The sequence below is a fragment of the Centroberyx gerrardi genome, chromosome 4, assembly GCF_048128805.1.
Source record: "Centroberyx gerrardi isolate f3 chromosome 4, fCenGer3.hap1.cur.20231027, whole genome shotgun sequence".
NCBI lineage: Eukaryota > Metazoa > Chordata > Actinopteri > Beryciformes > Berycidae > Centroberyx > Centroberyx gerrardi.
This window is the reverse complement of record NC_136000.1, coordinates 18,976,946-19,106,945: the sequence shown is the minus strand read 5'-3', so window position 1 is coordinate 19,106,945 and position 130,000 is coordinate 18,976,946. Positions and strand designations below refer to the sequence as shown.

At 42.2% G+C, this 130,000-nt stretch overlaps 9 protein-coding genes across 16 annotated transcripts in view; 3 read left to right on the top strand and 6 right to left on the bottom strand.

Moving 5' to 3' along the window:
* itpr2 (inositol 1,4,5-trisphosphate receptor, type 2) overlaps positions 1-27,507 on the bottom strand; it is a 54,052-nt gene extending 26,545 nt beyond the window's left edge. Inside the window, exons 1-37 of one of the 3 annotated variants that reach the window (XM_078283299.1) lie at positions 27,128-27,507; positions 22,523-22,593; positions 22,066-22,184; positions 21,894-21,980; positions 21,096-21,254; positions 20,172-20,270; positions 19,579-19,662; positions 19,236-19,382; positions 17,558-17,653; positions 17,042-17,086; positions 15,385-15,536; positions 14,734-14,833; positions 14,448-14,608; positions 14,217-14,358; positions 13,641-13,799; positions 12,927-13,099; positions 12,422-12,541; positions 11,997-12,179; positions 11,506-11,757; positions 11,273-11,420; positions 10,976-11,123; positions 10,574-10,761; positions 10,318-10,444; positions 10,099-10,156; positions 9,705-9,870; positions 9,186-9,353; positions 8,616-8,702; positions 8,389-8,514; positions 8,121-8,243; positions 7,600-7,803; positions 6,199-6,450; positions 5,926-6,051; positions 5,651-5,779; positions 5,141-5,258; positions 4,587-4,768; positions 4,272-4,414; positions 3,221-3,329 (exon numbers count right to left, since the gene is read on the bottom strand). In XM_078283299.1, coding sequence (XP_078139425.1) covers positions 3,221-3,329; positions 4,272-4,414; positions 4,587-4,768; positions 5,141-5,258; positions 5,651-5,779; positions 5,926-6,051; positions 6,199-6,450; positions 7,600-7,803; positions 8,121-8,243; positions 8,389-8,514; positions 8,616-8,702; positions 9,186-9,353; positions 9,705-9,870; positions 10,099-10,156; positions 10,318-10,444; positions 10,574-10,761; positions 10,976-11,123; positions 11,273-11,420; positions 11,506-11,757; positions 11,997-12,179; positions 12,422-12,541; positions 12,927-13,099; positions 13,641-13,799; positions 14,217-14,358; positions 14,448-14,608; positions 14,734-14,833; positions 15,385-15,536; positions 17,042-17,086; positions 17,558-17,653; positions 19,236-19,382; positions 19,579-19,662; positions 20,172-20,270; positions 21,096-21,254; positions 21,894-21,980; positions 22,066-22,184; positions 22,523-22,593; positions 27,128-27,219 — 5,043 coding nt within the window. In that variant the 5' untranslated portion in view covers positions 27,220-27,507. The remainder of the gene's footprint in view (positions 1-3,220; positions 3,330-4,271; positions 4,415-4,586; positions 4,769-5,140; positions 5,259-5,650; positions 5,780-5,925; positions 6,052-6,198; positions 6,451-7,599; positions 7,804-8,120; positions 8,244-8,388; positions 8,515-8,615; positions 8,703-9,185; positions 9,354-9,704; positions 9,871-10,098; positions 10,157-10,317; positions 10,445-10,573; positions 10,762-10,975; positions 11,124-11,272; positions 11,421-11,505; positions 11,758-11,996; positions 12,180-12,421; positions 12,542-12,926; positions 13,100-13,640; positions 13,800-14,216; positions 14,359-14,447; positions 14,609-14,733; positions 14,834-15,384; positions 15,537-17,041; positions 17,087-17,557; positions 17,654-19,235; positions 19,383-19,578; positions 19,663-20,171; positions 20,271-21,095; positions 21,255-21,893; positions 21,981-22,065; positions 22,185-22,522; positions 22,594-27,127) is intronic. The other 2 variants (XM_078283300.1, XM_078283301.1) reach the window with 2 other exon arrangements.
* Positions 27,508-31,027: 3,520 nt separating this feature from the next.
* On the top strand, positions 31,028-45,001 carry plekhg7 (pleckstrin homology domain containing, family G (with RhoGef domain) member 7). 3 transcript variants are annotated; one of them, XM_078283165.1, is made up of 17 exons: positions 31,028-31,319; positions 32,009-32,712; positions 33,675-33,697; positions 36,287-36,405; positions 36,845-36,885; positions 37,273-37,374; positions 37,861-38,010; positions 38,304-38,399; positions 39,093-39,194; positions 40,358-40,471; positions 41,056-41,230; positions 42,443-42,558; positions 42,921-43,008; positions 43,139-43,218; positions 43,345-43,498; positions 43,844-43,941; positions 44,718-45,001. In XM_078283165.1, the coding sequence occupies exons 2-17, from the start codon at positions 32,152-32,154 to the stop codon at positions 44,826-44,828; spliced, it is 2,130 nt and encodes a 709-aa protein (XP_078139291.1). In that variant the 5' UTR covers positions 31,028-31,319; positions 32,009-32,151; the 3' UTR covers positions 44,829-45,001. The 3 variants fall into 3 exon arrangements, with proteins under 3 accessions (XP_078139291.1, XP_078139290.1, XP_071772791.2); XM_078283164.1 differs by having other exon boundaries at positions 32,009-32,745; XM_071916690.2 differs by having other exon boundaries at positions 32,009-32,778.
* Positions 45,002-45,539: 538 nt separating this feature from the next.
* Positions 45,540-66,811, bottom strand: eea1 (early endosome antigen 1). The gene is made up of 29 exons (XM_071916808.2): positions 66,699-66,811; positions 63,927-64,004; positions 63,664-63,776; positions 62,961-63,015; positions 62,789-62,854; positions 62,557-62,587; positions 62,366-62,470; positions 61,937-62,058; positions 61,048-61,203; positions 59,454-59,570; positions 57,550-57,888; positions 56,525-56,674; positions 55,968-56,087; positions 54,870-55,073; positions 54,398-54,598; positions 54,104-54,217; positions 53,713-53,868; positions 53,369-53,508; positions 52,843-53,173; positions 52,597-52,689; positions 52,316-52,510; positions 51,941-52,123; positions 51,368-51,553; positions 51,142-51,273; positions 50,645-50,830; positions 50,223-50,461; positions 49,342-49,462; positions 49,058-49,156; positions 45,540-48,871 (listed from the first exon to the last, which is right to left on the bottom strand). The coding sequence occupies exons 1-29, from the start codon at positions 66,720-66,722 to the stop codon at positions 48,749-48,751; spliced, it is 4,179 nt and encodes a 1,392-aa protein (XP_071772909.1). The 5' UTR covers positions 66,723-66,811; the 3' UTR covers positions 45,540-48,748.
* A 1,519-nt stretch (positions 66,812-68,330) lies between these two features.
* Positions 68,331-80,619, bottom strand: nudt4a (nudix (nucleoside diphosphate linked moiety X)-type motif 4a). Its single transcript, XM_071919280.2, has 5 exons — positions 80,423-80,619; positions 75,016-75,126; positions 72,262-72,306; positions 71,850-71,937; positions 68,331-68,902 (listed from the first exon to the last, which is right to left on the bottom strand). The coding sequence occupies exons 1-5, from the start codon at positions 80,519-80,521 to the stop codon at positions 68,679-68,681; spliced, it is 567 nt and encodes a 188-aa protein (XP_071775381.1). The 5' UTR covers positions 80,522-80,619; the 3' UTR covers positions 68,331-68,678.
* Positions 80,620-84,466: 3,847 nt separating this feature from the next.
* Positions 84,467-90,781, bottom strand: ube2na (ubiquitin-conjugating enzyme E2Na). Its single transcript, XM_071912955.2, has 4 exons — positions 90,656-90,781; positions 86,530-86,776; positions 85,915-86,055; positions 84,467-84,906 (listed from the first exon to the last, which is right to left on the bottom strand). Exons 1-4 carry the CDS (start codon positions 90,683-90,685, stop codon positions 84,860-84,862), a joined length of 465 nt encoding a protein of 154 aa, XP_071769056.1. The 5' UTR covers positions 90,686-90,781; the 3' UTR covers positions 84,467-84,859.
* Positions 90,563-94,177, top strand: c1qtnf13 (C1q and TNF related 13). The gene is made up of 2 exons (XM_071911943.1): positions 90,563-90,590; positions 93,099-94,177. Exon 2 carries the CDS (start codon positions 93,149-93,151, stop codon positions 94,175-94,177), a length of 1,029 nt encoding a protein of 342 aa, XP_071768044.1. The 5' UTR covers positions 90,563-90,590; positions 93,099-93,148.
* A 2,417-nt stretch (positions 94,178-96,594) lies between these two features.
* Positions 96,595-106,579, bottom strand: nr1h4 (nuclear receptor subfamily 1, group H, member 4). 2 transcript variants are annotated; one of them, XM_071920097.2, is made up of 9 exons: positions 106,483-106,579; positions 105,036-105,413; positions 103,173-103,313; positions 101,377-101,519; positions 100,174-100,272; positions 99,779-99,878; positions 99,368-99,514; positions 97,084-97,197; positions 96,595-96,833 (listed from the first exon to the last, which is right to left on the bottom strand). In XM_071920097.2, exons 1-9 carry the CDS (start codon positions 106,577-106,579, stop codon positions 96,595-96,597), a joined length of 1,458 nt encoding a protein of 485 aa, XP_071776198.1. The 2 variants fall into 2 exon arrangements, with proteins under 2 accessions (XP_071776198.1, XP_071776268.1); XM_071920167.2 differs by lacking the exon at positions 106,483-106,579 and adding an exon at positions 106,033-106,063.
* Positions 106,580-111,160: 4,581 nt separating this feature from the next.
* On the bottom strand, positions 111,161-120,728 carry slc17a8 (solute carrier family 17 member 8). Its single transcript, XM_071914964.2, has 12 exons — positions 120,628-120,728; positions 117,731-117,986; positions 117,367-117,485; positions 116,368-116,482; positions 116,102-116,189; positions 115,093-115,179; positions 114,336-114,478; positions 114,055-114,204; positions 113,785-113,917; positions 112,739-112,849; positions 112,053-112,180; positions 111,161-111,499 (listed from the first exon to the last, which is right to left on the bottom strand). The coding sequence occupies exons 1-12, from the start codon at positions 120,726-120,728 to the stop codon at positions 111,161-111,163; spliced, it is 1,770 nt and encodes a 589-aa protein (XP_071771065.1).
* Positions 120,729-127,245: 6,517 nt separating this feature from the next.
* The window catches only part of bmal2 (basic helix-loop-helix ARNT like 2), a 19,316-nt gene continuing 16,561 nt past the window's right edge, over positions 127,246-130,000 (top strand). For all 3 annotated transcript variants that reach the window (XR_013504333.1, XM_071910990.2, XM_071910912.2), the window contains exon 1: positions 127,246-127,494. Coding sequence is in view for 2 of the 3 variants with exons in the window: in XM_071910990.2 (XP_071767091.2) it covers positions 127,437-127,494 (58 nt within the window). In the remaining variant the exon portion in view is untranslated. The remainder of the gene's footprint in view (positions 127,495-130,000) is intronic.

Genomic DNA, 130,000 nt, shown 5'->3' with positions numbered 1-130,000 from the left:
AAAATATTTGATAATGAAAATAATCGTTAGTTGCAGCCCTAGAAACAAAGTTGGAATTTGTTCACAAAGGCTCCTGGTTGTATACTTCATAACTCAGAACTTTCTGAGTCTAGAAAGCATGTGCTGCGTCAGCCTGAAACCAGCCGGGGGTTAAACTGTACTCGGTCTCTGCGAGCTCACACAGCTCTCTGGCTGTCTGACCCGCTGCCTGGCTACATGTGGATGAGCCTAAGCCATGTTCCACTACTCCCATCAGCAGACAGACAGGGAAAACCCTGCAGGATGAGCTCACACAGGGACAGCCAGCGTGGCACCGCATGCCCGGGAGTGTGTGTGTGTGTGCATGTGTGCGTGCACGCGTGTCTGAGTGTGACTTTCCGTCTATATGCATGCGTGTGATGTGCTTAGCATCGAGAGGGTGGTAATCTGTAAATCTGCTTTGCCTTGGGCAGGTGGTGTGAAACTTGGCGAGGAAGATGGAGAGAGAGAGCGACAGGACGAGAAAGAAGGAGCTGACAGACAGACAGACAGACAGACAGACAGACAGTGTGTAAATGACAGGGATGAGTGTGAAAGAGAGGGAGGAAAGAGAAAAAGCGTGTGAGAGTGGTTGATATTACATAACAGGCTTTTTCAATCCTTTGTAGACAATCAGGCATGTTCACATGCACAAACACAGGACACCAGGTTACATGCATGTGTGCACATACACACAAGGGAGCGCCGCATAATTAATAACTTAAATATGCACTAGTAAAAAAAAAAAACTTGTTCTGAAATTTAATCTGGCTTCACTGTCAGATACTCCTGTGCTAAGTAGAAACAAAGTACATGACATAAAATAACAGTCTACAATGCCATGCTTTATTGTACACTGGGTTTCTCTTACAGGACATTTGAAAACAATATCAGCATGCATGATGCATTCGTTCAAGGTTTTTTTTGTTTTTTTCCTAAAAGCCTACCTCACCCGAGACATAGTGAGGCCAAGTGGAGACACAAACATTTATAAAGCTGTCCTTAATCTCGCAACCAAAACAAGTGAAGTGCAGCGCTACGGGCCAACACATCTCTACTCTGACTGCTGCAGATCCTCCTCACTCCCCCACCAGTGCTCCTGGCATGACCCAGGAAAAGAGAGAGCAGGGAGCTTAGAGAGAGAGAGAGGGAGAGAGAGAGAGAGAGAGAGAGAGAGAGAGAGAGAGAGGGAGAGAGAGAGAGAGAGAGACGGAGAGAAAATAACTGGCAGGCAGACAGGATGCGATGGACTGAGACAAAGCATGGAGGGAGGGAGGGGGAGCAGGGAGGGAGAGAGAGGCAGTCAGGGGAGAGAAGAGAGAGTGAGTGAGAGAGAGGAGGGAGGGAAGGAGGGAGGGAGGGAGGGAGGGAGGGAGGAGAACGTGATAGTCCACGTGACGCTGGCTCAGCCACTGCAGGCTGTTACGTAAGCGCACCCCCTGCCCCGTCTCCTCATGGACTGAGCAGACGCCGCTTCTCTCCAATCCCTCACCCTGCAGCCGCTGCCCGCTTTTTTTTCCCTTCCACTCACATGGCTCCTCACATGGCTGCCTGCCTCCCTCCCTCCCTCCCTCCCTCCCTCCATCTCTCTCTCTCTTTCTCTCACTCACTCACTCTCCTCCACCCACTCATTGCACCCCAGGGGAGCCACCAACCTCTGCTGCCTATTCTGTCGCTCTCTCACTCTCTCTCTCTCTTTCTGTTTTTCTCTCCTTTCCTCTCTCTCTCTTTCTTTCTCTTTATTTCCATCAATCGTTCTCTCCCTCTCTCCTGTGCAGTGAGGCTGCAGCTCCACGCTCAGGGCTATGGGGATATGACAAAGAGGCTACAAATACATGCTTGAGCACACTCACGCACACCTACACAAACTGACATTTCACATATCGTTACTGCACTGTCTGGCTTCTCAAATGCACCGAGTTGCTTTTCAAAAAAGGGACTGTTTTTCCACTTTGAATTCTTCTGATCTTGTTCCATACAATTGTTGAATCATTCGCCTTGCTAAAAAACTGCTTGTCTGACTGACACAAGATACAAACACAAGTAGGGAAAGCAAAAAAAAAATCGGACTCTTCAGGTGCCTGTAAGTGACATTGGTTGGCATGTACTGTATCGAGAAAATGCCAGGTAGTCTTGAACATTGTATTATTACTGTTACACTGAAAGAGTAGGTAAAGGCACATACATTCCACACACACAAAAACAGCCTTTAGTGGGACAGGGGTGCCAGACAAAAATAATCAAATCTGCATAAAATCCCACATGGTTGGAAGACAGCAACTCGCAAGGATGGAATGCAACCACAATCTTCTTTTTCCAGTTTTACTTCAGTTCACTTTTTAGTACAATAAAGTGATCTCCATGCGTTTAAAAAGAACATTGTCGTCACAGTCCATTCTTGAGAGCTGCTGTCTTCTTACCATGTGAGATTTCTTTTTTAAACATATTGATTCCAGTCTTGACAGGAGCAGCACATTTTGTCTCGTGTGAATTCTACAGAGTCACCTCTTCTCACCAGGCGGCCGGAGCAGACTCTCCTCAACCTACTAAAGGTGATTACAGACCTGACACGTTTTTATACTTTTGCCCCCTGCCACTCCACCTCCTCCACTCTCCTCTCCAAACTCCTCTTGCTCACTTTTCCAGGCCTCTGGCTGAGAGGGGGTGCGGTAGGAGACGGGCTCCTGCACCCCCCACTCGCTGCAGTATTGATTTGTTTGTTCAGTGCTTGCCCCCCTCCTCCTTCCCTTACTTCCTCCCTCCTATTCTGCCTCTCAGTTTGAGTGTGTCCTCAAGTGCCTCCCTGCCTTATGTAACATAGAAAGGCCCACAGCATACTGATGAAGGAGAGTCTGGGCTCTGGGCCCACAGACCTGGGAGAAAACAAGGACTACGGCACTACTGATATGAGTACAGCACTGCTGGCACATGAGGACAGGACTAAATGCACCAAACAGCAGCAGACAGCTGACTTTCTAGAGATTATACGATCTAATTAATTGATGATATAGGATCTAATTAATTTTTTCCTGCAGCATTGATACAGAGACTGTGATCAACTCAAGATATTATACAATCACCACTTTTTGGATAAAATTATGAAATTATGATTGTGAAACTACTTGATGAATGAATGGAATATCTCCACAGGGCTTCAACACCCTGTTTTAGTGACTCACACTCCACACTGCCAAGTACTCACAGACTCCTGAAAGCTTTCCTTCTTGTCCAGCATCTCTCGGAGCGTCTGCAGGATCTTGATGCACAGCTTCTCCTCTTTGTCCATGAGCTTCTTGGTGTGTTTGATTAGTCTGACAGAGTGACAGAGAAGTGCTGCCTCAACATGATGTTTCTCACAATTATTTGTTTTGAAAATGAAAGATGCATTGTCTTTGTGCGTTGAAAAGCTTTTCACTCGGAGAACTGCTTGACAGAGGTCAGTCTTGCAGACTCACAGACACATGTCTTCCTACTGCAGGCACTGGCTCATGGGAAAAAATAACGTGATGCTTTATTAATCCGCATAGGTAAATTCCTTTTGCAGGTCAGAGCACAGCATCAGCTACAGAGCAGCAACCCTGGAAGCTTGCCGATATATCGAGCTGATGTTGGCCATTCATTAAATATTGGATATTGGCCAGTCAATGCTGTCTACTACCGATATGATGGAGGTTTTATTTATTAATTTAATAATTCAATTGTGTTTTTTGTAAATGAATTCTTTATTTAGAGCTAGTACTCTATCCAAGAGTTTTCTCTACCATTGAATAGGCAGAGTGAGTCACCCTGAGTTAAAGAGCTGCTAACCTTTGAAGCATTTCATTAGTACTGGCTTCAGTGGAGAGTTTTAGTGTAACATGGTGCAAATGCCATTTCATGGTTTTTTGGGTTTTTTTACGATGATCAGAATACAATTCTGGGGGAAAAGGTGACTACTTGTCATTTTTTGGGGAGGCAATTGGCAAATTTATAGATATTGAATAACAACACAAAATTACTGGTGACTATTGCTAACTTAGGTCAAAAAAATCTGCATGAGCCATCAAAAACCCTTGTTAGTCGAACCCTACACAGGCTTGAACCCAGAACCTCTGGTTAAAAGATGCTCTCTCTAACCACTAGTCCAGCCTGCCGCTAGTCTTTCCTATACCCAGACCAACACTATGTTTGCATCAGTTGAAAATTTAGCCCCTATCCAATCAAAAGGGAAACATGTTCTTTATTCTCTGTAAAGGTTACGGACAGCTACTTACTTGGACATGAAGGCTCCGCTCTCACAGCGCAACCGAGCAGCCTCTGGAAACAGCAGCTCAGGACTGTGCAGAACATCCACCAGCACAGAGAACTCCGCCTGCACCTTAGGACTGAACTGTGCCTCTAGACACGACACAACGCCCTGTACACACACACACACACACACACACACACATACAGTGAACAAACAAATGCTTTATTGCAGAGACCGATACTAATAAAGAACATCGAAAAAAGCCCAAAAACCCTCAGCCTTGAATCTCCTACTGGGTATAAACGTAGGATATTACTTCAAAATAGAACTTCTTGTGCACCTGCAGCTTCTCGATGATGTTCTTGTAGTCGGGGCCACCCAGCGGCTCCTTGCGGGGCCGCGTGCGGGCAGAGATCCTCCAGTCCTTGGCCGCCCGCTGCACCATGTTGCTGTGGACCTTCAGAGACAAAGTGTTGACCTGACTGTCCAGGTCCACAGGAATGGCTATAGCCCGCGCCTTGGCTGGGGAAGAACACAAGGGGTTAACCGTACAAATAAGTTTTCACTCAGTATTCACTCAGCTCTGACGGAAAACAATACGGTTGTCTGCACTTAACCCCCCCCCCTTTAGCTCCCACTGTCAGTGTGTGTATGAATGTGAAGCAGCATGTAGCAGACAAAGAGCATGCATGCTCAGTAAATTCCTTATTTGGATAAATAATGGGAAAAAATTTAGTTTTTCTACGGGCTATGACTCACCCACATGCTTGACAGCGGTCAGCACGAACAAGCCATCTGCTTTTAATTGTGTTCTTATGTCCTCCAGATGTAGATGAACGCCTCTATCTCTACTCTATTGTTCAAAGCCTTAGGTTGGACAGTAGCAACACTCACCCACATCTGCCAGTGTTTTGATACAGCTCTCGATATTTGCCTTCTGAGCTGAGCTGATGGTGCAGTTGTAGATCCTGAAAGCAGACTGCAGCAGCTGGATGAAGATAGGCTGGTTTGTCTGGGGGAGCAAGAGGAATGACAGAATGTGAAAAGGGGAGAGAGAACAAAGCACTGTTTTTTTTGTAAGTGCGTAAGTGTTGAGAATCGCTGAGATAATTCTGATGGGAACACTTCAATATTGTCTCTGATAGGAAATATTAGTACAAACTCGTGCGTAAAGCACCTCAAGCACCTGCTGCAGGTACAAATGTCTGTGATGAAACAAGGAGGTCCCAGATGAAGATGCAGTGAGGAGGCAGAGTGCTGTCAAATGTTATTACTTTAAAGTAGCTAAAAGTTGGCAAAGGATTTGGACGTGCCAGGAATGAGCCTCCATCCACGCACACACACACACACACACACACACACACACACACACTTCACCTGCTCGTTAAATGTGCAAAACAGTACCTGCAGGTTGGAGTTGTTGACAGAAAACTGTGAGCTGAAGAAGCCCTTGACAATGGCCATCACCGTCTCTGTCACATACTTCTCCAGCGCCAGGTCAGCATGGTTACGGTCTGTGGTGCTGTTGCACACCTGAAGATGTGAGAAGAAAAGAGAGAAAGCTCAAGAGAAAACACATCTTCTCACACTTCTTCACATCACATCTCCACCGTTTCTTCCACACATGCAGTGTGTGAATGGACCAAACACAGAAAACTTGGAATCTGATGGAGCCTTACACTGGACATGTCCACCAGGAAGTTGTCAAAGAGTTTCCAGATGTGGTTGGAGGTGTAGATCTCCTTCATCTCTACCTCTGTGTCCACATAGCAGTGATTCACAAAGTTCACATAGGCTGTTTTCACCTGTGTGTCAGACAAAAGAAAAGTTACTGGTTACCACACAGGTTCAATTGTGCTCAATGGCACACCGCAGCTCTATTTGTTAAACTAAAAATATTGATATTATTAGTTAATACTATATAATTTATACAAAAGTTGTCCACCCTTCACCTCTGGTATGCAGTGAACATCAGTGACAACTTTGACGATGTCGTCCAGCGGCAGCAGAGAGTTACACTTCAGCTCGGTGTAAACGTTCTTGCCCTCGGTGCAGGCGGCCAGCAGCTCCACCAGGGTGTTGTGGTAGGCCAGAGCTCCGCCTTCATCCGTCCGCTCGCGCTCCGAACCCATCATCTGCACCAGCACTGGGAATGAGGAGCGGTCGTTGTAGAACACCAGCACGTCCTCGCCTCCGTTCACCAGCTGGAGACACAGACAGACACCCCAGGAAAAGTTACTTAAGGAAATTTGGGTTAACATTTTGGGTCAAATAATGGTAACAAGAGCCTGTTGTCCTGCCTGATGTCCTGCCACAATCACCATGACATACTAAACATAACCAGCTATGCTAATGTCGTCATTATTTAAATTAATTAATGCATTAATCAGCAAATATTTCTATGTCAACATACCTGTCTTGTAACTATCATATCATACACCTACTTGACAATTTATGCCAAAAAAATGTCAAAAATGACATGTATTTTCATATCACTTTTACTTTCCCGCCCCTCTGCCCTTCCCATCAAATAAAATTGTTTCTCTCCCTAACTGATAATCCATTGTTTAACACTTTAACACAATCCCTGCCTGCTTTATGTCCCAATACCCTGTTTCAGCAGGAAATACATCACATTAAGGAAGCAAGATGCTCTCAAAATGCTTTCTCATCGTGACTTAATAGTGGCTTCAAGAAGCTTTTTTCCTCATTAAAGTTTTCCTCATTAATATACATATGCATGCAGCAAGGTGCTCCAAAATCTAATCCGATCATCTACTCTATAGGGGGAACCTGTGGTGTAAGTATGAAGTTTCTATCATGTATTGTTCTTGAGTTACTGTGTTCACAATGTGTCTACACACACACACACACACACACACACACACACACACACGCCACCATGACGACGTGAAGTCCTGCATACCATAGTGGCAGGACATGAAATTAATAACAGAGAGCATTTACCACCCTGGCGGGCACAGTCAGTGTTTGTCACGACTAACAATTCTGAGTCATCTTTATTAATAGTGGCAGAAAATATTAATTTAGACACCATTCAGCATCTCCCCCACATGTTTAATTCTTCAGGTGATCAGTGTAATGAGTGGTTGCAATTCTTACTCGTGGCAATAATATCGTCACACCTTCGGAAGAACTAGTGTCTTTGTCATCCTGGACGACAGCTCCCATCAGGAGAGTAATGCATCACGGTAGGAAGGTCTTCCATTATGTTCATACTGATTACAACTGTCTTTCTTCATCTTGTTTTTTCCTTTATTTTAACCATGCCCCATATTCATGCAGTGCAATATCAAACATAAGTCAAAAAGACACGAGCAAATCATTCTCACCTCTGTCATGACTTTGTCCTGACACTTCTTGACATACTTGCCATCGGCTTTCACGATGGTTTGCAGGAACTTCAGGTACTCGACGTGTCTCCCGTGTGTCTCAATGCAGTGGACAAAATGGTGCACAACACGGTCGCTGATCTCATTACACAGATGGTAGTTGTTCATGAAGATGTGGCGCATGGTTTCAGCTTCCAGCAACTGCTTGAAAAGAGGAGTATAAGAAGAATATTCTACAAACATAATACTGATACAGAAATTGTACTGACTCATTTGTCATTTGGAGAAAATAAAAAGAAAGAAAACTCTTACTTGGCTCTTACTTCTGTACCTAATACTTTTCTACACACAAAATTTCTAGGGAAACAAATCATTTTTTACTTTTTCTACTGTTTGGCTGCTGTTATTTCTTATTATTGATGCTTATGCAGTTGTTTTAAGAGGTTCTGGGTAAGAGTTTATGCTAAACTCCTAAAATAGAAATGTAAAAGGCCTGGCAGTAAGGTCAGAGGTGAACGTACCCCTGGGGTGAGGAACAGGTTAAGGTGTTTATGTAGCAGAACTTGGTTCTGAGCGTTTCCTCTGCAGAAGTTCTGCAGAAAAGTATGGGCCAGGGTCATGATCTCATTCATCTTCTCATCGCTCTGTGGATGGACAGAATACAAGACAAATAAAAGGAAAGATGAGTAGAGGGAAAGGCAGACACAAAGACAAACAGACGAAACCAAAAATCATGTTACACAAAGATTTCACAGCAGCATCAGATGAGATAAGATTCAGCTGGCTCACCTTCTCATAGGGGATCTGCAGCAGGTCCAGCACCACAGTGTGGGCCCCCATGTTCTTCAGCAGCCGCTGCTGCTGGACACGACTCTTCTTACTGGGGTAACACAGCTTACTGAGCCGCAGCAGGATCTAAAGAACAGTCACACACACGTACACAGCTTTTATAGATACACTAGAGACCGAGAACACATATGACATGAATAAGACGGAAATAAGGGAATGGAGCTCACCTCTTTGACAATGTTGTAGTTGTTTGCTTTGTTGCTGTCAATCTGAGGTTTAATGTCTCCATCCTGTACTGGGCTCAGGACGACCTCCTGTCAAAACAAATAGATCAAGAAAAAAACAAGCCTTTAGCCACTACATGTAATTATTAATTTAGTTGCCATCACTACATTTAATGATATGTTTAATGTTTAATTGCTATAGGTTTATGACATCTTTGAGGCCCATGTGCCCACCCATTAAGGTATATCTTGACATTTTACAATTTGTATATGCAGGCATTCATCATATTGTGGTGGGAAAAGTCTCTGTATTGGTCCTTATTATTATTCCTATCAGTCCTGTTTTGCAAAGTCCTAAGCTAACAAACTAGTTTGCGGTGAGTGGTTTCCACTGGCTTCGATGAGCAATGCTAACAATCATAAGAAGCCGTTTTCAGTGTAGCTGGATGACAAATGGGATGTTTTCCCCCCTGAAACATAGCAAGTCCCTGGTGAGGAAAAACAACCTAGTAAAATTTGAATTTGAGAAGTGTCCTGTTAGATGTTGGGTACCCTCAAAACACAATATAGCACCTCATTGTTCTGTTCCTTGGCCTGTCTGCCAGCCAGGTCTTCACTGCTGTAGCCCCCGCTCTTCTCCACCCACAGTTCCGACTTCTCAACAGTCAGACGCAGCTGGTCTAGGTCAGCCTTGATCTGCTTGTAGTTCTCTACATCCTGCTCTGACACTAGCAACTGGACCTGGAAAACACACACACACACACACGCACACAGACACACAGGACAAGAAATGAAACAGACACACAGACATTGAGAGGACACCATGTGTGAGAGCAAAACTCCAATAGGCCAGTAGGTCTCACTATACCACTTTGGAAAATGAATGCACTGTTAAAATGAGAGCTGGAGCAGCTCTGCATTCCAGCTGAGAAAGCTCTTACTGAGACAGCTGCAGCCTCGGCCTTTGGGGAACCCTCCTAATCCAGACTGATTACATCAACCATGACAAAAATCACTTAACTTAGGAAGTAACTAATGCCGCCTTCTGTCAGCTCACTCAGCGCTCTAGATGTACAACTGCTGCGCCGTTACCTGTTTGAAAGCCTGCAGGACCTCGGCTCTCTGGCTGAAGTGTTTGAAGATGAGCTGGAGCGAGCCGGACACCAGCGGGGGGTAGTCCTGCATGATGAGGTGGATCAGAACTCGCAAAAACGTCCGGCCACCCTCGTCGTCCAGCTCCACCGCACTTAGCTCCGAGCTGAAACCATACATATGCACGCACGCACGCACGCACGCAAATGCACACAAACACGCACAGCAACACTTGTATTTACTGTAGGGTCGTTTCTGTAACCTCCATAAAGATTGTGGAACCTGATCATTCAAGCACACTCAGGCTTATATATGTTTCACAAGTTTCTCTGACTGAATGTTTGAGACTGTATTATAGCACAGGGAGTCGGTAAACAATCACAGCTTCACCTACCTCCCTGCAAACATGGTCTCTGCTTTGGTCGCAATCTCATCTATGTCTGGTTCGGAAGCTGGAGACAAATTAAAGTGGACAGAAAGCTCAACAGTTCAATAAAGTGTGGCTGGCTGCAGCGGTTCAACTCAAACACCTAATAAACACAACATCAAAACAATAAACTTGCAGGATTATGCATTAGGTGTTGACTGTGTGTCATAAGACAGAAAGTCTCACCTGACACTGAAGGGACTTCAGCCATTGAGACGGAGTTGTCGGTTGTTAGGTTCTTGTCCCCAAACTCTTTCTTGTAGATGGACAACAGGTAGGTGATCCTGTAATCCAGCCTCACACTCAGGATGAACTGACAGGAAAACAAACAAAAAAATGTAAAAAAGAATTAAATCAAACACTCAAAAATAGGTGAAAATCATTAAATGAATTATCGCTGTATTTTGAATTCCATAAATCGCGAACACATCCAAGCGCTCACCTGTAGGATCTCTATGATCTTCAGCTTGGTGTCCATCACCATGACGTCCTCGTTGTCCGACATGAAGTGGCCTTTCCCGTAGCGCAGGGAGGGAGGGGTGTCAGGGAGGCTGTGAGGAAGACCTCGACTCATCACCATCTGAGTCATCATCTCGCCAACGCCATGGATCGTACGCAGCACGTTGTTGCCTAAAGGGGAAATTCAACTTATTTTGTGAACCTAATTAGCATCACAGAGTCGGAGCTCTAGTTTTTAACTCAACTGACATCTTTCAATTCAAGCCTGTGAATGTTTGATCATGTGCATGACATAGTAAATTCTCAAAGAAACTAACAGAATAAGATAGAAATCCTCAAATGTCTGTTTCCTTGATATATTTCTGCAGTTCACTGTGGCACTGACCGGCCTCTGGGCTCTTGTTGAGCTTGTTCATGTAGGTGAGTGGGTGCTGGACAATATCTAGGATGGCCAGCAGAGTGCGTGTGAGACGCAGCAGCTCACTGAAGCTATAGAAGCCAAAGTAGACCAGGTTACGAGACAGATTCACAACCTGGAAGAGATAAGTAAAGGCAAGGAATTCATGATTACAAAAAACATACCACTTTGTAACAGAAAAACACAAAAAAAGCTACACAGGATGAAAACACCCTAATTGTGTTTCTACTCAAGAAAAATTGACCATATTGGGTATTATTTTACCTCTAGAGTGAGTTCATTCTTTTCTTTGTCCCCAAATGGAAAAGGCTGGTTGACCACATCTTTGAGATATTCCTCCACAAACTCCATGGTGGGGGCAAACTTCCTCTTCATCTCCTCTCTTGAGGTGTCTGTGGATTCATACTCGAACCTGCAGAGACGCACAACGGTTGCTTAACTCACAAAGTAAGCACACACCATAATACACATAACTAAAACACACAACAGGCGCTCACTCGTGGATGGTGATCTTGGAGGGGATCTCGGTCCAGAGGCGGGCGTAGCGCACGGGCACCACCGCCTCCTGGGGGTCGCGGTCCACATGCATATGCAGCATGAGGCGGCAGAAGGAGGCTCTCAGGTTGTAGGGCAGGCAGTCGTCGAACATACAGCGCAGGATCAGGTCCACAGGCAGCTGGCAGGACACCTGGTTGATGGCGAGGTACTGGCGGTCCAGACACATTTTAGCAAACAGGTTCAGCTGGTACCTATAGTGGAGGCAAGGGGTGATGGGGAGAGTTAATAGTGAGAAAGACGGGAGGAACATGGGAGGGGAACTTTGTCTTTTAACTTGGATGTGGTAGGAAATGTGTATAGAAAAAAGGGAAAGAGGATTGTCATAGATTTTACTATTATTGGAGACAGGGGATTTAGCACATGGTGGAGGTGCGTAAAGGCGTGCAATTTGTCACGGCGGAGGAAGAGAACTACAGAATCCCACCCTCACCTGTAGTAGGTGATGATGTCTACATCCATCTTGTGGTTGCCCTTGGCGTCCTGGGCCAGGTGGCGGATGGATTTGCCATGAGGCTCCTTGTGGCTGTCAATCCAGTAGAGCCAAACCTCCTCCTCATCCACCTCCTCCTGCAGCAGAGATGACTCCAGGGTGGTCTCTGTGTTGGGGATTAGTCTGGGGGTGGAGGGAGGCGAGGGGGGGCGAGATGAAGCATTTATTAGGAAATTCACACACATTCCACTTTGCTGTAGAGCTGCTACTTCTCCTGTCTGAATACTGAGAATATCTATTTCACGACACGCACACTGCACTCTCACATGCTGCGGAGTATATGCACGTTTTAACATGTTTGAGATGACTAAAATATGACAGCCTCGGAACGTGCTGAAATGTGGAGATAATAGTGTGTGACTCACTTGGTCTGGATGAGGATGTCTGCATTGGTGGGGTTCAGCATGAATTTACAGATAAGCTCCTGTGTGACCGGGATGGCAGTCTTATTGGACACACACAGATCAGAGAGATAGTCCAGGAATCTGGAAGGGCAGATGAGATATTGTATCACCACATTTGACAAATGTATTACAAACGCAGTATCAGCATACAAGTATACAATTGATTGTGCAACATCTGAATGTGTGTGTGCCTGTGTCTGCCTGTCCCTCTCTTTCCATGGAAAATTATTCATTCTTATCTATGTATTATATGACATGTTATGATACGTTTTCTGTGTCTTACATTTTATTTTATTTACGCCTCAGGCATACAGTACCTTACCAAAATTCACCAATTAACCACAAGGTTCTTGACTTCTTGACTATGCATGACTTCTAACTTCCATGCATAAAACCACAATCTTCCTGTATTTCTTATGAAGTTGTTCCACTTGTTGTCACATGTTTGGAGGTTCCCGTGTCTGACCTGGGCTCTCTGTTGCGTCTCAGCAGGTTGACGAAGGTCTCGATCTCCTTGGCTGTGATGTGTTTCTCCAGCAGCTTGCGGTTGTTGTGCAGCAGAGCTGTGATCGTGTCCTCAGCCAGGATCTCATAGCCAATCTGGGACTGCATGATTGAGAACTTTTTGGCTATGTATTCCTAGGCGCCACAAGAAACACATGGTTATAAACAATTCTGATGTTACTATAGTGGAGTGACTTGAGAATTTGAAAGACGAAGCCGGAGAAATACGGAGGCATAAAAATGTGCTGAGTGGTGAAATGACTGCACTAAGTCTGTGTTTTTTTTTAACTGTTATTTATCCAGGGAACATTTGCTGAGCATGCAGACTCTTTCTCAAAAATGCCCTGCTTCACATTCAGAAAGTTACTCATAACCACACCTGAGAGCTGCCTAACACAAACACAGTCTGCTGGCCACTGAGCGGCTCTACAAGAGCAGTTTGGGGGTTAAGTTTCTTTGCTTAAGGGCTGCATGATGGTAGCTGTTGAAAGCGGGGAGAGCAAGAGGTATTCACTTTCCCCACCCACATTTTCCCACACAGGTTGGGAATCTACACTGGCAAGCTTCCAGTCATAAGCCACCTCTCTCGCCTTAGACTAGTATGATAATGAGCATACTGATGAGCCTAATGAGCAGGACAACTCCATATTAGAAGTTGTAGAGGGCTGCAACATGCCTGGTTCTTCCGATAGTCCTGTTGGGAGTGGCGCAGCACCCTGTAACAAAGTCTCAGCATGTACTTGAAGTGAGCATAGCGCTGGTCTCCCAGGTCCTCCAGCTTCAGCATGGGACCATCGCCCTGGTCAGTGAAGGGGGCCTTCAGGATGCCAAAGATCTAGAGACAAATGAACCCACACACCGAGATGAAGAACAGAACAGGCATGGAAACACATGCTGAGACACAAACAAATGCATCCATGCACACACCCGCACACACACACACACACACAAATTATGAAAGACACTATGTAATGGCAAATACTGGAGTAAGTAGGCTACTCTGTTGTTATTGTGTGTGATATATACAGTACTACCTCACTACTGGAATTACCATGGCCAGTCTAATCTCTGATTCCCCTGCAGTAATGCCATTGAGATTTACTCTGGGCGTCATTGTCTGTCCTGCACCCTAATGTTGTGGTGCAGACAGAGCCTGGACTGATTTGCATTCTGTCCCAGCATAATGGATAGAAAAACAGGCAGGTGTGTGTGTGTGTGTGAGAGAGTGAGTGAGTGAGTGTGTGTGTCTGACCTGGGCAAGGATGTCCTGTTCCCTCATGAGTTTCTGCCTCTCTCGGTTGGGTCTGGAGATGACCACAGACAGAACATCCTGGCCGTTGTTCGGTACCACACACACAAAGAAAACCAGGTCCTCCAGGAGCTTAGTCACAAACCTGAAAATATATGAAGGCAAAAATAATGTATGAAATCATGAAATATGTTCACTGAGTGTGTCACCTTTGCATCATGCCTGTGTCTGTACCTCCTCTCATTCTGAGCGATGTTGCCATATTGAAGCTTCCTCACGGTGGACTCCAGGACTTTGCTGGCATCATTGGCAAAGTCCAAGTCCCTGACCTCCGACAGGGGAACAGATACGATGGCAAAAGCCTCTTTGTCCTCTTTTGTGGGACAGGTGCCAATCTATGGTAACAGCCAAAACAAATTTTAAAATAATGCATCTGTGTTTATGTCAACCAATCATTTGTGTGTGTGTGTGTGTGTGTGTGTGTGTGTGTGTGTGTGTGTGTGTGTGTGTGTGTGCTGACCTTGAGCATGACAGGACGCTCCTCCTCTGCGTCAATGGGAAAGTTGGTGCTGGTCACCCAGGTGTTGGTGCACAGGTGCCTCAGCCTCACATAGGAGTTTCTGAGGAAGGGTGCGATATAGTTTTTAGTGTTTTTGTGAGATTTTACTGCAATTATTTCATTGCAAAAAATGGCCATCTTAACAAGAAATTTAGTCTCATATTCAGTCTTAAAATCTTATTTTTCTTAAAACAAGTGAATAATTCTGCCAGTTGGATGACATTTTTCCAGAAAACAACTGTCAGTATCTTGAAATGAAGCAGAATAAGGACTCGACTTGCATCAAGAAAATGACACTTGATTGAAGAAATCTCTGAAAACCAGTTGGTTTGCATTAAAAATAAGTGCAATTACCTCACCCCACTGGCAGATTTATTCACTCGTTTTAAGAAAAATAAGATTTCGAAGACTCAACACTAGATTAAATACCTCTTTAAGATGGATATTTTTAGCAGTGTTCAAACTCATTAGTGTATGTCAGCTTGAAAATTTCACCTCCGATCCAAATTTATTGACACACTGACAGTTTGTGAGAAATAACCACAGTGAACACACAACAGCAGAGTGAAGTTAGTTGTTATTGTGGGATGCACTGAGTCAGTGTTGACTGACCTGGGCACCAGGCAGTCGGCCCTCTGCAGAGTGGTGGCATCCAGCTCAAACAGAGAGGCAATGTCATTCCCATGGGGAACAGATACCAGGGTGAAAGCAATCTTCTCTGCTGCTTGACGCTTCCTCTTGGAGAACACAGTGTCTGTCTCACTCTGCGGCACAAATACATGCACGAACGCACACACACACACACACACACACACACACACACACAGACAGACACACAGAGGGAGAGAAAATATGTGAAATTACAGTTTGCAATCTTTAAACTTTTTTAGACAGATGCATAAGTAGAAACTGTTATAGTAATCAAAACACATTTATATGCCAATTTAAATTGCTCATGTACATTCAAAATTTTGCAGTCTTGGTAAATGACATCATTCCATCACATTCTTAAACTTCAGCCTCATTTATCAAATAAGACATATTTTTATGGTGGGCATTAGTAACTATATGCAAGCAAAAGTATATCAACTGCTAATTAGACAGTAGCAAGCGTTTTGCCATGCATGTTTTATGTTTTGCATCAGGCTGGCCATGAATTTTTACTCTCTTTCAACACACCAAATATGCAAATAAGTAAATACTGATATATGAGCCTCACTGTTGATAAAATCTATAATTGAACAGGGAAAGATATGAGCCAAATTACGCTGTCAAAGCTTCTTACACTAATGAGGTATAAAATTACATGGAAATGCAGCCAGAGAGCCATGACTTCTCTCGGTGGTGTTTTAGACACTGCGGTACGTAGGCTGGCTCGGTCTGCACTGTGCAGATGCAGCAGATAATGGCCCCGCATGGCGAGGGTTAATTTCTCCCACTGTTCTCTGCATGTCAATGGGAAGCTCCCCAGAGCTGCCTCCATGCCTCCGCTTCTCTTTCCTCCCACTCTCCCCTCCCCTCCCCTCCCCTCCCCTCCTCTGGTGACTCACCCCACCAGCTTAGCACAGGCGAGCGGAGCAGAGCAGACAGCACGTCTGCCTCCCCTCCATCCCCTCTCACAGGGCACCCCCACACCCAGACGTTATGTAAGGAGCCCCCTGTGTGTCTGAAATTCAGCATGTGCATGCGAGAGTGTGCGAGTCTGAGAGGAGTTTGTGTGTGTGTTCCTTACAGTGGCAGAATACAAATGTGGAAGGTAGCTAAGAGCTGAGAGAAACGTCTGGATATAGATTCAGAGCTGAGAGAGTTTGGCAGAGTTTGTGTGCGTGTGCGTGTGTGTGTGTGTGTGTGTGTGCGTGTGTGTGTGTGTGTGTGTGCGTGTGCACGTACTTTGTGAGTGTGAGAGAACTGGTGAGATTGCATAACCACAGCATAAGGAGAGAGAAAGGGGCCTGAAGTTGGACAGACAATGGAGAACTGCAGAGAAAATCTTTCAACTACACACTCATACACTTTTTTTCTCCAACACCTTCTGTCTTGTTCTCTAACTGCTTCTCTCTCTCTCAGACAGTCAAGTGGCATTCGCCTCAGCTATGGTGTAAAACTCCAAACTACTTTCAATGCTCAGAGCCGCAGATGTCTTGAAATATAAATATCCACCAGGCGTATTAGAAAATACACAAATCTGTCTGTAAACAGTAGTAGATCCGTAGAATGAGGTCAGCTGTGTGAGATTTTACGGCACAATGTGCTTGTTTCACTGACTCACCTCTCCCTTGGATTCCACGTTGTCATCTTTGAAATCAGGGTTCACCTACAGGGAAATGGAGTGGTCAGTGGCCTCAGATCTAGATACCTCTGATGATCACAAGCCCTCTCATGTCTAAGAAACTATTCTACAGCAAAGGATGGATGACAGTGGTGATATCAGTGGGAATGCTGCCACCTACAGCATATCAACTAAAATCTCCTCCAACTATCTTTAAATTTCTCACAAAATGAAATATCCTCAATTTGAAAGAAGTGACACTGCCTTTTACAAAATGATTGCTTGCACACAATCCAAACAAACTAGGTAGTTCTCGAAAAGTGTAGTTTAAGGGATTAAATATTTTATTTGGTGAGTATTGATATGACCCATCAACCACATTCAACCACTGTCAGGAAGACATAACTTCCACATATCATCCATGATCCTCTCGCACAGAATATTCGTGGGTCACAAATGGAACTGTTGAGCAAAAAGAAAGAAGAAGTATGATAAAGATCAAAGAGTAATCCCCACCTCAGCAGCGAGGTAGTTCCCAGTAGCCAGGTGTTTGAAGCGGAAGAGGCTGTTCCACTGGCCGGCGCCTCCTCTGCAGGGGTCGTAGTGCACAACCTGCCACAGAGACACAAAATAATAAAAGGGCATAAATACACAAAGGAGCATTCGCTTTTGTCCTCGTTTCATCATGTTTTTCTGTCTCCTACAAGCCTGTGTTTTAGTGTCAACCTGTGCTTGCCTCCCACTGACACCAATACAACGCAACAGGGCATTTCTAACAAATGTCAGAGTTCTGGGTTTATGTCTACATGGGTATTATAAGACGGCCTGTTCTTTTGCTCGTTGGTATTTGTCAGCATGGCTGCTTACACTGTGTTAATACACAAAACAGCTCACGCTAGGAGGGGATGAGTTTACCAGCAGTCAAAGAATGATTCCTGCTTTTTTTCTTCATGTGCTTGTGCGATGGTTTTTAACAGTGAGAATAGGAATGCATGGTTTGGTTCTCTGGTACTTGGCCTGCCAAAATCAGTCAGAGTCAGAATGAGAATCACCTTATTTGCCAAGTACAATAAATGTGCAGGAGTTGGTGTTTGTGACACTGGTGCCAGAACATATCAACAACTGACATGGCAACATAAGTACAGACTGGCACACACAGCAGAGGGACAACAGGAACTCATACTCAGTGCAAGCCAACAGTGCAGCACAGAGTGTTTAAAAATGTTGATTTATGTTGATTTTATGAACATTTCACCATAGCCCCAATCACTTCCATTCAATTGCATTAGCAGTGTCTAAATTTTGTTAATGTATGCTTGTCAATTACCAGAGATACAAACCATGCATTGCAATTTCACCTTGTCCAGAAACCACTCAATGAGGACAATGAGTCACTTGAATATCACATAAAAAAAATCAACATTTTTGCCAATGTCTAACTTCTAATTCTGAAAAACAATTTCTGAGCAGGTATTTCACAATAATAATAATAATAATAATAATACATTAGACTTGTATAGCGCTTTTCTAGGTACTCAAAGACGCTTCACATACAGGGTAAAATCATTTAATAGGTACATTTATAATAATAAAAAATAAAAGACAAGAATAAAAGTAGGTAGTTAAAAACTAGAGGAATCATGAGACGGAGGGAAGGGAGAGAGAGGGAAGGAGGTGAACAGGTGAAAGCAAGCTTGAAGAGGTGGGTTTTGAGGACTGAGGTTTGAAAGATGGTAGGGTGTTAGCCTGTCAGATGTGGTTGGGGAGGGCGTTCCAGAGGGAGGGTGCAGCAACAATAACACTCTCACAATGACAGATAAGAGAGCTACTATGGAAGTCAATTTCAAGTTTGGGACAAGCCAATTGATAAAACTAAAGCTATTAGATAGAAATCATCACTAGCCACTGGAGAGACACAGAAACAAAGTCTGCAATGGCAGTATTACCCTAGGACTCAAACAAAACTCCTATTACACAGTATGGAGGCACAAGCTGAAGTCAAATACTGAAACTGTGGTTGTTGTTGGAGCACACACAGCACACACGCTTGTGTATCCACTACATCGAGGACTCCGTATTCAAAACAGCTATTTGCCCACACACTCTTCCTCCTATCTGTTTACTTTTAGGAGATCAGGTGTCAAATCCACACATAAAGCTCCTGTGTGTTTTGGATTGCATGTCAGCGCTGTACCTCGATCTCCCAGAGTGCCTTGGAGCTGGTGGCAGAGGTGGCAGATTGCCGCAGTGTGGTCCTGAGAAAGACGTGCTGCTGCTTCTTATACTCATCACAGGTCAGGAACTTCTCCTGCTCGGCGTGGAACAGCCTCACCACGTCGCCCTGACAGAGGACGCATACAAACAGGCTAGACTGCTGCATGCAAACTGGAGGCAAACTACACAGAGTTCTGCCCAAATGATGCATATTGCACAAGCAGTATCAAAACCAATAAAAAAACATTCCTTCATCATATTAAAAAACATGCATATGACATAAATACATATGACATAAATACAAATGACGGTAAGCCACATACCCCCTTCAGCACATCTTCCCTGTAGTCGCTGAACTTCATGAACAAGTTGACCTTCCAGCTGGTGTTACAGTTGACAGCATTAACCTGCAGCACCAACCAGAGATGGTAGAGGAAAAGGGGAAGATACAACATAGTAGAACTGAACAATAACTCAAAAAAAAAATCAAAATCGTAATATGAACTATGAACTTCTGCAATTTCCAAATTGCTGCGGCTGCAATTAATTGCTTAAGAGACAGGGATGTCCAAAATAGATTTCTAAACAAGGTGTTTTAGTCTTTAGTCCATGAATCAAGTACAATATTAATGAAAATCTTTCATCATACTCAAACTCAGTAAATCCTGCACACTGGCATCTATTTTTTTTTAACAAAATAAATCACTTTTCTTTATGTTCTAAAAACATTTTGACAAGAAAAAGTTATGATGATATGAATCACAGTTTAAATCGCAATTCCAATATTCTGTCAAATAATCACAATGAGATTTTTTGTCAATATCTTTCAGCCCTAATACCAAGCTTTTTTCTTTTTAAATCATACAGTTCATACATTCACAATGAAATAGAAATAAGATAAATGAGTGAGCCCCACCTCCTTGCAGCCAGGATTGTCTAGCAGCTCAATGTTGCTGGCGTGAAGAGGCTGCCCTGCGTTCACTGGCATCAGCACCACCTTGTCTCCAACCACCACCTTCAACCCAATCACAGACAGTCACACCCCAGCAGGAGACGCAGGCTCAGACTGGTTTCAGAGTGGCTGAAAATCCAGCACTGTTCAAACTGCTAAAACAGAAAGCCGGAGCGTACCCATGCAGGGGGTTCGTCTAAGGTCTGCAAACATCTGCTCATTTAAAATAACGGGTGCTATGTGCAACAGCAGAAGGATGAGCCTCACATGAGCAAGTGGTTGAGGTGTTTCATGGCAAACAGGTTTATTCATACAAAGTGAGTCAACATGAATGCAGCATACAGTAGCATGGTGACTGAAAAGTACGCTACCTGTTACTTTATCATTACTTGTAAAATCCATGCTCTCTAACCCAATCATATTGCACGCAGTCAACTGTATCTCATGTTCAAGATTGAGCAGCCACTCCTCTTATACCATAACTGAATATTTAAAAGCATTTTAATTAGGATAAGGCACTGTCAGTGACAAAGATAGAAAATAACAACCGACTGGATACTCTTAGTGCTTAACCTGAAAGTCTACATGCAGCAGAAAGGCTGGTGCAACCATGCTTTTAAATGGCATTCTGTGTCTGACCTAAAAACACACAGGCAACATGCACAATCAAGAGCAATACCTTTAACCATAGGATGCTAAAGCCAAGGGGAAGGACAAAATCAGAATTGTTATTTGAACAGGAAAAACATTCAACTGACATTCTATGGGATGAAAAAGTCAGCTCACGCACCAAACGATGCGCTGTACTTGAAAAAGAAAGACATATGAGTTTCAAGTTGCGATACTCCTGTCACTAGAAATGTGATGCCAAGCAAAAGGGAGACCTACATTGTCTCCTTCGCTGCGGAGCTTCCAGAAGGGCTGGATGTAGAACCAGGAGCCCTCGTTCCCAGCTGGGTCCAGAGACACTCGCATGGCATTCTTCTCCAGCAAGGCGGGCAGCCGCTTGTTCACCGTCAGGTACTTATTACTCTTTATGTGCAGGAGCTGAGACACAAGAATGGGGCCCTTTCAGTACTATGAGAGCAATATCACAGCATAGCAGTGGAACAAAAAAAAGCTAATACAGTAGTAGTTTGTTATCATCTCAAGGTAACTTCTCTCTTGGTTTAAAATTGTTGACCTTCAGCTCCGTTTAATTTGGCCTCATCTGAAGAAACACATTTCGCAACTCTTTTCACCAAACAAAGACTAAATTATTTCAATGCTGTATCAACCTAAACAAACTGCTTATTGATAAGGCATCTTTACATTACATTATGTCATTTAGCAGGTGCTTTTGTCCAAAGCGACTTACAATAAGTACATTTTGTTAGCAGTAGTCAAACCGACCGTATACCACAGTTTTCATCAGCTAAGCCAACAGGAAGAAGCAGCATTTTGTTTACGAATGACGAGAGAAACCACAAATTACTACATGTAACCAAACATCAAAGTAGTGAACTTTGCAAAAAAAAAAAGAAGCATTTATTTCACTGCTTGCAATATTCATTATGTCTGTAAAACTGTTGGGCAATGTCAGGCATGGGAGGACAGTAATACAACCTTGGTAAACACATGAAAACAAAAACAAGGACTCAAAACAAACTGACGGCACGAGTTGTTTGCTAAAGAGATGGGCTGTACCTGGATGACATTACTGTATTTGACCACTTCTCCAAGGAGCTTCTTGTTCTCTGACTCATTCTGCTTCTGCTCCAGTTCTGCTGCATGCTGGGAAGTAAACAAGAGATTTGCAAGTCTTTGAGATGCAACTGAATAATACATTAGGAGTAATCACTGGTGATACAAGTCCTACCTGTAACTTCTTGAACAGGTCTCCCTGTGTGTTGTTATTTCCTTGTTTTCCCTGCTTTGCCTTCCAGAACTGCTTCTGGGCCGAATATCTGTTCATGGGACACACCTTGAACAGGCAATCTGGAGAAGTAGAGAAGCATTCCGGCCAATAGAAGTCATTTTCTGGGTGTCGGTTCAAGTGCCACTCAAGAGTCTTAATGTGGTAAAACGGCATATTTGAGGTTAATGCTTATTTACCCACAATGGGCTTGTAGAGTCACTTAAACACATAAAAGGTATTCTAAAACCACTCTGCGCGGTTAAAACAACATAGGGCACAAATTATCTGGCCAGCCTTGGGAGTTTGAAAAAAAAAAAGCGTGTTTGTGTGCTTATGTGTGTGTGTGTGTGTGTGTGTGTGTGTGTGTGTGTGTGTGTGTGTAACCTCGAACTAGTGTGACTACCACTAGCCCACGAACCTCTGAACTTTTTGGGTGGGTTGGCCAGGTCTCCAGCATCAGGCTGGACCACACACCTGTCATCCACAAGCCTGCACAGAAGACAACAAAATAATAACAATTAACATACTATTAATTGGGTGCATTTTGTTGCAGCTTAGTTTAATCTTTGTGCACATATACTGTAATTGTCCTGCAATTACAACTGTAATAGTATATTAGCAAACACTTGCTTTAAAGTGAAGATTTGCATGGCACAAACTCTAGTCTAATTGTGGTATTGCTGATTCCATGGACAAATGCAAATAAACGCAAGCAGAGCCTCTTGACGACCATTAAAACCGAGCATTTGAATACACCATTCAAAACCCAGCTTACTCTTTGGTTGACCAGCAACCAGTGAGATGAACTACAGCTCAGCTGGCAAAACAGGCAGAGTGACGACCGTGTTCTACATCATATCCATCTCCTTACAGGTCCCGATATCTGGAACGATGCTCTGAACTGCTCTGGACCAAGCTCATCTAATTTAACCCCGCTTTGATCTCTGCTTTCCAGCCCAGCAGGGGGAGATCTGCTCAGTCTTGTGGTTTAAATCAACAGATAGTTAAATACGCTACCCGTGTTTCTGTGGCTGGTGCATTGTGCAGAGTGTGCAAATGGGTAAAAGGTGTTAAAGCAGATTGGTACTGAATGAAACTAGGTGTCAACATGGCTTACGCAACATAAAATGAAGCACAATGAGTTGCAATCATCATAATGGTGTATTCAGACGACTGAGGATCTCAGAGGAGTGTAGGTAGCTTCGGTTGGGCTGCAGTGGGCTACTGCCACTACAGGAAACCATGTGGTTTCTGTGCCGGGTTGATTAGAGGGCATTCTGATGGGTTGTCATCTAGTTAATAACCGCCTTGTTTTCCACAACCCAGGCTTTTTTGCCAGTTTACTAAGTATTTTACAGACCAGAGCAAGAATGAAATTCACACATTAGAAATCCACACATTAGACTGCCATACAATTACAGCCATGAAACTGATGACAGATAATTCAGTCAATGCTTTGGTTCGCAGGAACTGACAGGACTGTATTAATGTTTCAAAAAGAGCTGCTGTTTTCATCTGGAGATTTAGTAAATGCTTTTCTCCCCATTTTCTCCCATTGTAAAAGACCATTTGAAAACACAGCCTGTATATGTCTGTCACATCACAGCTTATACCAGCGGGACAGATGCAAAAACGTGTAATAACTGATAACATGGATTTTTTTCTTGCTATATGTAAGGGGAATGATCAAAAAGTTTGTGGCATCTTCTTTTTTTAGTTTTCTTTTTTCTTTTCTTTGTTTAGGACTTGCAGTATTTGTAGTTTGTTACAGCCTCACAGTCATCACTGGCTGCTTAATACCAACCCAACTCCATGTCCTTGACCTACAACCAAATAGTTTGTGGCATCTTCTCTTGTGTTGTTAAGAACTTGCAGTATTTGTAGTTTGCTACAGTCTTACAGTCATCGCTGATTGCTTACACAGAATATCGTTGTACTGCATCCAACCCAACTCCATGTCCTTGACCTAAAACCAAACGCCTTATCATTTCCTCTAAAAAGTCTGGTCCCACGGCTTTATCCAGCTGTCGCACGCCATGTTACCTCTTGCTGGTTTAGTTCGGTAAGCTCGAAACACTGATCTAGATATAGATCATGTCATATTTCAGAACTTGGTGCTTCCCGCCATGCAGCCCGGAGAAATACACTGTACAACAACAATTATGAACTTCTATACAACAGACTCCACATTATCCCGTTCTATCAGATTACACCAAAGTTAAAGGCGGAGGTGCACAAGCATATCCATTCATCCAGTCCACTAAGAAGAAACACTATGCGATGGACAATTCCTCCAATTCATACAAAGCTGGCAGTCTTGCTGAAGCGAGCCGAGCCGTTTCCTATTTGTGTCATGGCACTCGATCTGTCTCAGACCACTGGCTGTATATCATTTCCTCAGACTCTCTATCAAAGTCCCATCTAAATGAGAAACAATAGAGTCCAATAGGAAGTTTTATCAAGTGCTAAATGGCCAAACAGGAAGGCTCTCTGGAGAAGTCCCTTCAGCTCATAAATAAGTAACCTTAAGTCCCCTGATAGTCCCGTTCAGTTCAAACAGAGGGGCTTTGCAGGTCTGACAGCGTGTCCAAGACTTAACTTAGTTAAACATGAACCAACAGCAAATCTACTGGGCAGGATATAGACAAGCTAATAATAGATCCATTAGTTGTGTTGGGCTGACTGTGACAACAATGCAGGAAAAAAAATACAGTATGTAATTTGTGACATAACAGGGGTCTAAATATAGCAGCATGTCTGACGCACTGAATTTCTACTGATATATGTCTTCTGTGCCAACAGAAGAAGAATGACTGGTCTCTAATAAAAATGAACATGCGTGGAGGATTTTACGTAACTGATGTCTGTTACTGCATGTCTCAACCTGTTGATGACAAAGCAGCACTATAATTTAATGGAGTAATATACTTCCTCATCAAACTCATCCTATCATTTATTTTTTTATGGAAGAAAAACAAAGAAAAAAGGGGGATAATATTCATATACAAACACCTTAAATCGATACATAATTATAAAACAGTCAAAAATGTCACGCCTTTCTGATACTGTAGGAATGTGGAAGGCAAGATAGGCAAGAGGCCATAGGGACTAAGGGATCTGGATCGGCCAAATGACCTTAAAGGGAACTTGGTGTGTTTGCAATGCAAGGTGTGTGAGGAACTCAGAGAATTAATATTATCCTGAACAAACACAGTCATAGTCCTATGGAACCGAGGTTATATTGTGCTTACAGGGTTAAGGCTCTGGCTGAGGGAGGTTCCTCCAGGCTCTTTGCTTTAGATATCACTGCTCTCTGTGGGCCTTGGTGGGGTCTGGCACACCACAGCCCTTGATAAACTACACCAGTTAATGAATCACTGATAAGAACTTCACGGCTTTGCTTCGCAACAACAGAGCCGTGAGCCTTTGCCACGATGCACTTTGCATTCTCAAATTTATGGCCACAGTCAGCTGCTCACATTTGCATCGGCCTTGTGCAGTTATGGGAACTTTTCAGTAAAATGAAGTAGATCGGGTTCATCCCCTCACTTCCACATATTGTGAATCAGTGAACATTACTGTGTATAGGTGTAAATACACTTCAGCAGCCATTTGCTCAAATACGTTTGATTATTCTGATGAATTAACATCAGAATGTGCCGACTATCATGCAGAATGACGTTTTCAGGAATGAGGCTGGTTATTTTGCTTAGTGGCTGTTTGAAAGAGGAATTTAAGGCAGAAAAAGGAAAGAGAGAGAGAGAGAAAGAGAGGGAGGAGGTGGGTGGGGCAGACTCATTCCACAGGACAAGTCTATCTTTTCACGCCTGTTGTGGAGGCCTACGGGCCGGAGTGCACCCGGAACCACTGAGACATTCCACCTTGCACTGAGGCCACAAAACACTTCTTTTCTGGAGGAACTGTAACCAGACAAACTGCTAGTGTTATTTTGCATTGCTGTGTGGGTAATGACACCGTGACAAGCAATTTCCACTGCAACCCACATTCAACCTTACCATGAGGTTCAACTGAAAACTAGGCTCATTGTATGAACTATAACCCAATTTAAAATAACTCAGATTACTTGATAACTTTTAGTGACTGGCCCAGTGATTAGATTTGACAGGGAGCTTTAGATTTTGAGTTCCTAATCACCACTTTGCCAACTCAAAATATGACTCAGTCGTCATCGCAACTTTAAACAAATTACCCAATATGGAGGCAAGATCACAAGGACATGTGAAATGGACAGTGAAATGGAAGTGTGTGCAACATCCCCACTGTAGGAAAGGTTTATTCCTTTATGAAAAAGAACTAGGCCTATATTAATGCTTGAATAAATACTGTAAGTCCCTACAGGATTATAGTGAAATCATAGGAGAAAAAGTCACTATAAACTCACTATGAAGTACCACAGATACACTCTAAATCTCTGTAGGAATGTTATAGTGATTTTGACACTGATGGCCTATCATGAAAACATAATATTCATAGCAGCAGATATTCTGGGTTATCTGCACTCTATGCAACCCATGGTGACTGACGCTACAAGTGACATGCACTGGACCCCCCTATCACTGTTTCACTGTCCTAACTTCAGATGAATGAAATAATGGTGACATTTAATTGTTCGTCATTATGCCTGGACCCCCTAGAACCTCCTCGAAGCCCCCTGGGAGTCCCCGGACCCCACTTTGGGTACCGCTGCATTAGACTTATTTTCACGGAAGGCCAAGTGTCTATCTGGGTAACAGGCACTGCTTTGCATTCCTGCTATATTTGCGTAAACGTGATGCATTTCCTAAGAAGCACCAGTTTGCGCGCTGCCAGGCCTTGATCAGAAGTCGCAAATTAAGTTTTGACTTCTTCTGTCTACAGTGCCATCCACGTTACATAGGCTTATAGTGGACGAGAGTGGCAGTTTTCGCCTGTCAGAGAAGTAAAGTGAAACTGATAAGGTATATCAAAAGATCGATCCAACTGAACACCCCAATTAGTAGTGAAGCAGATAGGAGGAACATACCCCAAAGTACTGATGAAGCCATTCACCGAGCCTTCCGCGTACAGAGACACAATGTCTCCATTGTGAAGAAAACTGGATCTGTGCTCTGACATTTTACTCAAAGTTCATTTAGGAATCTTCCTGATTTCCCATTTAAACGACTGGTGTTTCTCTGACGAAGTACTCCACACGTTACAGCGTCTCTAGTTTGGCAGTAATCCTCAGATTCACTTTCATTCTTCCAACTCTGTAAAAACCAGTAGATGCACCAACCGGCGACACATCTACATCTCAACAAATCGATTACGAAAAAAGCGAAAGTGCAAAACTGCTGGCGTTTTTTCTAAAAAGCGCTGTTTTACACTTATTCAACTTCTTCCTGTATGTCAGATCAGATTGCTCCTCTTCACATCCACTTCAGTGGGAGGAGACTGCTGCTGTCAGGGTTGTGAGCAAATTCCGTTCAATGACATGTTTTTGTTTGTATTCAGAGCAGCCCCTTACGAACAGTAACTATAGTATCCTTCAGTAATACATTTTATAAGATACTATACAAATATCACAGCAAAAACTATCTCTGTAGGAGGCCCTATAGAAATATTATGGAAATATTATAGTGATACCATAGGAATGAGTATGATAAGGCCACTCTAAACTCACTATTGAGTACCACAGACATTCTATAAGTCACTATAGGAATATTATAGTGATACTAATAGATAAAAAAAATACCATAAAGTACAATAAGGTCGCTAGAAACATACTTAGTAGCCTACTACGAACACAGATACACAATAATTAAGTCCCTTTGTTACTGTATAGTGGATATGACTGTCTGTATTATGTATTATGCCTAATCTACATTATAAAATAATTTGATAAAATTAACTATGTAAGCTTGTCAGTGATAGCTGCCGGCTGCTGTAGTAGTCTATTGAAAGTGAAGAGAATCGCTTCAGTGATAGTTTGGTATGCTATTTTAAAAACATGACCTATATTCAGGCCAAAGGTACAAAATAGTTCAAAGTGTGAACATTAGATGAGTCAAATACAGAATCAAATAGATGAAGTCCTATAAGTTTGAATGTTGTTGCAGGCCAGCCATGCTTGTTGCTTCTCGATACAGTTTGGCATCTCTCACAGCTGTGACAGGTTTTTTCATCTGAAGGAGCTCCAGACATTTTTCTGTGCACATTGGATAAGAGAGGGAAGCAAATGTCTTATGATTTTAACAAGAGGATGAAAACAACCATGTGCCTTTAGAAGCTCACTGCTGACCAATGTAAACTCTGCTGCTGTCTGTGTCAACTTTACTTAGAGCATTCACACATTCCCCACAGTGCAAATGAGTTTGCACTTCTGAAGCACAGACATTATAGGCTATTATTATTAGAGAGAGTGGCTATACATACAATCTAAAAAGTCATTTGCTGATGTAGATTGCAATGCTTTGACTGGGGACTATTGCTATTGATATATGGCAGAAGTAGACAGCTGACGTTATTTGCTCAGTGCACTGTGATAACATTTTTACTAAATTTGGGTCTCAGGCAGAGGATTGTATGGTCCCAAAACACTGCTGAACTCATCCACTCTCGCTCTCTCTTTATCTCTCCTCTCTCACACACACACACACACAATACAATCTAAATAGTCATATTACGTGTATTTACTGGTGTAGCTTGCAATGCTTTGACTGGAGACTATTGCTATTGCTATGGCAGAAGTATTGTGTTTCTGACTGTTATTGGTGTGGTTGGAGAGGAGAGTTGAGGGAATGTGTGTGGGGGGGGTTTCTGAGCATAAAGTGACTTATTGAACAAAAAACTACAGTTTTATTAAATTTGGGTCTCAGGAAAAGGATTGTAACGTCCTGGAACACTGCTGAACTCATTCGCTCTTTGTTTCTTTCTCTGTGTGTGTGTGTGTGTGTGTGTGTGTGTGTGTCTGTGTGTGTGTGAGTGAGAGAGAGAGAGAGAGAGAGAGAGAGAGAGAGAGAGAGAGAGAGAGAGAGAGAGAGAGAGAGAGAGGAATAATGTTCTCCAGTGTCTCATAGTAACTAAATAACTGCATGCCATCACATTATTGCAACAAGTCATTCTAGTCCACATTCCACTTCTTTCATATCATTGCAGATCAGGGGCTTCCGGTCAAAAGGGATGTCAGGAATGATGATGATGATGATGATGATGATGATGATGATGATGATGATGATATACTAATGATGGTGGTAGTGATGTTGACTAAATAGATGTTAAAGTTTAGAACCACAAAAGATGCTAAGTGCCTTTGTGTGTTTGATGATGACGACAGTGGCAGCAATGACGATGATGATGATAATGATGATGAACACAGCTGTGACATTCATTGTGAAAACATCTGAAATAAGGCATTGTGAGATGTAGACAAAGCTAATCCTAAAGAGTGTCTGTTCCCACTAATTATTAGTAAAACTTAAAACAATGGCAGCTGGATAAAATTACCTGCAATGAAGAATTGAAACAGATGATAATAATGAAGAGGAGGAGGAAGATGATGATGATGATGGTGGCCATTATAATGTAATACCCTTGCACAGACACCAGGGGCCATCAGAGGACAAGCCTCAAAGTCTGCAGGCTCAGCTGCAATGTCGCAGCTTGCAGCACAGACAATCCCATTGTCTGACCTTTATCGCCATCTAGTGTTCAGCTGACTGAAGCTACAGGTGATTCAGCTGCCCTGCTGTCTGGGCCTGTGTGTGGACTATAAACAACTGCCCCAGCCGCCCAGGTCATTTCACAACCAGGCTACTGGTGCCAGCGACTGGTTCTCTAGGCCATACACACAGTCTGCAGGTGAGAGGCAGACAGCAGGGACACACACCTAACTGTATGGCCTAACCCCTGGCAAAAATGATAAATATTTAACACTATAGAGGAATAATAATGTCACACCAACTATAAACTATATATAATATAATGTAGGAATATTACAGTGATACCATGGGAGATAAAAAAAATACTATTAAGTAAGTAGGCTACATAAGGTAACTGTAAACTCACTAGCCTAATGAATACTGAAAACTACAATTAGTTTTAGAGGAACACTATACAAATATCACAGCAAACTATGAAGTATATGTAATACCCTAGATGAATATTGCAGTGATACCACAGGAGATAAAATTAGGCCTAGTATTAAGTACAATAAGGGAACTGTAAACCCATTACTGAGTAGCCTACTACAAAACACTGTAAATGACTCTAGGAATATTACAGGTAAACTGGTGATTATAGTTTTGGCTGCCTACATCATAGCCTGCTGCTGACTTGTTTTGCTGTATAACTAACATTTTTTTAACAAGCTGCTATATGCATATCTGGAGGCGAAATATTTACATCTTTGACGTGGACAATACAGTCATTTTGATAAAATGCACTATCTCTAACAAAAATAGGAACTTATAGTGTGTTTTTAGTTACCTCATTGTATTTTATGGTATTTTTATCTCCTATGATTTCACTGTAATATTCCTATAATATTCTTATAGGGTCTTTGTGGTAGTTATTTGTTAGTTTATAGTGACCCTATTGTATTTCATGGTAGCCTACTTTATCTCCTATGGTATCAATGTCATATTCCTACAATACTCTTTATTACATATAGTTTATAGTTTTACTGTGATACTTGTACAGCGTCCTTCTACATTTATTGTAGGATTACTAGTCAAATAGTTCTTACAATAATTTTTCTTGCTTGTGTGCTTGTGTTGGCCATGCAGTGTTTTGTTGTGTGTGTGTGTGTACTAGTGCAGGGGGGGGGAGAGAGAGAGAGAGAGAGAGAGAGAGAGAGAGAGAGAGAGAGAGAGAGAGAGAGAGAGAGAGAGAGAGAAAGAGAGAGAGAGAGAGAGAAAGAGAGAGACACTGACACTAAACCTGGCGTTACTGATGTTCCCAGGCGCACCTTTCAACCCAGCCCCGGACAAGCAATGAAAGGCTTCAATCCCACATTCACTCCACACCCGACAGATCTGCTTGGCGACCAGTTGCAGCCTTCGCTCTTATGGTTTGTTATTAGACCACTAGACTGCGGAATAGTCACGTCCGTCCGAGATTTGTTCCCCAAATCTCTTTGAGCTTTGTCCCCGCTCCGTTCGCCTTCAACACCACCAGCACTCTCCCAGCCAGCCGCGGTCACGCTCTACCAGTCGTCGCTAAGCCCAAGATGTGCTGTAAGTAAACAGAAACGTCTTACATTTAATTAACTCATTTCAAACTCGTCTGGTTTCTATTTTCAGACATGTGATATCTGTGCTTGGGTTTAAGTTAGCCTGGAAAGTTAAGGATATTGTTTTCTTCCTTTCACCTTTACTACCTCGTGGGTGTGGGGAGTACAGCAGCTCGCGCGGCTTTGCATAAACAATAGGCTACAATTAACTTGTATTTGTTGTTACACGGCGATAGTCGTTTCAGGATAGTATATATGGCAAGTTAAGTATACAAACATAGGGCCCGACAACAGTAGACTCACTGAGACAGAGGAACTTGAATCAGGTGCATCATGGTCTCGTACTCTGCTTTTGGTTCTTTGTTTCCCACACCATACTGTCAAGACTGTTGACAAACTATGGTTACTCTGTAATATGCAGTGTGCACTGTAGCATCATTGTTCCTTTGTTTTTTTAAATGAAAAAATCTTAACTGTTGATTTGCCAACCTCTCTTCCCCACGCAGATATTTTAATATAAACGGAACTACACCCACAACAAGTTATTTTACTACCAACTATGTCTCAAAACGTGATCTAAAGTCTGATCAAATCCCCTATTAGAAGATTAGAAGATTAGGACACCAGTGAGCACCCAACCTGCTTTTTTTTTTGCCTGTGGGTATTGATACATATTCTACTTTTTTTCCCCAGAAACCTGAGAGGTGAATGGTGTGAAAACTGTTGGAATGCAGCAGGATTATCATCTGACCTCAACTCAACTGGGGCAAAGAAACCGGATCATTAGACCACACGTTTTCTGATCTTTTCTACACTATAATGCCTTTGAGGGCAAAATGTCTACACTGAAACAAGTTATTCTAAAGGATAAAGACCAAGACGTTGAAAAGAACCTGGACTGGAGTTACATTGAATGGCTAGAAAATGAAGATGTCACCACAGGTGTGGCGAATGCACAGACACAAACGGACTGCGGGCCCTCTGAGAACAAGCAGACGCAGACCAGCAACCCAGTCATAATGCACATAGATCTGGCACGGACACACTCCAAGCTGAGACATACATCTCTGGTGGATGCTGACAGCTTGGTGGCACCTTTGTTTCAGTTTGACCGCCAGGCGCCTGGCCGCATCTCCACGTCTCCCACCTTAAGAAGGATGAGGAGCACCCGGCGCCCGCATCAGATGGATTCCCGGGACCCTGTCAGGATGGAGAGCACACAGGAGGAACCTTGCCCCGTCGGTCCCTTATCCCCAGGACACAGACTCAAGTCTCCACTTGCGGCAAGCCCCCTCTCTGATGGAGAGATCTATCGTGATAAGCAGCCCAATTCATCCTCAGGCCAGCAGAGAACCAGATCATATAGATCAAAGACTTTTGACAACGGTGTCACCTGTGTAAGACAAGAACCTCAGAGCGCACATCATACTGTTAGTAAAGATTTTGAATTTCCTGATAGTGAGGTGAGCTTTTACTTGTATTTCAAAGGGTTATTTTAATTGAGGCATGACTGAATAACTTGAAGCATGAAGGCAATAGCAGGGCAGAATTTGACTCGATTCCCTAGTCGCTACCTAAGCCTCTTACCACTATCAACCACATGAGATATCTGTCATGTGCGGTAGTGTGACATGGGTTTTTTATCAAAACCCTATAAATTAAATGGTCAATAGTTCCACATTCCTTCCTTCTCTCCCTCATTCTACCTTGCCTCCTGTGGTGGGCATTCACAATGCAAGCTTTTGACAGCAAATGAATCAGCAGTTACATGCACTGACAGCTCTGACCAAACCCACAGCCTGGAGAGCCCTGGGAAGTGCCCTCCTTGGGCCCCTATTCACTGCAGTCAGCAGTCACCCAATAATGGAGGGGTCAGTGAGCGATGGAAAAAGATAATGGGGAGATCTATTCATCAGCTCATGGTATTCAACCGAGCACATTCTCAATAGAGTCCCGACATTCTCCTCAGATATCAGAGGCTTTTGAATCCAAGCGACCACTTAAAACACTGATTCAAGTCTGAATGTCTTTGAAAGTGATATAGTGGTGTTGGTAGCGGTAGGAGGTCTGTGCACCCTTCATGCAGTGCTGAGTGTACAGTAAGACTATGCAAAAAGTATAATTTATAGCTTTTCCAATTAAAGAGCGTTATAAGAGGCCTTTTCAGTGTGGGAAATAAACTGACCAGCAACTTGTTTTAATTTATGCTGAAACTTATTTAGCACTATCTCATTTCCAAGGAAGTATTGAAGAAGTTAGCTATCTCAGTGCATCTACTGTAGTATTTGTTAATGATAAGCAGTGAAATGTGTAACATTTTCCCAGCGACTGATGCAGCATTTTCTTCTCCATTTTGCAGGTGAAGGAGCATTGTCATAATAGGTAGGTGTGCCTTTGAGTGTTTTGCATACTGTCTGTGTGCCACCTTGGCATGGCCAAAAATAGCAGGGCTTGGCTTTCAGTTGCCATGTCATGAGAGAACATTTTTGCATATCAGGAGTGCTGTAAAATTTGTCCTGTAACCGATAAGGTCTAAACTGCACTACACCCTGAATATGTTTTTTTTTCCTCATCCTCCTGAGCCAGCTCTAATTTGGATGATGAACCATTGCTCTTTGCTGTTTCACAACATCTAATGTGTCATATTGCTTCATTAACGCAAAAATTGGTTTGAACTGAAACATCGTCAGTTAGCCTCGAGAGGGCCTTGCCTGTGCTTGATGGACACTTGTGAGTGAGGATGATTGGACCTTGAGTTTAGGGAGCCCCATTGTGCATTCATTGTGCTGCCTCTTTGTTAATGGAGCATAAGCTGGGTGGGTTGAGTTATGAGAGTCCCATGGTTATGTATGGGCTAGACAAACCCTCATTAAGGCTGTTTTCCCTTACTGCCACACACACCCCTCCTAATGGGCTGCTGGGCTCTTCCCCTCACTGGATAATTAGGCAGCTATTGTCCCTGTAATTACACCCTGACACTGTGCTCCTTACAGTGACCAGGCCTTGCAAGCCATTGGTTGGGACAGTTTTGTGTTTGGGCATCATTATTTCTCTTGTTGTGTGGGAACAAAGCAACCATTTTTACAAGCGCTCCGTGGCAGAGGGGCTGACACGTAGAAAGCATCCTGAGTCTAACAGGATGTCATTGTGAGGATGCGAGGGAATGAACTGCAAGTAAGCCTCGGCCTGGTTAGGGGAGCTCCTCGAGCCTTTCTTACTGTTCCATTAGCCACCTATCCTCCACAGTGCTCAGGTGCTGCTGAGTATTGTCTGTTTTACTGTTGATTCAGCACTGCTTGTGGCTGCCTGCCTATACATTGATCTGGGAGAGTTGTATCAGTTTACCAGAAGGAACACAGCCTTCGCAGTGAGAGAAAAGAACAGTTGGTACATTCAGAGTCCAACAAAAGTGTCCTGGTTAAAAAGGTACTGGGTTACCCCTGCTCAACTCTAGACTTGTGTACCCTTCAGTTGTACACGTTGGCCCTCCAGCCATGCGGTTTGTAAGTGCAAGTTAGTCAATTTACTGTTGGTTTACATAATGTGAGCAGATTGCATAAGCAGAACATTAGAGATGTAGCTCCAGTATCCAGTTGAGCCATTATCTGCTGTTGTAGAGCTGTAAGAGGAAGAAAGTCGTCTCATTCAGTCTAACCACAGTTTTGACACATAATAGTAGACAGAAACATAATGAACAGCCGTTCTTCCCCTTGCTTGTACTTCTGCTCCAGTTTGTTATATTGTTATCATAAACAGGGACATTAGCCCTCGTCTCTCAGCCAGGCTTCCTTATGGCCTGATCAGGTCCTGATAACCTTTACCAAACAGACAGGAAGTTTGTTGCTCTACCCTGATGCATTGCAGTTAAAATGCATCATTGGTGTGAATTGAGTTTCATCACTTCACAACAATGCTGTTTCTTCAGATTTTGCATCACTGCAAAATCCTGCATTATTAGAGACTCTTTTCTCTGTTACTATGTAGTGCCACGCTGAGCTCCTTCCCTCAAAAATTTAGAAGTGAAAGTATTCGGTCTGGTCACAGAACAGTAGTCGATCAGTGTCAGTGCTGAGAGCAAAACCAGCCTGTCTGGTTGCCGTTCACCTAATTTCTGCTGACTCTATTTGTGCTAAAGACTTAAAAGACTCTTTTTAGCTTTAGCACTATTGGACTGATTGTTGAACTCAAACAGTGGTCATTCAAATATGATTTGTTGTGATCTTTTTTCTTCTTAAAAGAAACATCATCATTCATTAGTCCATACCCTATCAAGATATTTTATTTTATATCAGGACAACAGGAACAACTCCATTTCATAATTGGATTACATTTCTCAGTTTCCTTGATTTGTAATTTCAACAGATGTTCATGTGCACTTTACTTTGAACAGTAATCCGTCAACAACAACACAAGGAGACAAGTCAAAACACTTGAGAGTAGTGACTGTTTGAGCTTTGCTCGAGGCTAAAAGGCAGACCTGTGTTTTTCCGGTCTTAAGCCTGGCCATGCCTTGGAAACTGAAAGGAGACCAGGAGGATTATAACTGGCACACACTGACGGCACACACTGACAGCTTGCCTCCTACCAGACAAATGGGTGATTCATTAATCAGCATCTATCCACACTTAAGCCAGACACATTACACTTATCCTTTAGAATTTCTGCTATTCGTGTTAATCGCCAATTGCTTGCACAATGCAGATGGTATTTCAACCATGTAAAAGGAATTCTGTCATTTCCTGTTTTGTCTTGAAGTAAAAGTATTTACACTAGATGTTTCAAGTCATGTTTTGGAATCTTAATCGTGTCTTAAAAGTGCACATCTCTGATATTTCTCCAGAAATTAGTCTGTTTCCACACTGTGAAACAGTGCTGCTGCTGTAGTGTGAATCTTACAACACTTGGCAACCAACCACGATTTAAGAGGAAGACTCTGTTAACACTTTAGCTGCTCTTCCTCTGTGACCGCAGGCTTCAGGAAAGGAGGCGGAGCTCTGTGGTTGTCAGCCTTCCTGGATTGGATGTTTCACCAGGAGACCTGTTCGTATCCAATGGAGCCGCTGACGTATTGAACGGTTCCAACTTCTCTGGTAAAACTGTTATTCATATGATACATTTTCATGGTATCATTTTCATTCTAGAAACTGAGTCACTGATTTGAGCAGCATACAATTATTCTTTAGCCAGTGTATTTAGTCTCATGTATCTTGATGCCTGGAAGGATGAGCCTTCCCAATATTTCTTAGTTGGTGGTGCTAAGCCAAAAATATGTAATTCCACAGTCCAATGTTCAAAGGGCAAAAAGTAGCGCACACATTTTTTTTTGTTATTTTGTGTGTAATTTAACCAGTCCGATTTTCAGAAGCTTAAATGACGAAATAGCTTACACTTTCTGTAAGTTGTCCTTGAGTCCACCAGACTCCAACACACTGTTTTGTTTGTTTGTTTCTAATCCATCTGTTCTACAGCAGACTTTCTCACTTGAGCCTTTGTCGATTAATCAATATGTTCTGCTTATGATTTTAACAGATACTAAGAAGTCAAAGTGGCCTTTTCTGAGACGTAGTACGGTAGGTGTGTTATTTGTTTGTTTGTAACTGTTGTGTGGTTCGGGCTGCCACCCGTGTGTTTGAGGTTTGTTTTGGAATACTTTGTCTTAGCAGTGGGCAGGCCAGTTGGTTTGGACATTGTTCTCTGACCCACTTCTCAAAGCAGATTAATGTGGTTCCTCTTTTCCCTTTCGGCCCTTGCAGGTTTTGTAATTAGTCAACATTTGGAATGCCAAACTTGTTTATTTAGTTTTTGAGCGTGCTAGACTGTTAGATGGACAAATGTTTGAATAGAATCACAAATACATGACTCACACATGGATTCACTTTCCCTAGACCAACACACAGCCATACCTGGAAGGCCTTTTCCAAAACCTGTCTAAAATGTGTCTTCTCCCCCCTGCTCAGACTAAAGGGAAGACGCTGACATGCACAGCATCAGATATTGAGAAATATCTCTCAACAGCACAGATTCAAGACTGGAGAATCACAGACTTTCAGAAGCATAAGGTGGGAAATGAACACTGACGACTGAAAAGGCCCTTAAGCATACATGCTGTTTGTTATGTAAATTATGATGGTTGCACTATTTGGATTGCACTGTAGCTTCTAATCCAAACATAACCAAAGTATGGACAACAAAATTATCCTGATTTCCAATCTAAACATAACTGAATGGTTAGCAAATGACTCAGGAATTACAAAACGAGAGGAACAGGAAAGCTGCTGGCACATTTAAATGCTGCCAGTTGTGTAAGAACAAGACTTTCTAGGCAGTAACAACTGAGGCCAACCATAAACACTCACATAAATAAACACTTAAACAACCACATAGGTGCATCAGGATGGTGGTAGGACCTTTACATTTATAGGATATACAATTATCTGCATCCAGCAAACACAAAGTGTAAAGAGGATGTTCTTTTTTGTCTTTTTGTGTCTTCTCTCAATTGTTTGCCATCTTGCCAATCCAGTAATGTGTGTGTCTGTCCCCAGGACTGCTCTCTGGCAGAGTTCCTGCGAGACCAGTCCTCCCAGCTGAGGGCTGACTCCGACCCCCAGGGCTTCAAGACACAAGAGACCATCTGGGAGCTCTTCACCAGCGAGTGTGTTTACTTCCTGGATCAACTCATGGTTCTCAAGGAGGTAACTAACTCTATAAAGCCTCCTAATGCACACAGATGCATACACACACACACACACACACACACACACACACACACACACACACAAAGACAGGACCACACATAGCTAGGCCAACCCAAATGCAACCCAACACCTGCTGCTTTGTGCTGTTCATCCCGTCATTGAATTGTCGGATAAAAGGCACCTGTAAAAGTCTCTTTTCGCTTTCCATTCGGTACAGTAGTGGATTAGAATGCTTAATGCTAGCACCACAGATAACTCTTTTCTCTGTGTGACTTCTTTGTGGCATTCAGGTGTTTTTGGCCACGCTCACTAATCTGCAGATGAGGAACTGCCTGACTGATGTGGACTCCTGGAGGCTGTTTGCTAACCTCAATGAGCTTTGCCTGGTGAGAACTGATGCAAAACAGACCCATATAAACCCCAATGCAAAACTCTTTTTTATCTGATAAGCACCATGACTAATCCTGCATGTACTATATGAATACAGTTTTAGTCTCCAGCTTGTTTCTTCATTTGTCCATCCATCACATGCAATATATCTCAGACACCGCTGATCAAATTTTGATTAAACTTTGGGATATGATGCATCTCACCACTGTATTTTCAAAATGACACTGCAATACAATTATAAGGGAAAACAAGGTGACATTTCTTACTGATAGACCCAGAGGAGGACTACATCATTTGTGGGGGATGAGATGTTTACTTTTGTATTATTATTATCAGTAGTAGTAGTAGTAGTAGTAGTATTATCGTTGTTGCTGCTGCTGCTGCAAAATAAGGAAGGAACAAATCAATCATATATGGAAGATTTGCACTGCTGGCAAGGTCACTCAGCAGAGTAGAAATGACACACTTTGTAGTGGTAATATTATTATAACAATACAATAACAAATGTCTTGTCTGTCACTATGCAGCAACTATAGCTTGACTTCACGTGAAACAGTACACCTGTCTTTTCTGGACTCCGCTCTTTTATGCCATCTACAGTCGTTAACAAACTGAAAGTAACATGGCTGAGGAATGTGAGTGTGAAAGAGTTGGTGGTGTCACTTGACACTTTACGTTTTCTGCTGCAGGTGAGCTTTGGCTTCCTGAACAACCTCCTACGTGTCATCAAGGACACTTTGGAGATTCCTGTAGAGGGTGGGGGGCCCACCCTGCTGGAGCTGCTGAGCAGGGCAAGTCTGACTCACACATGGACACATGAAACACAAACACACAGTGACTCTGCCTCCGCTCTACACGTGCGCTGTGGTGTGGGATTGCAATGAAGAAAAGATACATTTGTTTATTTTTTAAAGCTCTCCACTGATTAGAAGACTGAGGCAAAGGGAGCTAATTTCACACTAAAAGGCGAAATTTTCAAAATGTATGGGAATGCTGCTGGAGAGGTGTGCACACTATGTGATAAGATAAGACAAAGAGCACGGATCACACATTCAAAGTCTGGATCCACCGGGCGCAGTTATGTAGCCTCTTAACATAATCAGAGATTGTCATATGATCATAGAATTAAAATCTTATTACACATTTTTGTTCACACTGGATAGGATGTGAGCATCCTTGTGTTAATGCATCTACACTGACTATAGATGGTAAAGCAGGCTGCATGATGTAAGCTATAGTGGATATTAGTGGAATGCCACAGTCCGATACATGAATTTGTACATGAAATGTAATTATATTGTGTGTTCTGGTTTTTTTTGTCTGCATTTTTTCTGCACACTTAAGACTGCAAACTCTCATTGTATGTCACTAGTCTTTGTTGTCAGGTTTATGTCTTTTCCCATCTCAAACTACAGGAGCCTGTCCAGGTTCATCCAGATATGAGTCATGAGAAAAAGACATGTAACTTTGAAAATAATCTTTGGCCTTGACTGGATGAGGTGGCAAGAGATTGAGCCCACAACTCCTCTCACATTATAAGACCTCACTTTAGGCTTATAATGATCTCACATAAATTAATGGCACATTTTTTATGTTAGAAAAAAAATGATCTTGCTATGAACAACAATCTCAATGAGGTGCTTTGTTCTTTGATTTCAAACAATTTGGATTTCCCAGGCTAAATTTCCTCACAAAATAAAAGAAACCGTTTCAGCAGCTCACAGGTGCTGAAGAACATGGGACTGATATTTGTCATCATAATTCAAACGCAGAATAAGTCTTACACACACAGGTTACTTTTCCCACTTTCCTTCACATTTTTACTGTGTGTACTCGGCATGACATAAGGTCTCCTCTGCTGGCCTTTTACGATCTGTTTATCTGCAGCGGAGCGGCTGATGTGACCCAGCAGTCTGTATCCCAGTGTTTGTAAAATCCTCCTATGTGTTGGCAGGCTTTCCGTGAGAGCATATGCCACTGTCTGCAGAAATACTGCCTCAACTACTCCACGGCTCTCGTGTATCTGGACAGCCTGAAACCCAGAGAGGACTTTGGATCGTATGTGAAGGTACAAGAGGGACTCACTAAGCAGCTAATGTGTGTGTGTGTGTGTGTGAGTGGCGGCGAGGACGGCGTGTACCTTGACAACGCGGCAGGCAGCGCAGGGCCAAGTATGAGAGAGAACACACAGTGACATTGCTGCCTAAACAGCCACGACCTGTTCACTGTCACCGGGGATTGCCAAGGATTGGAATGTGGCAGATTCTCTCTTGTGTAACTTTCTCTGTCATCCACATTCTTAATTCTATTGTTTTGTTTAGGGGGGTGGGGGGGGGGGGGGGGTGGGGGGGGGGGGGGGGGGGGGTTGGTCTTGGATGTCATTTTTCTTCACGTAGTCCCCCCTCAACTCCCCCTCCCCCCCTTCTCTCTGTTCTAACAAGCTCCCTCAAAAGCTCTTTCATCCTTTCCCCTCTGACCTCGCTCTTTTTCCTTCTGACAAGTCTTCTCTCACCCTGTCTCTCTCTCTGACCCTCTTATCCTTTAACCTCTCGCTGCTCTCTCTCTCTCTCTCTCTCTGTCTCTTTCTCTGTGTCTCTCATTGCCTCTCTCACTCTTTCTCTCCCCCCCCCCCCCCCCCCGTCATTCTCCCAGTGGTGCGAAAGGAATGAGCAGTGTCGGAGGCTGCAGCTGCGCGATCTGCTGGTGGCTCCGCTGCAGAGGTTAACGCGATACCCGCTCTTGTTGAGGAACATTGCGAAGAGATGTCAGTCGGAGGAAGAGACCAGAAGCCTGCAAGTGATAGCGGAGCGAGTGGACACTTCCATATGTGAGCAGCATGCACCGCTTCACCCTGCATCATGGAGGGAATACTTAACTACTTAGCACTGCATCTCCTACCTCACAGTTACTCTCCATATATCTTTCAACCTGTCACTCCCATTTAGCTGTTAAATGCGTAGCTGCAGAAAATGCTCTCACTGGCATAAAATCATTGATGTGTGCTGAACGTTTCATTACTTCCTTATCAACTCAATATGCTCACTGATGCATGAATAAGCATGTTGTTGCTCAGCTAGTTCTATGACTTTGGGCAATACAAACAAACAGATCTAGTCAGCTGCTGATGACAAGCGTAACGCTCGTCTTTGTTTCAAGTGACAGAAGTCCCAGTAATGTCATCAGGTGATCAGGACCCGAGGGTTTCTTTGTCAGCAGGTGCTTTATAAATATATTAAGACTTATCGTGCAGTGTTATTCCTTTGCAATGGGGATTTTTAAGCAAATATAAGCAAGGTTATCTCTGTCAACACGAGCAAGGGGACACCATTCATGTCGTCTAGAGCAAACAGGCAGCGAGCCTTGGCCGGCAGCCAGGAGTCCTGACCGTTTATTCTTCACAGCATGCCTGTGCCTGCAGACCTGTTGTGGCGGTTTACTCTGTAACTAGATGGATAGGCTGTGGGAAATATGCAACAGCAACCTCAATGTCAGTTTCTTGTATTAAACAAATAACTTTACAAAACCAGCCAGCATGGGCTCACAGATATTTCTTTCCCATAACCATTAAAAGGGTGTGACAGACAATGACTCAGCTGCACAGGGAGGTGGAGTGACAAGGGAATATTGTAGCCATGGCAAAGATGAACAGGCCAATGTCCTATGGGCGTGGGGGATATTTATTGTAAAATCTGAACGCAGTCTTATCTCTCACGATTCCGTCACGCCCATGTTTACCAGAGAGACAACCACCACTATACAGTAAAACATCAACATAATACAGTAAAATCAGGTTGTCATTTGAAAATAGAGTTCATATGACTGTGACCCAAGTACATGACACAAGGAAATTCTTATTAATTCTTAGTACTTTACATTTTGATCCCTATACAAAACTCAGTAGTAATTTCCTTTGGCACTAACTGGATGTAAGTTTTTAGAGCACGTTCCAATCAGTGGTTGTTTGTTTTTGGACTGTTTTTGTCGCTCTTGATTCAAGTGATTCCCCGGACAGTCAGTCACCTCTCCTCTCTGTGTCTAGGTGATTTAGAGGGAAAGGTCAAATGGCTGGATAACTACCAGAAGGTGAAACAGCTGAGAGACGCCCTGGTGTGGCTGCCTGTATGGGAGAGAGACAAGCGCGCCTTCGTTCCTGAGGTCTGTGTCTGTGCATGTGCGTTTGCGTATGTGTGAGTGTGTGCGTGACAGTTGCTGTTGTGTACAGAGCAAAGCATAAATTTACAGATTGGCACAAACTCGTCATCATACAACACCCTTGCGTGCAGATAAGATGACACAATCAGTTATCTGGATGTGAAATCAGATATGACAGCCTTCATGAAATGGAAAGAAAGTGAGCTATTTCAAGGCGTTAAGATTTTACAATGCAATGTGTAATCAGCTCCGTTAGGTCAGCATCAGAGGCGGATTGTTCCAGATCAATTTACACGTATCAAATGGTGAAAGATGTTATTTTTCTTAACTCAAATCGACCGATTCCTTTTGCCTTTCACTTACAGAATTTGAAACATCTCTTGAAGGCCGTTACTCTGGAGAATCTCATCTCTCATAGAAGTCTCCTGCATGAGGGGAAACTGGTACTCACAGGTTGGTGCCAGTGAAAGCGGATTTTATATTAGTAAAATAAAACCACTAAATACACGTTGGTGGTATGTCGTTGGTAACATGACCTTAGATTTGAGCGCACTCTCACGCCGGCGTTTTTGTTCATTACCAGAAAACACAAAGCTGATTGATGTGTGTCTGTTCCTGTTTGACGAATTCCTCCTGATCACAAAGATAAAGAGAAACAAAAAGGTACATCACTCTCTCGTCCCATTCTGAGCCTTGACCTGAAGGACTATGATCAATACAGATGGTGATGTCTCCTCCCTTAATGTCAAAGACAAGCGTTTATAACTTGTTCACCCCTGTCTCCGGTAGCGGTCCACTGGTCCAGAACAGAATCCTCTGAGGCTGCCGCAGAACCTGGAGCTGGACCAGCTGCTGAAGGAAGGCTGTACCTTCACGGTTCTGGACCAGCCCTTCTCTCTGGACCGACTCCAGCTCAAGAACATCGACCAGCTCAATGCCTCAAGTAGTACTAGTAGTATCTTGGGCTTTGTTGGGATGTTATTGTTTCTCGTTAGGGCCACTGGGGTTCAAGCACTCAAGCATTTTCTATTCACAGGACACATTTTGAAAGTGTTTATTAACTGTTAAGTTAGATGATGTAATGATTGATAATGGTTGCGTATTAATCATTGGACTAAAACTCCAAATATCAGTGAGTGGATAAGTTGTGTGTGTGAATAGAATAGATAACAGAATCAATATATCATGGTGGATTTTCTTCCCCACGCTGTAAACTTCTGTCTGTATATTCACATCCAGTAATGTTCAGAAGAATTTATGTTGTTGTTGTTGTATCCTTCCTTTCCAGCATCGGGGCTGCCTCACTCGTTCATAATCATGCACCAGAACCGCTACCAGCAGTGCATAGGAGCATTCATCCTGCAAGCTCCGTCAGAGTCGGTCAAGGTAAACGATGAATTTGTTTGATTGTTCGGTTGCATGAGAAGTTTCAAAAGGCATGCAGCTGCAGCCCATATCTGATGGGGGCTGGCAGAGCACTGATGACATTCTGTTGGCATAATAATAATGTGCGTACCAGAGGGATGTGCATCTTGACATATGGATATGTGTTATGTATCCAAAAGCCTCTCGTATCTGAATAGTATCCACACAAGGTTTCACAGTAAACGCTTGCTCATCAATTTCAATTTGCTTTGGACACTGGTAGTTACTTACTGACACAGAATCTCACTGATAATCTGCCTGGGATTTGGTTTATGAAAATGTACCTTGACTCTCATGCCTCGTACATTTTTCATATGTGAGCACGAAGTTTTGAACTGGCATGGAGTTAGGAGCTTTTGCATGTCAGGTTCAAGGTTTATAAATAGTAAAATTCCCATTAATTTCTGCCTACACACATCTCTAAGGTCAATTTTGTTAGTCTTTCTATAAAGGGGGGCAAATTGTGAAAGACATTGGACAAGGATAATGTTATTACTGAGATTCATGCAGAACCTGGAGCTTACCAACCCGATACTACTCCAGTCCGATATTGCTGTTGACTCACATCAACAGACATTATAAATGTAGAGGAATGAAAATAAAATAACCAGCATTGTGTGAGTAATGTATCCAAGCAGTCAAGCTGTTGCACCTGCAAAACCACCAAGTTGCACACTGCTGGATAGTAAACCTGAGGATGTTCCCCACTCTGACGGCCCTTGATGTGTGTTTTCCAGAGAGTGTGGATGTCGAAGATAGAGGGCGCTGTGACGGCACTGCTGAAGCTGGACTCCCAGCAGCCGCGAGTCAAGAGCTCCTCACTGTGGCTGGAGTCCTCGCAGATATGACTCCTCCCACACTACAGCACTACAATCCACCTAAAGGTCTACTGTCAACATGCACTCCAGCGCTCCTCCAGTCTTGTAAATTACTGTTCTAGCACTAGGATCATTTTGTAAAATAAATGTTTGCCTTGCAAGGCAGTTGCTGTTATAGGTTACAATAAATTGCTGATTATGTAGTAAGAGTTGTTTCTGAATCCTGTGTGGGACAGTAAAGAAAATACACACATTTTTCATTTACTTTTATGATTTCATCTATTTTTAAAGCCATCTCATCAGGGTTCCCCCACTCTCTCGGACATCAAATTCAAGGACTTTTCACTGACTTTACAGGTGTTGTTTGGTGAAATTTAAGAACTCAGAATTTGCATGTTTTGGTCAAAATTGCACATTCTAGAGTTGTAATTTTTTACTCTTAAATAAACTCTTACTCTTAATCTTAAGTCAAGAAATCATTCAATTTAAAGCTGCTGCTATATTAAAGCAAATATCCACCATAGGGTTTTCTCAGGAAGTCAAGTGTTGATCCTGGGAAGGAGAGATCCAGAGAGATGAGGCATATTGATGAAATTGGGTGCTATATTTTCATAAAAAGTCAGCTACTTTCAAGGCCATCCATTCATTTTCAAAACTTTTAAAGCCTTGTTTTATTTTTAATCAAACCCCCCCCCCCCGCCCGTCTCATTTTCCGCAAACAAAAACATAACCCATGAGAAATAGAAACATAGGTTTTATTTACTTTTAGTCATGATGGAGAATTAGAAAATCAAATGGTACATGTGAACATAAATTACATTTTTTCTTTTCTCTCTTCAGGTGAGTTCAGGTCGTCACTCACTGACACTGGTAATACATGGTGCGTGTCACTGCTCACTAGTAACAGGCAGCGAGACTTACAAGACCCTGGCCTAAGGCACACCCTCACAACCACCACACATGATGTCCAGACACAAAACATGGAGAAAGTGTGTGAGCCACGAGCCAAGTGATTCATCATGCATGATAATTGACATCAACACGAAACAAGCCACAATTCAGTGTACTGTAGGTCTGTGGTGCCATTTTGTAAAAATGAATAAGACATTGATGAATCTACACGTTTCGCTGCGGTCGTATTTCTATATCCACAAGTGTTATATATTTCTTTTTTCTTTCATTACAAACAAACATTTTTTTACAAAGATAATTATGAGAGCCTTAGTATTAATGAGCAATTAAGTACATTAGGGTTAGAAATGCTGAAGCTTGTATAAAGTTGGTGGTCCTATGTTTGTGGCTGAGTTTGGACAGCTGCATGAATGAGCCCAAAATACAATAAGGTGCAGATCGTCTCTCTAGGCTTCAGGGACTATACAACTTGAAAAAAAATCAATCACAAATACTTGATCAAATGCAGGCAAGGAGAAAATATTTGCGATCTCCAAGGTTTAGAAATAGTGCCTTTTCTGTGCCAATTTGAGGTAGACATAACAAAATCAATGCAACGCAGAAAGTAACTGGTGTTCTCGTGAAAGCTTGCAACTGAGATGGACATTCTTCTCTACGGAGCATACAAGGATAAAGAGTTGACAAGCCTCAAAGTCCTAAACAAGCCGCTCTGAACTGAACAGCCCGCATTGTCACTCGGCTTACAGTTTTATAGCCTACTCCAGTCGTTAGACAATTGCACAAAAGATTTTACCAGTATCTCATTAATGTGACAGCAAACATAAATTATACAAAGAAGGAATCAACTTCTACAGTGTTCTCAGTTACAGACAGGTTGTACAGAGAACCTACAGTAACCGCTGCACTTGAAATCAGCATTGACATCCCCGAAGAGTGTGCGAGAGAGATACTGAGGTTTTTGAGCAGCCAACATACATCTAGGAGCTGTACAGGCAGACGACACAGCAGCCCTACTGCACACACATCCAGTTACTACACCAAAACACACTCTGGTTACAGCCACGTCACACACAGCCACAGTTATTGCTTGAAAGCAGAGCACACACAGCTCCAGCAGTAGTCGATGCTGTTGAGTGGAGACAGGCAGCAGGAAAACAAAAACCAAAAAAAAACTGAACATGCAAGCACCTTTCATGGCTGCATTATCAGACTGCGAAAAGCACCACGATTTGTAGAAATTAAGATGCAAAACAAAACAAAAAAAAAAGTCATTCCATTTTGTAGAAATGTAGCACGGCAACAACAAAATCAACTGTACATAAAAACCTGTTGAATCTTCATACATGCCTGTGTTCATGATAAAATGTAGGACCTTGTGATTTAAAACTCAAAAGCTTTCAAACAGACTCCTTTAAAAAATTGCTGAAATTAATATGAAAGAGACTCAAGGCTATCGTCTTGCCTATGTTCCTCCTGCAGACATTCTTTGGTCATGAAATAGGCTGAATACTTAACTTTTCAACAAATACACAACCACTCTGCCATACAAAGGTAACCTGCAGTAACTGCTTTGGCTTCAAGCTTGATCTCCTGTCCTGTCCAGAAAATAGTTGGAACACAAATCAATAACAATATCTGATGGATTGCTATGTGGTCAAATTTATACTACTGAAGAATTATAACCCCAAATTATGACCTTTGTTCCTTAAAATCGCCCCAAAGTTAGGTACTTCACTTTGGCTTTGTATCAATACAACATAGTATTGCCAAACACTAGTATCTAGTGTACTTCACCAATCAGAAGCTGAATAAAGTTGATTTTTCACATATTTCTTAAACAAATTATTTACTTTTTACATATTTTAAATCCCGCCCCCAAACATGCAATTATAACTTCAACTGACAAGCTAGCAAGCTTTGTTAGTCTATGTGCTGGCCCGGCTCACTGTATACAGTATGTTTATATGCTGGAGAAATTCTGTTTAAGCATACATCATATTTTGTTTGTTTGTGTTGAAGTAGCTTCCTCAAAAACATAATCTGACCTTAGTGTTCATGTGTTAGTAAATGTATATTATACAGTATACTAAATATGTTTTCAACTTATATTCAATAATCATATGCAAATAATGTTTCCACAGCTGGTCAGAAATCTAGAATTGCAGAGTACCTTAAAAAGAAAGCAGCTGTAAAAATGGTTGTGGTAAAAAGGCAAAAGCAGTACTTACTGGTTAATTGGTTTTACTTGTATTTTTTAAGTTGCTATAAAATTGATCTTTTAAATTTCTTATATAGGAAGAGGATAGATTCAGGGGAGTTACACAACACATATGCCATATAAGCCAGTCAGGATTTTTGTTTTTGTGTTTTTTGGTTTTTTTAACAAAATAAACAGTTTTTAGCATTTACCTTTGTAGGGCAGCAGTGACTCTCAACATCACTACTACATCCACTATTACAATATTTACTTCCAAAACACTTTCAGTGTCATTCTCTGCCTGAGACCTCCGGACAACTGATGTCAAACCTTGTACGCCGAACACTTACGGCCAGCCACCTCGCTAACGCTAATGATGCCAAATCAAGATGGAGGTCCGAATGTGGATGTGAGGAGATGGATGGTGCTGTTCAGCTTTCCCTGTCTCCGCTCTCTGGCAGTCCACAGGAGTAGCAAAGGCACAAAACAGATACGGACTGTCCCGCCCTATCCCGTCCCATCCCGCCCTATCCCGTCACGTGGCTCTGGTGTGTCTCCTCAGTAAAACCCCTTGTTCCGTCCTGTTTCGCTGTGAGAGGACCGTCGGTTCCCGGACTGATGCCTCCAAAATCCCATGGCCCCCCCACACCAGAGCCACAGCTGAACTACTGTAGTCACAGAAAGATGGGCGTCTTTCCACCGGGTCTGTCCGTTATAGTGCACATGGAAATTGACAAGACACGCCTTCTTCTGCCCGTTGGAGGGGGGTGGGGGTGGAGGGCTTGGTGGAGGGGAAGGGGAGGGAGGGAGGGAGGGTAGGGGTAAAGGGGTGAGAGGGAAATCAGCCCTGGAGCTCCTCGAAGCACGTCTCACAGACCCGCACTGGCTTCTTGGAGGAGGGGGTGAGGGCATTCTTAGCCGAACACTCTGCGCAGAAAATGTTTCCACAATGTCTGCAATGGTGCTGGATATTCACAGGAGGGGAGAGAGAGAGTCAGTCAGAGAGTGTGTTAACTGGTTAGACAGGTAGTATAATTATTAAACCTGCGAGTCTGTGACTTGTACTGACCAAATGTTCTGAATGGTTCTGGTTGTGTGTGACTGGTGTATCCCATTGCATGTAAACAAGCCGTCCAAAGGCTTAGCTTACCTTCCTGACAGTGACAGAAAAGCCCTTCCCACAGGCCATGCAGTTCTGCACCTCGTTATCCTCTGTCCACTTCCTGGTCAGAGACTGCGACTGCTTGATCTAGAGGCGAGACCAGCGACAAGAGTTACAGTCAGAGTATCTGCCTTAATGTATGTGTACCTGCAACAAGAGTCTCTGAGACAAGCTGTTGAGTACATCATTGCCAGAGGTGTCTGTACTGTAAATGGCTTTTTACTGTTCATGGTCTGTTAATCACACTATGTTTCTCCAACAAGATGTCTGACCTGCAGCGACTGGTTCTCTCTGCCCAGCTCTTGCATGGCTGCTGTCGTGTCGTCCAGCTTCCTCCTCATTTCCACCACCTTGGCCTGCAGTTTCTCCATTTCACCCTCACCCTTCACGCACCTAAAACACAACCACAGAACAATGTTGACTTGGGTGCCCACATGTATTGTATGGATGCTCAGGAGCACCTCTATAAGAGCTGGGCTCTGTGTGTTTGTTGGTTGGTTGGTTTGCAAGGCGTTTTGCAATGTGCATTGCTTAGAGGAATTACAGTATGCACTCTTTAAGCTGAAATGAAACGTGCGCTCGTACACCAGGCAATATGGTAGAAGTTAAACAAGCAGGAGCCAGTTCTGGGTTGGTGCACTGTACATCCACATACCAGGAAGTAGCTTGGTGATTATCTTACTATAGCGGTCAACAGTTTGTTCAGTGATTCTCATAGTTACAATAACACTGTGCTACCACACCACTTTGGTGTAACCACTGCATGAACGCACCACTCCACCCAAGCACCTATGAAGCACTAGCGCACTTGTTCAGACATCAAATAATTCAAGGACTTTTCAGCAAATTCTATTTTCAAAATCAAGGGCTTAAAATTATCATACTTGCAGGCTTGACAATACTGCGGCTGACCTCATTTTCTTTTACACGACCTTCAAGGCCACTCAACCATTCAACAGTTTAACGCATATTTTATCTTTCTCAAGTAATGAGGGATTTATTACTGTGCAGGGTGATATGTTGATAAAGGGAAAAAATATAAGCACAAAAATGATTCTGCACATGGCCGGCTCATCATGCATATGAGCATGCATAAGCAAACATGCTGATGACACACACACACACACACACACACACACACACACACACTCACCTCTCCAGTAGAGCCCGTCTCTCGTCCTGGTTGTTCTGGACAGTGGCCTCCAGCACAGCAATCTCCCCCCGCAGCTCATCTGTCTGTTTCTCCAGCTCGCTGACCCGCCGCTGGCTGCCCTGCCACTCTCTCTTCAGCGTAGCCACATTCTCATTCAGAGCCGTCACCTGCACGCCCATCTTAGCCTCCGCCTCCTCCCCGCGCTTCACCTGCTCCTCTTTGGCTCGCTTCTCTGCCGCCTTTGGGAGCAAGGCATGGACAAGTTCACATAATGAATCTTCGAGAGGGGAGTGACTGATATTTAATCCACTAATTCAAACACAGCGAACAGAAATTACAGCAGAACACTTATGGATGGAGACAGCATTATATGGAAACATTTTGCGGTGGTGGTTTTCAGTGGATTTGGTGGGTGAGCCTACCAGCTGAGCCTGGACCTCCTTGGTTTTGGCATGGAGCTGCTCCTCTCTCTGGGCCACGCTGTCCCTGGTGGCCTGGTGGTCTTTCTGCTCCTTCTCCAGTGCAGCCTGTGCTGCCTCCACCTGGCCCTGCACCTCCAGTTTCTGCTGGATCAACAGCTGTTTGGCTTCCCGCAACTCACCCAGCTCCTGAAAAGCAACAGATATGTAACTGCGTGCGTAATAGTTGGCTCACAATTAATAGCAGAGCATGTAAGAGAATGCTTTCTTCTTTAAGCAGGATCGGAAAATATTCAGTTATCCAAACTGTGTATGTAACCTGTGCACAGCTGTGTGTTTCTTTTTAAGTGCTGGTGACTTCGGGAGTAAACAATGTCCATAAATGATATGTTCATCGCACCTAAAAACTCATTCAATTGACTTCTTTTTCCTTTAAAAGTAAAATTCGCAGAGAAAACAACATGTCTCGCATCTGCAAGGTTATTAAAAAAGTAACTGACCTTCTCACTCTTCTCTGCTAGTGCTTTGAGCTCAGAAGTCAGTCTGGTGCTGTTCTTTTCCAGAGCGCTCTTGGCTTTGTTCAGCTCCTCTGCTTTGCCCTTCTCCTTGTCCAGCGCCTCCTTAGCTAGACCCTGGGTGAGTAGAGACAATTTAGAAGACATGAACTCAGTCACATCATCCATCATGTCATGCAAGCGTGTGTGTGTGTGTCAGTCACGGCCTGACCTGTTGCTTCTGTAGCTCCTTCAGGGCCTGGTCCTGCTTTTGGAGCCTCTGGTCCCGTTTGGCCAGCTCCTGCTCCAAAGCGGCCCGGCCCGTCTTCAGTTCCTGGAGCTGAGCCTCCAAGCCTGTCTGATGGGTCCGGTTAGCAGCCAGCTCCTCCTGGGCCACGCTCAGCTTCTCCTCTGACATCTACAGTGAGAGAGAGGTCACATACAGTCATTCACTGGCTAGGAGGGCAGGGAGACAAATATTTATTCTTTAACATCAGTCTGCCAGTCTGTCTTTAGAGTCATCGATACCCTGCATCAGCATATACTGTATATATTATATAGCATCATATACAATACATGTCATATACATACTACATCATATATACATACTACATATATACACACACATCATATACATCCTATACTACGTCGTATACATACTTCATATACAACATTTACCACATCATATACTACATCATATAATATGCCCAATGAACTCAACAGTCTATATAACATATTTTTAATTTACACCATTATCAGCCCTCACCCCCACCCCCACCCCCACCCCATCCCCAAATAAACCGACCTTGAGGTCCTGACGCAGCGCAGAGGCCTCGGACTCCTTGCCGTAGTAGTCAGACTGCAGCTTGGTGAGGCCGCCCTGGCTCTGCTCTAAGGCCTTCTGCAGCTCTGCTGTCTGGCTCTTCGCAGACGCCAGCTCCTGGCCCAGACCCGACACCTGCACCTTCAGCCTGCTCTCCTCTTCAGCCTGGAGAGGAGAGCAACACACACACACACACACACACACACACACACACAGGCATGAGCACAATAGAAAGTACTTCACAGCAGGCTGATGGGAACTACTGTTAATATTGGTAATTGGTTAGTATGATAACAGTAGCTACAGTATGCATGATGTAATCTGTCGATGCATGTAATAGGTAGGAATGCTGCTTGCCTTCTTGACATTGACTTCCTGTAACTCTGTCACTTGGCTCCCCAGCTTCTTCTTCTCCTGTTCGAAGGACCCCTGGGCTGTCTTCAGCTGTGCCTGCAGCTTCTGCACGCCGTTCTCCTTCTCTTTCAGTGCCTCTTGAGTCTTCGAGTGCTGCTCTTCTAACGTAGCCAGCTGCGTCTTTAACCTTTTCTCTGCCTGACATTTTCAGACACACACCAGATTTTAATTTGTTCCATTTGTCACAGTAATGCTTCATTCCTTTTTTTTTTTTATATCCTTACCTCTCTCATCTGCTCCATCTGTGCTTTAGCTTCTTTCATTGCCTTGGTGGTGGCCTCATTGCTCTCCTGTCTGGCCTTCTCATTAGACTTTTCCTGAGGAGTGTAGTAAGATAGATTATATGTAGTATAAATAACAGATGAGAGCTGCACTGGAGTTGTATTTATGTGGCTAAGACGTCCCAATATATTGTAGGACTGTACTGATCTGAGCTGAACCTGAAACAGACTGCAGCTCATTGAACCTACCTTCTCCTCCATGGCGGCCTTATGGCTCTTCCTCTCCTTGTCCAGTTGGCTTTGACTCTCTTTCAGTGCCTTGTTGGCCTTGGCTAGGCTTCCTTGAGTAGAGGCAAGCTCCTTCCCTTGAGTCTCTTTCTCCTGTTGGGCCTTTAGTAAGTCTGTTGCCAAGCCCTGGACCTTCCTGTCCAGCTCTGCCTGCCGCGCCTGCCCCTCCTGGGTCACCTTGTCCAGGTTAACCTGCAGAGCAGATTTCTCCTGCTCACAGCGCTCCAGCTGCTGCTGGCTGTCAGTCAAAGTTCCCGCCTTTTTCTTCAGTTCCTCTTGTAGTGTTGTAACCCTTAACAATGGAAGGACATGTATGGTAAGTTAGGAGTAATTCATTATAATGTAGTGGAACAAACAAGAAAACAAAATATTGGTACATGGTTGCGCCATCACTCAAATCTTGACTCAGTCACATAAGCAATTTACTTACTTGCAAGTCTTTGTCAGATATTTAACAAAATTGATGGCCGAGTATACTGTATCTCACCCCGCTTTCTCAGTTTTCAGCAGGCGCTCCACTTCCTTGACCTTCCTCTTAACCTCTGACCCCTCTTTCTGGAGCTTCTGCACTTCCTGCTGCACCTGGTCCCGTGTGGCCTGCACCTCCACCACCTGGGACTCCAATTTCTGTCACAGATTAACACACCAGACTCATTTAAGAAAACACAGACATATATATTCAGGGCATGAGAAACAGGCTACTGGTATCCTAATTTGGCCATAATGCCTTGTTTAGACTTGGATACACAGTGCATACAAAGTAAGGTTATGTAGACACATGCTTTTACAGTACATTGTCAAGTACTTTCACACCAAAGACTCAACACCAACCTTATTCAGCCCCTCCAACTGCTCTATACGCTGTTCTGAGGTCAGTAGTTTGTCTTTGCATTCCTTCAGACCGGTTTCCAACTGGATGCACTGCTCCTGTCTCTCCTGTAGCCTCTGGGCCTGCTCCTCCAACTTCTTCAGAGTTTTACTCAGCTCCTACACAGGAGAGGGAGCAGGATACAGAAGAGGAGAGAAGAGGAGAAGAGAGGAGGAAAGGGAAGACAACGCAACACAATGAATCAATCACCTGTTGCACAGATCTTTACAAACCAGGTTAAGTCTTCCTATTCAGAAATAATTCAAAAATCTTCAGAAACATGGCGCATAACAAGGGGCTCTGTGCCATGTTTTAGTCAAATTTCAACATCAGTAGCCCTGAGAGGGCGCTGACCTGCTGCTTGTCCTGTAGTGCATGCTGGGCGGTCTCCAGGTGGTTCTCCAGGTCGGCCCGCTGAGCAGCCTTGGCTGCCTCCGCCGACAGCAACATCTCTGTCTTGGCCTTCAGCTAAGGGGGGAAAAAATCAACACAGATTGTCATTCTCATTGTTAAAAAATAACTGTTCTCTGTAGGACAATATGTTTGGATCAGATCTTATAGTCTATAAAAACATGCAAATGAATATTATCAATTGCACCACTAAGTTATTCAATATATGCCATTCATACATGTTGTTCACAGGGTTACCTGAGTGTCCAGCTGGGCCACCTTCTCCTTGCTGTCTGTGAGCTGGGTGGTGAGTTCAGTGACGGAGGTCTCCAGGGTCTGGGCTCGGTCCTGAGCCGAACGCAGCAGGGTCTTCTGCTCCTGGACCTGCTCGTGGAGGTTATCCTGGGCCTGCTTGTGGCTCTCTGATTGGTTCTTCAGCTTGTCTGTCAAGTGGGTCACCTTTAAATCCCCCATATACAGAATAGGTTATAAACTCACATTATGACTGATTGTTCCATGTACTAGCAGCGTTTCTTTATGATGCTACTTTTTCACATTTTCCACTGCAGTTTTAAGCTGTGACAGTACATTTCTTTGTCTGTGTGTATGTGTGTGCGTATGTATGTAGTCCTTTGCACTATAATATCAGAGTGAGTCTGCATTCCTGCAACATGGCAGTGGACTTCTGAGTGGAGTGTGTGTGTCTGTGTGTGTGTGTGTCTGCATCCACCTGTTCTTGTAGTGTGTGGTTTTTCTCTTTTAGCTGGTTGAGCACCGCCGTCTCTCCCTCCCCAGCCTGGATCTTGGCACACAGGTCTTCTCTCTCCGCCTCCAGCTGGCTCACAATGTCCTTACTCTTCTGCAGCAGAGCCTCCAGGTTCTGGATCTTCTGGTCCTTATCCCCAATCTGACGCAACACCTGCTCCAAGTCATTCTGAAGCAGAAAAGGCAAGCCAGCATAGCAGAACAATCACATGAGGCATTCTGCCAGGTGTTTTCATTTTGAGGACTTTTTTTTTTATGTTCTGCATTAAGTATAAATCAGAAACTTTTCACTGAAGTTACCAAATGGACAGTTCTGCTCCCAAGTTCTGATTGGATGAGTCAGGTTGGAAGCAATCATAAAATACTCAATAAACTTCAAGTGACTGCATAACAGTTCATTTAAATATTAATGCAATGACCGAAAATCCCCACTCATACCAGTACTTACGGTGTCGCTTAGCAACCACTTCGTTTAGCTACTGTTAAATAACATTTAAAGGTGCAGTAAGTACGATTTTACTGCCCCATAGCACAAAATGACCATAATATATCTGCAGGGGGTTGACAAGGTTGTTGATTGATACCAGTGACTCAATGATTACTCTGCCAGGTGTTGAGATTTCTGGCTTTCAAAACGCACTTTCCTGCCCCTAACTGCTCAATGACGGTACTATGAGCGAATGAAGCTGCAGACTTAGTTCTCAAGCCAAAAGCAAATGGCAAAACAGTATTATCATTACAATATTTTGCATTGCGATACCACTTCACTCAACAATTTTGTTGGATCTCTGCTCTGAGGTCGATAAAAGGTTTAGATTACTTAATGCCCTTTAATTATTATCATCACGTAATATTACTGATTAAAACTAAAAGATTTCTGGAATATTTGTGTTCTTTCTTTTTCTGTTACAGGGATATGTGAGTACGCTTCACGTCATGTCAAACAACGCCTCCTGGTTGTTTTAAAAGTGATTGTACAGCACAACCTCACTGTTTACTGCTTCATTATATTGCTGACAATGCTGTTCTTCATGAAGCTGTGAGGCTTCTCCTGTTGCAGTACCTGTGCCTCCCGGAGTTTGCCGTTGGTGTTCTGCTGCAGCACCTGCAGCTCCTGGTGCTGCTGCTTGGCCTTCTCCAGCTGGTGCTGCAGGTCTGTGTTCTTACTGCCGCTCTCCTTCAACTGGAGCAACAACAGACAGAAAAACATGAGCTGAAATTTGGCTGAATTGAATAATGTGGACAGAATTTGTGTGTGATTCTTGAAATTGAATTCCTGAATTTTTTACAAAGTGAAATCTCCTTCTCTCTCTAGAGGTAGCAGTGTAGTGACATAATTTATGCTTTTATCCTTAAAAGACCATATCCTCAATCATATAACTTACATTAGTTTGATGCCACTTCATGTGCATGTGATGTATACTACGAATGTGTGGCATAAAGATTTACATGTATGTTCTCTTTTTTTTTTAAATCATCACATTTCTGAAATTATTCGTATGTTTTTATATTATCGTCAATACTCCGTATCTGCTCTATTCTTATCTGTATCCTATTTTCAGCTATTGCAATGACCCAATTTCCCCACAAGGATCATTAAAGTTTGATCTAAATGTTTACCTGCTCCTCAGTGCGGGACAGTTTGAGCTGGAGGTCGGCCCCTTGCTGCTCACGGTCCTTCAGTTTCTCCCCAGACAGTTGCCTCTGCTCCTTCAGACGGCCCTGCACCTCGCCCAGCTGCCTCTCCGCCTCCAGCAGCTTAGCGTGCAGCTAGGGGAGGAGAGAGAGATGACGATTGAGAGATGACAAACACGGTACGTATTTGCACAATGAATCTTTTGGTTAATGAGAAATGGATGTCTGGATACCTCAAACATTGACCTGACTGTTATTTAACACATAAATCCAATTGTCCAATATTTTGGATCATTTATTTTTGACTTTCTAAATTGGTGTAAAATCATGTTCACAAGACAGATTTTGCGCGCGCCATTGAGTTCTATGGAGACAATTTTTCACAGTCATGCATGGTCCCATGTGGCAAGTAGTGTGCATCATACTGAGGTCAAAGTTCAAATAAATTGAACTTTACAATAAGGCGGTTGTAGTACACTCACCATCTTTGTAGCCATGATCTCCAAAATGGAGGAATTTCATACTATGTGTTTCCAAATTTCAGAATTCAGTCAAGAAATAATTGGTTTCATTCAATCCTTCCACTCAATTTAATAATCCATACCATCGGAAAAAAGTCACTACCTTGCATGATAAATTACATTACATTATATATTACAAAGATCCACCTGAAAATGTGGCGTTTGTGTTATTCACTACTGTGCCTTGAGATGTACTGAGTAGTTGTGTGGAAGCCATAGGCAGAAGTAAATTCTTCACTGGTTTTCAATTAGCGCCACCCAGTGTGCTGGAGAGGCTACAACACTGCACTTTTCAACACGGTGAGTGCAGCACAAGATCCTTGTTCTTTTGCTGTTATGTTATATGTTATAAATCATGCTGATCTGAGTAAATCCACTTGATGTGAGAATGCCCATCTCTATTGACGATTTAAGCAAACTATAAAATCAAATACATCATGTTGTATTGCATGCACTGGTCTGCTTGTGTACACTGTAAGTCTTACTCACTTGACTGATCTCGCTCTGCTGCTGAGCACCTTGACTCTCCTTCTCCTCCCTCTGCTGCTGCAACTGTTTCCTCTCAACCTTCAGCTCCCCGTGCTTCACCTCCAGCTCCGAGACCTCCCTCTTCAACTTGGCCGCCTCCTCGCCCCTCTCTCCCAGCTCCGCCTGGGCCTTCTGCAGGGAGGCCTCGGCCCCCGTGGCCCTAGCCTGGAGCTCCTGAACCTCCAGCTCCCTCTGATGCAGGCTGTCCTGGACTCCCTTCTTGGCGGCCTGCTCAGCCCCGAGCCGCTCCTCCAGTTCCTGATACTCTTTCTCCTTACGTGTCAGTTTTTCAGACAGGCTCTATGAGAAGAGGAGAATACAAGATAACATGGGTCAGATAAGCACTGGCTGCCAAGAGGTTTGAGAATTATGAGAAAGACATATCTGAAAGACATATCTCTATATATGATGGATAGAAATGGAGCAAATAAGTGAGGGGACACGAGACACAAACATTACGGTGTAAAATCATTCTTTTCTCAAGTTTCATGATGGCATTGGGTCTCATGAAAAGGATGAAAATGGAAAGTACTAAAAAGATGAATCGGCAGTTATCTAAGTAATTAATTAAGCCATACTGCAACATGAAGTTATTTGTCATTTCTAAAGAAGACAGTCCTCCACAGTGTTAGTGTGCCAGGAGCTGCAACAAGGCACGAGCAGCAGGCGTCACATCATGTGATACAAGCTATGGAAAAGAACACAGTCACCTCACTTCAGAAAGACATTCAGAGTTGAGGTGTGGCATGACATTTCTAAGGGAAGGTTTTACGACATGGGACTTGGAATACCGGTGTATGTATGCAGCACATGCCCTTGCAGTAAACTTGGCAGCAGGGCGATAAAGAACAAAATGTTGTTAATGGTGAAGGGTGCTGCTAACTAGGGAGTGTGACAGGGCTGCTGGACATCACAGACGTACAGTAAACCTCTTTTATCTGCTGGCTCTTAATCTCACGCACAGCAGCCGGCCCACGTTTACGACCCTGTCACAACCACTCTCTGGAGACTTTCTGTTCTGTCCCTCCTCTTTTGTTCATCCCTCTCCTTCTCATGGCCTTGTTGCTGTACCCCCCCCTCCTCCTCAAGTGTCACTGTCACGGTTTGCTGCCGAGCCGCTCGTCTCTAATCCCGGCGTTATGGTCCAACGAAACCCCTATTGGTTGTTCACCTGTCTGTTCTTAGTACTGATCCTCTATCCCTCCCTGTTTGCTCCATCGGTTTTGTCTCTTTTCTCCTGAGATGAGAATCTGGATCAGGTCTCAAGGTATCCTGTTGTGGGGGAAGGGGGTCCCGTTGAAGATCGAGGTCCATAATCCCCCTCTTATTCAGAGACCTACTTGGCCTGCAGAGCAACGTGACAGACATGCCTCACATGGGAGGATTTAATCTCTGGCAGACACCCCGAGCAAAAGCCCTCCGTTCCCCCAGCCTCCATTGCATCAACTTGGTTACCTGTCATTGTATTTCACCCCAAATGACAGGACTGGCATCACAGAGATTCCCCCCCTGCTGGTTTAATTATAGACCTGCGTGTGATTTTTGTCAACATGTCTAGGTTGCCAAAGAAGGCTCACATAGCCTGGTGACAGCAGGACATTGCGATAGTGGCTGATGCCGAGCAACAGAGGAAGGTTTATAGAAAGTAGGCTGGCATGTTCTGTGGTGAAGGGCAGTTGGCAAGGCTTGTTAACATTACTGTAGTAAAAGTAAATCCTAAACAATCTTTTGCCGTGTATTGCTGGGCAGATGCCATGGCAGACATGTTTGTGCTTGCGGTTATCTGTTCAGAACTGTAAAACTGTCACATGACTAAAGTAACTGTAGTTAGGTATTTATTTGGTTGCGGGGTGTGTGTGTGTTACCTGGCTTTGTTGTTGCAAATTGTTCAGATTGCTCTGCAGTTGGTGGATCTGTTGTGTATAGACAGCCGCTTCTTGGGGACCTTTCTCCAGCTCTGCTTTCAGTTGGGATATGGTCATCTGCAAAATATTGACAGACACATTAGAATCCATTTGCAAGGCCATCTAGTAGACAATAAAACAACTACACAGTACCACTTTGGCATTCAGGACTAACACAAAGAAACTGAACACAAAGCGATAAAGGAGGGTGCAACAACCAGGCTTCAGTCCCACAAAAACAGAAACATATAAATGTAAGACACCATGGAAAAAAAATCCCGTTCCTGAAAGACTTTTCAAACTTAGAAGAACTCAAAAGGAATGAAACCAAATTCGGGGGCCGACTTGAAACGACATGCTTTACCTCCAGTTTACGAATCTTCAAGAAAGAGCGAGTGTTGGAGAGGGATACAGTGTGTGAGGAGTGGAAGAAAGGGGGAGAGGGAAAGAGAGACAGGGACATGGATAAGTCACGATACAAGATAGAAGATACGAGGCCAGGCGCTGCTACACAGAGCAAGATGCTGCTTGGCTGAGTGAATACATAAACAAATTTATCACTAATTTAAACTGACGAGCATCACATCATCTTGCTATGGTAGCATTAAGCAGAATATTGTATACAAAGGATGGGTTTCAGGAGTATATATATGAGTGAACCTGGATGGTAATGTTACAGACTGGGGAACTGTAGCAGGCTTTTTGTCCTTTATACAAATTCAGCTGTGTACTGTATGTCCCATAGTTTCTCGTCTGAGGTACTATTTGAGAGAACATTGTGGCCTTATATCATAGATGCAATATTGAGAAAGCAGACCAGAGCAAGCTATTGACCGCAAAATAACAACAACACTCATTCTGTGAAAGAGATATTACAACTACTGCTCCAGACTCTGTAAGACATTGCAACAAAGCCACTTGTTAATTATGCCCGAGGGCCATTACGTAATTAAAAACCAGACCGCCTGAGCTAGAAATATTTTAAGTATTCAAATGTATTCATATTGCGGCTTCTCAGAGTGTCAGAATATGAAGTTCTCCTTCCTTGAGCTTAGTTGCGGGGATGTGCAGAGAGGGAGGCACGGGCCTGGAGCTGCCTGACAGAGCCCTATAAATACTCGCTCCTCTCCTCTCCCAAAGCCTGCTGGGATCAATAATGCAGGAAGTAAAGCTGAATTATGCACCAGGCAGACATGATGGGATTGAGAATTAGGCGTGAAGCCATCTGGTTTAACAAAAATGCAGCATATCAGAACTATTTGAGCCAATTAAAATAAGAGACTAGAGATTTGTTCTTTGCAGGAAAAGTGGAATGGGTGGCATGAGCAAATGACAGAGGGGTTTAAGATTACACAAACTATATTTCACATCAGCACTCCATAATCTCATATATGATTGCATAACATGTGTTTGTGATGAAAAGGAGTTAGGGTGGGTGTGGCAGGGTGACAGGTTGCAACACATCAGTGAAAGGTTTAGCTGGGAACAGCAGAACCATGTCTGACCTACAACGGCTTTATGAATTGCAGGATAAGCGTTTATTTGGTGAGCTCACCTCTGAGGTAGTGTAATTAGCCTGCAGCTCCTCGTAGTGGCTTTTGAGGCGTTCTGACTCCTCCTCCCTCTCACGCGTCATACTGTCCATCAGTGTCTGCACCTGCACCAGCTCCTTCTGCAGCACCTCCACATCCTCCACTCCCGGCCGCTGCAGCTAGGGGGCAGAGCAGAGACACGCAGTTAGAGCAGCGGTGAACGGGCGGCCCAGGGCGGGGTCACGAGGGGCTGTCTGGGTGTAAGATGAAACAAGACTAGGCGTGGCTAGTGATGGCTGGAGCCGCCACGCCTCCAGTCATGTGCACTTCAAAATGTCACATCAGGGCAATGATGTTGAGATGTTAAACACAGGGTAAATGTATGGTGCTGAGCCTACAGCCCAGCCCAAAAAATGCTTATCAATTTATCATTGCGTAATACAAGAAACATCAGCGGAAGGTGTTAACTCTCCTTGAACTTCTAGCACAAGATCTGCGTTTGTGTGAAACCAGTCTAAGCCAGAAACCACTGAGAACACTAATGGACAGATAAACACCAGTAAGTGTGTGTAATCGTGTGACTATAGACAACCACTCCACTCCACTTTGAAGTACTGTTTAGTTCTTCTGATAGAAATTCTTTGGGTTAAGTTCTGTCACACGTTTCCATAACAACAGTGAAGGGATTGTATGGGTAGGGGCTGTGTCGATTCTTCCACCGAGCAGCTCAGAGCCAGGCTGATTTCACGGTGTCATTTCAGCGTTCTTCATTCAAACTCCCAAGCACAACATTCAGGAAAGGTGTACACAAACTGCAAAGTATGCACAGAGCCTAGTGAGAAGAGAATAAATACCAGTGCAAACTGTGTGTGTGTGTGTGTGTGTGTGTGTGTGTGTGTGTGTGTGTTGTACCAGTTCTGTGCTGAGTCTCTCGTTGCCCTGCTTCTCTTTCTGCAGGTCTTGGGTCAGTTTGGCAAGCCTCTGGTCAGCAGCCTCCCTCAGGCCCTTCTCCTCATCATAGCGGGACTTTATGTCTGTTGGGTTCAACAATTCAGTAAGCCTATTAATACCTCGATGAAAACACAGAAAATTCCTGACTGGTTGATATCAAAGTTAAATTTAGCCAAAGCATCATCACAGTGCAATATTCAAAAGCTATAATGCCTTTAAGCTTTAAAACTACATTTTAAAAAATGAGCAGCAACTGATGCAAGACTGCATAAAACACGATGGGTTTAGGCTGCGTTGTGATCTAGCTAAAGAGTACTACAGTTTTCAAAGAGATGCCAACCCGCACACACAGGCCTCCCAGTTTCCCAGCCCGCACAGCCCCACACTAACCCACTATCTCTGTGGCCAGCTGGGCAGCCTTCTGCTCAAACAGGTCTTTCATCTGCTTGATGTTGAATTTTTCTGTCTCCGCTTCACTCAGCTTCCTTTCCAGGGCTGAGAAAAAGAGCACCATCTCTTAGTGATTGAAGTTCACGATCAAATGAAATATCTTTTTCAAATGGGTTTGTAATCTGCCCTACCTGAATCCTCTGGGCCCATCTGTCCATCGCCCTGTGGATCCAAAGCAAAGAGAGGAACACTGATATGTATAGCCTTAACCATATCAACAACAGTAGGAATGAGCATAGGTGTCATCATCACGTTTTAGCATCTAGTTTGGTATTCTGCCACCCAACTCTTTCCATCTTATTTCGTGTGATTTCACTGCATGTGATTGGCTACAGTACATATTAAACATCTTAAAGGAATTACTTGCTTCAGTTGTCCTTGAACTTTGTCTAGCTCCTTCTTGAGCTCTCCAGAGAACCATCTTTCTTCCTAATACAGAGAAATTGCACACACAGACACACCACCAATTGTAGTATTTAAATAGACAATTTACATAGATCTTTAACTGTCACTATTCAAATATACATGGCCATACCTTGAGTGAAGCATGCAGGTCCTGAACTTCTTGCCTCAACATTGTAAGGTCTTCCCTAGAAACAAGAGGGGATACATTTACAAAAATATACACAGCAATACTCTGTCCCAGATGTAGAGCTGGGCAATAATTCAATATTATTGTTTACCGTCTTCCAATACAATCATATCATGATGAAATCATGACATCAAGTTATTGTGATACTAATAATGATAAACAGCAAATACAGTGTGATTTGAAACAAAGTAGGGATTATTATTTGAAAATTACAGAGTTTGAGCATACTTTATATAACCATACAGTAGTTGATTATTTAGCATGTGATTTTGCATATCTCTGTTGTCTGTGTGATTTTCATATTCAATTTTCAATTTCTGACCTCTTGGGCTTATGAAACCCTTTCAAAACCTAATGGATAATGTCAAAAATGCATTGTCTTCAACTTAAAAACAAGCCTGTTTCTCTTAGTTCCTAACAAGTTGACATTTTGGAGTTAAGAGGTTTTCACCCAACAGAGACAATACATTCACAGATATTGCTATATATACTGTAGATCGATTGTGATGTTAACTGTGTCCAAATCTCCCAGCCCTATCCAGAACACATAAGGGCATGGTGAAGTCCAAAAACAGACTCTTTGTCATAATTAGTGTAATAACAAATGACAAACAAACAAATGTGTTAACTGGGAGGTGAATCTCACCGGCTGGGGCCCACGTGAGAGGGGGGGTCTCCAGTATCATGGAACAGCTCATAATGCTTGAACAGCTCCTCTGCGGAGTTGTGAGACTTCATGCACTGAGGACAGATGAAGCCCTGCATACAGAAACACAAACATGAGGACCAACAGGCTACACTGTATTTTACGTGACCAGACAGCTTCAAAGGACAACTGTCATAACTCTGCACAGCACTGTGGCGGTGCGTTCACAACAGGATAAACATTGTTGCAGGCGTGCAGGTTACCTCAGAGCTCTGGTCATTGTTTAGGTCTGCGCTGGGCTGCTCTGACTCTGCGTTCTGGGAGCCTCCTTTCCCAGGAGTCTGGGGAAGAGAGAACAGACGGGATTAGTGTGACTATACATGCAATCTGTATACACTGTTTGGAATTGGAACAATTTGGAACCCAACTGCATGATAGAATCTGTTTGGAAACCGGGGATTAACACATCTTCCAGGGAGCTGTGTATTTTTATCCTTGTGTACTGATTGTAATCACAGAAGCACCTGAGATGGGTGGCATAATTTCAGCAAACATGGGTGTGTGTGGGAAAACACCTTTTACCTGGCGCTTGTATATTCTGTTTTCTATCATACGTCGACATTCCACATTCCAGAGGCACAGGAATGTTACATCTATAGTCTGGGCCCTCTGACCTCTAACCTTCGAACTCTTTACTTGTATTGCTGACAATCTTAGCATCTGGGCAAGTGTTGGAGCCAGTGAACACTAATTGGTTTGAGAAAACCACCAGGAAACTTCCCAGATCTGGGCTACTAATCTGGAGCTGCAGAAGAAACACGCTGGCACAGAGTGTTTAGTTTACATGCATTACTCTGACCCTCATGGTGCAATGTGGTCATGTGACAGGCCATCGGCCAGGTTGCATTTAAGGACGCACCCTGTTATTTAGGTCACAGCGAGGGAGAGGGAGGTAGACTGATGAAAAAAAAAAAATCAACTCGGTGCACAGCTCGGAAGGGGATAGATATGAATATACAACCAGTTTCCCCCAATGTCAAACTCAGGTAGGCTGGGACAGGATCACTTCAGATCAGATCAGTCCACTGGCCTGCAGCACACACATATGGAGTGGACATCTCATTCATTTACAATTTACACCTAACCTGCAGCAAACTGTATTTCACTGGTGGTCCATTCATCAAAGGCATTTGTTTTGGCTGGTGATTCATTACTTTGCATGAATGAATGAGGTCAGCATGTCTGTGTGTGTGTGTGTGTGTGTGTGCGTGTGCGTGTGCGTGTTGGTGGTGACTTAGCACTTTGAGCAGTGTCATCTCAGGTCATATTGGAGAGTTGAGAAACACCGCCGCTTTGAAGGCAGGCTGAACATTTGCCTCATGTAACACCCTTTGACCCGAACAAACACCCCACACCCAAAAAAACAATACTACACTGACTTTGCAGGATTTAATTCCATTTAGGTCGTTTGCATCAATGAGATCTTTAGTCTTCTTTTAGAGATATATCATATTATTATAGAATATTATAGAATAGAATAGAATAGAATAGAATGTGATTAATGTAAAAGTCCTCAGATGACAGTACTTTAGCCAATCCTGTGTGCTTTTTAGACTGTATTTCCACTATGTATTGGAATTGTATGCTGGCTCTGAAAAGTTGGTCCTAACCCGGTTATGTTTTAAAGAGCCTGGGTCACAGGATTAAACTATATTCTCTCAATAGGGATACCAAACAGAAAACGTTTAAAAAGCCAAGACAAATGTGAAACATTAAAAAACAGTCCATTCACAATATTTTTTATAATACTATATCGTTAAGTCTAGATTTGAGAACATAATAAACTCTCACAAATCGACACTGTAGAAACAAGAAAACAATGATCAATATCTTGGCATTGTGGTTTCCAGCTTTATGACTGTTCAAATCTATATACTGATTCAAATGTCAAAGACCATTGGAATAAACGAAGTTAGGGGTTCCAAAACGTTTTCATATCCAGAACAGGTGTGTATTAACTTAGACCATGGACCCCTCTTTGATAAGACTGTCTCCTGGTTTTTGACTTTTACGTCATCTCTACTGTAGGTGGGGAGGTAACAGTGGGAAACACATACTTTGACTCATGTGCTAACTTCTGGGAAGTTGAATAATAACGAAAGTAAACCACTCCTCATTTTCCCAGACCCCACTTTGGCAACCGCCGGCCTAAGTGAATGGTGTTTTCGGGTGGAATTTCCTGGTTAACAGTTAACCTTAACTTCGTCCGCGGCTACAAAGTGGTTAGCAAAGTCCCTTAACGTTACTGTCTCTTGAGTCATGCCGTTAGCCATGGCCTGTGGTAGATGTAGTCCTACATAAAGGGCATAGCTAGCTTGCCTCTATTGCTACCTGCAGTAGCGAGTCTAGCGACTGTCTGGTGATTTATCCAAACTACCATACGTCAACATTAACAGTAGGGTGAGCTAAGTTAGCCAAGAGACATTATTTCCATGTTGTGATAAGCCAACTGAGACAAGGCTTCCCAATACAGTCAACCTGTGGCTAACGTCAACGTTAGCAAGTCAATAGTGAACGATGAATTATACACAGCGAAAATTGTAAAAAAATAAAAAATAATTACACAATAACTAGCCGTATTAGGTGGTTAATGTTACATTCATTGAGTAACGCTAGCTAGCTGGGCACGTTAGCTAATATTAGCTACTGTGTATATAGATAGACACTGCATCCTTATGTCAAGAATAGCATCAATCAATCGAACCAAGTTAGCGTCAGATGGCTAGCTAGCTGTGTCGCCCCCACAGTAGGAGCGCTCGATATGTTTGCTACGATGTGACGAGTTAGCGGAGTTTTCCTATTTGAGATACCCCATTGGCTACCATGGAACAATCCGCCCACCCGCGGCACTCTGGGTTCCAATACGTGCGTCCCCACTCCGAATACAGACAAGGATAGGCCTGTGTCTCCCAAGGAAATCGCCTTGGTTTAACAAACAAGCGACACTATACTGCCTTTTTATCCAAGAACCTTACCATTTGAAGTATCCGTCTGAGCATGGCCTTGATTGTGGTTGTCTCGACACAAAATCCAATCAGTTTTGTAGATGGAAAGTTTACGTCGCTGTACAACGAACACCTGACCAAGCTCAGGCAGCAGCAGCGAATGGGCGGGTCATGGAGAGGATGGGTGAGCAGCACACACAACTTGGCTATATTCAAGATTGTGTACAAACTTAGAACATTTGTTATGATGTCGCACTGAACTGGAAAAAATCTGAGATGGTGGGGATGGTCAATAAACAATGTATTTTTATTGAAATATTTTATATACAAGATGATGGCGCAGAGCAGAATATTCCAGTCATTTGTTCACACATGCACGAATAGGAAAATGAGTGATATTTTCTGATCTTTCCAATACTCTTCCACAGTACCAGCAGCCAATGGGCTGATAATATAACTAAAATCATCACATAATCTACCCTTTCCTCTTTTTCTGGGGTGTTGTTATAAAGTGTAGGCCCATGCTCTGACCGTGATTTCCTGTCATAGTTTCCTGTTCATGTGGGAGGGGGGGTATTTCCCTATGGGACACAAATAAATAAATTCCATCAATGCATACTCATACTGTACATTCAATCACAACAACAAACTTAAGTTTCCTTACGCATTACTGCTGCTGTTCAAATCTAATCAAGGCTGAGAAATTTAAGGGGCTGGTTAGACAGAATAGATCTGTGTAAGGCAATCTGTATTGTAGCTCTGTTATGTGTAAAGTGTTCAGAAATTAGACACTTACACACTATTGTGGTTGTGAAGGCACTTACAGGAATCATTAGGCTAAAGCTCAACACATTGTAACTCACCTATAAGGCCAAGGCCTCCTTATTGTCTTCTTAGACAAAAATAAATATGACTTCACGTTTATCTCACAAAATGCACTTAAATTATATAGTTTCTTCAAAAAAATATGTATAAATCTTTATTTCTTGTATAATACTGTCCACGTGTTCATAGTGTTGAATACTGTCGTTCTTTGGCTGTTGTCACATCTTAAAGATTTGATGAAGGCTGCTTTCCTCTGTACAAAGACTGAGATTGACCTGCCTGTCACAGTTTGAGCAGCTATCAGCTTGGCAACATTACAAGTATGGACAAATAAAATGATAGTTGATGCAGTACTCTGTAACTCCATTTCAATGTGGCGGTTGGTTTGCCGATATTCTCCTTATCTGTATAAAGGTGGTTCAAAAGTGGGGATGGTGCTGATTAGAGGAGATATGTACTTGTAAAGGTAGTATCTATGGGAGGAGCAACATTGTTTCTACTTCTTGCATCAAAATAGACTCTGCCCCCAGCTCTCTTTAGAGGAAATACGTCAGAAAGACTTGGAGTTATGGTGATATGAGATTAGTTTTACAGTTGTAGTCCTATAAAGTTCAGTAGTTTTGATTGATACAAGAAGGGTCATTACAATTCACCAAAAAATTGTAAGACAAAATTCGTACACATGTAGCTACCTCTCTTCAAAACATGTTGTAGATGGACATTATTTGGCAGTGAGTCACCATGTGGGTATGGCTTCCTTTCAGAGCCAACACTTCCCTCTGCTGGCCTCCAGGAAACCACCCAAATACTGTGTGCACTACCAATCAAGTATCATTCAGCATGTAAGACTAAAAAGGACCTTTACATTGCATAAGCAGCACACTGAGAAAAATCCCTTTTAAAGCAGTAAGCTTCAAAAAGGGACACATTTGCTCTATTAGCTGGTGATGGTTGTTAAAAAATATACATATAAAATACTAAATATACTTGGAAAACATTTTGGCACTCTTCAAGCCCACGTGAAATGGGATTCAAATCAACTTCATGAAGTCCGTACTGTACATATTAAGAGATTGCGTTAGTAATGTAACTCATGCAAAAAGTCTTTTTTTTTTCAGTAGATGTGTCCATTCTGGAGTCCTGTTAGGCAAACTGTGTCCTGATGGCAACTGCTGCTGTCGGTCCTTATCTGTTGACTAGATCTGAGCCCTGTGTGGAGCAAACGTAGTGAGGGGCGTTGTTGTCCGTCACGGGGGACACCGGGGTGTTGCCGTTAGTCGGGCTGCAGGCCGGGCCGCAGGTGGGGTTACAGGTGTTTGTCAGTCTGCGGAGATACTCTGCGTGGACAGGCTTGTGGCTCTGCAGCACTCTGATGGCTTCGTCCACCTTGAACCACTTCCGCTTCCTTCCTGTGAGAGACCGGGAGAAAGGACGAGGGGGAGATGTAACATTTACACCACGGTTTAGGCATTTCATCGATGCTCTTATCCAGAGCGACTAAGTAGGGTTCAGTGTTGTGCTGAAGGACACTTCAACACACGGTTGATGGTGAGGTGAACATGTTGAACCTGTGGCCTTTTGTTTGAGAGTCTGTCTCTCAATTCACTCGTCCATCCCGCTGATTGGTATATGATGGATGAGGAGGGGATCTGTACTGCCGTGATCTGCTTTTATCCATCACAATGTTTGATTATTAATCAGCATCAGTGTTTGAGCTCTTTGAACTTATATCACTGCTAGTTACAGTAATAATACAATTTTAACAAGAAACTAAAAATATAACACATTTCCTTTTGGCTAGTGTTGTTACAGTTACATTTTAAAGACAATTTTACAGAGTTAGTGGAACGTAATATTTTTGAAGTTGAGCTGTTAACCATGATACAACTCATATATATATATATACACTCCTTTTTTGTGTAGAAATACATAACTTTGAGTGAATTGAAGGGAGAAAGCAAAACATTTTCATGAAATGTGTCCTCTACAGCACTAAATTGATGGATATCTAAGATTCTTTGCTGATAAGGATCATGAGTGTGTTTGCAAGGTTAACTCAAAAGTAATGAGCGCTTTAATTCATTAAAAGAAACACTGTAAACGAAGTGGTTTTATTTAAAGCTAATATTTAACCTTATTTTTTGGAGGTAATTTCACCATACATGCTATCATCATCAGATTCACTGAAGCAACTCACTAAAGCTCAAAGTATTGCTGTCTAAGCTTTGAGTAGGATTGCTCAAGAGGCAAATTAACCTGAAAATGCTAAACCACAATGGTTATACAACATGCTCAGGAATAAACCTTCTCTACAGCACATAGTGCAGGACCCAACTGCGAGTGGAAATGGACATTCCTGACCTACTTCAGCTGGTGTTTATGAAGCCGTCATGTCACCAAACCTGCCAAATAAAGCATCTTCCATAAAAATAATCTGTCCAGTAAACCGTCAGCTGGAGTTATTTATACACGACTTCAAACCCACTGTCTCCTCCCTGTCAATACCAAGCAGCATTTTGCTAAGAGGAATTCAATGTGGCCTCTGACATTCAGCGGGTTGTGTGAAAGGGGAGAATCGCCCCCTTTACCCTGACACCCTGAGGTCCACTGGTGCTGGCCTTTCAGGGAGGAGGAGGAGAGAGTAAATTGGACAACACCGCGAGTGCCGAGCCCTTTCCGCACAGTCATGGCCCCTGTATAGGGCAAGGGAGGACAGGCGTGGAGGGGGCTGTGGTGAGTGATGCTAACTGGAAAACAACTGGGCACAGCAAACACGCCTCCCCCTCGTGAACAGGCTGAACTCTATGTGGGTGAAGGGAGTGAACGATCACCACTTTTTTTTTTTCTTTTTTTTCAGACCACTTACAAATAGATCAAGTTTTGAATTACCGAGTCCCTAGACGAACATATTTAAAATACCAAACACGTTCAAAACGAATTATGGTAATTATTTTTGGCTTTAGTTCATCAAATACCCATGCATAATCTGCCTTGTTGGAAACATTTCAAATTTTCAGCTAATGCGTATCACCTTACTATGACTCACTCTAAGTGTATGATGTTTGAGAGAATATATTAATATACATTTAACTGGGACAAAATAGCACAAATGTTTCGGAGCTGGCATCCACCCGTAGTCTATTTGACACCCAGCAGAATACTGCTGTTTAACAGGTGTTTGAGTGGTGAAAACAAGTTGCTGCATTTTCTCTGTCAGTATTTCAGGGCTAAAGGTCAGGTGGCCTGGGACCTATTACAGTAGACATGTACCATGTGTCCCAGTTGACCAGTTTCCAAAGTGATGACTGAAGACCCCACTCGTCTTTCTCAGTGGTTTTCCTTTCTTGGGATTTATGTTACTTTTCACCTTCACTTCAAAATAAACACACGTTTAAACAGTGAAATGTTTAGTTAAAAGGTAGTTTGTTACAGTTAATGAAGCTGATTATCATACAGTGATAAGACTAATTATAGATGCGTCCAGTTTGCTTTTATAGAAACTGACTGACCAAACCAGTGCTATATAAAAAAAGGCTCCATTAGCAGGGAAAAGTGGTTCTTGACCTTTGCTGCAATTTGCTTGTAACCCAAGAACACACTCATAAAGTTATTGAACTTCAAGTGTTCATGATCTCAAAATACACCAAATAGTGTTAACACAATGTAATGCTTGCTCAAAGAAGTCCAGGCTCTGGTTGGCCTATTGGTCTCCTATGAGTGAGATCGTACCCTGAGACTGAGACAGGGGTCTTTGACCTTTGTTAAACTCTACTGATGTAGAACAAGACCAAGAAAGTCAATTACCTTTACTTCAAGAGGCAGGATAAGTATGTCCTTACAACTGTGTAATGAAATGTTATGATCTGTGTGATGACATCATGATCTGTGTGTACATAAATGCTTGAATTTGGTTGACAAAAACTCCTCCCTATGCTGTTATTGTGTGATGAGAGAGGCCTAAATTGCTACTTAAAATGGAGAGGATTGTTGTAGTGTGCATCCTTTCATGTGTCTTTGCGGACTAAACCTTTTTCAAAATGTAAACGAAGGTAGACCTGCCATTCAAAACCAAAAATATGGGTTTGGTGACTTCAATCAACTCCAATTGGTTTGAAGAACCTCTTAGTACAAGTAAAGCCATATGTGACAGCTGACAGCTTAAATCTGTATAGAAAATACATTTGTAATGTCTGTAAATGCTCGAGTGAAATAAGTCTGTATTTTGGTGAAAAATGAGTTGCATTTGTTGCAAAAGGCTTGTTCTCCATCTTCAACTCATTTTTCTACCTATAACTATATGTAAAACTGATATGATTAAAAAAATGTGGCTAAAGGGCCAGAAATGTAGAAGCATACCTATGTTGACAGAGTCCTCCCAGTCTTCCAGTGTCTCTGTCACAGTGAGGATATAGACGTACGTCCTGTGCTTTCTGTCTTGGTTGTGCTACAAAGATTTAGATGAAGAGACTGCTTTATAGCACTGCAATAAACCATGTCAATGCATTGCATGCAAAGCTTTCATATAAAGACATGATGTAAACAGTGATTAACTGTATTGTTTCAACGGGACACCTTTTATAGACACTACAGCAGCAAACCACTTCACTCTCTAAATGCCCATGAGGACTGTCACCTATATGGCATCCTAAGCATGAGAGTAGGCTTAACACCAATGTTGAAAAGGATTTTAAATATTGTTATATAATGTATTATTACATGCTACATGCCAACTTATTACAAATCTTCCATGGCAGTTTGACAAGCTTACCTCAAAAACCCCGAGTAGCCTGCCAAGCTTTCCCTTCACACCAGCCTGTGCAGAAAAACAGGCAGGAAGAAAACAGATCAAGAGTCATCCAATACATTTACATTTGAATGAGCAGACACTAGACAGTGGTGTATATTGCCAACACAGAACATTAACTGCATTGCAAATCAGTGCAGATAAATTTGTCAGAAACATACAACACTTAAAAAAGCTGAATGAGAACACCTACTGTGCGATATTTTCAGACAGACAAAATATCAGAAGAATGCTTGACCTGGTATTAGGAACAGCATGTCTCTGCTCTCATGTGCATGCACATTCTCAATTGAGCATTTTTAGGCTGCGATACCCCGGGGCTCGGTAGCGTCCTAGCATTGCCACAGAGGTGGCATAGCAGAGATGAGCAGGTAAACATAGTCTGAACGACAGGATGATGGAGATGACTAAGGAGCAGAGGGGCACTGAACAAAAGTAAATTGCACTGATCAAGATCCATTTCTGCTTAATGCACAGACTATGTTCCATATTTACTTTAGAGGAGGGTGGCCACTGAATTTAGCTGTGGAACAGTGATCAGCTCACATGTATCCTGTACTGTGGCAGTGGAGCTATGCAGCTCATGCAGCACGCTCCAAGTCAGAGGATACTGATGGTATGTATGACTAGGTTATTGAAAAAAATTCTCCCTGTTGCTAGCTGGGAAACTGGTAACACATGACAGCATTCCAGGAGGCCATGGCTTGGTTTGGATCTTTTGAGCCGTGCTGTGTGCCATAATTCAGATTTGGCCACTCCCACGGCCAGTTTGGATTACCAGGAACCCCAGATTATATGACAAACAGAGCCCAGACACATTAGCTATAGTATGGGATAATCACCAACAAGAGATTCTTTGACAAGGTGCATCTGAAGCAATTTTCCTCCAACACTAAATGCCCACAGTCAAAACAACAGTGTTATTTACAATTGCTGTAGGGATTCTACTAAAAAGGCATAATACTGACACATGGAAATGTCAGTTTCATTCCACCAACAGCAGATGTTAGACAGAATTAGCCTGATAGGAGCTACAAATCTCACATTTGCGCAAATTAAAACTACCACATGGCTCCTTGAAGCTGATGTGTTGAACTTGACAACAGGGTATTAAAACATGATGTTCGCTTCCAACAGTCCTAGTTGGTTTGCAACTCATCCATATTCAGGAACATGTCTCTTCCAGGAGGCACAGGATGTGGGTAACTGGAAACCCTTTCCAAATGTCACCGCCATACCTCAAAGTTGTCAACACATTACTATCTGAGGCAGAACCTCACAGTCCACTCCAGTCCAGACACTCTGGACAAGCACCAGCATCCCCTTCACTAAACCACAGAACAATTAACTGGTAATCTATGCATCATTCCCCAAAATTTGGATCCCTCATTTGGATCTTGAAAAGTAGAAAAGTGGCAGCATCTCATACTGAAAACAGTGGAGCTCAGTGATGACCTCTAATTGCTGTGAATTGCTGCTGTCCTCACTTTCTGTTTATGATAATGATAATTTATGTGTGTGTGTGTGTGTGTGTGTGTGTGTGTGTGTGTGTGTGTGTGTGTGTCTCTAGCCTAGGAATTTTCAACCCTTGGCATTATTTTCCCAGTTTTTGCCATCATGATGATTGATTGTGTTCAAAATTTTATCACTTAGGCTTGTTCACTGTAGAGTTTTTTGTTCCTCCACTTTGTCAGGAGAGCTGCTCTCAAATACACACTCAAGGGCCAAAGCAATCTCTGTCAGCTGAACCGCAAAAGCGATTAAAACACTTAATTTTCCAGTTGTCCACTGCCCAAAACTCTTGTATATTGTGGTATTAAATGTTATAGTTGGCAAGTAGACTGTTGGTGACTCTGGTGCTGCGTTCAAGTCATATTGGATGTTCTGTAAATACGAACTACCGACTGGGAAAACCCGTTCACATTAACCTGCTAGTTGTAATTACGAGTAGGATATGTGGGATTTTTTGTAGACTCTGTTGTCTCCCACCTTGCTTTACAAATTTCAGAAGTGTGTGAACACAAGAGGTAAACATAGCAGCGCATTCACCAATGTCGGCAGTCCAAGGTATTAAAAATCAAAATTATCAGTTATATTCACACTAATACAATCAATACAATCAACTATAGTTACGAAAAACGTGAAATATCTGCTATAGTTCGTTTATAGTTGATTTTAAATTCATAAATACAAATGGTTTTGGATGTGAGTGAGAAAAAACAGAACGCTTTCAAGCTGAAGCAACAAACTCCTGTTCTTCTGCTTCTTCCGATATGACATGAATGTAGCAGAGACCGGCAACCGGAAAACAAGGAAGTGTGTGAGCAATGATTAAAAAGAATCAAATGGACTATTATAACTGAACTGTAGACTGAACTGTAGCTACTGAAGACATCTAAAACTGCAGTGTGCGTGTTATTGTGCTGAAAGGATGTATTTTATTCGCTTTTTGGGTTCAACTGACCCTCAACTGGCCCTTTGAGTGTGTATTGGACAGCAGTGCTCCTGACAAAGTGGAGGAACAAAAAGCTCTACAGTGAAGTGACAAAATTCTGAACACAATCAATTGTCTTGATGGCAAAAACTAAAAACTAAACTAGAAATAAGGCTTGGGGTGAAATAAGGCCTGGGTTGAAATCAGTACCTACCCTGGTGTGTGTGTGCGTGTGTGTGTGTGCATTTTCTTCACGATCCTCCAACATTGGACGATGAGCTCACCTCCTCGTACACCTCCCTGACAGCGGCCCCACACGGCTCCTCCTCGGGCTCCATTCCTCCTCCTGGCACGATCCACTGGTCCGGGTGTCGACTGCTGCTCACCAGCAGCACCTGCCAAGGAGAGAGGACTCTGTCAGGCCTCTGCTGCCAGCTAGGGAGCGTCCCTGAGCCCAGGGTGCCAGAAACACGCCAGCGGCATGCCCCACTTCAGAATTATGAAATTCACCACTAGGTGTCTGGTGGCGGCTGAGTATGGAGCTATTCATTCAGCGTGCCGCGTTCGGAACATCTCACACATCACACCACTCATTCACTGCGTTTATTTAATGCTACGTGACCGCTGCGAGGACCGCCTGGCTGTGCATCATGATATCACCTATCACCTTCTTCTCCCTATGGTCGAAATTAGTTAAATGAGCGCACAAGAGAATGATTGGAGCAACCAGCACGCCAGTTCATCAATCAGCTTATGATTTAAAGGTGTTCCTGCATTAGAAGCACTGACTGAAGCTCCAAAAAAGCTCATTACAAATACAGTCCCTGTTAGATTGGTGGTTACTAACTAACTTTTTAGACTGTTGTGGAAAGTTACAACAATATATCTGAGTCACTCATTTGTCCAGCACTTCACACTGACTTATTCTTCAACTGTGAGGAGAGTGGCAGCAGCAGGAGAAACCCTGGATTAACTACAGTACAGTCATCATTTGCTAATTTGTCAACAAATAATTAGTTTAAAACACCAACGACAATAAAACGATTTCATAATTTCAAGAGAATAAAGCTATTCTGAACTGAACTTGAGGCCTTTTAAAACCCCCACCTAACCCAACCTAAAAGATGACAAATCAGCAATCTAATCTGAAAACTGCAACCACAGACTATGTTTAACTGACCTCAAACACAACCAGTTTGGTCTTTTAGGGCAACATACCCCTCTGGAGTTGCAATCTCTTGACCTTAAGCCCTGTCTGGTGACACACTGACCCACATTACAGCCACGTGCGAATACCTTCTGAATTCTGCTGTTAGCAAACTGGGCACATGCAGCCGCCACATTCGCCAGCACTGGATAAACCCCTAATGAGTCTCTTGTCATTAAAAGGTTGATTAAGGATCAGCTCTTACCATATTTCACACTACAGGTACAGCACAAAGCACAACCGTCCCGGCACAGGTTTCCCCAACGTATAATGTGTCTGCATTCCTGCTGAGACCAGATCACTGAGGTATGACAGATCTGAGAAGAGCACTAATGATGTCTCTTTCACCACCTTCAAAGCTGGTCTCGATTGCACAGAAATTACTATGATGAGTGAAGCTTCTTTTAAACCTCGTGCTGCACGACACTTCGCTGTAACTCATTCTGTAACCAGGTCAGGAGGAAGACAGAACCCAGGAGAAATCTCAGGGCCCTATCAGATTCAGAAGCCACTACATTCAAGTGTTATATTGGTTTACACACTTCACTCCAATCCAAATCACCTACAATTTCACAATTAGCAACGGTGATGTCACCAAAAACAGACCTTGACAAGAATTAGCAAACTATAAAATTGCAACTCAAGGAATCACACAGAGTCCCTGTTTACTGCTTTGGATCACTGAAGTAAATACTTAATGCATTTAAGCAGGGTGCGACACACCTTTGAGAACAGGCACAGAGCTCAGTTCTTACTCTGTCCTCACACTTACAAACCCTCTGGAGAGACTCACAAACAGGCGATTTGAAACGTTGGTAACTATGTCAATATTTATGTAAGACCAAATAGGAGGTACAAGTGATTTTGCTATCATGTGATCTTGCGTTCAATGGCCTGAACCTGTAATAGCCATGTATGCCGACTCCTTCAACCCTGCAGAATTGGAAGTGCTGTTTCCCATCTGGTGAACTACCCTACTCTTAATACTGCCATGTTAAAGAAGATAAGAATATGGCAGTTTAACTGCAGTGCATGATTCACATTATCTTTAACAATTATTAAAATATGGACAATTATACAAAAAAGACGCCAAATGACATGAAAGGTATAGGAATAAGCTTGTATTGCAGCCCATGAAGCTGTATTGCACCTTTCTACTTTGCTTCCTTCTTGAGATCACTAATGTGACAGAACTTTACAGTTAGTGATTTTTTTTCAGCTAATTTAGCATACCAACTCTCAAACTGGAGTTTATTCAATGGGGATGGATGGGTGTTATGTAACATTAATGTGGTGTGAGGACTTTGATGTCTGATGAATGATGGTGAAGGATGGGGGCAGGGGTGGGGTTCATTTGAATCCCTGCCCCGTAAAATGTGTGCAGAGCCCTGGGGTTGTAGAAACATTGACAGCACTCTTACCGATACAAATGCATACACACACGCACGTGCAATCTGACACACGCATGTATAACACATATGCACTCGCACGTACGCATGCAGCCACACGCGCACACACACAGACTCGCAGCCAAACAGGCTTTACAAAAAGCACTGGATCAGCAGTTGCCTTTCTGCTTGAAAACCAAAACAGCTTAGCAGAGCGGGCGTAATGACCCCAACAGACACCAACACACCTCAGTGTGAGGGCACAGACTGAACACGTCCATTTGACCTTTATAGTGTGCCACACTTGATCTCTTTAGGATGAAAATATACCATAAAACATCACTGTAACTACTTGGGGCTGCACCAATACAAATACTGTGAACATTTATTATGCTAATACAAAGCTATAATGGGGCACAATGTGGGGTAAAATGTAATACCAAGGGCTGTGTGTTGGAAATTAAAGCAAAGAGATTTTATTGGGCCAGATCAGTACTATTCACTGGTACTGAAAGTTTAGCCTACATTTATCACTGGAAGTGAAAAAAGTGGTTTCAGTGCATCCCTAGTGGAAACATGTTGTGTCATTTCATTTACATCACAATTACAAGTAAAAAAAAAAAAAGACAATATATTTTGCAGTATACAGCTACCTTGAAACATTTAGCCTAATTCAGTTGTTTACATCAATGTCTCTCTAAAATATGGAAATTATTTGTAAAACATAACAGATAATTAAAAAAAACTAATAATGTCAGTGTAAATATAGCTGCTCCTTCCCCAGGAAAAATATTGGCACACCAGTGAGAAGTAGCGTCCTATTTTCATATCTCTCACAGTGCTGTTATCGTAGTTTACAAGCGCCCAGGCTACACACAATGTGTCATGCTTCTAACTCACAGATGTTTTCCCCTTGTACTGTACGGGGGAAAGGAGACGGATGGATTTTTCTGAGTACAAACAACACTGACTTCCTTGTCCTGTCTAGCGTTTGTCTGCAGACCTGTTCCTGTCCACCTGGCCTCCTCACGTCCACAGTGACTGACATGTTGGGGACAGGACTGTAAACCAGGCATGCAGAGCGGATGGATAGCCTGACACAGAAAGTGTGAAACATGCAATCAAAGCAAGGACACTAGAGAGTGAAGGACATGGGTGAGACGGTGCATGGCATGTCAGACAGTCTCAACTTCCTTCTCTCCAATCAATCAATAATCAAAGAGGCTTTAGCATTTATGTCAGCACTCTGTCACGGAAGCCCATAAGAGGACAGAGTGACAGGCATGAGAGAGATGAGTAGAAAAGAGACACCGTGATGAAGCAGCAGAGAGAAAGTCAGAGTGATGGTGAGGAGGAGAGGGTGGGAGCAGGCGGAGTAGGAAAGTAAATCTGTTAGGGGACAGCTAGTGCCTGCACCTTGTTTCTATAAATTGCAGCTGATAGGTCACTTGGTGTTTAGCACATAGTGTAACACTCACCCTCCACCCCACTCCCCCTATCACATGTGGGCCTGAGATGGGTTACCGTCACTAGGCAGACACGTTACAATCTAGGACACCCCGCCTCCCCCCCTTTGTACCACTATTTCCATGTTAAATCATGATAAGTCTTAACTATTTCAATTGGCCAGACCAAATTCCCTCGTAAGTACAGCAGCTTCAAATGACAAAAACAATGTAGTAAGTATTCTAGGCTGTGCATATGTTCTTTATCTGCTGATCTTAAAGATCAATTTAAGCCACAGAATGTGTCCACTGGGCGATAGATACAATCCTCCTACTTTGTTATGGCAGCCCCCTTAAATCACTATTTAAAGTGAAGATGTGCAAAGCTCCTTGTTATCCACATTTCCCTGTTAGGTGGCATGATTTGATTTTATCTGAAACTTTAAAACTCCCTACTTTCATTTAAGATTGATTTGTTTTAACCCCTATACCTGCTCAGGTATAGACTGATTTTAAATTAAGCACACAAATGCTGCAAGGCTCCAATCCAATTATTTTTCAGTTAGGGAACAATCAAAGCCAGAGTGCAAATGGGATGAAATGTACCAAGAGCAGAGATGGCAGCTCTTTTGTGGTGCCTCAGCAAAAGGTTAGTGATCACATTAACACGTGCGTTGACCCTCAGATAGAAATGGCCCTGTACAATAAGCACAACAGCTGAGGCCTCAGGCCAGTGTTGGAAAGCCAACACCGCCTCAGTCAGTGAATGTAGATGCAAAATTTCATAATGACAGCTAGTATTTATAGGCTGAGGTGCATTACTCGTCATGGGCGGCAGTAATATTTATAATCACACAATATTAGATCTATGAAATGTTATCTATGGTGGAAACAATATATCCTCCAATAAGCCCTTAGTTTTAAGTATACTGAAAATATGTAACAGGCTCTTCTAACTCAGTGTGGGCACCAGTGACTGTCAGGACAGTGAGGGTGTCCTGTTATGAGTTATGGAGGAAAAAAGATTTACTGTAGCAGTACTCTTAGGCACTTAATAACTGGATTTCCTCCTGGACAGGAAAAAAAAAAAACCTGGAAAGAGTGTTATTATGGTCTCGTGCTGGGTGGTGGTTACAGTGGGTGCCAACTTGTAAGGCCTCATGTTGTTTAATAGGTCAAATATTTGGCCCTTCAGCCAAGATGGTGTTCACCCCTGTCCAACATCTCACTTAAAGAGCTGCAATACTAGCTTGCTCTATCTCACACACACACACACACACACACACACACACACACACACACACACACACACATACACACACACACAGTCTCTATATGCTCAACAGACTAAAATTCTCCAGCAGGATTACAGCCTTCAGTGGATTCATTCCAAGGGTTTGGGTTTCAATGCAATACTATCAGATTCACAGATTCAGTACAATCTAAGCTTTTCATCTAAAAGCAGGCTAGAGATTGTGAGTCACCAAAAGTTTATGAGCTAAATGAATTATCTTCTGTCAAAATATAGCTTGTAAGTAAAGGTCTTGCCATCTGCGACCTGATAAATACTAGCGTAAACAGTTTTAAAACAACCAACTTCGGCCCTCGACAGACACAGACAAGGGGGTTTTATATGATAGACACAGCTTACCTCGTCCTCTTTTTCGTTCTTGAAACATAAACATGCCGCTCGCCTCTTGAACCCTTCGCCGTCGTAAGTCCTTGTCTGGTTTGGCTTAAACTTCATCATATATTCCCAGTTTCCGAGTGCCAGGAAAGCGTCAAAATGTTGAGGAAAAATCGAAATCAGGATCCAACCGGACGAAGTGCCTTCGGCCGTCCGAGAGTAGGAGAGCAGCAGTGGATCACCGCTATATTCCCAAGCACTTCCTCCGACAATCCCAATTAAAAACTGTGCACTTTATTCATTCCTAGGCTATGAAACGATATTACAGTGTATCTGCTCGTATACTCTACCTACCATCGTGGTTTGGTGCCGTTGTCAACATGCATGTCCCTACAACTCACTCACATCTGTGGTCAGTGAGCAGCTACCAGCTGACCTCAGAGCTGCGCAACAGTGCGATGCCAAACTGCCTATCAGCACCTACGTTGCGTTAAAGACTGAGTAGATGTTCATTATTAACACGGCGATTTCCAAGCGAAGCATGAATGAAGTGCCTTTATACAGCAGGCAACTCAACATGGCCGTGTTCGATACGGTTGCTTAGTAATCATTAAAACGTTGCGTGCGTGATGCCTTTCAGTGACTTTCTCGGAATGACTAATGCTGCTTTCAAGTGCTGCTAGTAAGCTGCTGGTTCCGAACTAGGAACTACGACTCAAGTGCCTTTAGTTGGAAATAATAACAAAATGGACCCTTAAAAAGAGTGGCTGCTGGTGGCTGTTGTTTTATTTTGGAAATGAAGCGGCACAGAGCTACTTTGTGCTGCAGCAGTGGGGTGGAGAGGATAAAATACACATCAGGATTGTAACTGGTGTTTTAATTAATTTAGTGGCCAATAGTTGTTGCATACATAATTTTACTATCGGTTGTTGACACCGCTCTCATGGTCTCTCCCCCCAAATTTCCCTCTTTCCCAGTCGAATTTACCACCCTATTGGATCGTTCATGGGCTTTACGATATTTCCGATAGGACTTGGAGGAGGCACGAGCCTATTTCCAGCTGTTTTCTCAGAAGCTAATCAGTATACGATGCCTCTAAATATTCAGTCACAGGGGCAACTAGCATAACAACAGTTCATTCTAGGGCAATTTTCTACTGTAAGTTAAAGTCTTCGTTCCTACACACACAAAAATGAACACATGCTTGAAAACCACACTCATTGAAGTGAAACAGCCTGGTGGTAACACTCGCTGGATATTTAATGTCCCTTGTAGGTGAAACCTGCAGTAGGTAAAGTGTTGTAATACCAAGCAAAGGTTAGAAAGCACAGGGCTTCCCTCTAGCGGGTAAAGTTGGTCTGTTTACTGTCGAGGGGCGTATTCAGCGGCGAAAACGTTGCGAAGTGTTCACAAATGTGTTCACAAATGGCTTCACAAATATTCCCTGATGAAATATTGAGTATCAAACATTCATTTGCAACAAGTAATAGTGGAAAGTAATAGTGTTTTTGGATAGTGATCAAGTGGGAGCATGTAGGCTATAGAAAAATAAGGTGGTGCCCAGAATTAACTCTGTGACACTACAAGGCTACCATAGAGGAAGATTATTATGAGTTTACATTACAGAGAAGTACATAATGAGAGAAATAAAAGATCACTAACCAGTTAAAATCATATTCAAATCCAAAAATCCTACAGCCTCTGGTTGGCTACTAAATTTTTCACCCTAAACCTAAAAAAATATAGGCTATATATTATTTTACAACCCAACCTCTGGAACCTCATTGGAATTTGTCACAAGATGGTTGTTTGAGTCATAAAGTTGCCAGCTGATTGAGAGCATGTAGCCCTATCCGGAAAGGCAGTCAGGAGATAATCTTATAGTTATGGAACATCAAATGATCGGGATTAGGTTAATTAAGGAAGGATGGAACAAAAGCATGTTTAAATCTGAAGGATGTGTGTCAGTAGCCAAAGAGCTTTGGATAATTAACAAAGCTATAGGACTAATTTGAAACAGCTCAAGGTATATGCCATCTGTTTCAAGGAAAGTAGGCCCCCAGCCTTAGGGGCAACTACTGCCCAAAGATTGGTTGATTGATTGGCTGACAATTTAATTGATGAGATAGATCCATTATTTGCTTATACATTACCAGTGAATCCCTAATATATTTGATTGGAAATGCAATCATTTAATAGTGTTCTTGCAGTGTCCAAACACATATAACACAAAAACAGCTCTTGTCCTCGGCAGATGTCGTTGTTCAGATCAAAAGTGCATAACTCTCCCACTGCTGTTACAATCTCACGTGTATTATGTACTTTGTAATCAGCAAGTTCTGAGCACTCATTACAGTTTAGTGATTCATCTTCATCATTACTAAAGTATGTGCCATCTGTGCTAACAAAGTCTGTGAGATCCCCTCTGCCCAGATGGCTCTACTGTCCCTGCCAGCAGAAAAGTAGCAATACTACTGGTCACATACTACAATTCAAAAGCACCAATAGTCTTTATAACATTAAAGAGTGAGTTTGACTGATTTCTCTAAATGTTACAGTCACAAAGTTTGTCCTCAGCTTGTGGTGGAATATAGGGAGAGTCATAATGCCACCGATTACATTCAATAATCTGAGAAAATCCTCAACTTCATAGGGAATTTGATTGAAATGGCATTACAGAGTACAGTGAATTAAATATGACAGGGATTCTACTTGCAGTGGCATTATGGCCATCTATTCAAAGCTAACTCTTCTGGGAAAGTTAATGCAACCAATCAATCATGGTAAAATGAATAACTTGTCAATACACAAATGAATAAGAACTTTGTCATGAATTTACACAACCAGCAGTAGCGCTAGTTGCCACACTCCCCTTACATTTGGCCTGGTTAATCTGTCCCATGTGGTGTCCCATCATGTGCCATGGAGGGAAAAGAGTCTGCAGGTTTTCCTTCAACCCAAACACATCAGCTGATTTCACTGAATGACACAACCTCAAGCAGAGAGGAACAACTAATTAGTGAAAACACTTGGTGATTGGTTGGAAGGAAATATAATCACCATTCATGGCACATGATTGGACGCCACTGGCCTATTTCTACACCTAAAAATAATCACACCCGGGCAACTCTTTCTTATTAATCAACAGATTTTATTTACAGAAAACAAAAGTATGCAGGTGGACTGTTTCCATAGCATTCTGAGAGCAGGAAAACATTTCCTCCCCAGATTAATAGAAAGAATGAATTTACAAACAGTGAATTGAATACAGACTTTTCAACCAAAGACCAATCGTGACAGCTGAGAAACAAAGCCTTCATTGATCTCTTGGAGTTTGATCTTGCAATAACCCAGCATCTCCTCTGACAGCCCGTTCCCTTGACCCCACCCCTACCCGACCACTGCTCACATCATCAAACAACTGACAACTCAAATGCAACCCTTATTTCTTGAAATAAATGCCATGGGGAGGAAGGAAACCGTTGAGCATTAGATTGTGATGATGAACAGGAAAAAGCAGAGAGTAATTAGTAGGGCAATAGCAGGAAAGATCCAAATATAGAAGACCGGATATGATAACAAAACATATATACCCTAAAACTGAGGAAAGGTCCTGTTCCTTCCACACACACACACACCGCCCCACCCCCTCTCTTTCTCTTAGCCCCACACCGGTCACAAGCCTACGTTAGGGTCTACACTGATAGTGGTTGCAAATGTTAATGTGATAGTGGCAGGCTCAGTTTCATTTTTAGTCATATCATTATTTTGTATTTAACGTTCAAGTCAGATGTGATTTAAAGAAAAAAGTAGGGCTATGATTGTTGCTGGGCTTTGTACACACAGGATGAATCCATGGTCTGCCTTCAGGTGTGTGTCTACGACGGGCTAGCAGTTAGCCGCTTTTAAGAAACAAACAGCGACACGAGAAAACAAAGTTAAAAGAAAAGTAAAAAGTATACCGTATTGACCAGCTCCAGCCGCTCTTTCCTCCCTGCCCATCCCACTCACCCGCCCCGCCCTCACCCCTCCCATCAACTCCCACCCTGACCCCCCCCCCCCCCCCCCCAAAAAAAAAAAAAGTGGGACATACACATGACACCCAGTTTTTTTTTTCTCCTAAACGCGCTTGTTAAAGCAGAGGTTGGCAAAAGCCTCCCAAAATCAATGGACAAAGAAAGCCAGGTGAGTAGATCTAAAACCTCTGCCCATGCATTTGAACAGTAGTGAATTAGGACAAAGACAAGTCATTTTTTTTTTCTAGTGTGCATTTAAATCACCAATTGTCAGCAGTTGTTTTTTTTTTCCTTTACAATATATTCCTTAATGCTTGTTTTATAATATATATATTTTTAAGACTGTGTCCTTTAAATGCAAATGAAGTAGGAAGAGGTCTTGGCAGAACATGAGGAGTTGTGTTCACACTTGACTTCCATTTGTTTCTCCACTTGTTACGCCGCTCTACCCGTCAATATTGTTTCTAGCATATAGCATGGTCCATGACTTGGCTGTAGAGCACAAAGAAACAAAAGAATATAGGAACATGAGTCACAGTTATAGCCTCAAAGGGCATCACAACAGCCATATTATAAAACAGTAGATGAAAATGGCATATCACCTCCACCAAAACCTTAGACCCTCAGTGAGAACAAGGAAAACTCCCATGAAAATGACAAGAGTGGGCAGACAAAGATTAAATACTGATAACATGATAATTTACTGATTATCCATGGCTCAAAGATAAAAGTATTACTAAAATCATTTATAAAGTGAGAATATAAGCAAAGACAAATGGAGTAAGCCATGACTGGATGGGCAATGCCCACTGAAAATGTTAGCAGGATGAATATGAATATATCAATAACATGAAGCAGAAAAGTGATGTGGTTGATGGATGGAAAACACAGGGTCATACCTACCAGGTAAGCAGGAGGCAAGAGTTATTTAAAAGGAAAACTCCACCCTCGGATACTCTTACACTTGTTATATATCATCAATCTGTGAGTTATTTTGTGATGAAGTGTTGTAATTTACCTTTTTAATTCACTTTCCCTCAACCTGCCTTGTCTACTTCTACTGCAGTTAAAAGAGAATGTGCCTGGACTTGTTGCATTCAAATCAGTTCAATGCAGTTTTTCCAGTTGAAAAAAAGCAAGAGTCACACACCTTACTCAAAACGCAACATCTCTGTTGAGCACTGGTGCAATATGGTGAGTCTAGAAAGAAAAGCTCTGTGATTCAGAGGGACTGACACCAAAACTTGGCGTTTACTGTTGATGCTTTAGATCATTTTAGATGATGCATTTTTTTCTGCTACTAAACTCCATTGTAGTTGCACTGGAAAAATCGCATTGTGGCATCACACTGTCTACGTTTGGTACATCGTCAATAGCTGTTTTTTTAAGTGTAGTATTTTGGGGTGGATTTTTCCTTTAATAATAGGAGGGAGGCAGGAGGCAGAAGGGTGGGGAGCGGTAAACCCCCCATCCCCAAACCGGCCAAATCACAACTCTCACCTGTCTCTATGGCTTCAGCTTCATTGGTCTTCCACTTCTCTGCAACATCATTTGCTAGGGGATCATCAGGGTTGGGCGCACTTAGTAACGCCTGGATTGATAGCAGCACTGTACGAATCTGCAGGGCTGGAGACCATTTATCTGAAAACCAGAATGGATTTAAAAAAATGAAAATGTAGACCAAGAAAAGCAGAGGGAAGTTAGAGAGTAAGACAACTTGGGGAAAAGGGGAAAAAAGAGAAACGAGGGAATGAATGGTTATCCATGTTCAGCAGCAGGGGCAGTGAAGAGACAGTGGTGGTATGTAGAAGTAGTGACATGCAGCTCCAGTGAGAGGTCACAAGTCTAATCTAAAAGGCCCTTGATCTTTTGAGCGAGATTAAGTTGGCAAATCTCTCACTTCAATCACAGACCAAGGAAACAATACACAGGCTTCCCTGCTACAGTAACACGCCTGACCCAACAGACCAAAGACACAGAACAGATGCAAAGTGGCAGTTAAGGCTGCCTGGGAAAAGATGCAGTTTCTGTCAATTGTGTGACAAACGTGTAACAAAAAGCCATTATACGCAAAAACACAATCTTCTCCAAGCATCAATCATGGCGCTCACTTACCTTTCAAAATGTCTAGACATATTCTTCCCAACTTGTCTACATTGGGATGATATATTTTGGTCATGAAGCGTACTTTAGGAGCTGCCATGGGGTATTCTTCTGGGAGAAAGAGTTCAAGTTTAAATGTGCCCCCCTCAAAAGGCGAGTCCTGAGGTCCAGCAATGACCACATGGAAGTAGCGAGCATTCCCCTCATCTGGCTCTGCTCTGATGCCTGGGACAGGCTCTGCAATCAAACGCTGAGTTTCCTGGTAAATAAAAAAAAAAAACAACAGAAAAAGGGTTATATAAATACAGATATCATTAAAGTAGTTATTAATCATTGTGCTGAAAGGTAGCATGGTGAATGCATGTCTAGAGAACGTGAGTATTTTTCATCACGTTGGTAGTGCCAGGAAATGTGTTTACTTTGGTCGCGCTAGAGCCAGCAGCAAAATCCTGCTAATTCTCAGCAGTAAAATAATTAAATTAGTAGGCTAATTCAGTCAATAATAATAATAAAGTAATATGCTAATAATGAAGTTGATAATTTTCCCTAACAACAAATGAAGAGCTGTTCTCATTTTCTCAATAACAGAATATGGGCCATTTCTGATTTAGGCAACTCTGTTTTGGAATGGCAGACGCTCTCGCTCTCCCATTCATAACTGTAATCGCTCAGTAGCAAAACGCACTTCTATTCATGGGTGCAAGCTCTTTGCAAATTGTTTGACTACCAAAATACATAAGTAATATATAACTAGTATTCGTTTGACAAAATCAACCGATTAATTGCCATATACACTCAAAACCTAAACGTTAAATCTGTTTTGCATTTGGAACAACACTGTGGTCCACTTGTAGGCAAATTAATGTTAAATAGGAAACTGTCATGGGAAATAATAATCTATCTTGACAAAGATAGATTATTCAGGGTTTTTTTAAACTGTCAGTCTGTCACAATCAACCAGGAACAATGTGAATGTTTTTGGATTTGTAGAGAAACCTGTCTATGTAGGCCTACCTATCAAGTGGAAGAGAAGTGAATGTCATCAAGTACAATAAGGCAGGTGATTTGACACTGGAGCAGAACACATCTAAATTACCACAGCTGGCATTTAGCCCACCTTGTTCCTTACTAATCAAACTATTGCAGAAATTAGACCTGTCATTACTTAGTGTCATATTTGTTTAACTGTGTGAGGTTAATTAAGATTACAATCCTATCATTACAGGCCAACTGTGATAGATTCTTGTGATTTGAGATAAACACTTTCCCACTGACTGATGGCAAACCAAACTCGGGTCCAAGAAAGGTGTAAACTGAGCTGCCCAATATACTACAAGGTGTATTATTTCTGATCTCACTGACACAAGAAATAGGCACTTTCTAATACAGGTATAAGTTGTTTGTTATTTAAGTGAACTATACCTTATTCAAATTGCATTTAGATTGAATGCAATTGTAACATAATTCTTAATTTGACAGGAAAAATCCAAGCGCTCTGGCCTACGCCTTTGGGCTGCAAACAGTTGTGAGTCATTATTATGCTAACAATAGAGACTGGTTGCCAGGAGGTGGATTGTAGTCTGCTTGGCTTTTATCCTTTTACATGGAGGGGAGGGTGGCTTTGACTGCAATGGTGGGGCAAAGCTGAATATCTGAAAACTCTCTCTCTGCAGTATGTAACTGGCTTTTAGAGGTGACACTGGGCCAGACACCACACCGAAGGAGACTATTACTTCCATTCCCATCAACCACTGCAGCAAGGCTACTTCCAGCTCATGGTGACAGCCAAGTGACCTACAGAAACACACACCTTCATTGTGACAAGAGGAGCAGGTATCTGATATGGCCTGAGGTATGCATGAGGCAGACTGAGTGACACACCTGAGAGATGCCTTTAACAAGGAAACTACAGTCATGCCCAATGCCATGCAAGAAGTTGCACAGAACTGCATTTTTCTAAACTCGTCACTTTACTCCCTATCTCAACAGTAGTAGGCTATTATAATAACGCCTATACCTCGCCTATAACGTTGGGAGGTACTGTACGTCTCTTGATTAGATAATCTATTTAGACCTATCTTTCCTTGTGCATGTGTGAATATACTACAATCCAATAGCAGTGAAAATGCACCACAGACCTAGCACAACACCTATGTTAGAATCCTTCTTATATTATGCATCGCAGTAAGACATTGGCTATCACAGATATAAACTGATCAATTATGCATGTAAAGAAGAGTCATCCAAAAAAAGTTGGCTAACAGTCGCCACTGTTGTTTTTCATTCTTTTTTCCCCGAATGTAATTGGGGGAGCGAGATTCCTGAAATGTTTCAGATAACCCACAGACAAAACCATGCAGTGAAAACACAGACGGAGAGGGGCACCCAGTCCCAGTAGCACGCTCAGAGGGCTCAGAGGCTACATCCACTGAGAACTGTTCCCAGCCCTCCCACCTTTTCCCACCAACGCCAATCTGTCCGCTCTGTGGTCTGCTTGCTCATCCACCTGTGCAACCCACATTGTCACTCCTAACTAGCATTCATGTTAATATAAGACTTTCTTGATAAAACTCAATACAGGGTAGGGCCTATTCCTTTAAAACTCAACTAAGGTATCTGCAATCATACCGTAAATTATTCAAAACAACACACTGATATCATATCTACAAATACATTTATTATATATATATATATATATATATATATATATATATATATATATATATATATATATATAGTATGCCATTGATTAGGTTCTCTGGAGAAAACAAAGTAATAGGGCTTTCAATTAAGTATTTGCACATTACTATTACTACCAAGTCTAGCAGGCCTTAAAACACAAAAGAGGAACTAAAATACAAAATGTCTAAACTATAGATTGTAAAAAAAAAATAAATAAATAAAAAACCTCATATCAATATAACAACACAATCAAGCAGAAGAGTCTGCATATTAGCATCTATTAATGTGCAAAACAACCTCAATCCCTCTGAACAGCTACAACTGACTTTAACCTAAAGACAGTTTATAGCCCCTGTTTGCGTGGCTGTACAGTTTCCACTGAAATATAAAGGCATAAGGCTTCCACTCCTGATAACAGTTTTTCTCTGAGCATTATTTGCCCAGCTGTGATGGTTGAAGAGACAACTATATTCTGTTTATTTCATGATGCTATGGGGAAGATATTTGCCCTATAGCAATGAAATCATGGGTTGGTATTTGGGTGGTGGGGAACACAGCGTTACTTTTCTGTCAACTACAACCAGAAACTCATGAATTTGAGAAATTTTAAAGCAAAGGACGGACAGCTGTCAAGCACCAACGCCACTGCTGTGAGGGAGTCGCATCCTCCAAGACTGTGGATGTAACATCATCCCCTCATCTTCCTCAGCATGGTTAGCCTGCCAAGCCAACTGCCAGTCCCAATGTGGCTAGCTGGCTAACGTTACTTGCTACGGCTGGCCCACAAAGCCAAGGCCTTGCGGCAAAGTCTGCATTGATACTATTTGCTGGCCAAGTAGCAAGCGTTTCGTCAATTTTGCTTTGTTGGGTACTAGCGTTTGTTTGTTTACTAGGTACGAACTTTTACAAATAAACATTTAAATGTAAACAATATCAACGCAAAAGACTACAAGATGCAAACATATCATATTGAGCCTATCTATGCTTAGCTGAAAAGTACAATACTAAGGAGGGAGTATCCAGGCTAGCTGGCTAGCTAACGTTAGCATGCTAGCTGAATGAGTGTTCCTGTTTTCATCACTCTATTACTAACTAGGCTGTCAGGCTAGCATAGCTAGCTAGCCATTCAACGAGCCCCCAATTTGACCAGTAGCCGAAAGAAACAACCAATATTGTGCTTGACAAGTACATTTGGAAAAGACCACCCCGGTACACGCCACATTTCTCCGCCATCTTTACAAAGCGCTGATGTATTTTTAACCCACCCTTTTTCGGTGTAGCTAGGAACAGGGACGAAACGGAAGTAACTTTAGCAAGCGCAAACTAGCGAGCTGGCTACCAGCAGACAAACTGCTAACAGCGTACAGCTAAGCATCTGGAGTTTATACTGGGTATGTCGTGTTTCACACATAATAAAAAGTCCCATATGCTTCTGTGTTAAGTGTGAAATAATTACCTTAAGGATCCTGCGGGGCAGTCCTGTCATCTTGTCTTAAATGCGGGTTTAGCTGTGACTCTCAATGCTTCTTCTCTTTCGTTGGCATTGACAGCACACACGTCTTCCGGTTCTTTGCGTCATGACAGTAGATGGAAGGTCTGGAATGTAGCTGATAGGTTCAACTGGGACCGAGCGTGACAATAGAGTGCGACTTGACTCACAAATTAGATGAATATACTAATGCATTCTTTAATATGGAAAGCAACATTTCCCACGCCTCTGCCTATTCTATATTATTCTCTCTATTCTATCCTATTCTATTCTGTACTGTTCTATTGTATTGTATTCTATTATGTTCTATTCTATCTTCTATCTCTATCTTGCCTACAATCTGACACTTCAGCATGTAATTATTGTGTGTGTGTGTGTGTGTGTGTGTGTGTGTGTGTGTGTGTGCGTGTGTGCGTGTGTGTGATTGGTCACATTACATTCCATAACACTCTCTTCTTGATTGCAGTATACCACTGCTGAAGAGTGCAGTGTGGTCTTCAGGAGTTGCACAGTCAAAGGGTCTTGGCTGTTGACATAATCATGGCAGTGTATTTGGCTATTTCACACAGTCTCTACATGCACTTTTTCAAGGACCTGCTGATCTAAATTGAGCGGTTGATTTGGGCTGCTAAAGTTTCTCTAAAGTTCCAGACGGGGACATTCTGTACCGGATCTACCCATTTCAGACAAAACACAGCACAGATTAGACTTAACACCTCTACAGGCCAATATTGTTGTATGGTACAGCTGCATTTTCTTTACTGGATGCTGAATGGAAGCTGTAGAGTTGGGAGGGGGGGGGATTTTTGAGCTCCTCCTCCTGACATATGTCTTTGGACAAAAGCAATGTCCCGCTGGGTGTCAGGCTGGTTAGGTGGACATCAGCAGCACAGCAAAGTCACAGGAACTTTATGAAAAGCTGACTAGGGAGAAGTCGTCCAGCTGACTACAGGCATGCAATCTCTGCACCGACACGGCCGAGCAGGTAGCTTTTAAGTTTTCCTTCTGGGTTAAGGCCTTCTACATGAATTCTGTGCGTAGCAACAGAGAGGGAATAAGGAATTGATATATGATCTGTTATTTCATTTGCCTAGGCAGGAATAAGGTTGTTTTTTTTGTGGTCACAGGACAATGATAGAGATTGTTGTGAATTTTGTGGTGTTATCATGAATGTCTGATTTATCTAATGGCTTTTAACTTTGATTTTGCATGTGTTTGTCACACTTGAGTAAATAATTCAATAAGGAGATGTTGTTGCACCACACTATTTAAAGAAATGTCCTTTGTTTATTTTAACCAGAAGGTGAGAGTAAGTGACTATAAAACTATTCTTTTGCCAGCTCACTCATCTACTAATCACAACTTTCATGCTGCTTTGACAAATGAATAACTCAGTTAAGTACTAAATATCTATCATTAGTCTTTTGTAAAATATGTATATTACAGGCAACAGGCGGAAACAACTAGCTGTAAAATCCAAGCCTGTAATTACTGCTCATGTATTTTTCCTTTACAGGTACAAGGTTTCTGCTCATTTAGTCATGGAAGCTGCTCAGAACAATCATTTGAGACCTTGTGAGGTTATAGAACTATGTACTTCTCTAAATATATCCACAAATTTAAACAAAACAAAACAAAAAAAAAAAACATGTTATGGTTTCTTTAGTAGCTTTGTTTAAAACAGATAAAGTCATAGGTCTTTCCTAAGTGAGCCTGTCAAACTCTTACCCATCTTGCAACTCTTACCCTAATGTGTGTGTGAAGGTAAAGTGAAAGAATTTGACTCATTGAAACAAATGATGTGCCTGGGAAGTGATAAAGAATTTATTTTTAACATTATCAGGAAACTATTGTCTCAATAACAATCTTGTTACTCTAACTGATCACAAAGCCTTGGCCACGCTCCCGTAGTTTTCATGTTTCATCAACACATGGCCGTGGTATATTTTAGCATTCTTTACTGAGATGAATTGAGTTCCTAGCCACTAACTGCCCTGCCCCACCGCACCGACCCTCCAAAATTTTCCATTGTTCACAGACACAGGAACAGATGAACCAGCACCTAATCTAGTCCCTTCTCTCAGTGCACAGAGAGAACAGACAATATCAGCTGAATTAGAGGGGCTGTTGCTTCCACTGACTGTTTGATTTGAGTGGCGGGACCTATCCCGACAGGGCTCAGCCAGATTTCCTCATCCACTTAATAGTAGTATTTCAGCCGGCCTATCACACACTGGCATCATGCATTAATCTTAGTCTGATACACACAAGGCTCAATCAATTGATATCTTACTTTGACAATGATAGCACTTTAGCAGCAAAACAATACCCCCAACTGACTAATACTCTGTCTTTCAGTCTGTTTTCATATTTACAGTGTAATTTCTTTCTGTTCTGTTTAATGTTCCAGGTGAGGCAGCTCAGTGGAGCAGACCCTGCTTCCTGGCGTGTTTATTCGGCATGATCACCTGCTTGGGGTCAGTCATGCCCCTTCACGTCCCCCCAGTGACAACAGGCCTCCGCTCTGCCTTCTCCGCCACTCGCAGCAACAGTGTGGTGGGAGGCACCCAGAAGGCAGTGACCTTCAACAGGCTGCTGGTCAACATGGGAGGCGATTTCAATCCAGACACCGGTCACTTCCGCTGCCGCATCCCCGGGGCCTACTACTTCTCCTACTCCATGGGGAAATATCCCAAGAAGATGCTGTCTGTCATACTGGTAAAGAATGGGGAGGAGGTGCAGGCTATCGCGTATGATGACTACCGCAAGAAAGGAAGGAAAGTTCAAAGCCAAAGCATAATGATCAGCCTGAAGGCCATGGACACGGTGTGGCTGCTCTTACAGCAGAGTCCTCAGTACGCTCTGTACAGCAACGTCGGCCCTTACATCACCTTCTCTGGTTACCTTGTCTATCCTGACATTTCCTCAACCAGCTACATCAGCAACCACCTAACCCTCCCAGGCCTGTCCTACCCCAAATGTCCCCCACAGGGTGACCAGCCATACAGCTGGATGGGCGGCCAGACTGCAGAGCAGCAGCGCTCTGCCTTCTCAGTGGCACGGACGTCCACGGTCCTGGGGCAGAGCAGCAAGCAGCAGGACAAGCAGCCGCTGAACTTTGACGTGGAGTATGTTAACATCGGGCGCCACTTCAACAAAACCTCGGGGGTGTTTACCTGCCACTTCCCCGGGGCCTACTACTTCGCCTTCACCGTGGGGAAGCACCCTCGCAAGGCCGTGTCTGTGAAGCTGATGACGGGGCGCGGCGAGGTGCAGGCCATGGTGTTTGATGAGGACACTTCGAAGCGGCGGGAGATGCAGAGTCAGAGCCTGCTGCTGTCACTGCGCCGGGGTGACAGTGTGTGGCTGTACAGCCAGCAGGACGAGCGCTACGCCGTGTACAGCAACCAGGGCAGGTACACCACCTTTTCCGGTTTCATGGTGTATCCTGAAGCAGAGGCACCCACAGCTGCCCCCACCCAGGACTGAACTCACTTCTGAACTGCTGAACCCTCCATTGTGCTATGTTGAAAAAAATAACAAAAAAAATAGTATAAATGCCACATATTCTGTTGGTTTTGTAGAAAATGTGTAGGTTCTTTCTGTGTGGATTAAACACAAACAAAATGTCTTGAATACTGCAACTGCATTCACTCCTTTCCCTATTTTCTGTCAGTCCACACTGGATAATGTATGTTGCCAAGTTACTTCACAAGATGGCGCTGTGAGACAATTATTGCAAGGTTTCTTAGACTGCATGGAGCAATCAGTATGCAAAATAGCTATTTTTCTCCTAAAAGTGCAATTATCTGTAAGAAATCACAAAATGGACAAAATGGAATATTTGTGTTTATATATTAAAATTGTTGATTGATGAATATGATTTGGTTTTGGTTGACAGATACATTTCCTTTAAAAATTCTTTATATTTGGAATTTATTGGAAGATCCAATAATCTAATAATCTATGAGCAGGTTTTGTTTGAAAGATTGGTTCATTGCATGGCATGGGGACTATTGTGTAAATAATGTATAGTTTACCTATATTGTCAGTTGTGACAACATGAGATTTAGAGATACGTCATGATTATGTTAACTGTGTTTAATGTTACATTTATGAAACCTTTATACTGTGGATATAGTTGTTTTTATGTTGAGTGTCATTTCAGGGTAGTCTAAATAAAGTTATACACGTTTGAATGAATGAAAATGTTTTTAGGCATTAATGTCCGGACATCTGGTGTCTTTATTTTTTCTTCTTTCTTCTTTTTCTTCTCCTCTAATTATACGCTGCACTGAATAAAAGAAAAACATTTTGTGTTGTCATTGAAATTTCTTTTGTAACTGATTGCACTAAAATACATGAAGTGCAGGTTAATTACCTTTACTGAGGATGTATTCATCACTCAAACATAAAATGGCGCTATATGGGAAAAGATTGCTGGCTTCAAAACTGAAAAATAATCAATTGATCCCCATTCCTACTACAGTACGACTACTACTGCTACTACTAATAATAATAATAATGATATACCACTCGTATTGTTTCATAACAAAAATCTGGATTCAACACTTTTCCCTTAACATACTACTTACCAACAAATGAGCTATAAGAACGTTAGGGACAACAGAGTACCAACAGTGAAAAAAAAAAATCTATATGATTCCAAACTAGGTTTGGTATTTTTCCTACAATTTCCTACAACAAAGTTTAGTACTCCACTGAACCCCCCACCCACCAAGAGGACTGCATAACCTCCCTAAAGGTAATTTAGTGTATTCTGACACTTCAAGGAAACTTAAGCAAAGGGGGTTACAATATGAAATACAGAACAATAAAACTATGGCATAAGATTATTGTTCACATTTGTTGTTGCAGGTTATACAATTGAATACACCAGGAAAGTATAATTTTTTCAGGGAAAACCTCAGACAATAACATTTTAGTATGGAGTCATTTATGTCATTTCAGTATATATTTGTACATATAGTTTAGTTTATTGAGATAATAGAATTTCATCAACATTAATGAGGAACAAGGAACATAATTTCCCGGTTGTACATGTCCTGTTCTTCAGATAGTTTGAACAGTTTTTCTGAGGTATACTTACATCTATATGTCGACCCCAGGACAAATGCTGTTACCTCAGTGCCAGCTAATGGGGATTAAAATAAATTTAAATTTCTAGCCACTTCAACTTATTTTCCTATTAATTTTGTTTTTTTATTAAGCCAGAAAATACCACTTATGTGTATTTACAATACAGCAAGTACATTAGCAAGTACCATGGAGACTTGCGTTTTAGAAATAAAAAAACAAATTAACCCATGATGAAAGTCTGCATAATTTAAATGCTACAATTCTTTAAGACCACCATACTTACTTTGAATTGGTTCCAGTGTTTGTATATACAGTATTCGACTATCATGCTGGGCTTTCAAGATTTTTGATATGATGTATGCATGAAGAGACTATTCTCAAATCTCAGTCTTTAAGCAGTTTCCTTGTGTTGAGAACTCTGCCATAGCAAATAAAGTGTTTCAAATGTCTCTACAGTGAGACAGTTTGGTTTGGCTAAACCAAACAGTAAACAGACATGATGATGTGAGCCAGGAAATGTAGAATAAACAGAAGCAATATTAGTCAAACATGCTTAAACGGCCACTGAGTCAATACATGAATAATGACATACTGTTAACATTTCACTGTTGTTGAAGTCAGGCAAGATAGAGGCAGTTAGTGCAGGGGTTTAACAAAGTCATTACATGTAGGCTACTCATCATCCTAAAGCCTCAGGTGATCCAATATAAATATGCACTGTAGTTGGACCATGACTTTGTCCTGCAAGTTGAAATGTTCATGTTACCATCCCCAATCTACACCTCACTGCCTGTCTCCTGGTTTTGTCACTGCACATCCCAGATTTCACAGAGCAGCGGGGTGAATTTACGGTCGCTCATTCTCCAGGACGAGAGCATTTCCGCATGGTAGTGGTTGAGTGTTCTCAGCTCCGTCAGACGGCCCAGAAGACGGGCAAAGTGCTGCGGCTCCTGGGGATGCTGCAGGGCGCAGAGCTTCCTCAGCATATCCAGCATGGGCTCCTGAAGCCTCTCCACAGCCTGCTGGTCCTTTACATAAGCCCGATCTACAGGGGGAGCAGGGCGAACAACAGTCAGGAAAAACCCTGAGAGAGCTCTACTGCAAGGCCCAAATGCATATGTAAAGCGAGAATCACATTACGGATAGCCATCTGAGGTTTGATTGCCTGTTTATATGGACATCTGACCCAGTCATGATGATAAATCAATTATTTAGGGTATCAAAGATTCTGGATGTTGATTTAGGAAACATAGATCTGTCTGATGCATCAGTGAAAAGTGTTTTTCCTGGCTCACCTGGTGTCAGGATGGTTATGGCGGTGAGGAGAGCCTGTTCCTCCTGCATCAAGTGGAGGTCACCAATGCTTTTGTAGAAGTTGAACATGGGTGTGATGTATTCCTCTGATATACCTGCAGGAAGATATTCAATAAATTGTGGCATTACATACATTGGTCATTCGTCACGTGTTTATGCCATATGAAGAAGTAAAAGAATTGTTGAAGAAGGTGAAAATATGAACCGGTCGAGCAGATCTGGAATAGGCATTACAAGAATTTTTTATGTTGATTGCAGACAAGCACGTTCCCCTGAAAAACTTATAACAATACAACAATAAGGTCAAATAGTGCAGCTTTGATCGGTGAAAAACCTCATGGGTACTACTCACACCAGTTGCTAAATTGTTCAATTACAAATCATAGCAGCGGGCCTTTCTTTCAAGAAAAAAAGAACGACAGAACATGCAGTACAATTTCCTTGACTATTATTCATGAAGATGTATCTGAAGATATACTGGGTATCAAAAGTAATGCCAGTTCACAGCAGAGTGTTCAAAGACTTTGAGTTTGGGAGAGGCAAAAGTTGTTTCAAGTGCAAAAACTTTTCCATAACTATTAGAAGGAAATATTGCTGTCACTGATCAGAGGGGTTGACTCACTGATATACATTAGTCCAAGTGATGCCAATTGATATATATACTTTATATGGTAATACATAGTCTTTCATCTGTTGGGTAGCATATTTCCTAAATACCATTTGCTGCAATTTGCGAGCACAAAAACAGAACTTACTATGCATGATAGTACAGTTTTACTGTTAAAAAAGAATCTGTTACTGTTACTTAAAACTAATTGTTTTGATGTCTTAACTCAGTGTTGGTCGTTGGTCGTCGAAAATATATCTTGATGAACTGTGAGTCATAACCATTCATTCAGCTCTAACGCGTGGAAATCTCCGGTAAGCCTAGAATTACGATGATAGAGATACAGTATCAGCAGCTCTCTGAAAACAGACATGAACTTGCACGCTCTCCATCTTTGGATAATGATTCAGTGAAAGATAAGGAGGGAATATTAGAAAATGCACTGCTATCAAACCACAAAGTGCTTTCTTTAATTTAAAAAAGAATTCATTTCATAGGACTTCATTCAGTTTGCTGTCTTTTCCTGCGAGTGGGCAACAGCCTCCACTGTAGACCCCCTTCAAACTGGCAGGAGGAGCCTGTCTGCTCAGACATCATCGAGCCCCTCAAGCATTCAAAAATGCCAGCGGGGCTCAGAGGGAGAGAAGTGGACAATAGCACTCTTGATGTTTTGATAAGAGACAATGGTCTCTTCAGACAGCTTTGCTCTCTGTTCTCCCAGACTGGCCTTTAGTGTGAATATCTCTTACCCCGCCATTCAGCTGGACCTGTGCCAAGGGACCCAGTGACGCACACACACTCCTGCCATCGCTGTCACTGCCCATTTAACTGTCCAGCCTGGCTTGACAAGATGACACCTCACATATACAGTATATCAATAATTATTAAGACCACCTGACAGTAAACTATTTAAAGAATTTGAAATTGTGATACATCTGACAAAGGCATTAAAACACTGGTCCTGGTAGTCTGCACCTCGTTAAGTTTTGTGTGTGTGTTCACTTTCTGCAATTAGAAAACTATTTTAAAGAATTTGAAACTATAGATACAATTTGAAATATAGATACAATCTATACATTCGCAATAGAAACCTAAGGCAAGTGAGGGACGTCGGGCTTGTGATTATGATTTCTGTGTGTGTATTTTAACACCAGTGTTGACCCAAGACCATTGAAGTGTTGGGTGCTGCATTCCTCTGCAGCCTCTCCTTCACCAACATGCCCCTACACACACACACACACACACACACACACACACACACACACACACACACGCCCAAACAGCATGAAACTGCACCCAGTAAGGGTCTGTTTGCATGTGTAACCTACACCCAGCAATCCACAATCAGCAGGTCAGCACACATCTCCCAGCTGCATCACACAGATCAGGCGGATCCATTATTCATGCTAGACCTGCCTAGACTTGGCTGCGTGACTGCGGACGGACCTACAAAATGTCACTCTGCTGTGTGTGTGGACTGCTGGTGGAGAAAAGGGCCGAGGCTCCCAAAGGTCAAGGATCAGGAGGGAAGATCTAATTTTCCCACACTGAAAAGTTCAGATCACACTTTCATGATACTATGATTGCACTAAATACTACATTTCTGGTGATGGAAGTATGCCGTGTCAGATAGTGACTACCTTCCTTCCTCGACTTACCGCTCTTGCGTATCCGTTCCTCCAGCACTCCCGTGTGTCCATGCGGCATCTTTCTGGTGAAGACCTGAGCCGAGCGCAGGAACATGGCTTCCACAGCCGAACCCTTCAGCAGGGCGATCTGATCTTCATGATCCAGAGATAGAAAGCCTGCCAGAGCCACCACACCACTCATTATACACCCCTTGCCAATAGAGCTGAGCTATGACATGGGAATGATATTAAGCCAGTTTGTCTGCGTATCAATATCACAGTATCAGTGTCTCTGTTAGCATTGTTGCACAGTCTTGCACAGCATCTATGTTACTGTCCATATGATCCTGTGATAACCAAAGACCTTTTTATTATCACAGGTTTGGTTAATAATCTATGATCCATTCTGAGAGAGATATATATACAACTAGGATACAATACCTGGAATATTTTTGGTAAACTCCACCAGAACTTGCACGTGACTTGTTGCCATGTCTGTCAACAGGAGGATGTTTTCCTCTGTGTTGAACTGTTCTTGTAGCTGGGGAGACAACATGAGCACACAGCATTGGAACAGATCACATTGATTGACAGGAGACAGAGGTTTCTGCTGGCTGATAGGCCGAGTTGCATAAGCTGTACTGTTCTGTGCTGTACTGTTCTTGTTAGTTTCAGGTAGGAGGATTTTACATCTCTCCTTATTGACTTGGTGCCTATGGGTCCTGGTCTCTGCTGCCAGTTTTCCGCAGGACATCTGCTGGATCTTTTAATGGCAGTAACCCAAGTAGTTTGAAGAAAAAACAGTGCAGTTTGAAGTGATATTGAGTGTAACGTACCAGTTTTTTGGCCATATCTTGAGGAATTCGATGTTTGTTGTAGGCATCTACAATGAAATTCAAGAGCACCTGCTGCTCTTGAGTGAGTTCAACCTTTTCCTGGATAAAGAAACAACACATCAATCACAGTATTTATGGAGTGCAAACGTTCTATAGGGGATGGGAAACATTCTATAGGGGATTAAGAAGACAGAATCACAGTTCAACTTCCAAGCGTGGTATGTGAGGAATTGGTACTTTATTTCTCACATTCACCCGTTAGTGGCGCATTTATCATTATTCCCAGCAACTGTGAGCATCACATTATGCAGATTGTTTTCCAGTCCTTATAGTTTTTCTCAATTGATCTGGCACATTTCTTCAAACTAATGCTCTCAAAACAGTTAACACAGCCTCTAAACCCTTGATCATTTTACAAAACTGATTGTAGAGTTTAGTTGGTTTCATGTGAAATTCAGAACTAGATCTTTCATTTCTCCAAACACAACACACAAACCTCGCCAAACTAAGTTCAATCCTCTCAAAAAATATAAACTCTTTATAATTTTACAAAGCTAATAGCACCTGACAGAAATGAAAGGGTTGACGATAAGCAGAGTCATTGTGAATATTACTTTTGAAGCAAATTGTGTTCATCAATACTTCTACCTCCTTACTGTATCACACATTTACAAATGTGCAAAAGTGGCACATGTGAAACTGAATTATTACACATTATAGTAATTCCAAAATTGTGAGAAATGTGAGATATTGTGAGACATTTTGCCTACTGTAAAGGAAAACATTTCATCAACAATGTATGAAAAAATATGAAATTCCATAAAACAAAATTAAATTATGGGGGAAAAAAAGGCATCGTGGAACTTTTTGATTAACATGTTTCATGATTGGTATTCCTGTGCGGATGCAGCTGAGTATATCATCTAGTCAATCGGCGACGTGTAGTTTTGATGTTAATATTTGGTTTCTATAAAGATATGATCTGAAAAGAAAGCTACACTTCATTTTGAAATGCAATTGGTTCTGTTTTGCAAAATGAGAGTATGTTTCAATGTCTGTGTTGACTGTTTTGAGGGCATTTTGAGAGCATTAGTTTGGAGAAATATGTAAAATCAGTTGAGAAAAACTTCGAAGAGAAATACTCAAATGATTAATACTTGTGCACTAGGTGTCATACTGGAGAACAGGAGAGGCTGTGATTACCTTTGTCAGTCTGGTGGTAGAGGTGACCTGCTTGCTGTCTGTGTTGTCCGCCCCTTCTGTCTCGTCCCCAGTAGACTCTCCTGGCGAGGCCTTGGTGTTCTTCCGCAGCCTTTTGGATTTACACTGGATCTCTGTCAGCAGGCCTGCCGGCAGTGAGGAGCGCTTCAGGTTGTGTGTCAAACACTTCACAGCTGTTTATTCAACTCCATGCAACTGGATTTATCAGGGATACATTTCTAATGCATTTATAATAGAGATGCATTTATGATGTATCCCTGTGGTTCATCCTTAATATTGGTTACTACACAGAATCACTGGTGAGCTTTAGAATTTTAATTGTAATTCTGTATTTTTGTGCCATTGATATCTTAACATCATAACAACTGTAACTTAATCCATACATGTTCGTAATCCATACTCCTTATTTCCCACCAATACACTTTACAATTGTTTCAATTGCCACCAGCACACATTTATATAACCCCACAATTGTTTGTATTCTATTTTAATGCTTTATCGTTTTATTGATTCTTTATTGTTTCTAGTGTTTTGTTGTTTATTTTATACTCTATTTGCACGTTTGTCTTTTTCCGCGTGTTGAATCCTATTACTTTTGCTGCTGCAACAACCTAATTTCCCCACAGGGAATGTTTCATCTTATCATCTTTTTGTACCTTATGCTAATGATAAAGCATGAGTGTAACAACTCATTAATCCATTACGTGTTTGGTGGTTGAATTTGTCAGTTGTTTATTTCTGTACTTATTTGTATAAAATCAATTAAGAAGTAAAAGAACTTCCCTTTGCCAAACGTTATCCAAAACCTCAGAGGAGGACAGGGAAGTGAGTGATCTGGGAGATGGAGTTAAATGGGAGCTGTCAAGACACCCACTTTTCACACTGTGACTAAAAGCGTCTTTGAGAAAGTCTGACTTGCGGTCCAAACCTGTTTCAGATCAATATACGCAACTCAGAGTCACTGTTGCACCAGAAGGCAGGGTCATGAGTGCCTGCCACCTTGCAATATTCATCACAACTTCCCTGCACTATTTATGAGCAACAGGAGCCCAATCCGTCCTCCTGCTCTGTTCAGCTGACGGCTCTAAATAGACCCAATAACTAATGTTCCTCAATGGCTTGGCTCTGGAGGAGGGATTCTATCTTCTCTTTGTGGAGGACTTATTTCTGGTACAGTATTCTCCAGTTCAGTCAAATGGTTTCTTTCCAAAATGCTGCAGAGGGAAAAATTGTTACCTAATGTTCATTGCTCAGTATTTCAAAATGACTGATGATGTTCTCTAAAATCTTTCTTCTACAACTATATTGCTATGGTTATTATAATAGATAAAGGTCTTAAGATAGCTATTAATGCAAACGATAATCCAAGTCTATTATCATGACAGCAGCCATTTTATAAGGCATCAACTTTTTGTTAAATGGAACATAAACTGTCCACTTTACTTTCTGCAGCAGCAGCAAAAGCTAGGCCTTCCTGTTGTGTGACGTGTGACATACTTTCCCCCAGTAAAATTCAACAGGCCATGTCAGAAAGTAGAGTGAGGGCTCACCGCAGGGGTCTTTGATGGCCTCTCTTGAATCTACCGAAAGGACGAAATCATTACCTTGTGTTTGCATGTGGACAGTGCAAATCAGTTTGAATCAAACCATTACAGTGTAGGAATCTAGGAACAGAATTTCATTCCTTTCCTTCCCTTCCTTATTCATAAAGGTTTGTTTTTATTGTCCTTTTAAGATTGTCCTACGTACCAAAAGGTCTTGACAAGCAAGATACTCACATTCTGCCAGCATGCCCATCTCCTTGCACTTTCTTAGTCGGCACTCCTGGCATTTCCTGCGCATATACATGTCCATCTCACAGTTCCCTCCACTCTTGCATTTGTATACAGCGTTCTTCGTTATGCTCCGTCTGAAGAAGCCTGAACATGGTTGGAAAACATGTAAGTATCATGAGCCTGGTACAATATATGCTGATGGAAAGACATTTTGTATTTTGTTGTAATAGCAAACATATAAAATAAAAAAACAGAAATGGCCTATATACAGTATATTCCATTGAGGCGGACTACAGTATTTTACTCCAAGCAGTTTTTGAACATAAAGGAGAATTTACAACGGAGGATAATTAGGAAAAAAAAAAGGGCAGCTACGTTACACACTGTTCTAATAATGTAACAGAGAGAATCCTGTGAGCCCTGTTGGCAACGTTTCAGACAGTTAGAGCAGTAGAGCAAAACACACACAGACACACACACACACACACACACACGCACTTTGGAACGCTTTGGAACAGAACAGTTATTAGACATTCTGACATAGAACATTAAGCACAATGATATGCATTAGCGTAGCCGAGCTCAGGTTCCCCCTGCATTGTACAGCAGAAAGCTGAGAGGGAACCCAATCTGGCAGCAGCACCAGGTACAGGCCAGGTAGACCTCAACCTATTCTCAGTCAAATGGCAGGCCAGCGGCTGCACTCCTGGCATTGTCCAACCTTACAGTGTGGAATTACACTCATATCCATTCACCCTGCGGTTTGACAAGAATCAGAGCAAATCCACAGTGTCATAAAAACATGGGGAAGAGCTGCTAAAGGCCACCTCTTGGGTGTCACCAAGTGGGTAATTTTTACATGGAGCTAGGTTGTAAAGTTATGTTTGCTCTCCACATTGTTTCAGGGTTAAAGAGACATGCATATCCTTTGTTCTCTTCAAATCAACCTCAATTTGGTCATCATTCCAAGGAGTACTAGTCAGACTTAGAACTTGATAGATTTTTGCTGGATTTACTGTCCCTTCTTGGCATCTAATCAAATATGGAATGAACAGCAACATAGCAAAGTGTGTAGTATTAATAATTGAAGAAAGGTACAACTAAATAAAGCTCAATGTGTACCAACAACAGCACACAAACTGTGAGCCAGTTGCAGCACCAGTGCTTGTCCTGACAACTGAATTTCCCCTGTGAAATCATTCTCACTTAGCCAGTGGGCCTCGGGCCTAATGGGCACAATTGGTATGAAATGACTTATTGATGTTCAAGTGCTCAGCGGCTAACAAGGTTTTAATCCACAAATGATCCTGTATTACACTTCGCCAGCTGCTATTTGAACTGTTGCTACAGACTTGTAGATTTGTACATCTCTATAATGGGAGGCCCCTAAAGTCAACAGCTAAAAATACGATCATTTTTGGTATGTGGGTCAAACGTCATTCTACGTCGCCATAGGCTTCCACTATGTCTGGAAATGTACTTTAAACAGTATATGCTGATGGAAAGCTGTCCAAACCTGTCTCAGATAAATAGACATATCAAAAGTTTTCAACAGAAATATCATAAACAACATTTTATGAAAATGTCATGCTAACTTCAGCTTTTTTGTGTGAAAGGCTGTTCCACTGGGCCTTAACAGAGCTTCTGAAGAAGAAGTTCTTCTTTACAGGCTGCATTATTCCCATGTATTTGTGAGTGTTTCCCTGTGTTTTGTGGCATTTTAGAGGTATTCAGTATGTTCAAATTCTAAAATTCATTTCACCTGCAAAGCCGTTCTCATTACAGGAAGCACAGGTGGGGTCAAAAATCACTATTCTAACTTTAAAACCCAGCATCAGTGGTTAAGAAGCCAACTTCTCCTCTCACCTTTACATCCCTCACAGGTGAGAGCGTTATAGTGGTATCCAGAGGCCTTGTCTCCACACACCACACACAGTTCTTCCCCTTTGACCCTTCCGGCTTGTGACATGTGCCGGGTCCTCTTGCACACGGCAGGCACTACAGCGGACACCTCCTCCATCTCGGCATCATAGGTAACCTCCAGGGGTCCTTTCCTCAGTTCATACATCCCTGTATGCGAGTACCACTCCTCTCCGCTGTACTGCGGGTAGTAGTTGTGACTGGAGTAGTAAGGCGGGGAAGACATGGCTGGCTCCATGGACGGGTACTGCATGCTGGGATAGCTGGTGAAGGGCAAGACGTCCGGATCCTGCAGCAGAGGACTCCCTTGGTCTGCCAGAATATCTAAGCAAGGAAGGGGAATCGGTGAAAGGTTATAAGACAACTTAAGAACAGCGTGCATAGAAGCGGACATTTGATTATGTAAACTTGGCGGATCAAGCAAGCAGTTGGTTTCTTGACTGGATGAGAATGGTGAAACTGCAGTGAGCTATTTCACAAGCGGTCAAATCCCAAAGAGAAAGCCGTCTGGGATAATGATGTTATATCAAGTGCTTCCCTGCAGAAGCTGGTCAGCCTTAGATAATGGTTCAACAGTGGATGGTAATCCACACAGCTACATATACTGTAAACCCATAAATGATTAACAACTCACTTGCACAGAGCACACTGTCTCTGTTAGAATGACATGTAACTCCACACTAAACGTTGGCTCATTTGAAACTGATACGAGAATGTTACAGATGAAAAGTAAACCAAGATCTCACACAATATTGTTTAATCATTACATGACATATTCATGACATGTTATGTGACATTTACTTTAACATCAGGAGAAGGAGAGGGATGACGATTGATTTCAAAGACCATATAATGTACAAGTCCCTCATCTGTAAAAAAGTATTAGCCATTCAGCAATCAAAGTAAACTGATATACAGTAAAATGATAAAGTGTCACACTGACCTCTTGAAGACTTGGTCTGGACCATGGCCATGTCTATGTGACCAAGCACACAGACTACTCAGAGACCCCGTGCTCTGATCACAATAGTCCCACTGTGGTTTGCAGCTGTACCTTTGGTTCAACCTTTACCTCTAATTACACATCTTCCCTTTATTCTCTTTGATGGAAAGCCTTTCCTCAGACACACGGGAACAGTACATCCAGAACAGAAGAACTTGGCGCTTGCTTGAGAAGTGCCAAGGGGAGCAAAGGTTGTCACAGCTACTCATTAACCTGACAGTCACATTTCTTTGCATCATTACAGGTAGTTGGCTAGTAATGTGTGAAGTCATTTTCACATTTGGGCAGTGTTATTAGCTGGCTGCTACTGTGCGATATGCTTGGAGTGCTTGGAATCTAATGTGTGTGAGAGAGACTGGCCATGTTCTACTTTATCTCAAGAAGACGTACCAAACAAGTGGGAGCTCTCTGAGAGGGAGAATCCATCGCTGGGTGGGATTTGCAGCGGTCCCACCACATTGATGTCGGGGCCCACCCACTCATTCATTCAGGAGGGTGGTGAGGCTCCAACTCAGAAGCAAAAGCAGGATGTACTCAGTCACAAGGTAGCAGTAAGCCTCGGTCCAGTCCGGTTCTGTAACAAGCATCAAACAACAGGTGAGTTTTGTGAATTATGTTATTCTGCCAAAGGAAATAAAGTTCCTTAAGATTCGTATGGGTGCTCATGTATTTGCCTATGTGCTGCCACTGTAGTTGAATACCCATATAGGTCTGTATCATCCTCCAAACCCCCCGCTGGAGAGTAATTAAACAGGTAGTGAGTCTCTACATCAACACACTTGACAGTTCTTCTCTCCCACATAGGGATGAGGCACTCAGTGGCTACCATGCAGGAAGGGGGGAGGTGGAGGATGAAGGTCGGGCCACAACAAGGCCTCCCTGACAGCGTGTCGCTGACAGAGGCACCGCTCTCTTTCTGTCAAAGCTGTTATTATACTGTATGTCCTGCTCCCTTACAGATTCAAGAACACTTTGCAGCATGTGTCACACAATCACTTTTGTGTAGTATCTTCCTTAAGGTGGTTTTATAAATCCTATGCAAGGTTCCGAGGCTGATGTCTTAGTTTGCCATATACAGCTCATTGAATAGTGTAATAAAACTTCAGGTATTTGAATTGTAGATCCCTTGATGGCATCTCGAGAGTAACAATTATTTCCTCAAACTTCTCTACGGCCTTTCTGCTGTGACATTAAAAGACACGAGGCCACAATGAACAGTGGAAGTAAATCAAGCCATGTGAAAACACAGCCACATATGAACCATTAAATCTCATCTGCCACATTTTTTTTTTAATTAACCCACTTTAATTTCCCCTGAGATCCAACAGCAGCCCACAAGGAGTTGGAGACCTCCAGTCCACTCTGTCAGCCCACACAACAGCTAAACCTGCTTCTCCCCACATCGGATACAGTGGCACACCGCAGAGTCATAAGAAGTCATCTATTCACCATTGTGTCACCATTGTACATGAAATATGTTCTTGCTCAGTCAATAATCCCTACCTTATTCCAGGCAGTTGATTTCCCCTGTTGAATTCCAGTCTGGCAGCGGCCTTCAGTCTGTTTCTGATATCCACGCTGTGAACTACCGTACCATCAATATTTGCTAATGAACATTAGACTGCTTCTGTCTGGGCTCCAGTGAGAACATGTGTGACCAGTTGGGGTCAGGGAGAAAGGAGTGGTGGTTATTAATTAAACTGTCCATTCCTCTCCACCCCACCCCCCACCCCCATTCCCCTAAAATCCCTCTTTATCTGGCCAACAGAAGAGGCTGCCATATGAATTCTCGAGCAGACCAGAAATCCCACCCACATACACTAACATCGCACACATTGCACATACATCAAGTCATTAGCATGACACAAGCAACTAGTATGAGTACAGGCCAGCCAAGCAGGAGCGCCGCTATCAGTCTAATAGTTTACATTTTCTATCACTGAATAGAAACAGTGTGTTATGTGTGTGTGTGTGTGTGTGTGTGTGTTTGTGAGTTATATATGGCATTTTATCGTTGCAACAGTCATGCTACACTGAGCAGTTTATGGTTTTATAAGTACAAGAAGTAATTGAAGTCTAACACAGAAAATGTTTCCTCTGTAAGCAGACTGTGTGGCAATCGTTCCCATCTGTCCTTGAACTGATCAATGCCATTTTATCATGTAACAATGCGATGTGAGGTGTGAGTCTGTACCGGACACGTTCATATTGGTGCTTTAAAGCTTTATCACACGCAGCTTGTTCCCTTTGCATACTGTAAGAGGGATCCATATGTGGGAAATCGAATGTGAATGGCTCCTTTATAATCCTTAATGTATCCAAAAACAATAGTTTAATCATTGACGGGTTGTTGCTCCATCCAAAGAGGCCCTTCTGAGTCAACAGACAGCCCCTCTGAAATAAACAGAACCTTTGCCATTGGTTGTCGGCTGTTTGTGGACTATCTGGTCTGTGTCTGCGAGCAGGCAGGGGGCTGAGATGGCCTCTGCAAAGGGACGGACAGCTCCAGCTAACATATTTATAAACTACATGTACTCTCTTCTCATGGCTTAATTGGCAGCGTATGATATGGGCTAGTTTTTTTGGAACATACAGTGCTGTTGACAAGTCATTATTGCCATGGGATGAGGTTCATTTAGAATAATTTTGTAGTTTTTACATATACATCTCCGTCTGGTGTGGTATAAAACAGACGTTGGGTATTGGTTTCGGCTTTTGCGTTTCCTTTTATCTTGGTGTTTGGTTTCTCATTCCAGACAGAGCTTGGTGTTATTGTGAGCTACCTGCAGATGCAATTACAAATACAAGCGCTGGACAGTGACATAATCTTCCACGAGATCTCAAGGACATGCAATGAGAACGGACAGCAACAAGCTCCATAACCTTGAAACTTTTCATTAACACACAATTGGGCACAATCAAATGAGCTTTTAGAGATCTAAATGTACACAAAGCACTGTTTTTTGGAAAATTGCTCAACATCATATTTGAGATTGGTTTAAGCTGTAAAAAGATAGGACTCCCTCTAACTGTGATATTCTTTAGCAACAACAGTTCAGTACAGCCAGTCCAACGCTGGTGAGGAATATCCCGCCTTGTAATTATCTTCCAAAGTGAAAATTGAACAGTGGCGGAGAAAGACAGATAAGACAAAGGATGTTTACCGTAGGATGATGGGAAACAGAGCAGTTTTTGGAGTATTTCATAATTTAGATGTCTAATTTGAGTCCAGTAACATAAACAGGCAGTTTTAGGGACAGTCTATTTTGTCAAATAGTTATGTAAGATAACAAGCATCCAGCTTATATAGAAGAGAGAGAGAGGGACAGAGAGAGCATGTGATGATATTGTATTTGTATGTAAGTTTAATTGGGAAATTTATGATTATTTCTAACCCAGGTAGTAACCCAGAAAGAAAGTCTTGAAGCATTCCCCTTAATTTATGTTGTTAGACTTCAAGGGTAAAAATGACCTGGAAAGGTGGAAACAAATTGAACTAAATTACAGAAACAATCTTTGTTACTGTGTTACTATACGGTAACAAAAAAGTATTCTAGTATTTCCAGTTTGTTTACAACTGTTACTTATTTTCTTTCTTTCTTTTTTCTTTATTTATTTTCCATTAAAGCAACTGACAAATTGCACTTTGATGGTGAATTAAGCACATTAAAATGTTAACTAGACAAGAGATGAGGTGAGATGAGGTGATGAGCAACTTCTTTCACCTTATTCAAAAATCCAAAACTGCAGAGCTGTTCAGGGAGTTTATGTTTTTAAACCAAAACATCCTAATACAGAATAGATATGTAATACACTGGCCAATGTTCAAGTAAAATGCAGATCAAATCAATACTCTCTCAAACGATAGGATAATAATTTACTGTACAAAATTGATTTTCTATTCTTTAGCAGTAATGATAAACAGTTCTGTAAATTTCCCATATTCTTGTTTGATTATTAGTGAAACATTACAGTACATTGCTTTTAGAAACAAATTGGATCCCCTTGGAGGATAGTTTTCCTACTCCCCATGTATCAAACATTCAGAAATAGCAAAAAAAGACAAACAGCAAAAGAATAAATAGACTAACACTAGATGTTTGCATGATGTGACATCAGCACACTCCCCTGTTAGACTGAGAAAATGTGCAGAATTCGCCTTCCATTTTGTCCCACTCTGAGCTCACAGCATTATAAATAAGGAAGCTGACATGATGCTGGGAGAAGGGCTGGTGGAAGTCAGACCTGCTCAGAGGAGGAGAGCAGGCCAAGCTGTGATAAAGTGGAATCACTGAGCAGTAGCAAATACGTACAAGCAAAAACAATAAAGCTCATTACGTTAACACTGTGGTCTGCTCCAATTGTTGATACTGATATCAAACCAATTACATTCCATAAGCACATCTCTTTTCACATTGCATAGCTGACACAAAACATTTCAAAAACTGTTAACATGGTTCAGGGTAATTAGCTACATAAGGTTCATTGCACATTCAGTGCAAAGTTGGGATATGGTCAGCAGGAAAAGTAAAGCAAGGTGTGTTTTTGATGGTTGGTATTAGTGTTCATCTGTGGCTCATTTGTCATTCTACTGAGCATAAAACTCTATTGTATATGTCAATGTAGATTCAATTTATTGTTTAAGTGACTCAGTCAACCATCATCATAATTTGTCTGATTATATCATATAAAGTTGTGTATATTTGGAAATTGGAAATTATTTCCACACTGACCATCTTTAAAATGTTTCACTCTTTGTTGTCCAATATTCTGCTCAGATGGAAGTCTAATAAAAATATATTTGGATTTTGCACTTCTGATTTTGACTTTTGTATATCATTATGAACGTCTCTCGGGACAGACCTCATCTGTCTCAGGCTATGACAATAAAACTAGCGAATTGACCAAAAAATGCAAAGCGGCCTTCTTGTGGTACATAGCTGATGGCTGCTGCTCTGTTCTTCTCTTTCCTCTCAGGTGACGTCTGACAGTTCCACAGGTGTGAGTGTGACCCTTCAGCCTCGGCTGGGTTTGTGTGAAGGGGGAGTTCTCGGCCCTACAGGGCGTCTCACTGGTACTGGTCCTGGTAGTTCCCATTCCCATAATGTTGGTTCCCGTCCTCGTCCTCCTGCATGGTCACTCCTCTGTTCTTTTTCCAGCCCTGTTTCCGACCGGAGGAATTGTCCGCGGTTCCGTAACTCTTTTTGGGAGCAATGACGTTCTCGCTGTTGAGCTCTGACTCCTCGGCCAGCTCATCCTCATCGATGATGCCACATTTATCCTCGCTCGTGCTCTCGGGGTCTGCCCAGTCCTGCTCCTCTCCCGAGGCAAAGATAGCGTAGAAGATGACCCCTGAGTAGTGCACCATGGACGCAATAACAAATACATTCTGCCACTCCAGACGAGTCTGTGGGGAGATGAAGAGGAGTCAATGAATTTCCTGTCAAAGGCAGACTCACTGATCTTTCAACAATGTACCACCGAGGCAACGCTGTACATCAGCTGGCTTATTCATGGAATGTGAAATACTATTTTGACAATGCCTAGAATAAATTTTACAGTGTTATAAAACATTAACGACAGGCTTTGATGGGTGCAGGATTACATTATTCTGATTTATTTCCAAGGGGCACTTCACCAAAAAACAAACCTCATATATTTTATACATACAGTGAGGGAAAACCTCAGGGGGGGATACAGTTGGAAATATATAGTAAATATAGTTTCTGGGTGAGGTTGTTTTATACTATTAGAAGGCTGGATATGGTTTTATGAAGATTCAAATCAAAACAAAGCAGTTCAATAAAATATCCAATGAACCAAAGCCACAAGCAGAAATCTTTAAGGGGGAATCAATTACACACAAGGTAAGGGCAAAATAGCTGAGGTGAATTATTGGTGAAATAGTTCATTAATATATATGCAGACAGAGTAGTCACTGTTATATTAATCTATCATACCTTGTGTTTAGTTAGGGCTCCAACAATCAAGGGGCACACCATCCCAGACAGTGTTCCAACCCCGTTAGAGATGCCCATCAGGATGCTGGCATAGCGAGGGGCAATGTCCAGATGATTGACATTAAAACCTGAGGATGCAGTAAACACAAGAGCATTTGATTACTGTTAATAGTAACAGGATGACAGTCAAAATACATTATCTTGAGAGATCTAGATTATTCGGCATTTGGTATTTTGTAAATGTGAATGTGTTTTAGAAGCATTGTGCCGTACAGCTGCATTTTGCTTCTTTGGTTTCCCTGACAACAATCTATAAAATATTCAGGAAAAGTGCCTGTGTGAAGGCTTGGCGGACTAATGCATGTACACTGAATCACACCCAAAGGAGAAGTAGTATACTGCAATTCACTTTTACCTGTCTTTCATGAGACAAGCCTTTCAAAAACCTGGGCCCAAAGGAAACAGCTAAAACAAAGAAGACGGTGCAAAAGAGAGAAAAAAAACAACTCATCTATGATCACAAGGTCATAGTCAGTAGTGAGAGTTTCCCCTGCTTCAGTTTTCACACAAAGCACTCACATTTTATGCTTACCTCACAGTCACCCTGAAGACCAGTGTTTTTGCCTTAGCCTACTTTTCAAATTAAAGGTTAAATACAAATCTTTCTTCAACAGAAATAATAATACCTGAGATGGCGAATCCGCTAAAGCCTACAGCCAGCACGAGGAAGGAGATGGCCACGCCACGAGTGTGAGAGAACCCAACCACCAGCAGCAGAGTCGCCTCCATACCAAAGCCTGTGAGAAGGCAGTACGAAACAGTACAGTCGCTTAAATCACTCCAATTTTGGTTTCTCACCTAATTTTTACACCTGTATGTATGCATTATGTATCATGTATCATGCACGTATCAATGACCCCCAAACCATAGAGACCAAACGGAAAAACTGCCAGAGCTCAAAGACCTGGAGACTGCAGCTGTCACAGATGTCGCACTGCAGTCATTATAAATTTAAGCCTTTCTGGGGTCCTACAAGCTCTGCAAGTCTCTCCAGTTCAAATATTGAATATAAAGAGTGTGAAAATGCACATTACATTGTGTCTCAGCTGAGGAAAAGTGTGTGCTCACTGTCTATATGTATATGAAATTGTTTTGCCAGGTTTTATGCTAATAGACCAAACACAGCATCTCACAGCATATTTTAAGGAAAGAAGAAATGGCCAAAATGGTCTTAACATTTTTTCAAATGTTTTTTTTTAAACTTCAAGTGGCAGTATTTTTGAGCAAATCCTGAAAATCAAAAGGATTTTGTTAGTTTCCAAAGGACATACTTGACAAACACCCGATTCTAAAACTATAATAATAGTTACAATTTCTATTACTATACTATAGAAATATCTATAGAAATTTTGGTGTGTGTGGTCTTGACACTCCTAGCCTCTCCTGGTCTGTATTTTGTAACATGGTCAGGTAAAAATTAGATATATATTAGAATTTTGATATCCCACATCACACCCAACCACACACACAGGCATAAACAGGATATATGTAAAGGGCGAATATGACAATCATTAACCACCTTAAGGTTTTATGACACTGAGCATAAAAACATATTGTTATGCTCAGTGCAAACACAAGCACATAAGCACTGGATAAATAACAGATCATTTAAGTTCAGGACAGTAAGATAAAGCATCACAAAACTTTTTCTTTGTAGTTCACCCTAACGTACCTCCACAGTTCATGATTTTCCTCACATTTGTCGTAGACAAGATTTTGTTGCTGCGTAAGAAGTCGGCCAGCTGTCCTCCAATGGGAACTACAATGGTCATCACCATGTGGGGCACAGCAGACAGGAGCCCCACCTGGAGGGAGGACATACATCCAAGGAGCCGTAAAGTACATGTGTGTGTGTCATGTGTGTCATGATGAACAATACATCTGTGTTCATGGATGCTTTTCACTGTCTGTTCAATAGGAATACTGAAACTATGAGGCCAACCTTGCTGATGGGGAAGCCAAACACTTCCTCGAAGTATGCTGGCTGGCTGATGAGGAGCAGGTAGAAGGTCCAGCTGCGGCAGAAGTTGGCCACAATGATGGCATAGACAGGCATGGAGGTGAAGAAACGACGCCACGGAGTCTTGAATTTCTGTGGAGGCAGAGGAAAGTCAACTTCTGAGGTCTATATCTACTTGAGACATTGTGTGTGTGCGTGTTCATGAGTTTATAAGGAAACAAAAGACAAAATTGAAATTAGCAGCATGTTACACACACACACACCTCCGTGGCACTCAGTAAGTTGACCCTTTCTCCAATGGCGGCCTCGATGTACGTCCTCTCCTCATCAGTGATGGTGGGGTGGGCCGCTGGGCTTCCATATGCCAGCAAGAGCCAGAAGGCATACCATATGATACCAAAAACACCTTGTGAGGAGATTATGACAAGTCAAATGGTTTCTATGTGCAGGTATGTTTAAAGAATATGTCTTGGTGATACTCAAGGCTTTGCAAGGTATTACAGAGTAGCTTGAGGGCAAGACAGACTAATTAAAACGGGCTTAGACCTTCTCTGGACCACAAGAACTTTCATTATTAAAATGATATGAACAAGGTATTAGTCTCAGACGCCAGACAGGAAAACGCTCATTTACATCGATAAATCATGAGATTATATCACCGGAGAACCACAGTAATTTTATTGAAACACATTAGACAAAGTGTGAATGTGATGTGAGTGCTAATCATTTTAATCAAACTCAAAAGCAGTTCAGGTAACACTTACTGCGTAAAGCATACAAAGCACAAATGTTGAGGAACAATATGTCAGTGTCTCTGTAATGATGTTATGAGAACAGCTCTTCATGTTACTAAAGTGACACCTAGTGTATTCAATGACTTGTGACTCACTATTGAACATCCTATGGTATACTCTATATTAATTCCCTGATTCACATGAAATGAATTTAGCTGATATTTACAAATCCATGTGATATTAGCCTAAATCTTACATTTTCTGTTTTTTCAAGCACCAGTCTTACCATAGATATAGAAGACTGAAGGCCACCCAACATACTGAACCAGTATTCCAGCTAAAGGCATGGCGATCACCGCTCCTGCATAGGATCCTGGGAACATTGAGTGCAATGTTGTGATTTCAAGATGTTATTGTACTACAGTAACATATCAGTAATAACATAATATTCTAATTTAGCATTCAATATCAACATCAAATCAGATCTTAGTTACATTTTGCCAAAAAATATTTCAAATATTGACTCGAGATGATCATAGAAGAAGTTGACTAGAAGTTGACATAACCCTGACTTGTGTTTACTATTCACAGTATATGTGTATTATAAATAAGAGAAATCTTTAACTTCATCTAGTTGCCCTGCTACTGTTACACTCAACAACATAAAAACTGCATTGTATTGTACAGTAATAATTTGCCCTAATGAAAACAAACACGTTAGTTTCATCAAATGCTGTCAAAATGAGCCATTGGTGCTGGCCATGAGAGAGAAGGTGTTTTAATGTATTTTCTATTATCTGATGGGTTTGTGAACATTTTTGTTGTGAATAGGGCAGGGAGCGTGAGTGTGCTTTTGGACAGTAAGCAATGTGACACTTCATTTAGGTGAATAGGGAAGAAGCTCCTTCAGTGTGAGCAGGTGAGCCGTGTTCATTCAGAGACAATGTCAAGAGGGTTTTGATGCATGGGTTGTCATGGCACCAGTTTAATGGGCAAGATGGCTATTTTAATTTCAGGAGCAATAGCAGCAGACGACATCTGCAAAACAAAATAAGCTCTCACACATCCATTTCCATTTTAACTTGGAAGTTTGTGTGTAAAGTGGGCTGAGGCGTCCGTGTCAATACATTTCAGGTGCCTGTTTTGGTAGCTTTGTGTTGAGGTGCATTTATAAGTCTGTTTTGGATCTCAGAATGAATGATGACAGACTGACAGTTTCACAATGCTTCAGGTTTCTCAGAGAGCGAGAGATTTTGAAAAGAGAAAAGCTGACAGTCCACAGAGGCGTCACTCACCACAGAATGAGGTGGTGGCCAGTCGACTCCGTTCTAGAGGCGGTGCCCATTTGGACCACATCCCATGGCATGCTGGGTAGGTGACACCCTATCAGGGGCACAGCGTGAAGTACATCATAGATCAAGGATTAACTTCAGGTTTCCCTAGCGCATGTCATCATCCTAAAGAGAACTTTTGCTATAGAAAAGTTGGGAAAATGGGATAGATTCGCAATGACGAAGTAGAAACGCTGTGAAGAGATCGATCAGCGTTTGAACTTTCTTACCTCCACTAAGCCCTGCAGGATGCGGACAAACATGACACAGCCATAGTGCACCCTCGCTGCTGACGGGATGAACATATTCAGCACTGACGTCAGGAAAATGGCTGCCCCAAATACCCTATATGAAGAGGTGGTTAACATCAATATTCACGTAAACCACTTATATCATGGAATGGTGGCCTTAACTATGGTTTTACTGCATGAAAATGTTCAGATCTGTCTGTAACAGGTAAAAGACACACAGTGTGCACACGCTGCCCACTGTCTCAAAGCTAGATGTCTAATATTGGCAGGCGATATCTCAAAATATCTCATGGCCAAAGCAGCTCAGTCAGCCTTATAATAAGACGGATCTCACGCCTCTGCCTTTCATGGACAGAGATAAAGACGTCCCATTCAATCCACACATTTCTGCTTCATCACCATTGTGTCGCTTTAGCTCCCTTCCCTGTTCTCCTTCACCTCATCCCCCCTTCCTTGTCTTTTTCCAAAACAGTGTGTAAGTGACACTTGTAATATTCCAGTGGCTGGTGTTTCAGGGAGAAATCAGAGGCAGGATCTTTCATTATTAACTCTGTCAGTGGCGTGTCCTCTTTTCCTGTGAAGCTTTTATTACAGGACTGCTATCGGCTCCATCAGCAGCGCTCACCACACCGTACGGCTTTAACCCTTTAACCGCACCGGCCGAGGAAGCGCTCCTCACACCCCATCCTCATCTATTTTAGTCACACTAGCAGTCCTTTCTTAACATGCTTATGTTTAGCGTCGCATCTGTCGTGACTCCCACGACACATCATGCACTCATCATGTTTACCTCACATCCGTTCATCCTCACCACATGGAGAAAAGCAACAAAAAAGACAAAAAACACCAAAAATAACTGAGTCTCTGCACATCCCAGCTCACTTGTAACATCCAACAGTGTCCCACTCCCGGGCAACATTTAATCATTTGTGCGCTTCGTTATAGTGAAACCATCAACAGTCACAAAGTGTGTGTCACCTGTTGGCAGCCAGCTTGTTGGAGATGAAACCTCCGGGAATTTGAGTGACAATGTAGCCCCAGAAGAAGGAGCCGTGGATCAGCCCCACTGTCTCCGGGTCCCAGTTGAACTGAGCTTTCTGTAAGGGAGGGGAAAAGGGCTTTCAGAGGTGTGTGTGTGTGTGTGTGTGTGTTTATCATTTACCATCAAACCACATTCATTCAGTATATTCTACTTGGCAGTATCATGGATATGTTATTGAATGAATTGATTAAGATGATGAATTTAGATTTTAGTCATTCACTGCTGTAAGGCCAAAGACACAGTCCTAAAAATCCCAAAACTCAGGGGTCTAGTCCTAATAAATCCGTTGTTTCCGACTACCTGAAGCACTGGAGTCCCGTTGATGTAGACAGTGTTGTTGTTCACCATCTCCACAATGGCCACACCGAGGTTGCAGCGAATGCCAAAAGAGATGCAGAAACCCAGGCCGCTGAGAATGGCGATGATGTAGCGCTTGGGCAGGCCGCCACAGCTGCAGTCCAGCAGAGGGGCGCGGCGGGGGGGCGCTGCCACGGGACGCCCATCCTCTGTCAGTTCAATATGGTCCTCCTCATCAGCATTGGTCCCATCGATTTTCCTACAGAACGAATACAGAACACAGTACTATTCACTCACTATTTGATCAACCAGAATCAGAATGAAGTAAATATATCCAACTTTAACGTCCATTACTTTACTTTTTAACACAGTGCCCCATTTGGTTGAATTCTGTGATTCTTCAGGCTGACTTCACTTTGGCTGCAGGTTACTGCAATCTCTATACAGCATGCAGCTTTGAACTATATTTCCATGATAGTAAACCCACAATCATACCACTTTTGAATCAATCTTTATGATTTACGGAAACATTTGTGGCAAACACTGAGCATGAGAACGTGAACGTCTCTATTCTCTTGCAGGGGGCAGGAGGTGAAGCCAGGAAAAAGGTCACAGCACATCTGTTATGGGGTCGCTCTCAGCTCCGTCACTCGACTCCCACACCTGCTCCATTACCCACAGTCCATCTCTAGCATTGTCCTCCAGCTCCCATGAAGCGCTTTCATCTGTCTGCATCACATCTACACCTGAGTTCCCCTCCAGCAACACATGAATTAACGGGAAACTGGGGCCATCGAGGTTGTTTTTTTTATCATGCATTCAAGTCTACTCACTTTTGTTTCATTAGTTTCATTATATTTAAAGGTATGCTCAACATACATTTTAATTATTAACAAATGAATGGCCTAATTAGGAGTGCTCAGTGTTTGAAGTATTACCAGTATCTTTACAGTGGTAAAACCTGGTATGTTTCCCCTGTCGCCTATTTTGTGTCACAGAATAATATACCAAAAATCCTCATAAAAGTAAGCCCTCTTAGGTCTTCTTAAATAGAATCTGTTTACAATCAATTGTAAACATATGAAATAACTGCTTCAGATTGATTTCTAAAACCTTATTTCTAAGATAGGGTTGTCCAACAGGTCATTTACAACATTGTCTTCACTGTCACTCTGTTCTCTCTCCCTCACTTATTAATGTACTTGTTTATATCAGTCTCCTTTCACATCCCATCACCTCTCTTCACAGACTCAGGCACTTGTTAGTCTCAGACTGGCTAAACCTCCCCATAGTCCTCAGTAACAGCATGTAGGTTACAGTGCAGACCAGGATCATGGACCTGGATGAGGCCACTAGTTCCTTTGACTTGTTTGAAATGATATTGTTCATAATAAGAACTGTACAGTTAGTAGTGACTAAGTCTCTATGATCAAACACTGTGTACAAACAAGACACAAAAGGCTTCATGACAGCATTTAACTTCCCTTTCATACACTATTGTAACATTTCTCCAAGAGAAGGTACCATAATCTGATTTATGTTCCTAAAATCTGTCACAAGCAGTTATTTTCGAGAATAAAGCAGGGTTAAAAGTATGTAGCCTAACCACTGACATCATGTGCCCAATTTTTAAACTGTGATGTTACTTGCTCTTTGATACAATGCATCATCCAAAAATGACTACCGCCTGTTATCCACTCAACGCCATCTTTTCTTTTTAATCCAGAGTTTCTGAACCTCTTTGCAGCCAGTCTTAGCACAAGATCCAAAGAGATACAACACATTATTTATTGATCCCTTATGCACAACGCAGAAATGAACTTCCATAGGGATTTTGTTCTCAAGTATTTTCTTTCTTTGGACGATTTCTTCAGAAATATCACATTACTGTTCAGGGCAGCATAGGATCCTGATCAATGTCAGGCAACGAAACTGATAACTAACTACTGAGATCAAAAATTAATTGCCTAATGAATAGTGTAACATGTATTTGCAAAACACCACTGGACAAATTGATGAGTTCCACTTTAATTAATCTTTTTTTCCTATTTTAATTCCCTGTTAGATTCTCATCGGACTTCATCGGATTCATCGGATTTTTTTTCACGCTTAGATCCATCTAATACAAATCGCTTTTACGATCTTATGTGGTCTATAAAAATGAAATTGTGCCAGGATGAAAAAAATTGAATTGTTATGTCATTGTTTTCATCAAGATTTTTTTATTATTATTATTATTTTACCTTTATGGATCTTCACTGGAGAATAAGAATCTCCTATTTTTCACTTGTTTGTAATGTGAACTGTGAGTACACTCCCTTGAAACATGCAAAAATTCATTTTCCAGGAAATTGCCTACTTAGTCGTTTATCTCTTTTAATGCCAACAATCTACCTCATACAATATTACCCCCCAACCGCCAACCCCCCCTCCACACACACACACATCCCCCTGTGTGTGAAATATGTATCAGATATGAAATATGTATCAATGTCTTAAAATAAAATCTGTGATTACATCACTGGCATTGCCTGGCAAGCACAGGAATCAAATATTTATTAATCTTCAGGATCTCTGAGAACACGTTGAGCTTAATGTGCTCGCTCCCAAGCTCCTCAAGTCCCTCTGACAGCTGATCTTTTAGCCTCTTATTCTTGCAAAGTCATATATATATGAATTATTTTTTTAAATAAATGAATATGCTCTACGAACAATGAATAAAAGAATGAATAGTGAGTCATGAAAAGACTATTTTTTTGTTTAATGAGCGCTCTAAATCCATGCAATCCAACATCATGTTCAGTCCATCTATTTGAGAGTGCAGATGAAACCCCCCCCTCACACCCCTCTTCATGCCCCCCTCCCCCTCCCCCCACCACTCTCTGCAGAAGCCCTCTCACCTTTGCAGGTTTCCTAGAGAGTCCCCCACTGTGTTCTTCACCTCCTCCTTCCCGGGCTTCAGCACCTTCTCCTTCAAACCTGCTAACCCACCAAAAGGCATTTTCCTCCACTTCTCTGTTGTTCTCCCTGCCTTTATCTCAAAACAGTGTCTCCCTGCCTCACCAGCGCACTTTGTTCTGAGAAAGAAAAAAAAAAAAATCCTCTAGACGCTGTTCCTCATCCTTCCTGAGTTTCAGGCACCAAGGGGCTGGCTCCGCCTTTCAGTGGTGCCAAGGGTCCCTCAGATGTGAGACGGGCTTTTCCTCTCCACTCTTCTCTGGTGCGAGCAGAGAAAGACTCTGTAGGGAAGTGGAGGGGAGGATGGGGAGGATAAAGATCTGTGTATCAGTATTCCTCAACGTCCAAACGACCACGCAGGCAGAACCCTCAGGAACTTGTGCCACCTCCACAGGATCCAGTTGAAAGAAAGAGAGGAAACGGACGAACGCGTAGAATCCAGTTTTCAGAGCCTAGGCATTGTGAGCTCTTTTTTGGGTGCAGCTGAACTGAATGGACCGCTTTGATCTCCTCTCCATCTCATATCTCATGCTTTCCCGGTGAGGAGGGGCAGGGGTAGCTGGTATCCAGAGCCCGGCCCCTTGCTTCACACACCATCATCATCATCATCATCATCACCGTCTCTCCAGCACCACCCCTTCAGCTAGTTAGGTTCATCTGATACCAGCACAGAGGATGAGCGATTAAATATGGATGAGCTTGACAAGTTGCATTGAGGAGAGACAGGAGTAGCTGGGCTGCTGTGGTGTAAAATGTGAGCAGGTGAAACCCAACACACAGCCATCAAGTTCCAGGTTAACACTCCCATTCTCTGCCAGCTTTTCCATGTCAGCAACAATGGCTCCAACTGCTACAGCTATGAGGGACTGATGGAAATGGTAACTGTCGTCCCAGTGTTGTGCACTGCAAGGACTTACCACCATTAACCATATCTCTTACCAAATGACACTGTAGGGTATTTCCCTTTAAATGCTTATTTTGCCAGTGGGGGCAAACCCATCTTTTTTTTCCCAGTGTGAGTTTCGTTCTTTGCGGATCATAAAATATGCAGTGTTTTAAAAATTCAGATATTGAGATTTTAAAATTTAAACAGTAGACTGCACGGTCTGGCACTGAGCTCTGAGAGTGTGTTTTACTGATGGGCTGCTCCAGAGTGACTGCTCAGGGCAAAACTGGTGCTTCAGTAGTCTGTGCACTCCATAAATAAACTGGAGAGCTCGGTCCCCACTGGACACTCTTTCAATAAATAAGGTCCTTTATACCAGAAATATCACAGCTCAGTCGCAGGAAACTGATAGGAATGGACCTGCCGTATTTTTCCTGTTGGAATGGGGTTCATGTGTGTCAAAAATGTAAAAATTAGATACTATATTAGAAAATGTATGCTCTTGTGTGATAAAAATAGAAATGTTTGTTTTTATTGGCATTGGGTGTGAGGAGATCTTGATTTTTAGTAGTACTAGTCCTTGGAACATACATTAGACAGACACAGTAGATAGACGGTTCTGTAGCCTATGTAATAATGGTTCTATTGAATCAGAAGCCCATGTACTCACTGTGAACTCTATACAGACATTCGTTCTGAATTATTTTTTTCAACTTTCAAACCATGTTGCAAATTTTAATGAGTACGATGATTTAAATAAATTGTGTGTAGTTTTAGCTGGTAAATATTGTATCCACAAATGTGTCAAAGCTTGCCACCTCATTCTCAACAGAAGACGTTCATTCATGAGTGTCTAAATTTTATAACGCAGTATTAAGATTGTTTTATATCCTTTGTGTTTGTGTGTGTGTAATATGACTTTTTTTTTTTTCTTGTGTGTGTGTGTGTGTATGTATGTATATGTGTATCAATGTATCTGTACGAATGTATGTACTTATGTGTGTGTATATGCATATATATATATTCTAGTATCTTTTTTTGTGTGTATTGTTTTTAGCCTGTGTCTCGTAATTCTTGATGAGTGGTCCTCAACTTTCTTTTTTTTTGGGTTATTGTGTTTGTTGCTTTGTTTGAGGTTTGTTGAGGAGTGACACATTAATAAAATTATAGGGTGTCTATCTATCTATCAATCTACATTCTTAGTTGAAATATCAAATTCAACCATCAACAGCATTAACTCTTCATCTTCAGTTTGTATGTTTTTTCAGATGGGTATTTAATCACAATGGAATAATTATAAAAACACAGCAGTGTAGTAAAGTGGTACACACACACACACACACACACACACAAACAGAAAAATCTCACCTTACTGTTGTCCAGTAAGCAGTTCCACTGGAGCAGAGCAGTTTGGGGGTTATACGCTCATGGACACATCAGTAGACAGTACTGATATGGAGGAAACCGTTTTAGCAACTCTCCACTTTTAGATTTAACTACAATTTCCTAAATATCTGAACTGACACCCTCCCAGTCTCTAGCTGGTTTTGCTCCACTGCTGTCCATGAATAGTAGAATCAACCAAAAGCAAAGTAATGCAAAAAAAAATATTTTTCAGTCAATTAGCAAAAAGTAATATTCTTGTCACAATAAAATCACTTCTGAATATGATATTTGAAAATGCAGCCAAGGAGGTTTTGTACATAAAATGGTTCTGAGCCTCTAAATTTCTGAATAAGTCATGCCATCTAGTGTTTAAAATGGGGAAGTGACACTAGTGTTAGTAAAGTGTCTAAACAGCCAGAAAACATTCAATTTTACTCAAATTAAAAAAAACACAAGTAAATGGAAACAATACACCTGAATCCAGAGTGTAAGCCTTTGAGACTCAGGACTTGAAACCATTTGCATATACAAGTTGAAAAACGTTGCGGGTCAGCTGCCTATGTATGGATTACATTTCATGAATTAAAAGTATAACATAAGCATTCAAAAGGCAATCACTTTCATTATAATGGGTGCTCCGTAAAATCAAAATCAGTCTTGTTATAAAATTTCATTGCTCTTTATATGAGTAGTCTAATTTACATTGCCACTGAATAATTTGCTTAGAAACAACTTTCTTTGATCAAAAGTGGTTCAAAGATGTAGTTGTGTTGGATTTGATTAAAGGGCATTAGCACTAAATATTATTCTAATAGACTATGACAAATCAATCAATACTTATGAACAAGAACAACTTTGCATGTCAGAAACCAGAGAAATGAAGCTTGAACCTATGAAGTCGTTGAGAAGCAAAATCTCAATGCTGCTCCGTGGAGAATGACTTGAGAAAGCTGGTATGGATATCTTACAGGCTAAGGCCCATGTGGTGATAAAACTCAAACAATCATTTCTGCCATTCCACAGAATTGGTCTCCCATTCTAGAACGTCCTAGCGGCCATGTTGGGAGACCACACACTGTTCCAATAAGACAAGAAAAATGTCATGAAGGAAATAATTTTATAGACAAAAAATGCTGCACAAGAAGGAGAAAAAATAATTATCAGAATAAAAAGACAAGAATGGACAACAATCAATTGCAAAGATGTGAAGGCAGACAGTAATCAGTGCAGGGTCTGCTCAGATCAGTTCATATCTGGTGAGTCATTTTAACTGTAGGTATAGCTTTCCAAATATAACAGGCTTGCTGTCCAAGTAAGAGTCAACAAGAAATACTCAACTTTAGAGAAAGAAATGTCTGAATGATTCCTAGCATAGACAACATCATTGCTGCTTTCGTTGCTTAGCAAAACAAAAGAAGCATCACGGATTTGTTTATCCTACACCAGAGAAATAGAATGAATCCATTCACAATCAATTCAAGTTCTGTGGTTTACAGAGTTGCTGATTTACCTAGAGTTACCTAGTTTACCTAGTTAGCTAGTAAGATTGGTAACCTAAGGTTACTTAACGTTACCATGGTTCTCTGATGACATGGTGAGGTATCCCCTGTGTATCCCAGTCTATAGGACAGTGCTCTCTACCAATCCAACCTGGTGCCCCCTGGCAGCAGCTGCAGAGCCCTGGAGGGGCCTGGGGAGAGCGAGGAGCAGGTTCGCAGGGAGAGAGAGAGGTCTCCCTCCCCTCCTTTCTGAGGTCACATGCCTGTCTGTAGTGATGGCAGGCCCAAACAGGCCCTTAGTTGAATTCATAATATCCTGATTCTCTGATTCTCCTTATTGGCAAGGCTGGACAGGTTCAGACAAACTGAAATGGGTATCATAAAATTGCTTATACTGATTATAGATATACAGTTTCATGTGTGGTCTTCCAACAGGGCGTCTGGTATGGTTACTTTGGTATTTAGAACACTTCTGCAAAGGGCCTATTTACAGGGAAGACATAATCAATTGAATGGAACAGTTGAATTGGTTTGAATTGAACTGTTATTGAATCTTTATTTATTAGCTATATAGTCTGAGAAGTGGCGGACTCAGGCTGTTTGAAGGGCAGGGGCGAAAAAATAAAAAGGGCACCTACTGCACGACATGGGGCCCCACCAGCGCACAAAAAGATATGATGCATCATGTATGATGAAATAGTCTTCATCTTTGATTAAGATTAACATTATGTTATTAGGCGATCCAGATTAAAAGTATAACCACACCTCTATGATAAAAACACACAGGGAACTAGAAACCTTTAAAATGTTTATTTCACAAACACCTCCGAAGTAAAACACAGTAACTACATCTTAGAAGGTTACTTTACAACTTGAATATAGTCTATTATCGCGTAAAAAATATCATGCCACAGAAAAGCATTAAGTAATAGCCCACTGTAAGAGATTATAGGCTATGCCACAAGGTCACTATAAACTCACCGCTGAGTAGGCTATCACAAACACACTGTAAGTGCCAAAAAGAATATAGTGATTTTTCGTTAGGGATGCAAAATGAAATGGTGAATAAAAAGAATATATGAAAATTGCACTCACATAGGCTATAGTCTATCACCACTAACCACTGTCACCTTCAAAATAACAAAAAAGCTATCAACTCCATAATCCCACAATGTAAACAGTTAGACTTATAGGCCTACTGTAGTTTAGGGGCTTTGTTTTACTGTATAGCCTAGAGATAATGCTTTGCCTTAATGCGTTTTATCACCCGTCAGTTAGCCTAGTGAATCAAGCCTTTCCTTGAAAATCTACTGGAGTTACTTTTGAGTTAATTTTGGTTATTTTGTTGCATCCCTAGACTATCGTCACGGCACCCACTTTGGGAAAGCCTGCCCTGGAGAGGGCACGTTGTAGGGGAGACTGTAGGGCACTGCATCTCATTTTCTTCACTGGGATTTTTTTCTCTCCATTGCAAGGGCGCTTCATCGTGTTTTCTCACTTGGAAGGGCATCTAAGAGGGCACTTCATGAGTTTTTCATCAGAAAGGCACCTGTAGGGAACCTCAAGTTTATCCCATTGTAAGGGCACCTATATGGCACCACATCACATTTTCTCCACTGGAGGGGCATCCATTAGGAAACTTCCCCACATTGTCACGCATGTAGGGACACCCTTTACAGCACTGCATCACATTTTATCCACTGGAGGGGCACTTCTCCTTTAGAGGAGCACCTAATTGGGCACTTCATCATGTTTTCTTACCTGTAGGAGTACTCTATACAGCACTGCATCCCATTTTCTCTACTGGAAAGGGCACCCTTTGGGACACTGTCATGTAGGGGCGGCATAGAGGGCACTTCATAACGACACCCTTTTCCATTGGAAGGGCACCCATAGGGAACGTCAAGTTTAGACCATTGTAAGGGCGCCTTATAGGGCACTGCATCACGTTTTCTCCACTAGAAGGGCACTCATTAAGACACGTTATCGAATGTTCTTGCTCTAGAGGGCACATCATCATAATTTATTGCATGAAGGGGCACCCTAGAGGGCACTCAATCATTTTTTTCCCATGTGAAGGGCAGCCAATAGGGCACTTCCTCTCGTTTTCGCCACTCTAGAGGGCACTTTAGCTAACCCTAACCGCCCCCCCTCGAGTCTGAGTCCTGGTGAACTCTAACTATACTAGGTCAACCCACAGACTCAAAGCAGCGTGTAGTCAGTGTATTTTATTGTAGTTATATAGTTATTGTGTTTTTCGGCTGCTGTTTTTTTTATAGACCAGACAAGAGAGCTACTTTGTGTCACAGTGGCAGAATGAAAAGGATAAAATGTGTGCAAGGCATGTAACTGATGTTTTATTTATTGCCGAAAGTTAATAAAAATTAACAGTAATAACATTAAAAATGCGTGACAACTAAAAGTTAAACCAGTGAAAACAGAAACATACAAGAATACTAATTATTTACATAGAAAGCCCAACAACAACCTATCACAATAAAATACATCTCTGTTACCATCACTTGTTGACACGCCCCCTAAACATCACATCTTAGCAACTCTGTTATCAAAGAAAATGTTCCCACATTGTTGGGTTATTTCTGTGCGTCTAACTTCGGTATTTCCGACAGCAACTTAAGGCAACATATGAGTGGTGAAGCTGCAGCGGTGATCCCGTTAATGTAGAGCCTCCTTGATCCCGGTGCGCCGGGAGCCTGTGCACAGGAGGAGCCTGTGCTCTGTCTTCCGCGTTTTCCCTGATTTCAACACAGTCCTGATTGCATCGCGGATAGCCTACTTGGTCACGTTTCTGCGTTCCCCCTCTCTTCCTTTCCCCGCCTAGAAAATAAGGCAATTATACAACACTCTGCCCCCCCTCACGCCTCCCTCCAAAGCTGCCCCATTAACACAACATCCTAGTCCACCGCCTCATCCATGCATTGGAGACTTGGGCCCCAGCGCACCGGCTCCGGCTCCAGCCATGTCGGCCAGGAATGCAGCGGCTGGCGGCGGTGACAGAGCGGCAGGCGAACCGGCAGGTAACTTAAACATTACCGAATATATTAACTAGTTAAAATGAATGCAGTTTTACGTCCTATTTGAGCCAAGTGGTTTGCCATTTTGTAATTTGCCGTAGAGAGGGAAGCGCCGCGGAGTGTTTCTGCCAATTTCTCAACGATTGACTGTAACTTTGCGCTTTTCCGAAACTAGGTCAGTAGATCAGTAGAGCAAACTGAAGCGGCCCCGCTACGGCATTTATGTAACGTTACACAATGTGATAACATTTGCAAAACAACATAACATGCAGAAGATAGTTACACTCAGGCCTGTCATAGTGGATATTTACAGACAAGTTGTTTGTGTAGCATCTAACCTAACGTTAAACGACTGAACGCAAATGTTAGCTTAGCATAGCAGGCCTGTTTGCCTGTACAACGACCTCAAGTCAACTGACAGTCCACTGTCTGTTCGTTTAGATGCGGTTTTACAACCCTACACCATTTAGCATTGTTGATATTTTTGGCAGTGTGGTTGTCCACATGGTGTAATGGCTCTATGAATTGATGGGAAGTAGTTTGGGACAAGCGCTCGCTGCTGTTTTAGGCCTAGCTAAGACGATCGCCCCAAGGTTTAAAAAGCACAACACGACCGTTGGTTATGAATATGACGAAGGATAACTGAATGTCCGACTGTACCTGTAGTAGAAATGCCTATTTAGATGGTGCTTTTGCACAGTGACTACAGGTTTCTGCCAGGTTAGACTTTAAAGACCCCTTTAATGCCAATTGAAATCAATTTAAGACCAATTTCACCCCCAAAAATTATCCCGAAGAGTAAAAAAGAAACGGTGGCAGTAGCAGTACACGTCTGCGCAACCAGGATGATAAATACTGTATTGAAAGAGCAACATTTTGAGACCTCTGAATTGTATTTATGACTCAAAGACAACGTTTAACTACATTTAAATCCGTTCAAGACCTTGAATTTAGGTAGTTCAATTCAAATCATTAAGTTGTTTTAGACTATATGCTGTATTAAGACTTTCTAAGGACGTGCAGCCACCAGTTCAACTTGTGAGAAAACATAAAATGTGTTGTTGAGTCAACTGTCCTGAACTGAAGTAGAATAATCTTTTACAACATCACGCAATTTTTTTTTTTTTTTTGGGGGGGGATGGATAATGGATATCTTGAAATAACAATTATGCCTATTTTAAACCTAGACAAAACTATCGTATTATTGTGTCAAAAATATTTACAAATATTTCATAATATTCTTCCTTGTGAAAATAATTTGGATTTGTATTTTGAACTGTATTTTGCACTGTTAATAGAATGTTTTTTTTCCTGTTGTGCAGGTTCAGTTGTGTAGTGTGACAGTTATATAAAATGTAGGTCAAATGAGAGGCACATTAGTTATTGGCCATTGTCCTCTATAATTATGTAGAATGTATAATGGTTTAATTAGAAATGTGTGATAATTAAACTGTTCAGTGAAATATATCTTTTTTTTTTTTTTTCCAGAAACGGCCAGCATTTAGACAAACAACAGAGCCATTTTAATATTTTGCATTGTGTGATGGGCAAATATAGCTGGAATGGATGGAGGAAGCGTTTAAAAGCTAGTTTAGCAACTTCTCTTGCTTGTGTTATCCTCCACTCAGTATAGAGAGAGAACTTAAAATACACATCTTTTATGTAAGTAACAAACTTTAGCCTATGCATAAACTCGAGAAATAGTATTTGGCATTATAGTGGAGTTTTGAGAAGAACACCCACACTATCAGACTGCTTTATTAACAAAAGAATATTAGTTTCATCCCACAGCACCAAATGTTTCTGTCATGCATTTTTTCTTTATAAAAGAAATCACTCAGTTACAAAGTCTTTGCTAATTATACAAAGCTGTAACTACAGCACTACTTACAAGCAATGTTGAGTAATGGTCCTTTCCTCAAGAGGGGAACAAAGTATTCACTACAAGTCCTTTTAAAACATGTTAAATAGCACTGTTGACATAAAGGTCAACATGGCCATGACGATGCCACTGTTTATCATATTTTCAACTACTGTGTCTTATCCGGTATTGTACAGCTAGCCCACATATTTTCTCCAGGAAATGTTTTTTCTAGTTTTTATTTAGCATTCCTCGTTTGCTCCCCCCCCCCCCCCCCTTCTTTCAGAGGGAGGGTGTTAGCTGGATGGTTTGATTTCCTCTGACTTTGTAGGCTTACACACATTGATACCAACTGCTATAAATCCCTTTCCTAGTCCTCAGTCCCCTAAACACTTGGGAAAGTGTTTGGTTGTATGATTAACTTTTTAATAAAATTAGGTCAAGTGATTTGGGGAATTAGCAGTTGTGTGGCTCTGTTCATTGACACTCTCAGCATCAGTTTCATGGACTTAATCTGTCTGCATTGACCTGAAGAGTTGGGTTTGGTTGGGCTGGAGCGTGTTGTGGTGGTAAAGAAGTGCAACCTTATTCCAGCTAATGATCTCAACACAGGGTAACCTCATATGGCATGTTACCATTATTATTATA

Coding starts and splice junctions, on each gene's coding strand:
- plekhg7 (XM_071916690.2), top strand. CDS start 32,152: ATGTCTACACTGAAACAAGTTATTCTAAAGGATAAAGACCAAGACGTT. Junction 36,886..37,272: donor CTTTTCTGAGACGTAGTACG/GTAGGTGTGTTA, acceptor CCCCCTGCTCAG/ACTAAAGGGAAGACGCTGAC. Junction 38,011..38,303: donor AACTCATGGTTCTCAAGGAG/GTAACTAACTCT, acceptor TGTGGCATTCAG/GTGTTTTTGGCCACGCTCAC.
- eea1 (XM_071916808.2), bottom strand. CDS start 66,722: ATGCTCAGACGGATACTTCAAATG. Junction 57,889..59,453: donor ATTTGCAACAACAAAGCCAG/GTAACACACACA, acceptor CTCTTCTCATAG/AGCCTGTCTGAAAAACTGAC. Junction 53,174..53,368: donor CTGAAAACTGAGAAAGCGGG/GTGAGATACAGT, acceptor TCCATTGTTAAG/GGTTACAACACTACAAGAGG.
- nudt4a (XM_071919280.2), bottom strand. CDS start 80,521: ATGATGAAGTTTAAGCCAAACCAGACAAGGACTTACGACGGCGAAGGG. Junction 72,307..75,015: donor TCAGGGAGGTGTACGAGGAG/GTGAGCTCATCG, acceptor TTTTCTGCACAG/GCTGGTGTGAAGGGAAAGCT. Junction 68,903..71,849: donor GGAGGACTCTGTCAACATAG/GTATGCTTCTAC, acceptor GGTCTCTCACAG/GAAGGAAGCGGAAGTGGTTC.
- ube2na (XM_071912955.2), bottom strand. CDS start 90,685: ATGACAGGACTGCCCCGCAGGATCCTTAAG. Junction 86,777..90,655: donor TGCCCCGCAGGATCCTTAAG/GTAATTATTTCA, acceptor TTTATTTACCAG/GAAACTCAGCGTTTGATTGC. Junction 84,907..85,914: donor AGCTGAAGCCATAGAGACAG/GTGAGAGTTGTG, acceptor TGTGCTCTACAG/CCAAGTCATGGACCATGCTA.
- c1qtnf13 (XM_071911943.1), top strand. CDS start 93,149: ATGATCACCTGCTTGGGGTCAGTCATGCCCCTTCACGTCCCCCCAGTG.
- nr1h4 (XM_071920097.2), bottom strand. CDS start 106,579: ATGAATGAGTGGGTGGGCCCCGACATCAATGTGGTGGGACCGCTGCAA. Junction 103,314..105,035: donor CACCTGTGAGGGATGTAAAG/GTGAGAGGAGAA, acceptor AACCATGTTCAG/GCTTCTTCAGACGGAGCATA. Junction 97,198..99,367: donor GGAACGGATACGCAAGAGCG/GTAAGTCGAGGA, acceptor ATCTTCCTGCAG/GTATATCAGAGGAATACATC.
- slc17a8 (XM_071914964.2), bottom strand. CDS start 120,728: ATGCCTTTTGGTGGGTTAGCAGGTTTGAAGGAGAAGGTGCTGAAGCCC. Junction 116,483..117,366: donor AACAAGCTGGCTGCCAACAG/GTGACACACACT, acceptor CTCTTCATATAG/GGTATTTGGGGCAGCCATTT. Junction 112,181..112,738: donor TAGCGGATTCGCCATCTCAG/GTATTATTATTT, acceptor CTGCATCCTCAG/GTTTTAATGTCAATCATCTG.